Source organism: Achroia grisella, unplaced genomic scaffold (genome assembly GCF_030625045.1).
Source record: "Achroia grisella isolate CSIRO2021 unplaced genomic scaffold, CSIRO_AGI_Agris_v1 utg241, whole genome shotgun sequence".
NCBI lineage: Eukaryota > Metazoa > Arthropoda > Insecta > Lepidoptera > Pyralidae > Achroia > Achroia grisella.
In genome coordinates this window covers 758,413-893,809 of record NW_026712734.1, presented here as the reverse complement: position 1 = coordinate 893,809, position 135,397 = coordinate 758,413, and the positions used below count along the sequence as shown (strand labels likewise).

The window sequence follows — 135,397 nt, the reverse complement described above, 5'->3', positions numbered from 1 at the left end:
ATATAATACCTTAATTATGACTTCTAATTGGACTGGACCTAGATAGCGCTGTGTTAATTGGGGTTTTTATTTTTAGTATAATAAATGTGAAACTGAAATCAGTGAACATGAAAAACGCTTCAATCATGAAATTGATACTAATTAATGCTGGTATTAATAAAAATCTCTAATAATGTTAAATAATTTTTCGCTTTAATATAGATACCTATCTATAGAGCAAAATGGGTATATAACGCGCCGACCGCAAAGTTATTATGAACATTTATTTCTCCGAAAAACCAGGCCACGTAAATTACTTTAGTATCTTCCGAAGCAAAAACATAATTAATGTTGTTTGTAATCAAACAGCTAAGTGGTACAGTAAACAGATGGTTCCTCCTTATTTCTTACACCATTTGTTTCGCCACTCTTGAACGGGGATGCTTTACCTATATTAGTCACATTGGTTATGAATAGAATATAATTAATGTCTTAATGAGTTAATTCGTAGGATTCCGAAAAATAATATAAAAAGAAATACAATGCATATTGTGTGGGTTGCTCTATTTTTCCTTCTATAGTTCGTTCTACAATTACTTTACTATACCTATATATTTCAAAACCTACCAATGCTAACGACCGGACTTTAGAATATAGGTACGTTAATTATATACCTACTGTTGATCCCATCTTGGAACCCAAAATATACAAGCCAGAATATACTAGCCGACTCGGCATGTATATAACGTATTTCTACAATGAAAATTAATAAAATTTTATATATTATAGAAATATTGTAAGTACAAAATGAGAACACTACATTTAGAAAATTATATAAAAGTTGCGCTATTTTTCTCAAATTAGTTTTTATTCTTGTATGCCTCACATTTGGAAAAAAATACAATAAAAGAAATATATACATGGACATAACAATTGTTTTATTGTTCTTAAGCTATAAAAAACAAGGTCTTCCAGTGCTGATCAGGCTCAACTAGAGATAAACGAATGTGTTTATACCCTTGGCGAGCAAATTGACGCATACCCGAACGGATATCTCCAAGTCGTCCAAATTGAAATGCCAATCATTGTCCCCTCGAAGAATACTATCGGTATTTACACACAACGTTGTTCTAAAAGAATATTGGGATTCTTTTAAATTACATGTTTGCAACAATTTGTAAGATGGACTTTGATGATTTCGTTTTGAGACAAATTGAGATTGGTTCCCTATATTTATCTTACAACTTTAAACTAACCATATGCTGAATTACATTATAATTGGTCCAGTAATTAAATTTTCAAATTTTAGTTCAACATACTTGCATAAAATAGTTTTGGTTTACATTAGTTTTCGTTAATCCTATTTTACTATAAAGTAGTAATCACTTTAGATTTGTACACTGTACCTTATTGAAAGTGGATTTTTTTGATAACATCGTTACAGCACAGGGGCTGTCATCATTACAGTTTTTCTGAGAAAATATAGTTCAATGAGAGACTTCAAACGAACAACGAATGTAATTCGATATTTTCAAAGACATTCAAGTCACGTAGTTATTTATGTTCGGTCAGCACCTAATTTGGAAACTCGGTCGTCTAGAATCTGAATTGGACTATAAAAACATATTCTTCATTCGATAAGAATAATATATTCTTTTTCTTAATGATCATGATTTAATTTATATAGAAATAGTTGAATGATATATTCTGTGTACTGTAATGCCAAATGTCAAAAATATTGAATAACTTGTAGTGTATGTGGAAACACTAGCAGTTTATTATCTATCGTCTCGAGCCGAGCACTAGAGGCATTCGGCTTATGTGTGGCAGTATAGTGTCAAAATGAGTCCACCATCGTTGTAACGTAGCACACATGCCTCCAAGGAACAAATACCTAATAGAGTGGATTGATTCATGCTTGAAAAGAAAATAAACTTAAAAAGGAGAGAGATGTAGTGTATGTGGAAACACTAGCAGTTTATTATCTATCGTCTCGAGCCGAGCGTACACGGACCGCCGTGCGCAAGAGGGAAGGGAGTCCCTGCGCAAGCGCCGCGGAGTAAAGACGTGGAGCTATGGCTAACGAGCCGATATTACGTCGATAACAACTTACATACAAGAAGACATAAATAACAAATAAGTGAACACTATATGTGGCGACGAGGCAAAATGGATATAAACAAAGATAAGTACAAAATCATTTAATAAGATATACATATACCTACGGGTACGGAGTAATTACAAATTTAGAAGGATTATGGTGGGGCCGCACGGGGAGCGAATTATATAGACCTATACAGAAAAAACAATAGCTGGGTAACATCGGTTTACGATCGATTTGCGCCAAGTAAGTAGGTACCTAATTATAAATTGTACTTGCTATACCTATAGTGTCTCTAGCTGATAGGAATAGTCGTATTAATAATCATTGTAGTAATATGTTTACGTATATCCGTGATTTATTATTTTTAATGTATGATAATGGTGTACTGCCTGCGCTGGCGTGGCACTGATGGAGTATGGTAGAATGAGCGGGGGGGGGGATAGGATCGGTTGGCCCGTCGTGGTGGGTTCGTGTTAATTTGTCGCGATTGTTTCTGAGGGGAACCGCGTGGAGGTCCCTCTGGCGTGATACATTGTTAGCAGTGGGATTATTTTAACAATCCCATTCCTCCTTCCGTATTTCCGTGTTGAAATAAAAATCGGTAATGATTGTAGTTGCCGCTGCATGTTCGTTTCATGAGGGGACGGTGACGGTGAGATGTTTAGTGGGACATCATATTACGTGATGCAATAGACCTGTGGATATGAAATAAAATAGAGCACTGTGCGGACGACACGTTTGTTTTGCTTTATCTTTTCTAGGTGTCGATGCACTTTAATTACTTTTGGCAATAGGGCCGCCTTATTGTATTTATACAGATGTGGTGACTAGTGTTCAAATGTCACTATTTTCTTTTAGGGTATTGCTGCAAATGAAAGTGGTCTAAAGTTCCTCTTTCTAACTGTAATGATCACATGATAACCAAATATTACATTTTGTACGGCATAATATTACGATGTTGTCGGGTGATACGATATTATTACAAATGATGGTGAGCTGACAATTGTACCTGCATTATAGTACTGATGTTGGTATTATATTTGTATATGTATATTGTTTTGTACAACAATAGTAAAATCTAAGGTGGGGTGACACACGGTTTGAGCAGTGCTTGGTGGACAATATTTATATTTGCCTTAATTGATTGCAAGTGTTGAAGTATCTGGGTAACAGTGTCCCATACATTTCGATGCGGATGAGTTGTTCGGAATACCTGCAGACTATTTTATTCTGGTATTCGAGCAGAGCCGCGAAGTAGTGTGGTTAAAATGTTTTTATTTGGATTGGATTTGGCTTTTGGATTATGTAATTTATAAATAATAATTATTAGTGAGCATTCCAATGGATGCCGGTGGGAATTGCAATTGTTTTACATAGGAAGGTTTTAAATGTAGATTAATTATTAGTTTGATATATTATGTTGGGGTCTACTATACAGGTTGTGTAGTGCAAGGTGCCTATCTACTTGTATGGCATATTTTTAACAATTTGTGCTTTGTGTTAAAATGAAGCGCGCATCTACAACTTGCGACCTAGAAGGCAATCTTTTGGTTTGGTGAATTTAGTGTCTAATGAATTTGTTGAAGAAATACAAAAAACAACGTAGTCAAGAGGTTGAGATGCCGACTATTATATTGCGAGGAAGTGTGTCGCTAGTTATGGCCGGATGTAAGGTACAGGAGTGCTGTTTCTGTATGCGGTGTGTGGTTTCTATAGTCAGTAACACTGGAACGAGAAAAAGGATACCTAATTATGTATATAGAATTATTCTATTATTTTACAGAAAGGACAGTGATTAACTTTTAATAATAAGCTATAGTATAGTACAGTGGTGGTGAGTATGTCTTTATGGAATCATATTTAAGATTCTCTCTAATTTAAAAATACCAGTAAATTAGAAATTGCACAATAATGGTTACATGAAATAGAACTACTATTAAGTTCTGAATTATTGTACCTACCCGCCTAATGCATTATGCGGATGAGTAAAGGGGTTATTAGAGTGGAAAAAAAAAAAATGTTTTTATATTCTTTGAAGTTTCGGGAACATGGAATAGAATATGAATATTCTTTATTTAAAGAAGCTTGAATAAATAATAGGAATAATAGCCATAATTGCATTAATGTACCGCATTTAGTAGCTGTGGAATGGAGTTAGAATTTGTTTTGTGATCACATGCAGACAGCAGCTGTTTTATATGAATGTGACGGGGATGTTGGAGCGATGGGGAGTCATTTTTAATTGACAGTTAATCCAGTTGCGGCTGGAATTGTGTAGTGTCGCGATACGCGAAATAAGTGTATTAATGTGGTTTTGAGTTTTGAGATAGCTAATAGGAAATGATACCTGCTTCATTGTAGTAGTTGTAAAATATATACATGTATTTGTTTATCGTCATAGTACTGGTGTTGGTCGCTCTCTAAATACTTTGGCCGCATTGCAGGGTAGCTTAGACAAATTAGCGTGTTTTAACTTTTACATACGTACTACAGTGCAACCTCGATAAAACAAATCGAAAATATATATATATATAGTATATCAAGTAATTCGTTGAACTGAGATTTACTATGTTGAAGGTACGTTGGTCTAAACTTCGTTATAAAAAGGTAAAAAAAAACCTGTCTAAGCCATTTCATTTCACTTGAATCTTTAACAATAGTGACGAGCAGCAGTGTTTACAAAACTTTACATTACTTTCCATCGAACAACAATTATTGTTCTACGAACAAAAGTACGTCGAAACATGTCCTGACATGAATCACATTTTATGAGATAAGAGATAAGTAGAGTTAGAGTCATACCATTGGTGGGAACATTAGATAAAGGTTTTGGGTTAAGAAAATTCCTTAGAAAGAGGTGTTTTTCCAAATTTAAAAATAAAAAAAAAAAATAATAATGTCGCAATGTAAAGGTATATTTTACATCGATTCTTATGGAAAATCTAAGGGATTACAAAGAATTAGTTAAATCAAGAAAGTCGTTATATACGAGGTATATTATTGTGAATGAGGTGCGTTATATTATGGCTGCACAATTATTATTATTATTACTAGATAATAATGTAAACCATGATGCATGATAGTAACAATTACTAACGATACATTATTGGAAAAAAAAAATAGTTCTGAGGATACTATTAGTATTCCCATACTTTAGATTAGAATTATTTACTGGACATTCTTGTGGAGTACATAAATCTGAAATATGTTTAATATTAGTAGTCATAAATGTATATATTGTGAAAATTAAATGGATAAGAGTGGCGTTTAATTGTGCTATAATTATAAAATTTGGTGTTTTGCAGGAGTTCATGATTTGCTTATAAAGTGACTATTGGCTCAGATGACCTTAAAGAAATTAGCAAAGGAAGAAAAACAATGAGCATAATACTAATAACCAATACTTAAAGAGGATGAATTAAGAAGTTCAATGGATTATAATGACGGTGACAATGGCATTGATATTCTAAAAAAGGAGCTACAGAGGTAAGGTAGACTGGGCCGTCAAGCATTAAATTGCGTATTGACGGACAGGTTGCATTAAATTGCGTTGGCTGGGCCATCAGGCATTAAATTGCGAACTGATGGACAGATTGCATTAAATTGCGTTGGCTGGGCCATCAGGCATTAAATTGCGAACTGATGGACAGATTGCATTAAATTGCGTTGGCTGGGCCATCAGGCATTAAATTGCGAACTGATGGACAGATTGCATTAAATTGCGTTGGACTGGGCCGTCAAGCATTAAATTGCGTATTGGCGGACAGGTTGCATTAAATTGCGTTGGCTGGGTCGTTAAGCATTAAATTGCGTATTAACGTCCAGTTTGTGTTAAATTGTCTTTGGCGGGGTCATCAAGCATTGTATTGTGTATTGATGAATGGTGTCCTATTCATTAAAGGTAAATTGATAGAATGTTGCATTAAATTGCGGGTGAATATAAGTAATAAAAAATTGCCAGTTTTAATGCATATTAATTATCGGAGTGAAATGGAGCGGATTCAGTAAAATATAATAAATCAAAAGTCATAGTACACAAATTAATTTTGGTCGAAAATATAATTTCTATAACTAATATAATTGACGATTGCTGGAGTACGTAGAGTCGCTGTGGTGATATATGTGGTATATGTCGATCGCTCAAAGACTGGTCTGACAACCTTTCCTAATATTTTAGCACTGAATTAATGCAGGTGATAAGAGAGATAATTTTGTACGATGAAGAATGGTTATAGTTATACCCAATTAATACTACATGGACTGATATCAGATGTGTAGACAGAATATAGTGGAAAGTCGTTTGCAATTGTTGATGCAACTCTTGATATAATAATAATATTCTGGTATACCACCACAGGACCCATCAATATTGTATGGAATGATAATAATAAATAGTGGGGAGTTTTGAAGAAATTCCAGATTATGTTTAGATAATCAGTATTCAAATGTACATGATAAAGAAAAATACTACATGTAAATAACACATTGCATGAGACAGATAGAATGGAAAAAAAATATATAAGTATTTACCGTAAACCTACAAAATATAAAGTAGTGACTACTATGATAAAGATATTCTGGTCATAAACATACAACATTTTTTCAGAAGTGCTTTATACTAATCTTACATAATATTACACAATAACAAAGTGGAATAACGATTATATGAAAACAAATATAAAAGAAGAAAGGTGAAGTATGTGAAACACAGAGTAAATTGGAGTTAATATATAAATGTAATTTATATTCAAAAGAGGAGGAAAAATCACGGTGCTGGTTACGCTGGAAAGGCCAATCGCACTAGAGGCATTCGGCTTATGTGTGGCAGTATAGTGTCAAAATGAGTCCACCATCGTTGTAACGTAGCACACATGCCTCCAAGGAACAAATACCTAATAGAGTGGATTGATTCATGCTTGAAAAGAAAATAAACTTAAAAAGGAGAGAGATGTAGTGTATGTGGAAACACTAGCAGTTTATTATCTATCGTCTCGAGCCGAGCGTACACGGACCGCCGTGCGCAAGAGGGAGGGGAGTCCCTGCGCAAGCGCCGCGGAGTAAAGACGTGGAGCTATGGCTAACGAGCCGATATTACGTCGATAACAACTTACATACAAGAAGACATAAATAACAAATAAGTGAACACTATATAACTCATTTAGAGGTAAATAAGTAGTAAATAGTAAATACCAAGGTATTATATTTATTCTTGAGTCTCCCTAGTCTTTGCATTGTCAGTAAACCTTTTAATCATTTTTAAATGATGAAATCAAAATATACTCTTACTCTTATTAAAAACTATTTTGATCCCATTTATATTATTAAAATGTGTAAAGTATTTTTTTTAATATGGTTGATAATTAACCATATTATCAAATTGAGAAATATGAACGTTTGTTACTTAATCGCGCTAACACGGCTGGATGTATTTGAATAAAAATTGATATACCTATACATATACATATCTACATTAATACATGCCTGTGATTAAAACTCGCATGTATATTTCATACTGTAAGTAATAAATACTCCTAATGGTAATAAAAATGGCATTATTGATATGATCAAAAATGCTTGTGTATGTAGATGTACATCTTCCTATAGATAGATTTGCCACGTTCATAAATAATCAATTTTTATCTAACTGTTTTAATCAATCTTATTAACAACTAAATATTTAACTAATTACCCAAAATACCTTTACCGTCAGAGTTTAGAAGTTTCAAGAACTTTGAAAATCGTTTAAGTCATCTCATTAATAAGATTGAGGTTAGTTTCAGGTCGAGTTGACAACTTCCTCACACAAGTTTGGTGATACCTTGTCGCTGCAGAAACTGTCTTCAAGGATTTATTGAGATTCACCCAACTTTATCAAGCTTGTCTTATACATTTATCAAATTATTGTGTGTGAGTACAAACAATTCGTCTTTACTAGTTTACATTCTATTATAAAAAGTATTAAATTAACCCAGAAGATTAAAATAATATATATATATATATATATTAATAGCACGGCATGTTGGTGATAAATTTAATTTTAATAATTGCCACATACATGAGTGAACTAGAAATCGACATGATATTTTTCTTCCTTAATTTTTGTTGCTAACTTACTCGTTCACAAAACATAACCAAATCATAACTTAGAAAATATACTAAAGTTTTTACAAACATAGTCATTATACATGTATTTTTTAAGTATTTTCAATAATAAAGATAAATATTAACTGAAAATTTAAACCTAATTATTTCAACTATAATATTAAGTAGGTAAAAGACAGACAAGCACTTTGTTTATGTGTTTTAACAATCTACTTTATAATTTACAACAATTCAAAATCGTCATCTTATCTACAAGTATCGAATGAAAACAACTCAAATTTCTTAAATTAGGTACTTTATTGGATAGAAATGTTCAACAAGCATTGAGCTACCATCAATAAACTCGTTGAAACCAATTAAAGCCGATATTTTAATGGGAATCAGTGTAATAAACGTTTTAATTTGAAAAGTCTAGAATGGGCTCGCTAAAACTCTATTAAAAGCTAATAGAAGGAATTCCAACATTTCAAAATAATTAACTCAGGAACATCTAATTAATAATTGAAATTTAGATTAAGTACACTTTATTTTGTTTATTACGTACGTAAGACTGGGTTTGATTGTAAATTTATAGAACAATATTTTTTCTATCATCATTGTAATTATAAGGATTTATTTTTTCCGTCCCACTATTTGTCATAGGTTGGCAGCAATGTAAGTCAGATAATAATTATATATTTGTAAAGGCGAAACTTCCTTATTTTAACAGAAAGTATTAATAAATAACCCTGGACAATTAACACAGCACCAACTAGTCACAAGATAAGCAGAGCTCGTGTTATGGGTACTAGACAACTGATATAAATACTGAGATATATATTTTTTGTAAATATATATGTATAATTAATATACAATACATAAAAAATACCCAGACTGATACAAGCAATCATACTCATAAATACAAATTTTTGCATAGGAATCGAACCCGCGACTATCGCAAGTGAAGCAGTATGCTAAATTAGACCACCAAGGCCGTCATACGTGATAGATAAGACAAACGTTCGAATTACAACTCATACTTCAATAGCTTGTTATATACGCTGCATTACAATAACCTATACTACTATACAAAATAGTAGTACCTATAGTAGGAGAGAAAATGACGCTTTTTGTCCAACCACCCGGTGCCAAGACCACTAATTACTGAACGTATTTAGTATAAACTCTTCCGAAACCATTATACATTAATGAACTTCTATTTATAAACATTGATAGAGCCAAAATGTTAAGTATAAAAATGGTTTTAAGTATTTATAATATCTAGTTTTTATAATATTAATATATTTATAATATTATATTTCTATAAAATTTAATCAAAACACTAACTATAGTTTAGGATATTCTCTTATCTGTGATTCCGGTGTCAATTTCTGTGTAACTAACCGTGGTTTAAAAATTTAAAATTACAATCTTTGTAATAAACTATGTACCTACTATTTAACTCTGGAACGCTAAAGATCGCTACTTTTATTACTATAGCTGAATGTTTTTAATTACATTAGTAATTATATGCTATTATTTATTTCAATATCAACTCATTACTCCTAATGAGACTGCGTGAAAAAGTATGGTCTTGGAGATCAAATTTCAGCGGCAAAACAAAGGTCACAATTTTATTATCTTAACTCTAGCGGGACGTAAAGGCCAAGATAAACAATTCGTACAAAATTTTATTATGATAAACGTATTAGCTTGCTTCATTATACGGTTGCTCGTAAATCTCCGACTTTCATAAGCAAGATAAAATGCGGTGATAACAGAAGATGTTTTCTACGGCAGTAAATTGCCTCAACCCTCCTATGGACCATCCGATGAGTCTTATCATGCCGTTGTTTATGCTATCAGGGTTTTAAAGGGTATCTCTAAATTAAAATGTGGGTAATGAAGTCTCATTATAACATAAAGTAATGTTTGTTCCAGCAATCACCCATACAAATTTTACAGCATGTTTTATATATTATGAAACTATTAAACTGGTTTATCTATAAGTTGCATACATTTAGATGAAAATTTATGCATATTATTGACGAGAATAAATTATTTTTTTATAATGTATTTCCCTCGATACATGTAATAAAAGTAAATATAGGTAACGCGATGATATACATGTAATAATTACTATAACTTGGTAAGCATGATATATTGTATAAGCATAGATTCTTCAGCCTGCCCCGGTGCAGAACCTAACATTCTGATCATGCACCACTCCCAAGAGCCTTCCGTATGCTTAATGAGGCATCTGTATTTTTCCACTTGACATATTTAACTGAACTGCCACAGAGTTTCACAAAGCAGTAACAATTTTTTTGGTGGCATAGTATTAGAGAAGTATTAGGATCTAGATTATTATATTCATTGTAATTTGTTGTTGTTGTTTTCTATTTTTTTATGTGTACCTTTGTTCCTTGGTGAGTGCATTTGTATTATACATAAAAATATAAGAAAAATTCGTCAACGTAAATCTTTGTAAATTAGGGTGATGTACTACAATAAAAAATACTACCCAAACATATTACCTATGTTAGAGATACTCTTTTTAGTATTCGTTACGCTCATGCTCAACGGTATTCACAAGAATCTTCCTGCCTCAATGTGGAAATTTAATTAAACTGAATACCACAGGCGCCTCTACTGGACTTAATATTCCAAAAGCGTCTAACTACTTCCAGATTTACCTATAATACTTATATAGAGGAAGTAATTCGCAAGATAGAGAATTTTAGTTTAGTTGACGAGCGTATTATTTCAAATAATAGACTTTATTACTGGTATCTTATTTATAAACTCATTATTTTGCGAATTGAAATATTTACACAAATCCAATTTATAATAGTCCCACTTATAAAATGTACTTAATATAGTTTTCAATATACCTAACACATAATTACAATTAGATACGGGTATAATCATATGACGGCCTTGGGGGTTTAGCGGTTTATATTAATTTGGATATTTCTATATATTATGTAAGTATGTATGTATTTACAAAAATAATATATTTAAGTATTTCTATCAATTGCCTAATATCCATAACATAATTTTTGCCTTGCAATATATTATTGATTACCAGAATCTCACCACCAACGGAATGACAACCTAGAATAATAAAGAAAAGAAAGTAAACATGAGTTAACCTCCAATACAAATTGTATATACATACGATATATATATATCTATATTGGGAAGGAACTGTCGCATATACATACGTATATATATATATATATCTTATAAATAATATTGCTGTATGATTATTATTATTATTACACTGTGTATGCTGAAACTAGGTATGTTAAAAAATTATATACATCACCTTTACGATCATACACCTCCTTGATCATACGATACGATAAATGGTCATAATATATTGCACTTATCTAATCACTTGACTTATTATACAGATATATCGGTTCATAGATTATGATCAAGGCTATATAATTGTTAATATTTGATATTAGTACAATAAATATATGTTAAAAATTTTAGAATTTAAACCAAATTGGATTGAAATACTTGAAATAGTTGAAATCTGTGCATCTCTATAACTTCAAAGCGCGTCCTGATTGGAAGTACGGCTGAGTGCTGTAATTGCATTGGAGGGCTTGCATTAAGAAAAGAAAGCTATAGGCCTGAGAGAAGTCAGAGTTTAGGTTGAACCTATATATGTCAATAATTAATTAAGCAGATATTAAAAACAAATTTTATATATTAGCTTAAATTAATTAAACTAATGAATTATATTATTTGAAGTTATTCCTATGATCTCTTTAAAATGAAAGAATGATAAGTAGAATATTCCGCTTAATGAAATTCTGGAAAATAGGTTTACGTTAGCAAATGCAGCCCAAATGAGCGAGGAATCTCATTTAGGACAGCACAGAGACTTTGACTAGCCTAACGTGACAAGATTTTTTTTCATTAAGAAAATACGCTCGCACGTTCCTACGTACGTAACATTTTTCGACTCGACTTAAAAACCAAAGAATTAAATAACGTTTTCATTGTGTAACTCAATGATATAGTAAGATCAATTTAGAAATTACTAAGTTTTAATTAAAATTATTTTATTATTTGCCATTGTTTTTCTTTTGTCGTGGGGACGAAGCAAGAGCACCGCTCTTTTCATTTCTACGGTATCGTAAGAAGAATCAAAGCCAAGCGAAACAAATTACAGTTGTTAAGTTATTCAGCTACCGGGTAGTAAACAAGAATTATCATTTCCGTAATATGCCAGTATCTACTGGCAAAAATAAATATTTTTTTATTTCAAATCATGATAAAATATACAATTCGTTTTACTAAAATTGTCAAAAACCAAGATGAATATGCGAATACCTAAATGTAGATGTTTATTAAACAACGACTAAATGTTAAACTCGCAATTTCGCAGATGCGATATTCATATAGGTATGTTATATACGAATAAGTTTTTTTTTGTAACCTGATTGGAAGCACAAATAAGATAATATTATTACACATTGGAATGAAACAATCACTAAATGTTGCAAGAAACTCCTGAGATGATCCTGCATAAATGTATAGGTAAATAGATATAAACGCTATATATGTTTTGTTAACTCGTTAACGTAAGTACTACGTTTTTGAAAAAAAATCAATGTAGGTAAAATGCTTCTTGAGTACGTTTTAATAACATGACCTAATTCAATAATGATATGGCATTTTTATAAGGCAAGAGCTGTACCAATAAGTGACTTGAAGTATATTCAATCCATACTTCAAGTCACTTATGCTATATTACAATATCGTATATTAGTGAGTGTATCTAAAATAGATAAACTAAAAGTACTTTGCTTTTATCATTTTACTCTCATGATAACAATAGTGAAAGCCCATAATCCCTTTGTCCCAGCAAGAGATCGAAAAATCCTTTATCCCTCAAAGTAGCTAAGCCCTTTTATTCAGGCCATCTGCGGGTCGACTAGAAAAAACATCCGATCACTCTTTACTTACGTTGATTGAGATATTCTATTGTTGATTTTATGTACGTAACTGTTGTTCCATATTACAATACTTTATATTTTTGTATTTCATACGTTAAAAAGCATTCAAAATTCATTATCTGGTATGTAAACGGACAATGAATTTTATTTATTTATTTAATTTGAATCATTATTATTTAAATTCTTAAAAATCTGATTACATACCATTTCCTGATTTATGGCATTACAAGTACCTTCTTAATTTATACTTCACGTCCTTCCGTCCATTCGTATGGTTGTCTGTCTCTCTATTAATACGTTTTCAAAATAAACAGTAGAAGATGTGGTCACATATAACAATTAGTGATAATATAATATTTTAATGTACAAAAACATAAATCTTTCAATAAGAATTACATAAAAGTAAAGATCCAGTAAAATAAAATATCAGGAGATATCTTAGTTTATTGGATCTTTATATACGTGAGAATTTTCTGAAATCATTTCAAAGGCTTCAGATCCGTTACAGTGTCGTTGTGAAAAGTGCAAGGGGAGGATTATTCTGAGCACGCAGTTACCTTTTTTTACACAAAGACCATCACTGTCGCAAAGGAGCATGTGCACAGAACGTTTGTTCACTGCATTTGCATTGCAGATTCGTAGAGCATCGCTATCTCGTACCACTCACATACGACGTGCAGGATTTAGCACTCAGATTATAGTACCAAATTAGCATGAAACCTAAACAAGCTTGACAATAGTGCAAATGGAGTGAGCTAAGCTCCCGTTAGTCAAATTTATTCATATAAATTAATATACTACTTCAACTAAATGGTACTTTATATGTAAATTTAATCTAAGTCTAAATAATGGCTAGATATTTGCAAATTTAATATTATTGTTGACTAAAGTTTATACAATATATTTAATGTCAAGTATTTTATTTTAGTTACAAAATTTGTCTACAGGCTTCACAAGTTAACAACATCGTTATCGTTTCCAAGGCTATTGAGATTGGAATCTATGTATATTATGGCTATTTTAGCTTGTCATTTACAGCACACTTGAATTCAGCAGTCACCTAGTCTCAGTAGTCTTAGACAGATTACAATTAATTTATTATCATTATGTTACGAGTATTTTATCTGTGTAGTTAGCTAAAATTTAAAATTTATTTTTATTAGTTACTAACCTATTTACCTGCCTATGTGTCCGATGTTGTCCGTTGATGCCATAAGTGTTTTATATGGATAGTTTATTATTTTTTAAACAGAATGTATGTAGTTGTTGTTTGTTTTTAAACAAAATGTTAAAGTTCTAACCCCAAAAGTTTGTGCTATGCATTGACTGATCAGTCTAGTCTGTAAGAAGTTATAAGGAATCTGAAACTACTACTTGTTTGCTACCTTTTCACGACCAAATAGTTCAACGTAACTTAAATTCGATGTGCTAATATATGATGATATGTTGAGGACGGATATAGGCTATCTTTTATCTTTTTATTGTTTATAGATACCAAATCTATTTTTATATAATTCATCATCATCATCATCTCAACCCGGAAGACGTCCACTGCTGAATAAAGGCCTTCCCCATAGATCTCCAATCAGTCCTGCGCTGCTTGCATCCAATGCCTTCCAGCGATCTTAACCAGATCATCGGTCCACCTTGCTGGAGACCTTCCCACGTTGTGTCTTTCGGTTTGCGGTCACCACTCGAGGACTTTACTACCCCATATAATTAATTTATATATATTAATATACCTATATTGATTTACTCTTTATTGCACCGGAAGTATTTTACAAAGAAAATTAATAAAATAGACTTGTTTGCTGGAGGAATATTGCAGTGGTTGATTTGTTTTAAATTGAAATTAATTGAAATAAATTAAAAGAATATTTTAAATGTATTGTACGTTGATTTTAATAATGACGCCACGGAAATTTGTATATAAAATATCATCGATATTTTATTTTTATAAATAAAGTAAAGGGCTATTTGCGATCACAAACATGCTCCCGGCCTAACGAAGTTCCCTTAGCACTACTTAATGTTAATCGTCAAGCACAGATTACATTAGCTTATAATAGACTTATAAAGAATACAAATAGCTGCATAATAAAAAGAAATTACAATTATTGTGTGGACTGTATTTACATAAACTTAATGTTAAAAATTATAACTATAAGTTACAAAAACAACTACTGTTCTACTAATAATACAAGCTTCTATATAGGACGGTGATATTCCCCAGTGGCAGTTTTTATAATTGCAGACCGAACTAAGTTATCGCTACTATTTTTGTAGACATTAATAATTATGCCAAGCGGGCAACAGGCAGGTGGAGTATTCTCGTCCTTAATTAAAACAACACTTCCTACTTCTAGATTATTACACTTGCCTAACCACATAGATCTAATCTGTAGTTCAGACATCTGTTTGAAGCGAGTAATCCTTTGAAACAATGACACTCTGTTTTCGTTAACATTACATATATTTGGTTCTGGTAAGTCCACAATAGGCGTCCCTATGAGAAAGTGTGCCGGAGTTAGCACGGCATATCATAATGTGATAAAAGAATGCGTGGAGAGATTACCAACAAGTTCCAAATGAATAGCACGCGTAGCCAAACAGATTATTAGACATATGTATCCCTTAGTGTATTTACAATTGCGTTGCATATTACTCCTAATATTAATGGCACCACTAAAATCAATGCCGACCTGCGTGAACGCACTCACTAGAAACACCCTGGGACTCGGCAGCGAAGACATTTGTTGCTCACAAGTTTGCGCTTTAAACCTTATGCACCGTACACAGCGGTGAATCACCTTTTTAACTTCGACTCTACCATTTATAGGCCAGTATCGCAGTCTTACATTGGCAAGAGTGTTTTGTATGCCCGAGTGTAAAGGTCTGTAGTAATACTGTTCTATGATCAAGGATATAATGTGTGACTGTGGATGTAAAATGATCGGGTGTGTATGATTATATTGAAAAGTTGAATGTTTAATCCTTTCGTTAAAACTAATAATACTTACGTCGTCTAGAAAATATTTGAGCTTTCGTAATGAACTAGTTTTAAAAGTAAATGTGTATTTATTTGTGTTTATACTTTCCAAGGTTACTAATTCTTTCCTTTTTTTACTAAAGTAATGTTCTTGTAACATTCGAATAATAAAATTATGCGAAAAATCTATCAGACACTGAAAGATAGTGACGGTCCTTTTCTTTAATGCGGGTATTTTTGATAAATCTAAATATGTATGACATAACTCTATTAAGTTTAGTAAAATTAGAATACTTACAAAGATAATCTAAATATAGTGTAGAAGGTATAGTTACTGTATGCGCGGTTTGTGCTTAAACTTCAATTAATTCTAAGTTTCTGTCCTGTTCTGAAAGTAACTGTGGCGTAGAAATGGGCCACTCATTGCTATTGTAGTAGATCCAATTGGGTCTATGCCACGACAAAAAAGGTGACAATAACTCATTTGTTCTAATGACATGTGTGAGTAAATTTTTATATTTTTTGTATAAATTAGAATATTTGAGAAACCTTGCCTCTAATTGTAATAAACAACGGTATGCCGTAATCAATGAGTTCCCTAGATTATTATCAATTAAACTTTCATTGATTGGCATGTTAACGGTGTATCGGCCTCTGTTATCGACAGTTGTGGTGTTTAGAAACAACTGCTCACAGTAGAGTTGGTCAGGAGTAAATACTGGCTTACTATTAACAATCTCTTCTTGTTTCCAAAAACGTGATAGTATCTTATTATAACTATTATTAATTGAAAGTAGACTTATTCGTTGATAGTTGTGCATGTACGATAGGCTGCTTGTTTATCAAGAACTAAAGTGCCAGAAATAATCCAACCGAATACAGAATAAATTAAATGTGGTAAATTTGTACCTAGAGTCATGTGACCTTGTGTAATGATGGAATAAAATAAAATTGACAACCTATAAGTATATCGATTTCACTAGATATGTGAAAAGTCGGATCTGCCAGTGTGCGAGCTTGTAGTTTAGGTATGTTCCAATTGTCAGTATGGATGTAAAAGTGAGGTTGAGATACGGTAATCTTGTCCATAACTAAGCATGTGATATTGGCTATAAAATTACTCGTGCGTGATGCAATGTTTGTTTTAATACAAACATTTGATTGTTGGTGAGATGCACCAATACCTAAAATAGAATTCAGAGTATTATCCAGTTTACACTTAAGTTTGAGCGCTAACCTGCTTGTAATGAGGTTTACCTCGCTGCCGGAATCCAAGAGGTCTCGAACAGTGTGCCACTGTCCAGTCGCATCTTGAATCCTTATGATAGCTGTAGATAACAGTACATGTATGTCACTGTTAGTACTCGTATGAGTTGTGTGAACAACAGGAGGCCTGTTGTCAACGTGGTCACTGTATGTCGGCATCAGTTGAGGGGTTAAGTTACAGTTGAGGGCAGGCACAGTGGGCACGGAGGCCGTCGGCGCTGTCATAGTGGGTGCTGCAGATGCGAGCCGTAAAATTGCTACAGGTGCAGGCGTAGATGGTTGTTCAATATTATTAGATTGAGAAATTAATGAGTTAACTAATATCGGACGGCTTTGCATATGCAACATAGTATGATGTCGGCCACGACAAGTAAGACATTTATGTTTTGAACATCTATGATTAAACTTATAAGGCTTTAAACAATTGAAGCAAAGAGTATTAGTTTTAACAAACTCGTTACGTTGCACCGGAGACAATTCCATGAACTGTGGACATTTATATAGAAAGTGTTCACCTTTACACATAACACACACACTATCGCAGGTAATGACAGATGCGTTATACGATACCTTAGTGTGCACGACGCACCTTTTTAGACTTTTATTATATTTTTTTATATATATATTTAAATATTTTATGCTTCGTTCGATTTTTATTGTCAATTTGAAATATATGTCTTTTACCATCAGCGACCATAGTTTCTCTTAAAACTAAAATTATAATATAAAATATATACAGTCCTTAAGAAACTATTAATAATTAAAATATTGGTCCTCTCGCCAACAAAGAACCCCTTTCCCACCATTCAACACGGAAGCCCTAACATCCCCACACCGACTGCAATCGCTAACATGTAACATCGCTGAAATCGTCAGCGACACCGCTAGTTCCGTTTCAAGTTAGAAGGTACCATAAATAGGCAAACTTTAAAAATTGAAGCAGATGCGCAAAAACTTGCAATGTTGGAACGCACTATTTTGGAACGTCTCGTTATGGAACATGAGCGCGCTGCCTTGGAACTTCGCAAGCAAGCACAGATCGCCGCTTTAGAGGAAAAAGCTAGCGTACGTACATATTAGCCGACGCTCTAACAATTATATTTCTGACAGGGAGGTACGAAAATGGTTTGACACAGTTTTAGATGCAGCTATAACTGCAGTAGAAGTAGATGTGCAACCGCAAAACGTTAAAATAAATTTCTCTTGTAGCGAAATCGCTATTAATATAATAAATCGTTCTGCGGCATCTTCGGCACCTTTACAAATATCTCCTTTGGAAAGTTTACACTCTTTCTCGAGGAGATAAAAACGATACATAATAGCATCTATACTATGCCTGCCACGAATTCTCAATATTATTTTCGTCCTATCCTAAAAGAACATAATATAACTAATGATTTAGTTAATAAAAGGTCTTCTGTTGATAAGACTTGACAGAGCATTATCAACATAGACAATTGCTTCAATATCAAACGATAATAAACTGAAGACAAAATCTGGAGATGGGCGTTTTTCATTCTTTGATGGGAAGCCCTCATACTGGTTTTTCGCCAAATGTGTCTACGACAACACGCAAGCAACATACTCAGCTGCTGGCAACTTAACTGGAAGTGGGATGGCGCTGCGAGGAGCTGCACATGATTCTGAGGCATTGCTGTTAGCTTCTGTTCGAGATCTCATTAAAGTAATGCTGATTTCTGTAATAACAGCACCATCTTTGTGGGTGCATATGTAGAGCTAAGAATATTGTACTTAAAGACGACCTCAGATCTTACTGTTGCACCAGTTGTCTGCACTGCGTACTCAGCTAGTCCCTATTTGCTAAAACGGGAGCATGTGCACGACGCACCTTTTTAGATATTTTTATATATATATATTTAAATATTTTATGTTTCGTTCGATGTTTATTGTCAATTTGAAATATATGTCTTTTACCATCAGCGACCGTAGTTTCTCTTGAAACTAAAATTATAATATAAAATATATACAGTCCTTAAGAAACTATTAATAATTAAAACTTAGGTTTTGAAGTAGTTTGAGGCTTGCTATCACTTCCTTTGTCATTAATAAGACCATATGACGTCATTCGCAAATTCAAGAATTGTAGCAGCTCCTTAAGTGTAGGTATATTGCTATCATTTCTGCTCAGTTCCCACGATGGACTTAATGAACTGTCCAGCTTCTGAGTGATTAAGAAGACTAACAGGACATCCCAGCTATCCGTGTTAACATTCAGAGCAATTAGAGAATCTAGGTTTTGTTGTAAGATGTTAAGGAACTCTTTTAAATTATTTCGAGTGATAGTTGCGTGATTGAGAAATGACTTTAAATGTGTTTTACTACGATAACTTTATTGTCATACCTGGTAATCAATATGTCCATAGCTTTTTGAAAATTGTCGTCGGAAATAAGCAATGCGCTTACTAACTTGGCAGAAAACCGGCGTTAAGCGTTATTGCGTTTCGCATGGTGAGCTGTAGGTTCCGGATGCCCCTCCCCCTCCCCCTATCCCTTTCCTACTTCCTTCCCCTACCCACCCCTTTCTTACATACCATGGCAGCGGAATATAAGAGATTTTTACCCCAGGGTGGTACCAGTAACCGTGTTACTGGAGAATCCACCCCTGAGATATCAAACTCAGGCTGCCCTGCGTATTCTGGGGTGGGCAATACTCCGCTCAATTTGACCAACAGGAAACCGAGCAAATCTCCATCGACATTTCCCTTGCTCAGAGTCAGTTTTTGCAACATCAGGGGAATTCATTCCAATCTCAACGCCGTCCACTACCACCTAGAGACGGCGAGGCCGGCTTTGCTCTTCCTTACGGAGACGCAAATATCCTGTCCCGACGAAATTTCGTACCTGACCTACCCTGGATATAGATTGGAACACCATTTTATTCCATGGACCGATGTGTGCGCTTATGTCAGATTGGATTTTTGCTGTCGCCGTCTTGGTACACTTGAAGGTACTGACCTGTCCATTTTATGGTTGCGTGTAGATTGCGATGACCACCCCCGCATCTATGCATGCTTATACAGGTCCCATAGCGGTAACACCGAAACTGACAGACTCATTGAACACGTCCAAATGGCTACAGATTTTTTGCTCCAACAGATTCCCTCCGCTGAGGTCGTGATTCTTGGTGACTTTAACGCCCATCACGCTGAATGGATCGGTTCACGTACCACCGACTATGCGGGGAGATCTGTTCATGGCTTTGCTTTGGCATATGGTTTGACGCAACTGGTATCCACGCCAACGCGAATACCTGATATTGTTGACCATATTCACTGTTGACACCTTCACTGTTGGACCTTCTGCTGACTTCTCATCCGGACGGATATCAGATCTCTGTGGAAGCCCCATTGGGATCCTCTGATCATTGTCTGATACGGAGCGAAGTGCCTCTCACGCGTCCTTCTTTGCCGCGATCTACTGGTCGACGTCGTGTTTGGCATTTTAAGTCGGCAGATTGGGATGAGATGCGAAGTTTTTTTGCATCTTACCCATGGGAGCGAGTTTGCTTCGCACTGGACGATCCTGATGTAATAGCTGAATCTGTCACCGATGTAGTACTTCAGGGAATGGAGATGTTTATTCCAAATTCCCAGGTACCTGTCGGTGGTAGATCTCAGTCCTGGTATGGCGGATCCTGTAGATCGGCGTCTCGCCATAAGCAGGAATGCTTCCGTGCCTGAATTGCAGCTATGAAGTCGAGTGATCCAGATACCAGTGCCCATAAAAGGAAGTATAACTCTGCTTCCAGGTCCTTCAAAAGAGTTATTGCCACAGCAAAGTCGGAGCACATCAGTAGAATTGGTAAGAGACTAAACAGTCTTCCATCTGGATCCCGGGCTTTTTGGTCTCTTGCCAAAGCTGCTCAGGGAAATTTCTTTCAGCCATCTTTTCTACCACTGCGCAGAGAGGATAATTCGTTGGCCCAACATGCTAAAGAGAAGGCCGATCTCCTTGGGTCTCTTTTTGCATCCAACTCGACACTGGACGATAGGGAGCAATCACCGCCGGTCATCTCGCGGTGTGAGACTTTTATGCCAGAGGTAAAATTTACCCTAAAGCTGGTACGTAAGTCTCTTTTCTCCCTTGATATCCACAAGTCGAGTGGGCCTGACGGTATTCCTGCAATTGTACTCAGGACGTGTGCACCTGAGTTGGCTCCGGTACTAACGCGTCTTTTCCGGTACTGCTACTCTACAGGTGTAGTCCCGAAACTTTGGAAGACGGCTTTGGTTCATCCGATCCCTAAGAAGGGAGATCGCTCAGATCCAGCTAACTATAGGCCCATAGCCATCACCTCCTTAGTCTCAAAGATAATGGAGTCGATTGTCAACCGTCAACTCCTACGATACCCAGAGTGAACCAGTTGATTTCTGATCGTCAGTATGGCTTTCGCCAGGGTCGCTCAGCTGGTGATCTTCTAGTGTATTTAACACATCGATGGGCAGAGGCTATTGAGAGTAAGGGGGAGGCCCTTACTCTCAATAGCCGTAAATAAATACACTAGAAGATCACCAGCTGAGCGACCCTGGCGAATCTGTTAGTCTGGATATTGCGAAGGCCTGTGATCGGGTTTGGCACAAAGCTCTTTTTTCAAAGCTACCATCCTTCGGGTTGCCTGCGAAGTTATGCAAATGGGTCGCCAGCTTTCTCGCTGATCGGAGCATCAAGATCGTTGTCGATGGTGCTTGCTCCGACCCATACTCTGTGAATGCTGGTGTTCCACAAGGCTGTGTGCTGTCTCCGACTCTGTTCCTTCCGCATATCAATAACATGTTACAAATCAACAACATTCATTGCTATGCGGATGACAGTACCGGAGATGCCTTGTACAGCGGCCATGCTAATATGTCGCAGGCAAAAGTTATAGAGTACCGGAACAAACTTGTGTCCGAAATCGAAACTTCACTCCATCAAGTTTCGGTTTGGGGTCAGGAAAATTGTGTTCAATTCAACCCCAAGAAGACACAAGTTTGCGTGTTTACCGCTAAAAAGAATCCATTTATCGTATCTCCTCAGTTTCAAAACACTCTCCTTGATGTGAAGCCAAATCTCGAGGTCCTTGGCGTTGATATATCCAGTGACGTTCAGTTTTGCGGTCATTTGGAGGACAAGGCTAAAATAGCCTCTAAAAAGCCAGGTGTGCTCAGTAGAGTGAGACGGTATTTCACGGCGGCCCATCGCTTGCAATTATACAAGGCGCAGATCCGGCCGCACATGGAATACTGTTCTCACCTCTGGGCGGGAGCAACACAATACCAGCTATTTCCATTTGACCGCATTCAGAACCGAGCAGCCAGAATCATTGGTAATCAACGTCTATGTGACAGACTCGACCCATTGGCTTTGCGGCGTGATATTGCATCTCTGTGCATTTTCTACCGCATATATTACGGGGACTGTTCTGAGGAATTGTTCGGATTAATACCAGCTGCTGAGTTTCACCACCGCACCACCCGCCAGAATCCTGATCATCTGGATGAATGGCGGTCTTCCACAGTGCGGTTTTCTAGAAACTTTTTGCCTCGCACAACCACATTATAGAACACCTTCCAGCAATGGTATTTCCGAACCGATACGATATTGAAACCTTCAAGAAAAGAGCTTATTCCTTTTTAAAAGGCCGACAACGTACTTGCAATTCCCCTGGTGTTGCGGGTGCTCATGGGCGGCGGTAATCACTTACAATTTTATAACACAGGGGACAAACGAGCCGCATGCTCGTTTGTCCCCTGTGTTATAAAAAAAAAAAACTAAGCCAGCTGCCTCTCCTTTAAGCACCGTTTTCAGGAATTGAAGTTTTCTCGCTGGTAACATGTTGCTGTTACCAATTGTCGTCATGAAGATGTTCTTGAAGGTCGGCCATTCGGATATCTTGTTTTCGAAGGTGGGTAAGGAGAGCTTGGGAAGAAGTACGTCATTACTGATGTGGCGGTCACATGATGGGGCACTTGAAAAGCTTGATCCGCTTGTAGGCAATCGGTGAGCATCAATAACTTTTTGTAGCGCCGCTCTTGTTGTATAATACCTAGTCTCAACCGCGCTCCGGTCCTCTTCATTTGCAGCTGACTGGTCGCCATCCTGGCTTCCATCGTCCTTCATCTCAATTAATGTCTGAAGTTCATCATACCTTTCTATTAACTTCTCAAGTTCCGCGTTGCGTGTAATATATTCATTGATATCGAATCCTTCCTTTTGTTGTTGTACAAAATTATATATTCTAGTTATTCGTCCTTTTATTGCGTTGCGTTGTGCTTTTATTCTAGAATATTCCTCCGCCATTTTATTACGTAATGACGATCGTATTGCAGATATATTGAATAAATATTAATTATTGTAGATATATATGTATTTCACAGAATGCACTAGTTAATTCGACTCCTTGAGACCAAAATGTTTGCTGGAGGAATATTGCAGTGGTTGATTTGTTTTAAATTTAAATAAAAAGAATATTTTGAATGTATAGTACGTTGATTTTAATAATGACGCCACGGAATGTTCGAGAAGGAGTGCAAAATTGTGTATAAAAAAAACATCGATGTTCTGTGCCTGACGTTCGAAATTTGAAATTTTATTTTTAAATAAAGTAAAGGGCTATTTGCGATCGCAAACAAGACTGTAAAATAAGAAAAAGTAACAAAGTACAAACGTCTTATAATCTCCCATAAGCATTCTTTTCAACACAACCTACATGTAGATGGAACATGAATGAACTAGAGAGATATAAGAAGGCATAAGAATAATATATAAATACTACATGCTACTTGCATACAAATACCATACAGATTATACCTATAACAATAAATTAAAATAATAATGCAAAACGCGGTTAGGAATGAGCTAAGAGGGAAGAAGGGTATCAGAATAAGCATAGTTTACATGGAAACGTGTGATTTAATAAAGTTCTTGTAAAGGAGTAGCATAGAGTATACTAGAGTAGTACATTGTATCAGGTACATTCAGGGCGAAACACTTAAGAGTTTATGGAAACTAACACCTCACTACTCACTCCTTACCCTCTAAGCTGATTATTTACTTTGAACGGAAAGCTTTGTTTTCCTTTTGTCCGAAAGCGGGAACCTTTGTCTATTATAAGAAATTTAAGTAGCTCCCAAAGTTGTAGACGTATAATCTGTTTTATTGAAACTTAGTATTTTTTGTTGGCTTGTATTACCTAGATTTTTTAAGTTGAAAAAAACCTTTAATGTTTTCTTATTAATTGAGTTTAAAACTTACTTAGCCAAAAAAAGTAGATAGATCTTTACTGTTTCAAAAGAAATAGAAGACAATTGAAAGTCGAAAGACAAAAATTGAAACAGTCTTTTAAAACCTTCATACAATTCGCAGCGGTCACGTGACCTTCAATAATTTATTTTCAAATTTCCACATTGTTTTTTTAGCGAATATGATTAAGTTTCAAGCGTGTTCTACCTGGCTTTTGTCTTGGTATAGCTTTTATGGTTAACTAAGTATATACTACACTAACAGGTCGACCTACACACAGTACTTTCTTAAACGTAAACATCGTATCTTTAAACCATAGAAATATTTGCATGTATTTCGTTGTTTCGCACTCACATTGAGCTAAGTGATTTCGTCCTCAATTAACCTTAACAACAACAATTTAGTCAGTAGACTTACAAATCTATGATCATACACAAAAAAAAAACATTTATATACCTACAACAATCTGTGTAATTATTATATTTTTTTATATAAGTCTTTACAGTTACAGAACATATATAAATAAGGATGTATTTAAAAAAAACAGTACGTTACAACTTTTTCAAAATAAACAACAGTTCAGAACAAGAAATTTATTGTTAACGTCGAACGAAAATGAAATTCATTGTATTCAAAAATCGTTTTCTGTGCGTCCCGTAAATCACGGGATTAAAAAGCTGAAAACGGCACTGGGATCGGGTCAGCAATATATTATCATGGCAAGGTACTTGATCGGTCGTCGAAAAACAAAAGTGAGTTCTGCAGTTGTCTTAAAGCGTCATGAGGCGGCACAATTTTATTAAAGTTTTCTACATTTTAACCGTTCTTATCATCTTGCATTTTATACATCATAACTTTGTTTTATCTATAATTGAATTCTCATGATATGGTGTTAGTAGGAATTTATATGTCGCCTGATTAAGGTGAAATATTCGAAATTTCTACGTTAACAGATGCTTATGGTATAAAATAAACCTATTTTTCCAATTCTTTCTTTCTATATTTAAGATATCAGGTATTTTTTTATATATTTTTTTCACCTTACAAAATCTAATACAAGTCATTAAAAACTAAGTTTCAATAAAACAGATTATATGTCTACAACTTTGGGAGCTACTTAAATTTCTTATAATAGACAAAGGTTCCCGCTTTCGGACAAAAGGAAAACAAAGCTTTCCGTTCAAAGTAAATAATCAGCTTAGAGGGTAAGGAGTGAGTGGTGAGGTGTTAGTTTCCATAAACTCTTAAGTGTTTCGCCCTGAATGTACCTGATATACATATATATTTTATAAGTATAGAGTACCATACTACATATACAACTATTTACTAACAAAGGTTAAGCAGATACTTAATGTATATTAAACCTATTGTTATGAAATACTACTTTGTACAGTTACATTTAAATATATATTTTTGTTTACAAATCGAAACGAAATAGTTATAGCCTACCAAAAGCACGCATGTAACAAACTTATTTGGTTACACAAAGGTTATTCACATAACATTAGAAGTTTTTCTTTGGGAAATCCCACGGGAACAATTGTCCGCAGGCAAAGCCGTAAGTACTTCTAATAATAGTAATTTATTTATTTCTTCAGGGTCAGCAACGTGCACCTGACATCCCTAATTTGCTAGTGTCCTTAGGCATAGAATCATATTAATATTATTAACTATCTGATCAGTGAAACTTCGTCACTTTTTTGCAATATTTTTTATTGTGGCACCATTCCTATTAGTCAGTTCGTGATATTATATTCCCTCTATAAATAGGCTATCAAACTCTAAAAGTTTTTCAAAATCAGACCAGTAATACTAGAGAATACCCTGAAAATCACAAACTTTACCTCTTTATTTTATAAGTATGGATGGAAAGTTTATGTCCTTAGACATGAATTTCATGAGTATATATAATAGTCATGAGTTATACTCACAAAATAGAGACATTAACCATCACTAGGAATTCATATTTCCTAGTGTTTTTAATTTAAATGGCAAATAAGTTGATATGGTACTATATATACATTTTATCATCACGCGTCCAGCCAGTGAAATAACACATTTGCATTTCTGTAGTATCACTGTCTTTTCGCACTCTACAACCAAAAGACAACTTAGGAAACTGATAAGTAAGATCGAAGTATCTACGTAGCGACCTTTAAAAAGTCTACCTCGGTGCTAGCAATATACCATGTCCAGTCGACGTCCACGTTATCCCCTTTGGAAAACATTGGGTTTCCAATCCAATCTTAATTCCTGTAGAATTTGGGCTAACTGGTATAACCTTATGATCATTTTATCATCTACCGCTGGCACACCGCCAGGGTAACCGTTTTTATAGTGGGTCGTTAAAAAATACATACAACCCTAAATTTTCACCTTCCTATCACCCACCCCTATTTTTGTAAATAGCAATTTTAATTTATATGGCCAAACAACGTTTGCTTGGGCAGCTATTATATATGTATATATATTATAGTATTATCTATGTCCACTCAGAAAGTCTGTTCTAAATATTGGAAAAATTATTATTATCTAATATTGAGTGAATACTTTTAAAAATTTTTGGAACTCAAAAACTAGATACATATTAAAATTGACTTTAAATTCAGTTTTCAGTTGAATTTTTCTATTTATGCAGACTTGTTTATATTTATATGTAATATTTTATTATTACGTAATGCGTATTCATTTAATTTCTGTATCTATATCCTTGTGATAATAGATAGATGATAGATATCAATAGCCTGCCTACCCACCTGCCAAAATAGAAAAGATTTATAGGTTTTTTTTCTCATTTCAATCTTGACTAATGAGTTAATTCCTCAAAGGCTACAGGTGAGAAAGCAATCAGAAAAGGTAATTTTTCACAAAATTTTATATTCTATACTCTCTCTATATGTACTTACTAAATAAACTTTATTGAATTATAATTTATATCTGGTAACTATATGATAAAGTTTACTATATATTAAATAAAGACTTATCTATCTCATTACCGGTAGACATCTGTTGATTTGATAATCAATAGATTAATTAAATAACTATTGCCTAATGGTGATCTGTAGGTATACGATATTCAAAAACTTTTTTAATGTAATAAGTAATAGTAGTAGTATAGTAATAAGGATCTACCTTATGTTTTTATTGGATACTGTGGTGTCTATACAAGTCATATATAAAAACTAAACTGTACAGTAACGTTTATTTAATTATAATTTGGCCACTTTTATCGCAATCTAGCAACTCGTCGGTACGAGCCGTCTGACTCTTATCGTAAATGTGTGGCCTTCATACTTAGAATGAGTTGACATGACATAACCTTCAAAATGTCTACTATTGCAAAGTACACAATTATAAATTAATCAGTTTTTGAATTTATCAATAATAATTTTATAATACGAAAGATAAGAATGTATAAGCAATCTTGGATAAAAATAAACCGTTATCATTCTAAATTTAAAATGTGTAATATAACATATTAATGTTTCCTCGTAATAATAATAATAACAAAAAATCAAAGGAAAGTTCCTAAATTACAACTATCTCATTTATCAGAGACCAAAACGAGGCATCCAATAGTTCCCTTTGAAAGTATAACACACGAGTACGCACCTAATCATTTGGGCCGATGCGGGTGTAATTCAGTAGGTATCGCAGGGTACCATTATTGTGTGACCTCTCACATAGCTATCAAAGGATGTTGTGAAAGAAAATAATAAAGAAGGCAGGGGTTCAACCATGAATAGTCATGTTGCGTCTTTGTTTCACAGGCCATAAGTATGTAACAACCACTTTTTATTGCAAGCCCATAAAGTAAAACAAACATCTGGCCCACAAATTACTAAAACTCGTAAATAGCAATGCAAATAAAATTTATATTAACATCGTACTACCTTATTTCAACCATTAGATTCATTATTACAAATTATGATAGAATATACTTATTTAATAAAGTCAGACTGTGAATGAATTACCTAATAATAAAAATATGGTATGTGTTTTCAACAACAGTAGTTACTCAGTAAAGAATTTTATAATTGACTTATATTTTTATTGTGACTAAGGAAGTACTAAACTTAATACTCTTATTGTAAAAAATAAACAGTAGAGCTCATAATATCTACCTGAGTACAGAATATATGTAAAAATACTGCAAAGAAGCATAATTATTAGTCTATTGACATTAATCGAGTAGCGTTGTTTATGAGATTACATCACTGAAAAATTTAGAATTAATGTATAATGTATTGTTTTCTTTAATGACTATGGTATGGCTTTGTACTATGGCACCTGTATGATACTTGTACGGCATGAGATTGACATGACAGGATCTGTTGTACACTTTCTGTTCCTAAAATGATGAAATCAAAAATAATGTTATACCTATTGTATTATGTAGAAGAATTACACAACAAGTGAAACTGTGCCGACAAGTAGGTAACAAACTTCAAAACTCAAATTTTGCAAATCGCTCCAACGAATACGCACGGCTTGAAACTCCGTGAAAAGTTTATATGAATTGCGTTTTAATGCCCTCTTAGTACAAAATTGATCGCAAACGTTTGAGTTTATTTTAGGTACAAGAAAATGTACATTACCTTTAGAAATCACTTGCATAAAAAGTTTTATCACATTATATTCAAATCAAAATATCTTTATTCATGTAGGCCTATTATAGACTCTTATGATATGTCAACTCGAAGTGCTTTCTTTTATTAATTCTCTCTGCTTCTTCTACTTATGAAAGTGGAAAAAGATAAAAGATATTATACGTTCAGGAGAGATAAACTATGTAGTTTATCTCTCCTGAACGTATAAAATCTTTTTAAATAATAGCAGACTCCTAGATCTCTACCTACCTGCGCTTTCAGTTTTATTGATTGTTAGTATATTACCAAAATTAAACTATAGATATTGTAGCGCGGTGTAGCTACATAATTTATTGTTTATTTAGCTACACCGCGCTACATTATCTATAGTTTAGTAGTGTAGTACAAACTCACTCACTTACTCTATAAAGGAGTCTGTATACAGGTAAAATAATTGTACTGTTTATTGTACATGAGTAAGTTCATTTGGTAGTGTGGTTCATGGCTTATTAATAGGTAACGCGTACTTTGGACGTGTAGTCGTAACGTGGACTAACTATTAACTGAATTTAAACCTATATTCTCTATATATATAAACGAATGGAATGGTCTTGAGTGTTGACAGAAATATTACGAGTGTAGGCATATCGCCAATAGTCCATTTTTTATGTTATTGAAATGGCAAGGAAGCTGACACGAACAGCACTACGTATATCACGATTTGTCATGTGACGCAAGCGATACATACATGTGTTGTTATTGCGGAGGTCTAATATATTGTACCTCTAAATTTGATAGCCTTATCTCGTCCTTCAACAGAAACATAGCTTACAAAGCAAGCTGATTGACCGCTGTATGTAGGGTTACCTACGCACAAACTTTCTACACATTGTAACTCAGTGAACATGCGCATGAAAAAAAGTATAGAAACATGCATTAATTAATATTAATAAAATAAAGAATGTAAAAATTTTATTATTAAGTTCCATTTCTCACGTACAAATGAATAAACTAACGACTCATGATAGAGTTGATGGAATAAGTGATTAACTCATTCCAACAACTGATTAAAACAAACTTTGCGAAGCTGAAAATACGAAAATGATTGAAAATGAAGATTTCAAAACGGAATGTTATAATGAAGTGCAGGTGAAGTTACAATTAATTTTATGAACTCCAATACCTAACTCGTTAGTGATATTCTTGATGCATAATAATATTATTATCCTTCACTGTCAATATAATAATGTATTGTATACCATACTTATTTGTATACCTTTTCTTTTTTGCATAACTCAATATAGATTTTTTTTTAAATTACAATTCTGTGCTTTAAATTAAAAAATAAAAATAAAATTTCACAACCATTATCTTGAGCTATAGTGCGACGCTCGATTAATTACTAAATCGGTGTTTAATTTAAAACAGCAATGAACATTTTTTATGATAGGGGAGACAATACATAGGTAGCGCACGTAGAGCTATTAACACAGATATATATTATCTGTGTATATAGTATCTCTACGTGCTCGTATATTCCCATCAGTATACATACACTGATTTTCCAATTAATAAATATTTTATACTCGTTGATGCGTAAAATGCAGAATTGCTTTGCTCACCATATGACCCCTCGTTCGCGTAAAAAATGTATAATTTATATTTTTACAGCAGCGCACCATATTAGCATATTGCGGATACCGGCACATAGAAATTAAATCTGAATGTAAATCCCGGTAATAACGTTTAACGACGTAACGACGGCATGTGCCTAGGCCATTTTCATTTGGCCTCTTTTATGTTTCACTTTAACGCCATTATTCAAAGCAATACAACATTTGAGAACGTCTTATTAAATTGAATAATAATACTATAGCTTTGCACTTAGCTTGAAATAAAGAATTCTTAAGACTTAATGTATTGTTTTTAAATGTGCAAAAATATCAATACCACCTACACAATACTGACCCCTCTATCATGTAATATGTAGTATTTTTATTGCTGAAGTATTTATTATAATTCGGTATATACCTATTCGTCATTAGATATGCAACCAATACTTGTGTTTAATTTCCTAATTACATCTTCCATTTAGGTGTATTATTCCACTGATCAGTTACAAGGAACCAAAAAAAATTTATCTGGTTATTTATTTTAGTACTACACTTAGAAACAGTATAGATAGATGGACAATATTGTGCCGTAGGGGGTTATTACTTCAACTTGCAACGAAATGTCGTGAGTTCAAATCTGGCCTAGATTTATACTTTGACTTATTCTTTACTGGTGGAAACATCAATATGTTAATGAAAATATCAAACAAAAACGGTAAAATTAGCGGTAGACCTGTATTATGTGACGTTAAATTCAATATATCCAGCCAAATGTAGGCGAATTTCATTATTATAAAAAAAAGCAAGTCATGTTGTAACATGTTACAATGCACTAAATAATTTTCACTGCACTTGTTAAGTTAGGTAGCTGTTTTTCTATATGGTATTCCCCTTAAAAGCTTTCACCGACAGCAGTGCCGGAACGGAGCTCGCAAGCTCGCTAAAACCCTTTACGAGATGACTTGTAATTATTTCTTAAAACAATTAACATAGCGCTATACCAACTTAATTACCTCTGAAGCTTTCCAAATGGTGTAGCATAGCCGGCCGCTTAAGAGATTAGACCAACTACTTTAGTGCTGTCATAAAATTTTAAATATTCTTAGTAACTTTGTAACGACTTAATAAAAGTACTACAGCTTACGTACTTTTTAAGGCCTAAAACAATGCAAGTAATAAAAACAAACTTATATCATAATTCAAACGGACCATTCCTCTCCTGAATAACAATGCGATGAAATTTATTACTCAATGAGCTGTGGATTTATATTACGAAGAATCCCAGGAGAGAACTTTCAAAACTCTCTGAAATGATTTGCGGACTCAGCTTAATGTTGGGGCAAAGGGAATTTCCGTTCAAGTAATAGAATCTATACTACTTTCTTTTAATAATATTGTTTGAAAAATAATACACTAAGTCGAAAGATATTTTAAGAACGAATTACGGAGCCACAGACTGAATATAGAAAAAAATGCAAATTTACCTAACATATTTTAATTTAACTGTGTTCAGATATACTTATAACTACTTAGAGATAACAAATAATAAACATCTAAATAATAGAACTATATCTCATTCTTTCTCAATTTTTTAAAGACCTATAAACTTTTGAGGAGAGTGCATTCTGCAGCTCTTTTGAGTATAGTGTAAATGATATGTTTTCATTTATTTTTTTCTGCACGTCAACATTGGGTCTAAGAATAATCTTAAACTTTCTTCATCATAAACAGTTGGTGAATCATCATTATAATTTAAAGCCTCGCAGACCCTGCAGTAGTGATACGATTTCGTGCCGAAGTATCCATGTTCGTTCACAACTTCGAAATCATTTCTCCACCGGTGATACCTGAATATTGTTTCATTGTTTTGACTAATATGTATTAGTTCACTTGCTAGTTTTTCTGGAGTGTCAAAATTGTCCGTGTGTATGTACGACATGGGCGGTAAGAGTTGTTCACAGTCCTCAATTGATGGTCCCAATATGACAGGAATAGCACCTTTGGAATAGGCATTTTGAAATATTTTTTCAGTCAGGTATTGAGAGCAAAATGAATTTTCAAAGGAGAAATAAAAAATATATTCAGATAACATATCACAATCCGATTTGAAGTGACCCGGACAACTGAAAAAAGTAAGAATATTTTGTTTGTCTCCTAACATACATACATGTATCCCTAGTTTTTTATTAATTATGGGAAGATGTGATAACAAACACAAAGCTGGACTGAAGCTTTTATACGGACGATGTTCCCAGTTCGATTATATCTATTATTTTATGAAGGAATTAATTAGAATTGTAATTAATTGCAATGAATGGCAAGACGTTAAAACACGTGTAAGAACATAGTAAGTGTTAATCATTCCTTATGCACAGGCATCAAGTTATTATTTGGCGGCTGAAATAGGTACTCACGTAGACAACTTTGTACAAAATGCACGTCGGTGAAACTACTTCATAAATAATAATATAGAAAATTCTTAATTCAAATAAACTTACATTACAGTATTTTGAATAGCCATTACTTATTTTTTAATCTACCGTTCATTCTGAAAGATGTCTCATCAAAAGAAGAATGAGCAAGTAACTTGCGTGTTGATCTTTAAACAATTATTTACTTTACATTATTAACTTGAAATGTGCGAATAGAAGACCCTACAACCAAAAATTAACTTAATCTTAATAATAGTACCTACTATGGGCCAATAAGACGAAGCTATTTAAAAGAGGAAATATTACAAAAAAATTCAAAAAATGCTGCAAAGCGTTAAGAAAATTAATACTAACGTTTTTTTGTTTAAAGTTGAACACTTGCCAATAATGTCAATGTCTATAAAATTCTGTAACTTCTTCAAATATTCCATCCTCCAAGACACGCAATTGGAAATAAGAACAACTGCATGTATATCTCGACGTTTTTTATTCCAATTAGGAATTAATTCTGCTAAAGTATCGGATGTCAAGTTATCGGCCAGCGGTTCCTTCAAAGATATAGTACGTCCATATGGTACAGGAATATCAGCATCACTTCTGTAAATGTTTAGAAATAATACATGTTTGAGCTTTCGTTGTAGTGATATATCTTATATATATATATAATTCTCATTCTAATCATTCTAATTCTGTGTCACAATGTTAGTACCATACGCCTCCCAAACGGCTTGATCGATTTTTATGAAATTTTATATTCATATTCAGTAGGTCTGAGAATTGGCTTCTATCTATTTTTCATACCCTTAAGTGATAAAGGGTCACCCCTAACATTATTTTTTATTTTTTGGGCAAAAGTTTTTATTTATATGTTTTTATTATGAGTCATTAAAATTACATATAAACCTAAATTTTCACCCTTCTATCACCAACCCCTATTTTTTATAGCGTTATTAATTTATATGACAAAACAACGTTTGCCGTGCATCAGAAATACATAAAACTAACTAGTTATATCTACGTTTATGTATTTCTGATGCAAATACTGTTTATCTCCTCTGTGTGTAGGCTAACATTATACAAATCGATAATGATAAAATAACCCTAATAAGTGTGTAACTATTTCAATAAGATGATAACACCTAGAATGGATAGAATGGGAAGGGGATTAATATTAATGAGGAATAGTTGCCCTTTTATAGCCATGTTTGTACCCCCTGGAAACCATAGTGATTCATTCGTATTGGATTCCTTAGGATAGGCTAACTGATCTGACTTTATGCTTATCCTATCATGCTATACTAACACTGTCACTGTATACTAAATACCTAGATACCTTCTAGATTCTAATGCTTTATATAATATGGATGAGTCAAGTTTTATATTGCCCATTAAACAAAATGTACATATTTACTCCTATTACAACTCTAATTTTAATCCCTTCTACCATCAAGCCCTATTTTTTAATAGCAATATTATTTTATATGGCAGTACAATATTTGCTCGGTCAGCTAATTTATATATTTAACTCGCCTGTAAGTCATGGACCAATTAAAAATATTTGCCAAATCTGATAACTTTGGTTTAACTTTTGCCATGGTAAATGAGTGCAATGGAGATTCATCATTTAGAAATATCCATCTCTGGTTAGTGTTTCTATTTTTACCATCCGGTATTAAGCCATGTTGCATATGAATTACAACTGCATCAGCCGTACCTAATTGATTGTTTTCTCCTGTAAATTTACAATTCTTCACACTGCAATACTCAAGGGGATCGTTTCTGTAAAAATAAATTATCGATTTATTTAATAGAATATATTATATAAACTATAAACTTTCCCATAGAAGTGATAAGTACCTTCTACAATCTCAGAATATAAGTAATTAGCAGGTATAGTGCACTTATCTTCTTAAGAATAATAACGTAATCTTTATTATAACTAGTAATTAGTAGAGTCTAACAAGCCTAGGCAGAATATTTTAATTTGAACATTGCAAAATCGCGCGACACAAACGTTCGGTAGCATTATTATATTACTGTAATAATAAAGAGATTTACGTAAGAAGTGTGATGTATAATATTATATTATTGTAAGTATAATTTGTCGGATCATTATCCACAGAAATCTATTGCATCTGCTCGTATGTGTAAAATAAAACGATGCAAAATGGTAAATTATATATGTATATAGTATATTTTTATAATAACACAATATAACAAACAAAATGACATAAATGTTTTTATAGTAAAAAAGTCGCTTTTTAAGTAGCCGATGAGATACCATGGAGTCCACTACATACATAAGCACACATCTGTCTGTAATATACCGCAACAAGTGTATATGTTTAAAAACCAACCTTTTCGAATTATAGTTTTGAATATGTCGACTCTTCAACCAGTTCCAATACTTCCATATCAATACGACAAATGTTTTATTTTCTCTAGGTACTCCGTATTTTTTGTCCTTGAATAAAATTAATCCCAATTTAGAAGTCGTCCAATTCTGAAATAACTCTTCTAATTGTTTATTGAAATTTAATTAGTTTTTACAAATGAAAATTCAATAGAGTTTCAGCTTACACTATCTAATAGATGCCATATCATTGGAAGATGTTAAGATGTGCATACAGTCAGTTCCGTTAGTCCATCATGGCGAATTCACAAGGAAATAACTCGAATGGTTTCCAGTAGTGACCACATAGATCAACTAAGTAGGGTAATTTGTTAGAAATTGGACCATTAGTCCCTAGTTGACAGTTTGATATATCTACTTGTGTTGTGATGATTCAATAATTAAAACATAAATAGAAATAGTAGAAGGATATTATATTGTGTTCTTCTAACAGCAGCACCATACAATGTATGTATTGTGTGAATATTTGCGATTTTTATAAAATTTGTGCATAACAATTAATTTATATGTAATATTACAATATGTGCAAATATACAATATGGACCTTGACCCAGGAACAGGTCAATGTGACCAATTTCCTCCCAGTTTAAAACTTCTTTATTAGTTAATTAAGTTGTATTATGGAGCCTCAACGTCAGCTGTATGTACCATGTCAGGTCGACCTCCACGCGGTTCCCCCTGGAAACCATCGCGTTAAATTCCTGGTGAATTTGTCACGATGGGCTAACTGACCTCACCTCATGCTCATCTTATCATCCTCCACTGGTGCCTCGCCAGCGTAAAAGTGTTAGCGCAGGCGGGTGCACCATTCCATTATCATCCAAAAAAAAAAAACGTCAGCTGTAGTTCCGAGGGTGGTTAAGGATTAGGACATTCACAATCTTTTGAAATTGTTACATATTTTATAAGGACATATACATAGTTTAATAAGGACAACAATCTTAACCGCTTTAAAAGTATTCGGCAAAAAAGAAAAGATTGAAATTAGACTTTGCCTCGAGCACTAATACAAGGCCTATTGACATGTTTGTTATTTTCCATTGCCGAATCGTAACCATGCAAGGGTCTTTTCGCGAGGCGTAAATCAATTCTTGTGTATAAACATAGAGGTGCCTGTATTTTGTCTATAAAGTTCTGTTAATGTGAAAAAATGTATTTAAATAGGTATGTTAACGTCTTGTCTTGTTTCTCTGATATATTTTTTTATGAAATCTACTTGATATCACTCCGATTATTTCTCACTTCAACATATTCTTCACAAGTATTCATGGACTTTAAGAGCTTCATCAATTCATTTCACATTTTTAGATTCTTACTAACTGAAATATTAATTATTTCAGTAGGTACAAGATTTTCACCTAATATAATATTTAATAGATGAATGCATGAAATGCATGCAATGAAAAATTAATTAAAAACAAATTACATATTTCAATTAAAATAATCGGTTTTGTTAGAATAATCAGTAGACTACACTATGAACCTAAATTGTGAAATTTAATGCAAAATAACGCCTAAAATAACGTTAATCACAATTATGATATTTTAACACATAACTCTTCTTACACTGTCCTTAGATACAAATCACCACATTACCTTGACGAATTGAAAAAAAGTATCATTCAAAAGTCAGGTACTATGGCCTGTGTAATGTAATGTATGTGTAATGTAACCTATGAAATAAAAATACTTGGTCCATTTTCTGTGAATTGTTTGACTACTTCAGAAGTGCAAAGAAGATCAACTGTTATATACCTACTAGTATGTTAAATAGTTCAGTAATAAATTGTTATTCTGGTATCTAATATGTTCGGTAAAGTTTCACAGAGTACAATCGAAATTAAGAAATCTAATGGGTAAATAAGAAAAGAAGAAATAACAGCATTGAAAATCCATTAAAAACTGTAAGCCATGCACTTGTAAACGATCCAGTTCAGTAGCTCGCTTTTTTTTAATATAAAAGGATTTATTAAGATATGAAATAGGATAGCTTATAACATTTATGGTATAGTCACTCACCTCTCGTTTTTTGTAATAATTGTTCACTGTCATATTGTGCTCATAAATAGATCGGCTACTTAAAAAATAATTTTGTTGTATTCCATTGTGAAGATTATTGTTAATACGTTTACTGGTGTACACCAAATACTCACTTGCAATTAAAACCAAAGTTACAAATATTAATAATAATAAAACCTTTTGAACATATGTTCTTCCAATAAACTGACTGTAAATCATGTCACTTTTTAAATGTTTGTTATAACTTATATATGAACCTTGTAGCGGTACTTGTGTGTATAATACATAAACTATACAAAGGTATATTCTACATAGCACTCACTGATCATCTAATATCATATCGTTTATCATAGTTCATTTTATGTTATCATAACGATCCGTACCTAAATTTTATGCCAATATAGCTTAGTACACCTGTAACGTTTTTTATCGTGAACTGAACAGGTAGATTAAATTCAAAACTATACGTGTATTACAATTACTGCTATGGTAATGACGATTATAATACATAGGTGTACGAGATAATATCTTCATTGTTTTCAGAATGTAAACCTGCTATGGCAATTTCGATCAAACAATGCTGTAAATATATAATGTCACATATAGTTTTTTGTTCAAAATTGTTTAGAAACTGGAACGATATGAGTTTACTTATGTATTAGATACAGTAAGAGAAACGTGTACATTAGTCGTGAAACGTATATCAACTGAACAACTTTCTCAAAGAAGTCGAAAGTAAAAAAAAATAAAACCATCATACAAACTGTGTGCTCCAGAAAATAATTTTGTATAAAATTTTCAATGTGAATTTTCAGTTTTCTAATTTACTTCGTAGAGGAAGTGGCCCAATCCTGTTTTGGTTGGTTTCAAATAAGCCTACATACGTACTATTGAAAATACATATCTACACTAATAAAAAGCAAGTTGTGTTATCTAATGTCAACTAATTTATCTACAATACCTTCCTATAATTTTAGCAGACCTTAACCTATTTTTGCTATAAAAATCAAATCCAAAGTAAATTGCCCTCGATAGGCTATTTGTTTTGATTTTATATATATATATATATTTTCACCTTTAACTTGGAAGGTACCCATTTTATCACTGCCCATGAAATAAAATGGGCTCGAATTAGTTTACTTTTGGAATGTATTAAGTTCATTAAAGGAAATTATTGAAACCACTGATAGAATTATATGTCTACCTCCATTTAGTATGAACTACGTAGGTACATATAAATATATAAATAACTTATTATTACGTAGTGAATTCACCAGGAGTTGACAAAGATGGTTTTCAACTCAATATTACCGACTAGATAGTGAACACTAGTCCCTGTTCATGGGGTTACTAGTTCACATTATTCTCATTACACCCATTAGGTGTAATGAGAATAATGTGATTTACAGGAATAGAGTACCTACAATTATCTATATTAAAGTAACGAACAAACGATACTTTTCTATGATTGTTAGCTTCAGTACATAAAGAAATAACTTGAAATAAATAAGGTGGAACCACCTTATCACATCATACCTAACTCTACAGTGGTGAGGTTATAACCACCGCGATACACTATCATTACAATGAATAATTTCGCGGTTGACATGTATTTCGTTATTAAATACTTTACAAACCTATACCAAATATTTTTGTAAATGCCGGGACTAAAGAGGAAATCCCTTGTTTAGGACATTCGATAGAGAAACGAAATCGAGCATTTCTTACAATTTAGATACATATTTTCTCACTGTAAATGTGTTGTTGAAAACTATTTTTATACCTTTTTTATTATGTATATTTTTTATAATATTATATTGTTTTTATATGGCATAGGTCAATTAAATATACAAAAAATATTCTACAACTACAACGGTGCCGTTTTACTTTTTGCTCGTTATCTTGATCTCCATCCTTCACATTTTGGTCTTCAAGCCGACCTTCACATTTGGTCTTCGAGCCAACCTTCACAATTTGGTCTTCGAGCCAACCTTCACAATTTGGTCTTCGAGCCAACCTTCACAATTTGGTCTTCGAGCCAACCTTCACAATTTGGTCTTCGAGCCAACCTTCACAATTTGGTCTTCGAGCCAACCTTCACAATTTGGTCTTCGAGCCAACCTTCACAATTTGGTCTTCGAGCCGACCTTCACAGTTTGGTCCTCTATCTCCGAAGTATTTACGAGGACAATCATGCAAACGGGATTGAAGACACAAAAATATACGCAAGCGAGGGATACTAGCGAAGTATGTTCGGAGTCTGATATGCTCGTCGCGGGTGGGTTCGGTCGGTCAGAAACGATGGACTTGTGCGAGTAGCTGATGTGGCCTCCAAAGGGAAACCCGTGCTGGACAAAAAGGCCCTACTCCATGAGGACATAATTGTATAGCAAAATGCTACACGGGTGGGACTATGTTGAAAACTATTTTTATACCTTTTTTATTGTCTATATTTTTTATAATATTATATTGTTTTTATATGACATAAGTCAATTAAATATACAAAAAATATTCTACAACTACAACGGTGCCGTTTTACTTTTTGCTCGTCATCTTGATCTCCATCCTTCACATGTGTAAAGTGTAAAAAATGGTCGGATATCATCGGAATGATTACATTTTAAATATATAGGAATACGAGCTCGTTATTGAATCATAAAAACAATAGCACTCAAATAAGAAGAGTTGATCTGCATATATGTATGCGCTCCGTAAATCCTTTCGCGGGTTTGAAGTGTCATTTCTACTCGCTCCTATGACTCGGTGTAGCTGTCAAGGCCAGCTGCGGCCAAAAATTTAAATTGTTTTAAAAATAAACAGATTATTTCAGATAACTCGAGTTAACTTGTGTCATGTTTAATACGAGTTAGCACATCTCTATATGAATTATCTACCGTCAGTGTAAAAGATTGAACAACTGACAGCAGTAACGTATACTGACATAGCTACTGACACTGACAGCTCAGTTTCGATCAAATATCAATTTCAGTGTTTTAATTACGTTAATTATCATAATAATATTTTCCATTACGTCTTAGGTTTTATTTGTGACTGTGAATTATATAGACAAAATAATTACTGAAACAAATATTATTGAGCATATTTTTTTAAAACAACATATATTTACAAAGGAATATCCGATCTACTATATACACTATTATTTAAAAGTAAGTCTATATTTTATTTATTTATTTAAGTCAACAAACAATAGTACAATGTTTGTTATGAAACTTATTAAATAAAATATTACATCATATCTTGAAAGTAAGCTTAATTATTCTTACTGCTGTCTAAAATATTTAATAATTATCCGAAATTGATGTCTGCTAACATGTTGTTGTACCAAAAAATGATAGCAATTTTGCATCTAGAACTGCTTATAAGTAAATATCAATTAATGGCAACTAATATTTACTTTGGAATTTGTTCTAAATACAATGCTTCACTTTAATTTAATCACATTTGCCGTCTTACATTTGGCCATGTTTCTTATCAAATACCTGTCTAATTAAATATATTATTCACGACAAATTCCTTTGATAATATAGTCTGGATAAGGCTTCTTTAGATCATTTGTTTCTTAGTCTTTCGTAACTCTGTTTTTTTAGTATTTAGTATGTCTTATGTACATTACTTATTAGAAATCCTGTCAGTACTGATGATAATATTTAGGCAAGTTACTAAGGAGAGCTGAAATATAATAATAAAATAAGGTCTACTGAGTGACCTTATTTTATCATCATGCCCAATTTTCCAGGGATTAATATCTGTAACATCTTTCTTGCAATGGCCAATAATTCTTACAGCTAGCAACCATCTTGGGGGAGAGGATAGTTTGTAATAAGACTAGTGGCTATGTTTCTAGAAATATATGATTTGTTGGATTCTATTTTCTGCATTTAGCTTCTCATTTGGGCAATTGTGCATGTTACTAAATGTATTAGATTGATCTCCACATGTCCACTTTGGAAACCATTGTGATCAATTACTGCTGAATTTGCTGCAACCAGCTGACCATCCTGACTTCATTAGTGCACCATCCTATAATCATCTATTAAAAACCCTCAACCCCAGAATTATCACATGTGATAATAAGGAGAAATTTGGTTACTTACATATTAATTTATAATGTTTTATTATAACATGATAGGTCTATAAGAAAAAATAAAACTTTGAATTAAGATAAAAACCATTGTCTATAAGCATAAATGTAATAACAATGCTTTAGAAATAACACACTACATTATTAGCAGTGAATACCTTGTTATCAGTAATAGTCTAATTAATTATACCTACATGTATCTGAAGTGACAGTTTTATTAAGTCATCATATATAAATAGATCCTTGTTTATAATTTGATTATGAATCTTGACTCATCCACAGTTTGGCGTACTGGTGAACAGAGATAGCATGAAAGTCAAGTTCTGTGCAATAACTGTCCCAAGTTACTGATTGTAAACTTAGTTATTATGCTACCAAATTGTTTGCATTCTTGCACAGTGCATAGTATTAGATGTGGGCTTAAATTATTAGAATGATGGTACTTTATGTTCCAAATTCCATTAATTTATCTATACAAAAATATCTTTAATAAACATTCTGATTTGTATAAATTGGCCTTTAAAATCAGCTTTCATCAAATAATGATCTGGCAGACACTATAAGGGATCAATAAAATGCCTTAGTAACCTATAATAATAATAAAAACCTATTTACATCTTCAGTAGTACTGATGATGTTTTTGTAAGATATGTTTTTTAATGTTACATTAAAAAAATATTTCTTACAATTTAATGCTGATAATTTATTATAAGATTACAAAGATTTCAATTTCAAATGTGTAAATGCAAAACTGTTCAACATTTTAAATAGACATATATAAAATAAAGTAATGTATACTCATAGGAAGAATATTGTAAAATTAATAATGAATTTTTATAATAATTTTCAGATAATGAATCAAAGTAATTCAGAGATACAACAGAGTGGCTTACTTTTAACTCCACAAATGGCCTTTGCCCCAGATGTCAATATGTGTGAGGAAATTGTAGATGCTATACCCCGCATGTCTCCAGTACAAATTCAACAAGAGTACTATGAAAATCTGCCTGATTGTGATTGGGTCCAGTGAGTGTTTTCCATATTTTCTTTTATATGATCAATGTATGTATATATCTTTGTATACAATAAATTCTTATCTAGTGATGCTGCAAAAACTGTCTGACATTCTGTGTTAAGGATTTGTGTAAAACCACCTGATGGAATAAGAATAAAATTTTCCCTCTTCCATCTCTTTATAAGTAAGAGTCTACAGTAATAAGTAAATAGAATTAAGGGATATGTAATTGCTTAATACTACTTAATATAGTAAATGTAATGTGTTGTATATATGTATGTTTTTACTTTTACAGTTATGAGAAAAGTAACAGAAACTACTTGTTACAAAATATTGCTTTTGCTTTATTTGGAGGACCAAGCAGCGAGGGAGAGTTGGCGGCACTACCCAGTAATCAATTTGCACATCTGGAGGGATACACATCAAGACAAAAAGAGCAAGTTATGAAAATATTTCAGAAAGTGTCTGAACAGAGTAAGTATACTTATTATGTTAATTGTTGCGGGTAAATAATACGATGTTGCTGGTCGAGACGATGTATATTACAGATGATGATAAACTGACAATGTGTACATAGAAATAATGATCTTATATACTAAATAACAATAGGAAAATGTAAGGTGGGGTGACACAGTTTAGATACAGCAGTGCCTAGTAGACAATATTGAATTTGTCTTACTAGACATTATTAAATGCATTTATTATTTTATGTATCTAGGTGACTGTGTCCCATAGATATTCCCCCCTTGAGAGAAAAAAATATATATTACACACAAAAAAATTATAAAAGTTAATTATGAACAATATAAATTAATAAAATATTTTTTTTTTTTTTTACAAATTAAATCTCACTGTAGGATAAGATGTGCGTCCATAACGTGTCACTTTCAAAGGTCGGCTGTCAGCTGTTGACGAGCGGTGTCCTGTTTCTGCCTCGCCAGCAATTGCTTCGTTGTTTATTATGAATGCTGGCTTGAGTCTATCTATTGACACATTTGTTTCTTTTTCGTCACGCTTGATTGTGAATACTTTTCCTTTGCGTTTGACAACCAAAAATGGTCCTTCGTATGGTGGTGTCAACGTTGGACGTAATCTGTCACATCTCAGGAAGACGTGTGAGCAATCCATTAAACGAGGATGTACAAAAATGTTTTTATTTGTACTCTCTCTCTGTGGCATGGCTGCAACTCGGCTAATATTATTTTTAATATCTTTTATGAAGTCAGCATACGTGATTTTCGGCTCATCATAGAAAAAATTTGCCGGTAACTTGATGGTAGTGCCATATACCAGTTCGGCGGCGCAGCAACCAGTATCTTGTCGATAACTTGAGCGTAGTCCGAATAGAACTGATGGCAATTCTTTTGTCCAATTTATTGTGTTGGCTCTGGCTACTAATGCTGTTTTCATTGTTCTGTGTAATCTTTCCACTTTTGCATTAGATTGTGGATGGTACGGTGTAGTACGGATTTTCTCAATTCCCATCAACTTGGCGAGTCCTCTGAAAACGTCGGACTCGAATTGTCGTCCTTGGTCAGAGGTGATGTAGTCTGGACATCCAAAGCGGCAAATCCATCCCTCGTAGACAACTCTTGCAACAGTTTCTGCAGTTATATCTGCAACTGGAAAAGCTTCAGGCCATGAAGTGCATCTGTCGTTTATAGTGATAATGTATCGTTTATTTTGCGAAGTAGGTAATGGTCCTACGATATCAATGTTTACATGTGAAAAACGCGTAGCAGGCAAATATTTACCAAGCGGTGAATTTGTATGTCTATGCACTTTCGATTTCTGACATTGTAAACATGATTCACACCATTTATTTATATCTGTATTCATGTTTGTCCATATATAATTATTGCCAATTAATTTTCTTGTAGTTTTTTTACCAGGATGACTAAGATTGTGGTAACTTTCGAAAATAGTTTTTCTGAAATCTGGCGGCAAGTAAGGACGTACTATTTCAGTGGAAATGTCACAATATATTTTTTTATTTGTATTTGGTACTTGAATTAATGACATACGTAATGATTTATTCTTTTTGAGTTGTTGTAACTCAATGTCATTCTGTTGACTTTTTCTAAGTCGGATAAGTCGATAACGGTTGGAAGTGATATTGTTTCGATGACTCGTGATAATGCATCGGCAACCGTGTTATCGTGTCCGCTTACATGCTGTATATCTGTACTGAATTGTGATATGAAATCCAAGTATCTGATCCTTCTAGGTGACTCGTCCACCGAAGGTTTCTTCTCAAAAGCATGAGTTAGTGGTTTATGGTCGGTGTATATTGTGAAAACACGACCTTCAATTAATCGTCTGAAGTGTTTTATTGCCATATATATTCCCAATAACTCCCTATCGTAGGTGGAGTATCTCGTTTGAGCTTCTGTTAACGATTTGGAGAAAAATGAAATTGGCTTCCATTCGTTTTTAATTTTTTGGTGAAGAACTGCGCCAACACATTTTAAGCTAGCGTCAGTCATCAATGCGATCCTTGCGTTCGACTCTGGAAACGTCATAGTTGTGACGTCACGCATGTCTTGTTTACATTGTAGAAATGCTTGTTCTGCTTCCGTATTCCATACGATAATTGTTTTATCGTTTTTCTTGCTATTTCTTAAAAATACATTGAGCGGAGCTTGATGCTTGGCAGCGTGTGGAATTAGGTGCCTATAAAAATTCACCATACCCAAATAACGACGTAAATCTTTGACTGTCGTGGGTTTAGGGTAATCGTCGATTGCTTTTAGTTTCTCTTGTGTCGGTTTCATCCCTTGGCTCGTTATATGATAACCAAGAAAATCTAACTCATTTTTGAAAAACTCGCATTTGCTCATATTTATTGTAATTCCATTTTCATTTAAACGAGTAAAAATAATTTCTAAATGTTCGTAATGTTCCTTCTCGCTCTCGCTGGCTATCAGAATGTCATCGACAAATATAAAAATAAAGTCTAAGTCTCTGAATAGCGAATCCATAAATCTTTGGAACGTCTGACCCGCGTTTCTTAAACCGAATGGCATTCTTGTAAATTCGAAAAGTCCAAACGGAGTTATAATAGCGGTTTTCTCTGGCTCTGCAGTGGGAATGGAATGATAAGCCTTCCGGACGTCGATTTTGCTGAAGATGGATTTTCCACTAGCAATATACGAGAAATCCAATAACCTTGGAAGTGGATATCGGTCCGGTACGGTAATATTATTCAATGCGCGGTAATCACCGCATGGTCTCCATTCACCATTTTTCTTTTTTACCATGTGCAGTGGACTAGCCCATGGACTGCTTGATGGTCTGCATATGCCAATTTCTATCATGTCCTGAAATTCCTTTTTGGCAGCCTTATATTTATCTGGAGGAAGAGGACGAGCTCGAGCGCATACGGGAAATCCTTTTGTTATGATGTGATGTTTGATCTTATGCTCTACGGGAATATTCATTGATGTAGGCCTTGTGATTTTTTCATATTCTTCCAAAAGTTGCCTTATAGAGTTAGGCAGTTCGGAGTCAATGGAGCGAACAGAGGGAATGTTTGCTTTGATGAAACTTACAGGCGTTTTGAGCTCTGTAACTTTATCTATTAATCTCTTCCCGTGTATATCTACCAATAAGCGGTAGTGCTCTAGAAAATCAGCGCCTAATATAGGCATTTTGACGTCAGCAATGATGAAATTCCATTTGAAGGAACGTCGTAAACCCAAATTTAAGGTTAGTGTTTTTTCCCCGTATGTCTTTATCACGGTTCCATTTGCGGCGAATAATTTTAATTCGCTAGCGCTCTCATTGGTCTGTGCTTGCTTTTTGATCACCGAGATATTTGCTCCGGTATCCACCAAAAATCTATAACCACTGTTAGAGTCGGTTATAGCTAGGCGGTTAAACGGGTGAACAGCACAGAGTTCCGCCTTGTTCTGTGCTGAGCCTAGTTTTCCGACGGCTGTCTTTTATGGTTCCAGGAGCACGGCAGGTCACATTTATATGCCTTTTCTTTAAATCTACGATGATAATAGCAATAATTATTACTCTGTCTATGCGCTGACCGACGGCGCGAATTTGATCTAGATCGGAAATTGCTGCGTCGGTTTATGTGTCGCGATCGATTTTCGCGTAGTGCAGCAACTTCTAATTGCAGCGTCGCGAGTTGTGAAGACAGGTGTGTGACCGTATTTACGTCAGCGGTGCCTGTTGATTGCATTGTTGTATTAAATCGCATATTTTCATGTATGCGATCGGCCATTTCGCTTAATTTGTCCAGCGTCAATTGCTCAGTAACCGCTAAAACGGTTGTGACTGATGGAGGAAGCTGCCTCATCCATAATAGTCGGATGGTATCCTCATTAATTTTCCCGCAACCAGCTTCTCTCATTTTCCTCAATAACTGGGACGGTTTTTGATCTCCCAGGTTCATTTCTGCGAGCAGTTTGTGGAAACGTCTTTGCTCGCTCTCCTCATAACAGTCGATCAATCTGTCTTTAATGACTGAGTATTTATTCTCTGGTGGTGGATTTGTAAGTATATCGCTGACTTGGTGGACGACCTCTTTTGGCAGTTTGGATATTACTGTATTATATTTATATTCGTCGCCTTGTTTTTGAGGTGCGATTATTGCCTCAAATTGTGCAAACCACAAACGTGGCGAGTCTGTCCAGAACTCAGGTAACCGCTCTGTGACGGTTATTGCAGCGATGTCTATACAGCTAGTGGCAGACATGCCCGGTGTACTAGGCATGTTTGTTCCTGTTAATGGCATAGGACGAGCCATTGTTAACGTTGTGATGAGTAAAACAGCTGGCCAGTATTATATGGCGGTCAGTAGTATGGCAGGGTTCCTTGTTGCGCAGTGTAGCCAACGATTTTTGTGCCTCTTGAATTTCCGTACCGGTGAGACCCGCTTCTGGGAAGCCGGTGGAAATGTGCAATCGTTGGTGGTGCGCAGGATGCCGTCAGCCAGAGATCTCTTGCTTGATCTCGTCGTTTTCCCGTCGGCCAGATCACGTCGGGCAGATCACGTCGGGGTCACCACTGTTGCGGGTGAATAATACGATGTTGCTGGTCGAGACGATGTATATTACAGATGATGATAAACTGACAATGTGTACATAGAAATAATGATCTTATATACTAAATAACAATAGGAAAATGTAAGGTGGGGTGACACAGTTTAGATACAGCAGTGCCTAGTAGACAATATTGAATTTGTCTTACTAGACATTATTAAATGCATTTATTATTTTATGTATCTAGGTGACTGTGTCCCATATTAATAATAGTGTTACCAATTACCTTAATTTATTCTGTGACCTTTTTGTGATGTTTTATTTTACTAGTCAATAGTCAACACTGCTAATTCATAAAGTAATTTGTCAAAAAATTAATAAACCTATTAAATTATTTTGTCTTTTTCACTCAAGTATTTTTATTTATTATGAGGTAAGAGGCAAAGTAGTCAAGTAATACTCATATATTATTAGATTGATATATCATACTGTTATATGTAGATAGATAAGAACTTGCATACTATTTTTTGTAATATACAGGATATTACAAAAAATAGTATGCAAGTTCTTATCTATCTACATATATGTGATATACTATATTTAATTTCAGGTAAATATTCACAAAATAATGAAGACATTCTACTGTCAGTATTACTGGTAGTATGTGCGAAACCGAAACCTATAAAGTTCTATGAATTTGAGCCGTCCAATTATTGGCTTGATCTGCATCAGCGGACTGATATCGATATGTGGTGTACACCTGTGTTTAGAGTAAGGAAATGTATTCCTACCACTGTTGGTGGTAAGTATTGATAATGTAAAGGAGTCTGTTTATTTGTTTTGAAATAAAGGAGTCCCGTAGTTCCTCACCTATTAGAAAGGTATATCACATGGGCAAATATAACAAAATATTAGTAAATAGGTTTCTGCAACTGCATGATAAGAAACAGGACAGTATACTTTATCTTTTTAAGACCTTATGACTACAAGTAATTGGATCTAGCCAAAATATATGTATAAATAATTTTATGAAAGAATTTAGAGAGAATGACTTTACTTTCATTCTAAATATTTGAGAAACTTGTTAGTGCCCATAGATTCGTATAGAATTACGTAAGTAATTAATGTAGGAATTAATTTTTCAATTGTGGCTAACTAGTAAACCTTTAAGTGCAGTAATTAGTGTTGTTTGAAGTAGTTTTAATAAATACAATAATATTATTTTACAATATTACAGCTAAGTGTTGCAAAGTTTATATAGATGATAATGGAAGAGTATATTATGATTGGGAATCTTATATAATGAACAATACACAACCTAAATGTGTACTTATTGTGCCTGAAAATGGTGAATATAATGGGACCATTATAGAGGTAAGTAATATTTACTTTATTTAGTAATTATAAACCAACTACCAGCCAACCAATTTAATACAATATTATAAATACTATTGTATATATCCAGAATTGTGTATCTGTGTGTAAATTTTATTCATATCTGTTTAAGTGAGTTTGGCCAGCATACAAATGTATAATAAAAGCACGCTGTTTTAGTAGAAAGTTAAATGGTTCTGATTTTCCTTATTTAATTGTAATTTAATTATTGTTCCAACAAGAAAAGTACTTCAAAACTAAATTTAATGAAATAAATGTTCGCCCGAAACAGAAACTGATGTATTATAAAATTAATTTTGTCAAGTCATGATAAATTCATTAAACTTTTATCAAATTTAATCTGGTAGGGATCAGTAGTTTTAAAATTGTCCAACTACTACTACAGGAAGAAAAAGCATTCGCTGTGAGATTGACGGTCGTACCATCGCCTACACTTGGTATAAAGGCACGAGTGCTTAGTTCAGCGGACACTGCCAGTACTGTCGCGTCAATAGGCGCTCTCGGTGTTCTGGGCGTAGCAGCGTTTACCCCGGTGGGTCCCGCAGTGCTAGCAGGCGCTGCTGTGGCGTCAGTTGCTACCGGAGTGTACGGCCTAATGCGCTCGTCTCTGCATCTGAGAGATAGAAGTGTCCATGAACAGGTGATTGTTTGATATCTGAATGTTATTAATTTTATTCTACTCATACCTTACCGTTATTCCGCAGGATAATCTTTGAACCTGTATACAATCAATTTGCAGACAATCAACCCGACGGACGCAGAAGCTCGCGGTAGCTGGCTGAATATTGCAGCGTCAAGCGTGGGTCTTGCCGCCGGTGCAGCTTCAAATATGCTGTCTCGCTCCGCTGCAGCCGGGACTAATCTCACTAAGGTACATATATAACAAACTTTTAAATTGAAATTATTTGTGCAGTACAAATAACAAAGATCTAAGACTGAATAACATGTTTCACTGCCTTCTGCAACTATGATTGAAGGAAAAAATAACATATTATTCAACGATTTCATAAATAATTAATCTTCGTCATCTAGAAATTCATTTATATTATAATGATAGTTATCTTCTAATAAATATTTTCAAAGTTAATTTAAACTGTATAGTGTCATCAATAAGGTTTAGTCTTTTAGGTATTTTATTGCACACTCGGATTCTATTTTATATTTTAACTATCACTGAATAAACTTTGCAGGTTATAGTATTGGCTTAATTTGTATTGTATAAGTTAAATTTTTTGTGCACATCTTTAATTTTAGACGGGACAAGCTCTTGCGGTGTCTGTGGAAGTTCTTCGACATGCAAACTTGGTTACTGGCGGTGCTGGAGTCGTCAACAGTCTTGTGCATATAATTTCAAAGGTATTGTGTACATTTTTATGGATGGCTATGGATTAATAGAATAATGCAACTGGCGTTAACGGTACGCTTGCGAGCCGCCAATGAAGGATAAAATAGGAATAGGATAGATAGAATGTGAGTGTTATATATATGTAATGTTGAATTTCTTGTTCAATTAACCCATCGGGCGAATTGAACAAGAAATTACTATGATGGTTTTCAGGGGAAACCGCGTGAAATGTGAGAATGTTTGAAATAGTAGTTTGCTAGCGAGGATTTCATTAATTCCCGATGCTACTCCCTTCCAATCAAAATTACAATCACTTATTTGTTCAAGATTTCATCTTCTGGTTTTGTAACTAGTTTTGGACAAGTACAAAACTTAAATATTCGTGTGGTTAAGATTTCCGAAATAATTGAGTAAAATTAAAAATTAAAACTTGAGCAGAAATGAAATAATTCGTACATTAATTATTTTAAATATTGCATTACTCATTTTTCTGAGTATTAGATGCATATACGGTACTTTATCAAAAAAATAATTTAATGATTTTTGTCTGTTTGTTATTGCTAATTTCGAAACGGCTAGACCGATTTTGGCGGGACATGCACTCGCAGACAGAATATAGAATAGGGAGTAACTTAAGCTACTTTTATTTTAGAATATTTATTTATAAGAATTCCACTCGGTTTAAGTCTGGAGTAACAGCTAGTTAATTAATATAATAGTAGACGACGATTAAATTAATAATTCTCTTTTGGATATCTTTTTTAACATTTAAAATTCTCTTCATATATTCTGCATGTTGATCTACTTAATTTCATCCAAATTCCTTCAGCCTTTCGCCTTATTACATTTTTATTACATTATATGAATGACAAAGATATATATATACTATCTATCTATGAAAAGTTCGTCAGTTTATTACTAGGTAATGGATTTATAATTATATAATGAATATTATTTATACTATTTTTAGTATCAAATACACGGCGAGAAACCAACAAAATTAGAATTGTTCCAATTCACGGCAGCCACCTTGTTCTTCTGTAACGCTGTTATGTCCAATCGCACTGCTCAGAGCATTATCGAGGAGGCTCAGGCCACTACTATAAATAATTATCGTGCCAATCTACGGAGTAACAGACACAGGTATGGTAATCAATACGTTTTATTTTGAAATTAAACAATAAATAGGACAATATATTCAACAATTTATGATTTATTATAAAAACTATATAAATTCCCTTCACTTGGGTGTAGTTTCAATATTACAATACCGGCAACGATTTAAATCAGTTCTAAGGTATGAGCAATAATGGTCAACTAATTAGAAACAACAACAAAAAAGTATAAAAAACTATATTTTTTTAAGTATTAGTAATTTGTATTATTATTTACGAGATAGCTACTACCCACAGCCTACCAATAGCTATAATTAATATTTAGTGGCATATCCTTATTTTTAATAACAGCACTGCAACGACATGGCATAGATTCAATCTATTTCATACATTTTTCTATAGAGGGAAAGAATTCCATGCTTCAACAAATGCTTCATATAGTTCGTTTTGACTGGTGTTACGTTTATTTAAGACTGTATTTTTAACAATATACCAGAGATTTTCTATTTTTGGCCAGTCTAAAACGGATGTATGCGGTTTGCTAAGAAAATATTTGGCGCTATTGACAGTGTTTTAGGGTCATTGTCATCCTGAAAGATCTAGTTTACAGGCAACGATAGTCCGAGTTGAGAATCATTCTGTGCTCTAACATATATTTGTACTGACATTGATTCATTGCAACTTCAATCTTCCAAATGGTATCAACTCCAAATCCGGAAAAACATCCCCAAACTATAATGTTAGCACCACCGTGCTTGACCATACTCCTTGTGTATATATTATTAAAAGCATTATTTAAAGAACGTCTAACATAGCGGTTTCATCGGAATTTACCATATTTATTTTTGTTTCATCTGAAAATAACACTTTTTTCCTTTCTCGTACTGTCCAATTACTATATTCTTCAGCAAATAATAATTGCTTCTCTCGGTGTTGCTTGGTAAGAAGCGGTACCTTTCGAGAGGTTCATCCAAACAATTTAGCTTCCACTAATCTTTGGCGTATCAGTCTTGACGAGATGTTTCTCGGGTCATCAGACAAAAAACTTCATTTTTAATCTGGTTGGAGCCTTTAAATGGGTCTTTTTTAGCAACACGAACGATTAGCTTATCCTCTCTCGGAGAGGATTTTCTTGGCCTAACCTTTCTAAGACCATTTTCAACTGTTTCATCATTTCTATGTGTTTTCTATTGATCAATTGCATTAAAAACTTTATTAATATAACAATGTAAATGCTTAGCTATTCTTCTGTACGCCCATTTATGATCTACATGTGAATTTACAATTATTTGCCTAGTTGACGCGTCACAATTTTTATTTTTGCCCATTTTGAACAAAATAGAATTCAGATAAAATTTTGAATTGCCACCAAAATAATAGAAAAAGGTAAGAAAGAAATATTATTTATCAATTTCAAAAAAAGAACGAGTTATGGATGTTTTTTTAAAATGTTTCTAATTAGGTGTCCAAGTGGCAAGTAACAGTAAAAAAACTCCTACATGTTTAAGACTTATTTTATAATTGAAAGTAAAATATGTTTTATATTTTATCCATTTAATGAGTTTTTAATTTAAGTGGCTATATTATTGCATGATTATTAATTATTGAATGTGTATATTTTATTATGATAATTTGTACGTTTAAGCTATACTTTCTTAATTCCTAAGAAGTGTTTCTAATTATATGACCACCACTGTGTATCATATTACAGGAGAATATTCGACAAGCTGAGTGCTGAATCTAGAAGAACTCAAGGCAATGTTCAAGGAAACACTGAAGTCATTAGAGGCATAAAGAACATTGTAGACAAAGATCAATATTTCGCAGATGTATTGAGAATAAATAAAGATGTGAATGAACACAAACTAAGAATTTCAATGACAGCTGATGGCAACGTCAATATAAATTCTCAACACAAATTCCATCCTTCGCAATTGGCTAACATTGCTAAAGAAGAGAGAACCCAATTATTTACCACATTAGGTCCAGCAACTGTCGATTCTGGTAATGTACCCACACGGATCGTAACTTCCACAACTGCTATTGGATCACGCATTAATGGCGAAGAAGAGAGTAACATAATGGTGGGCATACATCCTGGCGAAGTATTACGTATCGGCACATTATTAGTACGGGTTAGCGCGTCTGGTGCAGAAAATATTGCGTTGCTTCTAGAAAATCTTAGCCAAGATGTTTACGCGAATTTGATGACTGTCACATTCAATATGCTGTCTAAACTACTACCAGAAGAAATAGCAAAATTACGATTGCTTAGCCCAGAGGAAGACCTAATCGTTCAAGTAGTAAAATTTGTCTTCAACTATATGAAGCATGAGAGGCCTCTAGGAGATGTTTGTCAAGAAACTGATAATGGAATCTGTATTGTATTAAAACAGTTTTTCCAGGAGGGAGTTGTACGCCAAGACACTATTCTGTTCCTGAAGAACCGTCTTATGGAGTGGATTGATGAAGAAATGGATAAAAGAAGGCAGCTTTACCCCAGTAAGAATCAAATAATTTGTTCCATTTGTGAAGGTGTAAGGTTCGCTTGATGTATTGATTCAATCATTACCTTGCAAACACAAATTAACGGACATTAAAGATCTAAGGTGCAGTATGAGCTTTGATATTTTAAAAATTTATGTAAGTAATTATTGTTTTCTGTTAATATTAAACAACAATTTAAACCTTAATCTTATTGATTAGAGAGTAGTTGATTAGAAGGCACGTAATTTAGACTATGGCCTTATGTAATAAATTAGAAGATATACACATATATCTATAGATATACACATATGTCTACAATGAATTGAACAACACAAAGCATATTTGAAGTATAATATGTTAGCTTATTAAGTTGCTTTTGTGAAACAATTATCTTAAAATAAAATTTTATGTAATACACACAATTTATTGTGATTCAGAAATTTTTCACTATTCATAGACAACTTTGTTAAAAATATTCTTTACAAGATGTAGTCACATCGTAATTAATCGTAGATAATTTAATATTACAGAATGATATTGAGATATTACCACAAAACGAAGATACATATGTATAAACATAAGAAAAATAATACATATCAATTTTACTGAAATTTATATACCTTTAAATATTTTTATTTTTTATAAATATTAATGAAGACACAAGCCGTGCCTTATAGAAGAGTATAACAATAAGAAAAAAATATAGTACCTTTTAAATTGATCTTTCATTGAGTTCACGAAGATAAATTCTTAAACATATTCTACTAGTCATTTTTGTACATAACATTGTGTGAATATTTTGTACAATAAAAAAAATATTAGAAGTAAACAAGCTTCATAATTTTTGTTATACACGATGTGCTCCTTAGAGAATGTTGTTATGTTTAATTTATGTTCCAGATGGAATTCAGACTGTTATACTTCGTCTTTTAATCCTATTATGTGATATATATTTTTTAAACGGCATGTTATAAGTAAACTATAAACCTACATTTAGTGAAAAAGAACTGTTAAAAGAGTTTCTTGTTAATTGATAATGTATTATTATTGTTGATTTAGAATTTATATATTAATATATACCCCTGTTTTGTAAAAATATATAAAAGTATTTTCAAATGCGTATATATGTATAAATTATATTACGTCATAGAGACTATCATATCTAGTTTAGTATTTGTAATTTAGCTTGAAGCAGATCGCTTTTATGAGCTTCATAGTGTCATTGTCTATAATTATGTACGCGTCAGTTGAATCTGCTAATATAATCTCTCAAAATGATTATTACTTATTGGTAGTCCTTATTTTTATCATATTCTTTTAATTTAAGATATAAGTATGCAAATATTATAGTTGTTGCATTGTTTGACTATGCAATGCATTAGAATATCTATATAAAAACTTATTTATTATATATTTTTTTATTTACAATTCTCATATTATGGAAATGATATAGATATAAAAATACCAACCAAAACCATGTTTATGAAGCAGTAATATTTATTATAATTTATAATATTTATTACGGGAAGAACTTAGGTACTTCTTGTTGCCAATTGATAATCTCATTTTGTTACATGTGCAGTTAGAAATATTGTAATATTTAATATATTTTTATTTTTAATAGAATTAGCAACTCATGAAAAGCGTTACTGGCGTCGTAATGTACTTATATGAAGTAGATCTTCATATATCAGAAATATTCTACGGTGTAACTTACATTCCTAAGAATATGATTATATTATTACTCTTTTGTATGTTATGTTGGGTTAGTTATTTTACTTTACAATTAGTTTCATTTTTATTGGATATTGAATCAAACACAATTAGTATTAAGAACACAAAACTTTCCTGATATGTAAGCACTAGCCATTGTTCCATATATATATAAATACTGCTGTGATAGTTAAAATACTGTGCCTTATTTATCTAAACTATTTCATTTTCTTATTGTAAATCCACATATAGTATATTTGGTAATTCAAACTTGACACTAAAATAAACTGTAATTATTCTTTGTTGATCTTTAACTTACTCATCTCTTTATGATAGCTACATAGAAAGTATTTAATGTCTTTCTATACAATGGTATCTATTTAGTGCAGTATCAGACAATGAAATGCGAATAATAATTAATTCTTTTTTTAAACACTTTAGGAGCATAGACTATTATAAAACACGGGTAAAGAATGTGGGCTCACACGTCGCTGTAATATCCATTAAAAACCCCCACCCCGTTCATTACCAACAATCTTCAAGGCATCGAAGTATGGAAATAAAAATAACGGCTATTATAATTTATAATAGGTGGATCCCTAGTATATATACTAGATACTTTCTGTAGTCGTATAAAAATATATAGAAGTGGTTTATCGAAAGTAACGACTTATGGATCGGGAATTGTCCCGATCCATAATGTCCGTTGTTTCTTTTCTATTGAGAAAAGAAACATGTGTATATCTGAAATATTTTAATAATAGTAACTGGAATTTCAATCCACGCCATATGGTCCCAAGCTAAGCAAAACTTATGCAGGGACATTAGACAATGGATATAAATACTTAGATACATTTTTGTTGTATTTTAAGTGCATCTATAATATTTATAGAAAACACCCAGACCGACACAAAGAATCGTACTTACGTTTGCGAAGGATTGAACCCGTTACCATTAAAAGGCGGCGTGCTATAGATCACTGAGGCTTTCAGGTAAATAAATGAGTTATATATACATATATTAAAAAATAATAAAATGGCTGTTGTAAATGATAAGTGCGACCGTGCAGTATAATACAATATGCAGAGAGCTATAGAGGAGAGAAAATTGGCCCGAAGCTTCTTTAGTAGCGCAGTAAGTAAATTAGAAGAATCTTTAGTCAAAAAGGATAAAGATGCCTCCGAAATCAATTTCGCTAATCTTACCGCCAAATATGAAAAGTTGTCTGCTATTAACAATAAAGTATTAGATATATGGATAGATTTGGTAGACAGAGACGAAAGCGAATATGAAGAGGATATTATATCAATTGAGAAGTATAATGATAAATGGTTTTTGATGCAAAAGAAATATAAAAATGCATTTGATATTACGAACAGTTGCAAAAGTAATATTGGAAGTGAAATTCAAGAGAGTTGCGCCCAGGATGCCGTTGTAAAAAATATCTTGCGGCTTCCTAAGCTTCAGCTTCCTCGTTATGATGGTGATGTGAAGAAGTGGATAGGCTTCTGGGGGATGTTCCAAAAGATCCATGAAGATTCCAGCATAGATAATAATATGAAGTTCCAGTACCTACTGCAATCGATGGAACCAGGATCTCCTGCCGCAATACTAGTAGAAAGCTTTCCGCCTTCAAGTGCTAATTATCAGAAAGCTATAAAACAACTAAAAGAAAGATATGGTCGTGACGATCTTTTAATTGAAATATATGTTCGTGAGCTGTTGTCCCTAGTTCTGGATCAATCAAGAGGGAGTGCTACGCCAATTGGAGTATTATATGATAAACTTAAAACTCAATTGCATGCTTTAGATAGTTTGAATGTCACTACAGATAAATACGCGTCTATGTTACGTCCTTTAGTCGAGTCCGCTATGCCCATAGAACTGCTTCGTATTTGGGAACGAACTCAATCTAGTAAAAAGGATCAGTCTGACACTTTAAATGACCTTCTTAATTTCATTAAGCAAGAAGTAGAGAGCAAGGAACGTATTAAAATATCTCATTTAGCTTATAGTCAGAGTAGTTCTTCAAAATTTACCGCCTCTTGCTTAACGACACGTGTAGATAGTTCTAGTAGTAGTAACAATAATACTTATGATATTTCTAAGCCTAGCATCGTGAAGCCTTGTATTTTCTGTGACAAGCCATCGCATGTGAGCTCCGAGTGTACGAATGCTATGAAAATGAATTTAGATCAACGCAAGGAGTTTTTAAAAGGTAAGCGTGCTTGTTTTATTTGTTTAAAATCGGGACATACAACTAAAACTTGTAGGAAATTCCCGAGATGTATTATTTGTACAAAGAGGCATTATACTTTAATGTGCGATAATAATAAAATAGTTAATTCGCAAATTCAATGCAGTAATAGCTCTGAAACACAAGTTCTATCTAATCAGTCTTCTTTGATCCCTACTAATACAACTGTTTTATTACAAACTTTGAAAATTAATTTGTGGTACAATAATAAAACCATGATAGTACGAGCTCTGTTAGATTCGGGTGCTCAACACTCTTATATAAAAAGTAGTGTGGTAAATAATTTGAAAATGAAACCATGTGGTCAGGTACATATTTCACACAGTTTATTCGGCGGTGTAGTTACGAAACGGGAACCACATAATGTATTTCAATTTATTATTAAAGATCCTACTAATACATACGAATGTAACATTAAAGCAATAGAGAAAATGAATATTTGCAATGATTTACCTAAATTAAAACAACCTATTTTGTTGTCTAAATTAAAAAGACAGGGTGTTGTATTAAATGATATAGTTGATGATATAAATGAAGTGAGCATTTTGATAGGAGCCGATATTTTAGCTAGTTTGTTTACTGGGCGTATGATAAATGTAGATGGTAATCTTGTTGCTATGGAAACTAAGCTAGGTTGGACAATACAAGGCCCAATATCTAATATGTTTCATGTTGCTGAAGAAAGTCTTGTTAGTTTATCTTGTACATTTAACTTAGAGGATCTATGGAGTTTAGAAACTATAGGTATTAAAGATGAACCGGAAGTTAGAAAACAGACAGAGAGAGAAAAAGAAGTATTACAATTCTTTAAAGATACGATATCCATTAATGAGGAAGATAGGTATGAGGTAAAGTTGCCCTGGAAGGATATATCTATAAATTTACCCACAAATTACGACCTAGCTCTAAAACGATTAAAATCTACCACTATACGTTTGTCTCGTTTAGGTATTATGAAAGAGTATAATGAACAGTTTAAGGAGTGGTTAGATTCATCTATTATAGAAGTCGTTGATGAACCAGATCATAACTCAGGACACTATCTTGCTCACCATGCAGTAGTTCGCGAGTCTAGTCTCACTACAAAAATTCGGCCCGTGTTCGATGCTTCTGCATGTATTAATAAAGAAAGTTTGTCATTGAATGAGTGTTTAGAAAAAGGTTCTAATTATATTGAATTAATTCCATCGTTGCTTATCAAATTTAGGCATGGTTCTATAGGAATAGTAGCTGATATTAAAAAGGCCTTTCTCCAAATATCAATTAATAAAGAAGATCGCAATTTTTTGAAGTTTTTATGGTGGCGTGATATACATCAGGAAAAGAAGACTGTAGTCACTTATCGCCATAGAAGGGTTGTATTCGGCGTAACTACAAGTCCTTTTTTATTAATGGCTACAATTAATCATCATTTAGAAAAATATGAGTCAGATACTGCTAATAAACTTAAATCTAACTTTTATTGTGATAATTGTATAGTAAGTGTGGAAGATGAAGAAAGTATGAATAAATTTATAAATGAGGCAAAGGAAATTATGCATAAGGGTAAATTTGAACTAAGATGCTGGGTAACGGGACCAGTAATAACAGATGATACTATTTCAGTGACGTCTGTTTTAGGACTAAACTGGGACCCACGGAGCGATGAACTATTTTGCAAGGTTCCTTCTATGAATGAGAATAATATTATGACGAAAAGAACTTTATTATCTATCGCTCAGAGCATTTTCGACCCTATAGGCTTTATTAGTCCATGCACTATAGTTCCCAAAATACTCATACAAAAATGTTGGAAAATAGGTTTGGAATGGGATAAACCGCTTCCTATGGAAATTCAACATGATTTGAAAAATTGGATAAAATATTTAAATCTTTTAACGGAATGTCGGATTCCTCGTCATTTGTTTCCGACTAGTATTGAATTTTGTTCAGTATCTTTACATATATTTTCAGATTCCAGTCTATCAGATTATTTAGGTTGTGTCTTTTTACGAACAGAATTTGATCGCAGTGTGTATGTGCAACTAGTCATAGCAAAAAGCAGAGTTACACCTTCTAAGGCAGTGACTGTGCCTCGATCTGAGTTAATAGCTGCTGTTTTGGCTACTAGATTGGCAGTTGAAGCAAAAAAATCGATTAATTTGGAACGTTTGAAGGAATATTATTGGACAGATTCCAGTATTGTTTTAGCATGGATTAAAAGGAAATCTGGACTAAATATTTTTGTACATAACCGAGTTAAAGAAATTTTAGATAAGACGAATGTTGAAGACTGGCGTCATATTCCAGGTCACCTTAATCCAGCAGACTTGCCCTCTCGTGGTTGTAATGCTCAAGTCCTACTTAATAGTAGATGGTGGGAAGGACCTTCTTGGTTACGAAATAATATAGATGAATGGCCATGCTCTGTACCAGAACTAAACGAAGAAGAATATATTAAAGAAATAAATGTTAATTGTTTAGTTACAGAAGAAGTGGTAATGTTTTCGGATAGACTTACCTATTTTTCTAAGTATATAAAAACGGTTCGTATGATAGGTTGGTGTATACGTTTTAAGGAAAATTGTTTAAAACAGTCTAGTACAAGAACGAAAGGAAACTTATCGAGTTGTGAATTTGAAAAGGCTGAAAAAAGGTTATTTGCTTTAATTCAAAAAGAAAACATTTCAATGACATACAATCGACTATGAAATGTTTGAATATGGAATTAGTTAAATCGAACGAAGATGGAATCTTACGTGTCAAAACAAGACTTACACTACGAGACGACACAGATACTTTTATATTTCCAATTTTACTTCCTGGATCAAATAAATTAGTTCAAAATCTGATTCGTCATAAACATATTGAGTTGTGTCACGCTGGTTCACAATTATTAATTAGTAATATTAGAGAATTTTATTGGGTCATGGGAATCAGACAAATATGTAAAAGGATTGTGCGTGAATGTGTTGTTTGTAAGCGTTATAATGCTCGTCGATGTTCTGTACCACCAGCTCCGTTACCAATTGGTCGTACAAATTGCGGTGCTGCCTTTGATGTTACTGGGGTAGATTTTGCTGGTCCATTATATCTCCGAGATAATGAGAAACACTGGATCGTAGTCTTTACTTGTGCATCTTATCGCGCCATTCATTTGGAATTATGTAAGTCATTATCTACGGAAGATTTTATGCTGGCTTTTCGTAGATTTATTGCACGTAGAGGCAAGCCTAAGACTGTCTACTCCGATAATGGTACGAACTTTCGTGGTACAAGTAACCTTCTGAATAGTATTGATTGGGAAAGGGTTTCACTACAGACGACATCTCATAAAATAGAATGGCGGTTCAATCCCCCTCAAGCTCCGTGGTGGGGAGGGTTTTGGGAGCGCATGATTAAGACAATAAAAGAAATGTTACGAAGAATCTTAGGTAAAGCTTGTCTAGACTTCACATCTCTCTTAACCATTTTGTGCGAGGTAGAATGTATCATCAATAACAGACCATTGACGTACATTGCAGATGATACTGAAAATCTGAAACCACTTACGCCAGCAATGTTTCTACAGGATTTAAAACAGTATGATACTGTGGATTTAGATCAAGCTGACGCTCATACATTAAATACGAAAGTTACATATTTACAAAAATTACGCAAAGATTTTAAATCTAGATTCCGCAGCGAATATCTTTCATTGTTAAAGCAACTTGCGTCCAATAAATCACGAATTATTAAAGTAGGCGATATAGTATTAGTAGAGCTAGAATCTAAACGTGTAGATTGGCCACTTGCTGTAGTTACGGCTGTATTTCCAGGAGCAGACGGCATTGTTCGAGTAGCACGAGTTAAAACTGCAATGGGAGAAAAGATTCGACCACTACAACGTTTATTTCCATTGGAGGTACCCTTAAATTGTGCAATGCCTAACCCTATACAGACTGATCCTGTTTCACCTCAATTAGAAACACAGCAGACTCGATGTGGTCGTTCTATTAAAATACCACAAAAATTAGATCTTTAAGTTTATATTCAATTTTGTGTGTTTGTGTTTTGCAATATACATAAGCAATTGCAAAGGCGGCGAGTATGTTGTGGACTATGATAATTATTGCTGGCCACAAATAAATAAATAAAAAAAAGTTAAAATTTAATGACATAAGAAAATATATGATTGTTATAATTTATTATTTTATTAATATATTATCCAACACATAAACTGGCGACCGTAGGCGAGAAAGGGGATTGCTAGTAATGTGGACTAATGATCTTATTGCTAGCAATGTAACATGTCAGGTTATCACCACAGGGTTTCTCCTAGAAATAAATTCTTTGATATTTTCACGATGGGCAAAAGTTGTGCTCATCTTGTCATTCTCCACTCGGCCTCGCCAGCGTAAACCGTTAACGCAGGCACGTGCACCATTCCATTATAATCCATAAAAAAAAATGTTAAGGGTGTAGAGTGCTTTTCTACATCATTTATTAATTATGTACTCCCAGCATTTACTCGTATAATTGTTATTTGGATACAGGACAACCAACAACGACAATGAGATGAGAACAGTTAACCACAGACAACGTAAATAGAGTATCTAGTAGACTTTTTATTTAAAGCACTGGAACACAATTTAATGGATTATTATATTCAACTGTAAATACAAAAATGTATTTATCTATCTATAAATCTTACAAGAAACCATCAATAACTTGTTCTTATTTTGGACCCCTCGCTTAGTTATTTTATACTAGTAAACTTGATAAGAGTATGTAATATTATGTTATCTGTGATAGTAGTCGTTAATTTGATAATCTCATATTTAAAACTATTTTAAAATATGACATTATTTTCGAATAGTCCCTAACTCGTATTTACAAGATATGTAAATAAATACACTATGGAAGGACAACTAAAAACAAATACAGTTAATAAAAACCATTTATCTATTTACGATTAATTTATCGTTCTCTAGAATGTCACAAAATAAATTATATATATTATTAGTTAAAAATGATATGAAGCAAAAGGTTTTAAGGTTGGCAACCCTGAATTGAAATACAAGAATACATTGGTGAATAATTTTATTTGTCACCTGGCAACATCTTGTGGTTATGCTTGGTGAGTCCCCGCCATATAATTACACATTCTGAAATACTGTCTATAGTATAGATACATTCTACAACAGCCAATCGCAGTTTGTTTTCGTACTACGCCGCATTTACTCGGTGAGTTGTCACGACTGTATTTTAATTATAAATATTAAATTAATTTAGTACAGTTTCATTATTGATTATTAGGATCATGGTAATCTTTAATTAATTATGTTATTTATCATTCATCATATCATTTTGGTGATGTCATAGTGAATTATAATATACCGATAAAATATTAAAAAAGTGTGTCACTAGTAAATGTAAATAATCTTTAGCAGGGTTGCCAACCATAATTATTCTCATACTGGTACTGTATATTTTGTGTTAAGTGATGTTTCGTTTTGCATGCAAGGGCATTATTTTTGTTATAGAATTTTGTATTTAATAATCTTTATTTTTTATATATTGCTTTATATATTGCTCATTAAACCCTAAACTTGATTGAATTTTATTCTAAAATTACACAATAATAGGTATTGGCATCCTTCCGAACCCATCAATAGTATTACGTGCGACACAATGTTAAAAAAATGTCCGTAATGTTGTCCATGTACATAGACAACGGTTACCAATTAGCATCAGCTGTACCATCAACTTATTGATCGTTCTATTTACACAAATATAAATGACATGTTATTACAAACGTACCAGTCTGAATATATAGACACGAAACGTTTTGCTTTTATAGGTAAAAAAATTTTTGATTGGCAACCCTGAACGTATACTACATGTATATAAGAAATTATAGTATACAAACTAGGTATGTTTTGTGTGTAGCATGTCGTGAATAAAACATGTTTAAAAGTAGCCATAGAGGAAAATGTATAAATAGTTGCAGTGGCGCGGCGGCCTGCGCCATGTGTTAAAATTGTCTATACCCTACTAGTATATTTTTATATAGTTTGCGATGTTAAAATTCTATACAAATCATAACATTAGTCTGTTTCAATTTAGAATAACATACTAAAATTGATTTTGACCTTGTAAGTTATTTATTTACTAGCTGTACCCGCGACTTCGTCCGCGTAAATATCTAATGAAAAAATATTTAACTCAATTAACACAAAATAAGTCAAATAAATAAGTTTCATCGTTTTAGCTTAAAAAATGATAAAAAGTAAAAATAAATATTTAATCAATAGGCTAAAAAATAAATTTCAAGCTTCTAGGATTAAACATGACGATACATCTATATGACCTTGGATCTACCCTTTCAATCCTCTTGCAACCCTTTTTCACATTAAAAAGTAACCTATGTCCTTTCTCAGGATCTAGTCTATCTATGTCTGTTTCAAATTTCAATTTAAATCGGTTCAGTATTTTTGGCGTGTAAGCGAGACAAACAGACAAAGTTACTTTCACATTTATAATATCAGTATTTAATAAACTAACCCTAAAAAGACAAAGAAAAAAGTTTAATCGTTCTAGCTTCCACAACCACATAAAACACACAACAGCAAATTTCCACAATAACTTTCATTCCCTATTTTATTTTACTACCCCCCCTCCCCCTAAGAGTAAAAATTTTACAAACATTGAATGTCATATTTATTGATATTTAAACAACAGCCTAAAAATGAGTCTCAAACTTCTAGTTTTAAAAAATGACGATTCTTCCATACAGCGTACCATTGCAACCCCCTTACAATCCTTTTTTCACATTCAAAAGTACCCTATATTCTTTGTCCGAAACTAACTGTGTACCAAATTTCATTTAAATTTTTATTTTGTTTTGGAGCGTAAGACTGACAGAAAGACAAACAGAGTTACTTTCACAGTTATAACATTAGTGGGTATTTAAAAATCTACCCCAAAAGAACCAATGAAAATAGTTTCATTGTTCTAGTTTCAAAAATTACGAATTTACTTGATAACTATCATCCCCTATTTTATTTTACCCCCTTAAGGGTAATTTTTTTACAAACAATGAATGTCATATTTATTTATATTTAAACCACAGCCTCAAAAATAAGTTTCAAGCTTCTAGCTTCAAAAATGACGATTTTACATAAAAACTTGCATCCCCTATTTTATTTTACCCCCTTAAGGGTATTTTTTTTACAAACAATGAATGTCATATGTATTTATATTTAATCAACAGTTTCAACAATAAGATTCAAGCTTCTACCTTCAAAAATGACGTGTTTACATAAAAACTTGCATCCCCTATTTTATTTTACCCCCTTAAGGGTAATTTTTTTACAAACAATGAATGTCATATGTATTTATATTTAATCAACAGCCTCAAAAATAAGTTTCAAGCTTCTAGCTTCAAAAATGACGATTTTACATAAAAACTTGCATACCCTATTTTATTTTACCCCCTTAAGGGTATTTTTTTTCAAACAATGAATGTCATATGTATTTATATTTAATCAACAGTCTCAACAATAAGATTCAGGCTTCTAGCTTCAAAAATGGCGTGTTTACATAAAAACTTGCATCCCCTATTTTATTTTACCCCCTTAAGGGTATTTTTTTTTAAAAACAATGAATGTCATATGTATTTATATTTAATCAACAGTCTCAACAATAAGATGCAAGCTTCTAGCTTCAAAAATAACGTGTTTACATAAAAACTTGTATCCCCTATTTTATTTTACCCCCTTAAGGGTAATTTTTTTACAAACAATGAATGTCATATATATTTATATTTAATCAACAGTCTCAACAATAACTTTAAGCTTCTAGCTTCAAAAATGACGAATTTACATAAAAACTTGCATCCCCTATTTTATTTTACCCCCTTAAGGGTAATTTTTTACAAACATTGAATGTCATTTTTATTTATATTTAATCAACAGTCTCAAAAATAAGTTTCAAGCTTCTAGCTTCAAAAATGACGATTCTTCCATACAATTTTCATCCCCCTTTTAACCCCTTACAACCCTTTTTTCGCATTAAAAAGTAGCCTATGTCATTCTCAGGGTCTAGACTACGTTATACCAAATTTCATTCAAATCGGTTCAGAGTTTTGGCGTGAAAGCGAGACAGACAGACAGAGTTACTTTCACATTTATAATATTAGTTTTTGTCGCAGCACAAAATATATTTTTATCATTTCCGTACAAATAATAATTTTACAGTATTAATCTACAAACCAACATTTTGTTTCTTACAATCAGCTAAATAATTTAAATAGTTCCATAATATATGGCACAACGAAAAGGTCATTTATTTTATAAAAGAGACAGTTAGTTTTTATTTTAGTGAAAAATAAGAAAATTCTATTTTGATACAACAACCATATATTTATTAATACCTATACTTTATTAATTTTGTGTTAATGCTTTTTAAATAAACACCCACACATTATTTCTGTATAACCTACAAAAATGGGTAAATAATTTAATTTCGGATAGTGCCACACCACAACATTCTTTAAAGAATGTGAAGAAATTGTGATTGTTATTAAGTTTTTTTTTTTAAGTTTGTCAGAACAGGGAAACAACATTTGACATTTATTATTATTTAACATTGGACATTGACTTTAATTTTTGTAATTTATATTGTAAAACTTTAAGTTGGGCTAAACTGGGCTTGTATCCAGAGCCGTAAAATAAATTAATAAAAAAAATCGCCAAATTTATCTCGCAATCGGCCAATTTCAGGTTTAAAGAAAAAACACATACACACGATATACGATTTTATCATAAAAAAGTGTCAAAAAACAATATTTTCACTAAACGTCAACGTCATGTTTCCGGCAAGATCTTTCGTTTTACATTATGTTATCTGTGGTTTTGTTCTCTGTGATGGATACCTTATTGGCGCAAACGCACGCGATGTGTTGATTGGTTGTTAGCTAGTGAAATGAAAAGATGGCGAATGGCGCAAACGCACGCGATGTGTTGATTGGTTGTTAGCTAGTGAAATGAAAAGATGACGAATAAGGATTCAACCGCATAAAGATAACCTTGTATTTCCATTTTGAACCCCTTACAACCCTTTTTACGCATTAAAAAGTAGCCTATGTCCTTCCTCTGTGTCTAGACTATCTGCGTACTAAATTTCATTTAAATCGGTTCAGTAGTTTTGGCGTGAAAGCGAGACAGACAGACAGACAGACAGACAGAGTTACTTTCGCATTTATAATATTAGTAAGGATGTAGTCTTTTTGGAGTCAGTAGCCAAATAAAACCGTGGAAAGCTATCACTAAAGATTAATATTAATAATCGATTAAAATCATACATTTCATCGATAATATAATACGATTATTACGATTTAAAATTGCTTTATTATGCATACTAACAAAATGTGATTAGTACTTTTTGTCGAAAGTTCAGACCGCATTATTTTTTTTCTTTATGTATATTGGGTAATACATACGTAAAATAGTAGTTAGAATTGTTGTTATTTTACGGCAAGTTTTATATTAACCTTAATAAAATATGTAATGTTACCTTGTCTGTGATAAAGGTAAGCGATTATTCACTTCAGGAATTGGGGTAGGTATCTCTTATTATTATATTGTTTTTATATTTTTATCTTAAGTCGAAAACTACGCATTATAAAAATCTTATTTGAATAAATTAAAGGAATATTACAATATCGATTTTAATTCCAAATATTAAATCAATGGTATTGCAAATTCAAAATTAGATCTGCGACTCACTGCGACAAATGGACGGACAGACAAACACCAAAACGATTCCGTTTTACTTTTTAATTTCAAATATTTTAAACATATAATAGTTGCGAAGTACTTTGTAATGTGAAATTGGCATTCAGTCAGATCACGATGCTGAATAATTGTATGGCTATAAATAAGTGTGACTTAACGTGAATGACTAATATTTGGCCCGTTGCCTCTGGTTATTAGAGCTGTTGCAAATGTTACGTACCTACTAAGTTCAAAGTAACGATTACGCATATAAAGAAGTTGTCGTAGCTTAGAATACAAAGCTACGACAACTTTATTAGTGAAATAAAACATTAAAAGAAAAATGTATTCCTAATAAAGAATACATTCCTTGTTTTAATGTTTTATTTCAATCAAATAATGTACCTAACACTTGGGTACTCTTGTACTTAGTTACTCCATAGTTACTTTGTAACTCGTGTACAGTATTTTGACAATAGTTTTTGTACGTACTAATCACAGTTATCTAACCTGTTACTGTAATAATATAGTATATTGTAGTATTATACTATATATACTTAATTACTGTGGGTAACCTACCTAGTTCCTTCATATTAATAATAACGATGGACGTAAAAATGTAACAATTAGTAGTAAAAATAAAGATGTCGGCCTAAAAAAAAATATAATAATCGATCCGATTTTCTGTCAAAATTATTTAGTAACTTAACAATACTGTTGTAAGGAATACTATTAGTTACTTAAGTTACAAGTACGTACGGATACTGCATTTGTCATTACTTTTACAACTCTATTTATTGCGTTACGTTTTATTATTCTCTTATCTATGATTATACAAGGAACTAAAGAATTTTAATAGAACTACAAAACAAACAAGTAGTATTTAAACTCATAAATCCTATCCATATTATACTAAATACATCGCCTTAAATAAAGAAAATTAATGTATTGTGTATAGGATGGACGTAGTAAAGATACTTACTGTAAAATATTGTTATACAACCTAGATGCAATATTTACTAATTTACTTTTTATAAACAACTTTATCCAATATAAAGGTTTATTTTTCAAATTATTCATTATTCAATTATTCAAATTATTTACAGACTTAACAAACACAATAAAAATTTATGTAGGTACATATATATATTTATTTATTTTAGGAAGATTAACGGTGTAATTTTACATGTTACTTGTCATATCAAATTGTCCTATGCCAATTAATAATCTTCGCCAATAGTATTACTAGATTAAATTTTTCATTATCCAATTTTAAGAAATCGAAGTAATCACGTGACATTGTTTCTGTTGTAGTTATACAGTACAAGTAAGACTAACATACCCACAAGTAGCGATGTATCCACAGAACACACAAATAAAGTACGGCTATGTACCGTTAAAAAATTGATTACATATAAGTTTCCTAACTGAGGCAGTGCTGGAACAAAACAGGTCAAAATCATGTGGTACTTGGTTAAAGGATTTACATGCTCGTAAAACGAAAGTGTTCTCTCTGTATCTGGTCCTGACTATATACACTTAATATGGCTCTTTGTCTAAGTCTTAGTGTATTAGTTCTTAAGTTTATTTTTGATAGCAGCTCCGAGCAATCAATTCTTACGTTCGCAATATTCATAAGATAACAGATATCGTTAATATTGCGTCTCATATACAGGTGTAGAAAGCGATACTTTCTACATCTGTCATAGTAATCTACAGAGCGTCGTTTACATTTAAAATCCAAGTACGCAAGAAATATTTTCTGGATGGCTTCTATACGGGATTTATAAACCTCCTAGTGCGGATTCCATATTTGGGATGCGTACTCTAAGTGACTTCGAACATATGCGCAATACAATACTTTTAAGGTTTTAATGTTGTTAAAGTTTATTGATCTACGTATGATAAACCCAAGAGCCTTAGAGGCCCTGCTAACAATATAATTTACATGTTTATCAAATAAGAGCTTGCTGTCGTGAATCACACCGAGGTCTCTAAATTCCGATATTTGTGCTATATTCTGATTTTTTAAAGTATAGCCCATGTTTAATGTTTGATGACATCGAGTGAATGACATGTAAAAACATTTCGATACATTGAGATCTAATTTGTTATTATTGCAATAAGACTCGAAGTTAACAAGGTGTGCTTGTAGATCTTTTATATCTTGACTACTGCGAATTACTTTCAGAATTTTCATAATACTAAAAACCCTTCTAATTCAGAATTGTATTTTCTTAACTCTTTCACTTTAGGTGATTAGTGTAGATAACGATAGGAGAATTACTCTGAAGAGAAATAAAGCAAAAAAGCTAAACTACTTACAAGAAATAAACAGTTCGAAAAACAAAACCTAGCTTGGTATCGTGAAATGGACGGATATTATTTTTATATAGTAGGTAGGTAGGTAATACTCATGTAGAGCTTACTGTCATCATTATAGTATCTAAACAGTTCCAAATTTCAAATGTATAATACCTACTTTCTTAAATATAGAGCTATGGTCTAAGAGCAATACTTTTTAACGCAAATACTGAAGTAAGTTAATGTTTTTAAGTATTTAAAAACATTATGTAAACAAAAGCAAAAGTATAGTGTAATGTTCACTATATAATTTGGTATGGTACAGTGTCTTAATTGATTATTTTCCTACAGGTTCCAACAAGATGGCAGAACCGCAACCTCCGCCATTATCAGCCGTTGAAATACAACAGCAATATTATGAAGCTGTGGGTGATGCCGATTGGGAATTGTAAGTATCTCCTTAACTCGATCCCTTTACGAAAGAAGTAATTAATACATATCTTTATCATTAATATGTCAGCTGATTAACGGACTCGGTGGTCTAGCGGTTTAGCACACCGCTTTACTTCCTATAGTAGCGGGTTAGATTCGTCGCACGGTATTTGCATTCATATGTATGATTTTGTTATAGCATTTTGTGAATTGTCCAGAGATATTATTAAATATACTGTGACTCCCTGCAACGCTAATTTCTACATGTTTCTATCTAGTGGCGAATGACCTTATACTATGTGTTCGTTCGAGTAGAAGGTAGGTAGTAGTATACCACCAAGAATATTTTTGTGGATGTTAAGAGCATCGTACATCCGGCTACGCTAACAGTATAGGCTGGCAAGTACTATACTGGAAAGTCGCGGGATGAAGAAAGTTAGCATGAGCTAACTTTCTTATTCATTATGAAATGACGAATTCAATTAACTACGACAATTATCCAAGGGAATCGGCTTATAATAACAAGCTAAGAACTCGGCAAACATCATATTGTTTCTGTTAAGATTCATGTAATTTGGTATCAAGATCCCTATTGTTATTTATGTAGTAGTACACACATATATGTAGGCATTAAAATAAATTAATACTTTAATAAGGTAATTTTCTAGTTTCGGTAGCATTATTTTATCGAAAAGATAAAATAATCCTAAGCAAACTGTGTCTGAAGTCTCATCAGCTGTATTATACACAAAACGCGGAATGTTTGAATTTTTTGAGGATATTTTTAATAGTTATGCAAAATTATAACATTATTAAAATGTATGTAATCCTATGCCCTATAGAAAGTAATATAGTTATAATTAATAAGTATATAATTTATTAGCACCCTATAAATTAATTTTCCGCCTCATATTGGACGGAAGTTATGTAACGTCGGGAATTACCCATATACTGATTTGTCTTATGAATTTAATTTTCTACGCATTACAGGTATGAGAAAAAGCAAAGAAAATACCTCCTGCAGAAAGTTGCTATAGCTTTATGTGGACCTCCAACAAAATCGGGCGATTTAGCAAAGGACACCGATAATCTAGAACTGCAAGGATACGAATTGAGAGACGAAGAAGCAATAATGACTGTTTTTAAAAAGATTTGTGAACAATGTATAACTTATTTATTATTATTTGCTTTTAATTCATTACAAGGCTCTAAAATTGTGTATGCATCTATGTAGATGCATACATACATAGTTTATCCGTACATAATTCTGTTTTGTACTTTAATAACTACAGTTAAGAATTTACTTACTTCGAATTTGGGTCAGATAGTTGATAAAAGAAACAGCAAAATAAGCAAAGTGCCGTAATTTAGAGCTGTATTTGAAATAGAATTTTCCATTTTTTTTTCAGCAAAATATTCGCATAACGGTGACGACATTATAATATCTACACTGCGAGTAGTCTGCCTTATACCATGTGAAGAGATCCCATTTTATAAAATTACACCAGATGGTTATTGGGTTAATTTACATACGAAAAAAGAAGGTGTAAATAAATTAATTTTTCACGTATTTTCCCTGAGAAAATGCGTTTCTACGAAAACAAATCGTAAGTTATTGCTGAAATAATATCGTTAGATTTTAACTTGAATTTGTACAGTGTGACTATAGAACTTCTGTTCTTTTAAAGAATTCTGACTATAGAACTTCTGTTACTTTGAACTTAGTAGGTACGTAACATTTGCAATATATAAAGTTGCTTATAATAACTTATTTTTTAATGTAACTGGAATGGCAAACATGCTGACTGTCCACCAGATGGTAAGCGGTAACCGTCATCTATATATATGGACAGAACTACGGACATCATGTTATTATGTGACACCCGTAACACCGCACATACATTGCCGTTCCAGAGGACTAAGATGCTATGTCAATGCATAATTGCAGCCTATAATCGAAACATATTATTACAATTAAGCTGCTTGGCGGCTGAAATTGGTGAGACTGTATTTTGATACGATACGACTGAAAAAATTAGACAAACCTAATAGGCAACAAGATACTTCGAGTGCAAAGTTAAAAATATAAAAATGTTTTCATAAAATAAAAAAAATTATATCAGTCCATTATTTATTATATTATTATTATTTATTTAGCGAATGGCTATTCCATTATTACCAAGTAATTTAAGTTTGGAGTAGCTAAAATAGAATATAGTACTTTTTAGACAAATGATGAAACAGGAAAGTACTTTTTTGGAACTAGAGACACTCTATTCGCAAAACACTAAAACAAATAAAAATCCTCTGGTACAATGAGTGTAGATATAATCGCAATTTAATTTAAATTTAACAAATTTATTATAGGTACAACAATTTGTACTTATGTATATATGTTAGTAATTTTTTTTGTACTTTTTAGAGAAAAGCTGTAGAATATTCATAGATCATGATGCTAGGGTATATCAAGATTGGAACGATTACTTGACTACTAATAATCTACCAAAATGTGTCATGGTTGTCCCTGCATCCGGCGAATACAGAGGATATTGTAAACCGGTAAGAATTCTTGATTAGGCATAGCTAAGTGACAATTAGGTATACTTCAGTACTACTACTTCATATGAACAGTTTCACCGGGTCATCCAGTGTCTATAATCAGTGTTTTAAACTAGAAGATTAAATTGACAGGCTGTAAAATTTAATAATTACATTAAATTTTACAATAATGACCAATTTAATCGATAATTAATGCAGGAATGTTGATTATGATTGATAATTTATATAATCAATTCATTTTAATTTTTTTTTAAGTTTTGTATATGGATCCACGACAACGTTTTCTGTTATAAGAAATAGTTATTCCCATATAAAATACGTAATACAAAATACTTTTACGATTTTACAATTGTCTTTTTCTTACTTTTTTTTTTAAACAATCCTTGTATTAATAATACCAATTAAAACAGGTAATTCGTTTATAGTTATGCCGATAGTAACGAACAGCGGGATCAATAAACATGGATACATGTGTTAACGTTATAGATTTCTGAGAACGGCTTTTATTGATTGGAAAATCGCCATCAATGGTTTTGTTTACAGGGTGCTACACCTGATAGTATGCCAGACGTGAAATTAAGCGTTAAGCCTTCACCAGCATTGGGAATAGGTGCTCGAGTTCTAGCTGTTTCAGATGGTGTTAGTACAGGTATTGCACATTATTATATTATAATTCTACACTCGAAATTGTCGATCACGACGATACTTATAGGGCAAACTATCCAGCTAGGTAGATTCAATTTCGAGAAAGAGGTCAATCTTCGAATCCAACTCGGATGGGCAGCGTTCGGGAAGCTCCGATATATCTTTTCGTCCAAATTTCCAAATCCAAATTTCGAAGGTCTACGACCAATGTATGTTGCCAGTGATGACTTACGGCACAGAGACGTGGTCGCTAACTATGGGCCCCATGAACAAGCTCAGAGTTACTCAGAGGGCAATGGAGAGGGCTATGCTCGGAGTTACTCTGCGTGATCGAATCAGAAATGAGGAGATCCGCAGAAGAACCAGAGTGACCGACATAGCCCGAAGAATTGCGACTCTGAAGTGGCAATGCAGGGCACATAGTTCGCAGGACAGATGGCCGTTGGGGCAGTAAAGTCCTCGAGTGGCGACCACGGACTGGAAGACGCAGCGTGGGAAGGCCTCCAGCAAGGTGGACCGCCGATCTGGTCAAGATCGCTGGTAAGCGATGCGAGCAGGGCAGGACCGATCGTCGTGGAGATCTTTGGGGGAGGCCTATGTTCAGCAGTGGACGTCTTCCGGACTGAGATGATGATGATGATATAGCTTTTAAATATATACCTACGTACAGGTAGGGTTTCTAATTTATTTAGTATCTAATATTTAATAATATTACTATCCCGAAAGTTATCCCAGACGAGGTAGGCAGAGCCATTGTCAACTGATGTCATGAGCGCAAAATTTGACCTTCCGACATTTTATTTTGTAAATTCGAATCCAATGTGGTAGCTTCGTATAGTATGTACAGTGAGAAATATATAAATTGATGCACCAACAATAACGAATTATAGTGTCTGCCATATTCGAATTCCGACCTCTCTTTAAGTCGAGGCAGTAACCACTAGCTCACGAAACTCAATTGTATTTTTTTATATCACGATGATCAGCCTGCTACCTGATATAAATAATGTTGCCTGCCTGATATAGATAGCCTGATGATAGATAATGTTACCGCAGCCTGTCACGCCTAAAACGGGTGTTGCCTATACGTTGCCGACCCTTAAGATCCCTTAGTATGCCCGTCTTGAAAAACCCTGTGCTAGTGTCTAGAGAAAATCTTGACAGGTAGTTCATTTCACAATCGAGAAGTGTACGCGACAGGAAGCTCCTCAGAAACCGCACTAACCGAAACCACTTATATTCTGGGGCGTGGCCATGAATTCCCTGTAGATGGCGACTACGCTTTTAAATGCATTTTTTAAAGAAATTTCATTTAAGAAACTGAGCTGTTATTAGTGTTATTATCTGTTGATGATGTCACTAGATTTAGATAAGTCTAATCAACTATTTGACCAAACGTTCTGGTAATAATAGATTAAAAATTCCAGACACACGGTCATAAATAAAGATATATAATGAAATTAGAACGAAATAAAGTTATACTTTTTAAGTTGTATGTTTTTTTCTGTGTATTTTTATCATGTTGGTTTTCAGGTTTTCATGTGTTTTCGTCATGTATAGGTAGAAGTAACAACTCGATTCTCTTACCTTGTAAATATTGCAGCGCCGTGAAGATAAAATAATCTGGATAAATATAAAGTAGACAATAAATTAACTTATCTGTTATGAAATATACGTTTCATCATTCATATTTGACGGCTTCGGTGGCCACTGCCTTAAATCCGACGATCGCGGGTTCTATTCCTCCTATTTACAAAAAGAAATGTTTTAAAGTATTTCTATCAGGTATATCCATAACACAAGTTCTGCTTAGGTTGGGACTCTATTGCTCTGTGTAAATTTACAAACCTTTTGTCCAAAAAAGGACAATTGTCTTTGGTTATTATTCGTATATTAATATTTGCAGTAGCAAGTATCGGAGGTATAGTGGCTATAGCTGGAGCCATCATTGTACCGGCTGCAGCACCCGTTGCTCTTGGAACAGCACTAGGTATAGGCTTAGTGACCGGTGTTTACGGCATAGCGAGATCTACTATACGTTTAGTTGATCGACGTAAACATGATCAGGTAAAGTAAACACACAAAATATCTATAGTTATTGTTTCTATATGTATTTAAAATATAAAAGTTTCAATCTACACTTTTAAACTTAGCATTAATACATGGAATCACAACTATTGAACTTATTAAAATAATATTTGAATGTCTTAATAACATAATTGAGGAAAACTAAGTATAACGCAGACAACATACCTGTTGTGTACTGTAAGAGTATTCTGCGTAAAAACTCCAGTCTTACGTCTTTTTCTTGTCTTTTTTTCAGCCTCCAGGCAACTTGCTTTGTAACCTATGTTTTGATTATAGGGTCAGATTAGGTAGTGAAATTACAGAATAATAGGCATGAGATCTTAGTTGTCTGGTTTCAGACTCAGAAATCATCTGCGTGGAACTACTGCATTGAAAATCTGTCAATTATCTAGGTGCCACTGCCATCTACATAACTCAAGTTTTGTAATCTGTGTGTCGATTGTAGGGTCAGATTAGGTAGTGAAATTATTAATTAACTCCTCTGGAATGGCAACGCATGACTGGTAACACTGCTATCATGATAAAGTGTGTAATAAAGTATACATACATATACATAGTCTTGTTTATGTAGCTTCCCTCTCGACCTCCACCAGTAGATATTTCTGGACTAATTTTGGTAATACATACTGTATTTCATTGAAAAGTTTTATTTACACGTTCAAATAAATCTTTTTAATTAAATAAAACATCATAATAGCCTTTTTGTGAGAGAAACCTGCTTCATTTTATTTATATTGTTAGTTTATGGCCATTAAGTTGTAGGTACATACATTAAATAAAATTGATTTGTATTAAGATGATTTTACACAACTTGTCCTATTGCAGAGCATCAATCTGTCAGATTCAGAGGCACGAGGTTGTTGGATTAATATAATGGTGTCCACTGCTGGAATATCTTTCAGTGCTGCAGGTAAAATTTTATCGTGGGCTGCTGCTTCAGGTACTAATGTGAAGGTTAGTACTACAAACTAGTCCGTGTAATAAATTAACCCATATTCTGTTGTATATAATAGGAATTATCCTTAATAATCTAATAGATAATGGCAATGTATTCATAACGATATCAAATAAGACACGTATTTTAGAATAATGTATTTATTATTCAACGAATATCTTTATTATTACTAAATAAGTTACTATTGTATATATGTTTATTCTATTATATTCAAGTTCTATATCATCCGAAAAACTCAGATTGTTTTTCATCAGTCGTATTGACGGTACGTTCATTTAAAATTTAGAGAAATTTTTAATCGTACCGATATTGGTATCGGTAGACAGTCGTGTTAGTGGCGTTTTTCGTAAGTTCTATTAGAACGCAATATAGTAATATATACCTATTAGCTTCAAATCTTAGTCCTTGACATACATAAATGTTTTAAACTATATTTTTAAATTTCAGATTCTCATGAATGCAGTAACTGTATTGAAATATGCGAACTTTGGAACTAGTGCCCTCGGAGTAGCCAACTCTTTAGGTGAAATGATATACAAGGTATGTTAACAATAGTTTATGTATAATTAATACAATGTACAAGGGTATCAAAATCGCGTCTCGCTGTATGTTGTCATACTGCCTTATTTCGATTTTAATTCAATTAGATTTTATTGTAAGCAATACAAACTCGTGTACATTTTATCGCCCTAAAAATAATAACTGAACTGAACCTACACACCATCTATTATTTGAATAATGTATTTATTAATAAATTTTCATAAAATTAATTATTGATGATTTTTCCTCAAGTTTCTACCTGATCATATTGAAGATATTCTGTGAAAACTTCATGCTTAATTCTTGCAACATACAACGAATTTGTCGTTGCCATAATTTTTGTAAATAAAACTTAACTTTATTATCTTCTTTTTATTTTTGCTAAATATAATATTTGTTACAGTATAATAAATATCATGAATCACCATCGGGACTGGAAATATTCCAATTTACTACATCGGTATTATTTTTGGGAATTGGAGTGATGTCGAATCAAACAGCTCAAGAAATTGTACAGGATGCACAAGCAAAATCAATAAATGAAGTCAGAGATTCACTTTCCAGTAATGTTAAAAGGTATGGTGTTTTTCATAATAATACGTGCCACCAAAGGGCGTATACGTAATAACTATAAGTATATATAAATAAATAAATATACGGAACTTAATGATGAAGTAAGAATGATTTGGAAACAAGAAAAAAATTATGCAGTACTTACCCATAGCACAGATAAAATATGCCCATAGTATTGTCAACCACAGGCGTCATACCCATATGACTTACACCACAGTATGAAACAGATGGTTTGCCAAAATTATCTATAGCACCCTACAAATATCTAATAGAAAATAGAAATAATCTTTATTCGAATAAACTTAATATAACCACTTTTGAATAGTCACATTTTTTTATTCTATCGCTCATTCAGAATGTAGACTCATCACAAGAAGACAGAGCAGGAAATGTGTGTTGCTCTTTTAAAAAAATATTATTTTAATTAGATTTACATTAACAAGGATTAGGCATGCGATAATCGACATAAAAACCGCTACGCACTTAATCTCTGTTCAATCAGATAACAGTGTCAGGGCTATGAATTTTAAGTTAGATATCTGATAATATAAATACCTACAGAATAAGATATTTTTTTATATAGATGCACACATGATATAGATAGATATAGATGATTTCTAAATTAGTCATATATGACACTTATAACACACACGCAGCAACAGCATAATAATAATAATAAGAATAATCTTTTATTCAGCATAGCATAATGCAGAGATTTTCTCTCTGCATTATAAAATAAAAGTCCTTAAAATAAAATACTTCCATGTAAGAAATAGAATATAGAAAATAATTGTATAAAAGTGTTAAACAGAAAACTTATTATAATACTTGTGTAATATAACTTGAACACAATACAAGTAACATTTTGCACCTGCACATTTAAGACTACTTGAGGCTAATATTTCTTTAATGATGTTTAAAAATATTTTTCATTCAAATTTTTCATGTACCGATCATATGTTAATTTTCATCTTAATGCGATCATAATCAGATAAATAATTTTTCTGTCTTACTAAGAATATAAAACTGATAACTCTTGTATTTTGTATAAACATTTGTACAGATATGAATAGACCATACTCAACTTTTATAATAAACTATGTCCTTGATTATCAAATGCCTAGATTACTTTTAAAGCACTACTTACTCGAGACTATTTGATTAAATAATTGTAAATAATTAATCAAATAATAATAGTTATAAAATCCCCGTCCTTTTTGTTAATATCAGGTACGCTTAGCACTAATACCGATTACAAATAATAATATTTTTAATTGGTTAAAACTAAAGAAGTAAAAGAAAGCGCTTAATTTGCCATTTAGTTTTTCCGTCAGTCCCAGATTTATTGTATTTCAGAAAAAACAAGTGCAATCATTTGAAACTTTAAATAGGTTTCTAATTTACTCTGGACCCTATAGAATATAATAAGATATAATTAAAAATATATTACTACCATTTTTATTTTTCAAGAAATTTTAATTTTGATATGTTGGAATGAATTATAGTAGTTTATAAAGACATTTTTAAACATTATAAAAATTATTTAATTTTGTAACTAATCCTGAATAATGTTTAGATTATATATATATATATATATTTAAGTTTGTTATTGTCCAATCTTATTAGTTTGTAATCTTGTTATTGTCAATTTTTTTTATTTTGTTAGCTGTAGGTTAGAACTTAACTTAATATGCTATCGTCGTCGTTGATCTCACATTGTATTATTTTACTGATAAAGGCTATAACAGAATAGCAGAGAGGGTGGACTCACTGCCCTCACTGAGTTATAGGCCGTTTTGTATCATTCATTAGATTTAAATTATATTATTGTATGGGCAACAGTTGTATTGTGTGAAAAGTTTTTGTTTGAGACAAATAAAGATTATTATATTATTATTATTATTATTATATCATATGTACCATGTAAGAATTTAGGAAAATCATTACAAATATTCCACACATTAGTTACGCTGTCTGATCTTAACTAAAGAAATTCAAATTACTTTAATTCGTGTTAATTTTTTTTGTAGGCAACGATGAATACCATAAAGATAATAAATACCTTTTTAGATCATAAATATTTATTTATTTGCTTTCTACATGCTGTACCCTTTTGGATCTACCGTTCAGTGTGCGATTTGGTTTATCAGTTTTTATTTGTCTCATCCGCTCTGTATAGTGAACTAAAATAATTATAATATTTCAGAAAAATGTTCGACAAGGTCACAGCTGAAACTCGCCGAGTAAAAGGCTCTATCCAGGGTAATTCCGATGTTATAAAAGCACTAAAAAATATTGAAAATAAGGATGACTTTTTTGCAAAAATATCGAGAATTAATAAAGATCTAAATAAAAATAAATTAAGGATATCATTAGCTCCAGATGGCAATCCATTAATAAATAACCAACATAAAATTAATCTGTCAGATATGTATGGGTTAGGTAAAGCTGGACGGAATCAGGTATTTTCAGAATATGGCCCAGCAAACGTGACTACAAAAAATGTTCCTACAAGAATATATCCTTCAAATGTTTCGGCTAATGGGGTTACAAAAGGTCGAGAAGAGAATAGTAATAATCTATATAACATACGTCCAGAAGAAATTATAAGAATAAGTAACTTTATAATCAGCCTTAATAGCCTTGATCAAGAATTCGTGGCTGAAATTATATCACAACTGACGGCAACAGTACACGATGCATTTCTACTTGTATGTGCGGAATTAGTAGCTTCATTGCTACCAGATGAAATTTTCTTATTGAAATCCAAAACAAATAGTATTCATGATTATAAGGTCCAAATGGTTCTAGAAGTTTTCAATTATTTAAAGTCCTTAATTCCTAAATGTGATTACAAAAATGATAACATTTTTGTTATTTCATTGAAAGAGTTTGTGCTGGATGGTCGTGTGAAGAAAGACACAATATTGTCTTTAAAGAAGAAAATATTCTTGTTCATGGTTTCCGAAAAGAATAATGACTCGAAAAATTATGATGATATTCACAAATTTCGTCAAACATTTTCTGCTCGATTCATGCATCTTCGCGTTGGTGAGCTAATAAATATAAGTCAGCACAAAATTCTTATCAAAAATGTTACGATTGAAAAGCTTCGGGAATGGCTTGAAAGTTTCTCTCAAGAGAAATGTGATGTATTTATAAAAATTTGTTTTAGAATTATTTCAATTTTGACCCCGGCTGAAATAAACTATATAAATTTAATAAATCCCGATGAAGATATCATTATTAGAGTATCATATTTTCTATTAAATGAGACAGAAATTGAAATATATTTTGAAGAAATGGCTCAAGATCAAGGAAATATCTGTACTAGTAAAGCCAAAGACATTAAACATTCGATGATAATGTGGCGTTGTAAGCAAAAGTTACGAGAACATATAGTATGTAAAAACTGTGAGGGAATATGTTTTTTTAAAAGTTAGAGTTGACATTCATCGACGTTGAAACATCGTTAACGTACATGATGCACCTTTATATTATTTATGTATTTCATTCTCTATTATTTGATATGGATAAATGTTATATTGACATTATTAGGTATTCTTCTATTTTTTTTGCTTTACTTTTGATAAGTACATTTATACTATCCCTTCTTAAAAATCTTCAAAGTCTTTCCATAATTATATTTACAGTTAGATTTTCTTCTCAGTCTCAAGACTGAGGGTCGTGACCACCAGGAATGCTCCTTCCAACCAATACTCTCCAGGCATTTCTATCTTGTACTAAATGGACCGCCGACTGTATATTTTGTTTGACTGCTTCTCGTACAGGATCAGTCCAACGTGCAGGTGCCCAACCTCTGCCCCTTCTACCGTCCACGTGGCCTAACATTATATTTTTTTCCAAATTATCGGGTTTTCGGCGGGCCACGTGGCCGAAAAAAGTTAGCAGACGCTGGAAGCACACAGTAGAGAGTCGGGTTCTAATACCCAGTTGTTCCAAAACAGATGCATTAGTGCGGCGCTCCGTCCATGATATTCCTAACATTTTGCGCCAACACCACATCTCGAAAGCATCTATTTTGGATTTTACGTGTGATTTCCAGGTCCATGTCTCAGAAGCATACAAAAATATGGAGAAGATTAGAGTCCGCATTAGCCTAATCTTGGTGTTACAGTTAGATACTATGTGTGTATTTGGGTGAGATTTAAATTATCCAACATTATTAGTGCCTTACACATACAACGTGCATGTTATGAACCAATATATGGATAGATTGTGAGGGTACTATTCGCCCAAATATTTTTTAACTCTACTCCGCTAAATGAAATAAAATCATTTATTTGCATGGTGCATCGTCTCCTAATTAATTGTTTTTCATATGCAAATTTTTAAATCGTAGGTACAACATTAAATTCTATACATTAATTATACCTTTTACAGACATAGTTATATATAAACTTTAATAATAATAATTATATAAAACCTTATACAAATATAATCTGATTGGAGCATACATAATAATGTTAAAAATACCAATAATTATTAAATATCTTCTAGATATTATAAAATCATTAATATAGAATAGATAGAATCTTATGTATTGTGCCTGTCTTTTAAACATTGCCATTTTTATATCAGCTCTTTTTTATTACAAATTTTAATTAATACTATACATATATAAGTTATGTAATTATATCTTAGTTTTAAAATTCAAGTATCGTCTCCTGTCTTCAGTAAAAAGTATTAGACTCTTAATATGTTGTTTTTACAATCAGACTAGTAAATACGATTAAATTATTGAAAGTAGATGTCTGTTCAATAATAAAAGGCAGAGTTTACAATTGTCTATCGGTCTAATGGCTGCAAAACATGTAATATATACAAAAATACTATATTTACTTGTTCATACCGCATTAAGACTGTAAAAAAATGATATGCATTTTATACAAATATTTTCTACTCAACTCATTTAAATTATATTCTTTTAGTAGGTAAATACTTGATATCTATAGTAATAAATCAGCAATAATATTATAATAGTAATAAGCTAATAATATAATAGTAAGTAACAATTATACTTATGTACTCGTAATATAAGCAACAATTTAACTATTGATTATTTTTGATATGTTAAATAACAATTGTCATAATAAATTGGTCAAATCTCGTTCGTCCCATATCATATTTATATAGTTAGGTATTGCAACTGGCTAATCAAAAATGTATTTTTTTAATTCTAAATTTGTATTTAAATTTGTAGTACCTACCTTTTATTGTACATTATTTTTTGATACAACAATTCATTCTGTTGTCAATAGCTTTCCTGATATATATCTCCGTATATATAGTCTTTTCGTTTTACCTATACAAAAATAAATTAAAACTACAAAAGTTAAAAGACGAGACCCATGAAATTATCTTATTCTTGAACTCGAATTTCATTAAATGTGTTGCGTCGTTATTTACAAATCATCTTTATTAACAATTGTTTATTTACACTAACTTTATAATTATGTAAATGTCATAGCGCATATCTAATAGGTAATGGAATGGGGGAGAGTATGGACTACATGTATATATGTACATTCCAGTATCATATCATGATCGTATAAAAAATGTTTTTGTACAAAGCAACTATTAGATACATAATAAACTTAGTAGTTCGTTATGTGGTTACAGAATACATTTAGTAAAAGCTTTGTGAAATTTCCAAACCAATAGTAGAATTGAAACTTTGGAATGGAAAACAAGCTAAAGGGTCACTTATGGTAAGTGATAATCTTCATCTATATACACGAATGCTTATATTACGATATCAGGGGACGACCGAGATACCATTCATACGTCGCTATTCTGTAGTACTAAAATATCTAACAGGATAAAGATCCTGTAATTTCACCGATTTATCTCACCCTTCAATCCAAAATAATGCCCATCTCCAAATTAAGAAGGTTGCTCTTATATCCTTATTTAACGACAGGACGAGTCACAATAATTGTATTCCTAATGGTATAACTAGGCCCTATATATTGTATACGCATAGAAGTAAAAACCATTACACAAGACATTGAAACATCCTCATGCTGGATAAGTTTAAAAAAATTACGATCATGGTATGATAACTTGTGGAGGGGGAGGGGTGTGTGCTGATGAGATATACACTTGTTGGTAATTTATCGACTGTAATATAAATGCACCACTTAATATTACAATTAAGTGCCGCACAATTTATAAATAATATCATGTATAAGTATTTTATTGTTTGTAATCAATATCATTAGTTTTATAATGTATTTTTTTAAATATATACAACCATAAAAGTTAATAGTATTTTTATTGATTACTATTGCGATAAAGTTTTCATTAAATTTTCTTTTTCACATTCATCCGACGACGGCGCTGGATTTGATTCGAAAAATTTTGCTATGAAATACCTGCAAAAATATATAATTTCACAAGATTATACATACTCGTACAAGAGTCGAACAGCCCGTGCCGACGTCTTTTGGTTGTTGGTGCACTCTTCGCTAATCCGTGCCCTTTTTGCAATTTAAAGGACTTGACGCAATGTTCTACTACCCCACATTCCAAAAGGTCGTGAATAAAAGTCTGGCTGATAAAAGAAACCTGTGTTAATTTATATTTCTGAATGATTCTCCGGTTAAGGAAACGCCGATAACAAAAATTTCACCGAGAGACAGCGTTAGGTTCACCCCTTGTCACGTTTAATTAAAATATACCCAGCGCGCATGTTAACTAACTGCTGTTTTTAGCATAATGTCGATAATATCACCCTATACGTGACGGTAGGTATTACTTTATGTTAATTACCAGACAAGTATCTCTACAGTTACAAGAATGGCTGCAGCAATGGTTTGTGCAGCAACTATAACAGGTTCTGTAGAGCTGCGAAGAGCGGCAGCTAGCATAGCATCGCCCGCATCGGAAGCCGCTTCCAATGCTGCCACTAATAGTGCCGGTGCTGCCAACCAACGGGCCCCGCGCCTCCACCACGATTGCTGTTTACCATCAGATCGGTTAGCCCATCGTGACAAATTTATCACGATGGTTTCCCCACGATCCCCTTTCCCCCTGTTAGTAGTTACTGTGGACTAATAATATACCATATCAGGTTGATCTCCACGCGTTGGAAATTATTAATGAATTTCTTCGAGAATTTGCTACTATGGGGTAACTGACCTGACCTTATGGTCATCTTATTCTCCACTGGTTTCCTGCCAGCTTAGTACAGACAAGGTGCACCATTTCATTATCATTCACATAGGTACAAATTGGTTTCACCAAGAAACAAATTGAATTTTAAATATTTACCAATTATAATTATTAACTGTTTTAAAAGTAAATTAATCGAGCGACCGCTCATATTGTGTAGGTATGAATTTTAAGATATTTTCTATGTTCCACTTTTATTCTTCGGGAAATTTTACCCTTTATGACTAGCCCTGTATTTAAAATACTATTTTAGTCTTACATAGTTGTTATAATAAAAAAGTTAACAAGATGTGTCTGTATAGATAAATAATATATTTTTAAAGAAAGTTTGTAACTACACATCGTACTTATATTAATGAGGTCAACAACAAGTTTCAATTTTTTGTCAACTGTACGTTTGAGCAATCAAATTACAGATGTTGATATTCTTTACGTATTATGTTATAATTATATGGTATCTTAAAACAATGTCTACTTTTTTAAGTAATGCCGTTGGTGATGATGATTAACGTTACCTTAGACATAACGGCGATAAGGAGTAATAACGAAGATATTGCTGTCACAAACGCACTAAGTTTGCCGTAACCCATAACAAGGCGAATAGTGGGTTTCGTAATTCTATAATAAAAGGAAACCATAAATGCATTAAAATATATATATAGATACCTTTACCACTATTATCTGAGATGGGATGGTTAGATATTTTATTTATTTATTTTGCAGAAGTAGCTTCCAAGCTATATCCGAATTCTATTCATTGCCTGATGATGCCTCATCCAAATATAAAACATAGTATCCACGCTTATGACTTGATAAGACTGAACATAGAGTTTATCTTGATTAGATAGTCTATACTATATAACTTTACTGGTAGAGGTCTAACTTTAAATTAAATCAGAGAGAACATAGTGACCACCAGCATATATTATTACATTTTTCTCAGTATACATAATTTAATAAGCAGCCGAACAGAACTATTTCGCCATTCAACACAAATTATTGTAATAGTTAACATATATTATTAAATATCATTATACCTCCGCGCAAAGCTAACATTGCTGAGCTTCTGTGCCACATCGTCGTCTTCCAATTCTAATTCGACAGGGTGTGAAGTAAACGCACAGGCTGACATGGACACGCCGAGAAGTGCCACCAGAAGTGCACGGAGTTTCATGCGTACACCATCCGGGGGCTCATTATTTACTATATTCAACTGTCGATGTAAAGCAAATAATTATACACTAATTAAATACCTCGACTTTACCTATATATGACCACGTTACTAGAATAACAAGTACTAGTAACTTTGAATCCTAAATTAAAAGTGCTCCTTTAAGTTCAAAGTAAAAGAAATAAAGTTAAGTTTACATGTAGGTATAATTAAGTGGATTGGAATATCGTAATTTATTAGAAAAAAAAATGTATTATAATGCATGAAAAACTATATTTTTATTTCGATTTTTATATAATATCTAATTGATAGCAAACTAGGCAACAAACCTAGAAACACGTATGTATACTTCTTCCTTTTAGTATAAAGGGAACAACCTACAATACTTGAACGATAATGTTATATCATATATTACCCAAGTACTATAGTATTAAGAGATGTCAGTATCCGGAGCCACCTTATTGGAGTGCCTGGATTCTTTACTTACCTTTCATGAAGGGGTAACTATTTAATTAATACCTTCGTTACAAAATATGTCTTATCTATCTGCAGAGATATTCTCTTCGAAATTCTCCTTTTTATACTTGGGTGAAAATAATAATAATAATACCTCTGGACAATTCACACTGCGCTGTCTAGTTCCAAGCTAAGCAGAAATTGTGTTGTGAGCACTATATAACTACATTTTTTGTAAATATAATACGCATGGAAAACACCCAGACCACTATAAAATTACAAATTGCGACTGCGACTATCAGAAGCGAAACGCTGTGCTAAACAGTTAGACCATCGAGCCACACATTATAATACTTAAATAATATGTACTATAAATACAAGTCGTTATACAAACCGTATTCGTGTGATTCTCATGTTTCAGCCGAAGTTGATCTAACAAATTATTAATGTCATCTTCCATTTTCCACGTTTAAAATTTCTTCATAATATTAAATAATTGCATATGTAAATCGAAGTTATTTTACCATATATAATCCATGAGTATCACTCGAATTTGCAGATTGGATGATATAATTAATAAAATGTAGGTAACTATGTCATGGTAATAAATATCAATCGGGAGATATATTAGTTATAAAAATTGACAATCCTTCACTTTTATTTATACCAATGACGTTACTATATTCAGCCAGTTATGTTTTTTTTTCATGCAGAACCATTACCTACATTTTATAAATTATTTTCCTTTGTCACTGTGAATGTCACTGGAATAGCAAACAAGCACTAGTAGTTATGTGACGAGTCTGGTGTATTAACCACAATGGGCAAACTAGCTTCACTTCATATCATTATCATCCTTCAATGGTGCCACACCAACATATATTGTTAGCGGAGGCGCGTGCTGCACATTAAATATAAAACAAAGGGGGCGGGGGATGACCCCATTGCTAGCAATAGACCATGTTAGATTGACCTCCACGCGGTTCCTCCTAGAAACCAACGTGGTAAATTCCTGGAGAATTTCAAATAATGTGGTGATTGTGGTAAATTTACCACTGACGTGACATACTCATCCTATCATCCTCCGCTGGAGCCCCGCGAATGTAAACCGTTAACGCAGGCGGGTGAACCATACTAACAGATACTCCCTACATGACAGATTTGACAATACAGATTGTTTTCAATGGGAAAATAAATACCGACTCTGTCAAATACTAGAAGTATTACTGAAATATATATACCTAGATCCAGGGGCAAAATATATAAGTGGATCAGGACTATTGAGACTAAAGGCATTTCAGTAATACCACATTAAATAAATATTCGACCTACTATTAAGGTAGTCTGAAACATTCATCTGTCGGGAAATAATTTAGTAGAGATATTCAAACGTAGAAAAATCTGCTCACCACGTTCTACCAAGTTTTACTAGTCTGTTACCTAATATATATATACATACTTAATTTGATCCTAAACTTACACTAAGAAGAAAAGTAGCGCCGATTTCTATTACTTTTTGCGACAAAGAATTAAAAATAAATGGCTTCGATTGACATTATAGGTATACTTATACTTTTATTTTTTTTTCAAAAGACTGTTAAGATTAACAAATATAAATATCTATCGTAAAATGGTGTGAAATAAAAAATGTATATTTAGTAATTTGGAAATATAATTACATACAACAAACTAAGTATTATAATATGCTAAAATACGTAATACGGAAACAATTAATTTACAGATCTTATATTTAAGAAACTTTACAAATATATAAAGAATTACAATAAATAAATATTATTGCAATACACGTCATTTCTAAATGTACCAGCACATTGCGTTATTAATGTATTTTGAATAGCAAATTTAGGGTGCATTCTTTGACATGCAACAGAAAGTAAATGTCCTAAAAATGGATGGAGACGGGACGTAGCTGCTATAAAAGTACCTTCTGAATCAATAGAGAGAATATAAGATTGATCATCATTAATTACTTTACTTTTAACTTCATTATGAGGATCAGATCGAATAGATTTATTCACTTGCTCATCAGTCATGTATGTGGGTCCAATACTATCGGCAACTAATAAGATATCATACATAAAAACAACTTGAGGTACTATTGAAATATTTTTTGCCATTTTGTGAAAGTTATTTGCTCCTTGTTCGTAATTGACATTCATTCCGGTAAAGTTTACTCGTTCGGTCGTATTATTGAAATATATTTTTGGCATGGTACTGTACAGTATTTTTGTCATATTATTTAATTTATTGATATTATTCATTATGCCAATATAACCAATTGGAGAATGACTATTGTTTAAACCACCTGTGTTTGCGACTGCTGCGACCGTCTTATTACTAGTGTCATTTTTGGTCATAACGTCTCGTTTATTTCTATATGTACGTACATGTGGTGTGTTTTGAACAGACTTCTTTTCTATATTAAATGGGTTAAGTGGAAGTGTTGAATTAAAAAACACTTGGGTATCATTCCATATTTGACTAATAAAATCAGAAAATACTGAGAAAAGTTCATTCTCTTCTTTCTTTATATAGCTTAAATAATTTGTATATTCTTTAGAATTAATACCGTCATTGTGTTGTTGTAAAATAGTAGAAATTCTTCGATCGATTCCTTGACGCCTTTGATATTTATAATTAAAAGTCGCTAAATCAATGGCGATACCTGCGTTTTGCCAAATGGAAAAAACTCTTGCATAGAAGGGTAAGTATGGCACAGGTATATTCCTCCATTTATGCTTCATGGGTGTCATCGCCATATACTTACTCAAAGGCAGTACGGAAATATTCACATTTTTATAGCTCTTTTGAAAATCACGCAATGCAATAAGATTTGGTTTATCGAAGTTGTAAGCTATATTGTCTGTGCTCGGATAGTATATTTTACTAAAAATTTTAGAACGTCTACAAATAGCACTTTGAAATGAATCGTCTAACAGAAAAAATACGTGAAAATTTAGAAATGGATATTGAGTTGCCATATCAGCTAAGTATCTTGAGTACTGTAGAAATGGTATGAAACCTCCAAGTTGACCTATGTGATGATAGTATACATGGCTAGTAGGTTTCGTGGTATCGTTACAGTTAAGTATTATGATGGGCTGCTTTCGGATCAATCCTGTACTCAAAGCGTACATCACCAGCAAAGATATTCCTAATAGAATGCCAGTCATCCACAAAGCCGAGACGAACTCTGCAATGTCAGAAATTTTAACATAAAAATAATGTATGTCCTCTCTGGTTGGATTGATAATACCTACAGGAAGATTGGGACAATAGCTCAAATTATGTAACAATGTGACTACTATTACTTTTCGACGGGTTTATTGTTTACCTTGTAATTCCCTTGCATTACGATAGACTTTGTACAAATCTTAATCACAATAACAAAGTCACATCTACTTTACCTGCTTGTAAGCTTAAGCTTGTAATATTTGTTTCTGTTGAAGAATAGTAGATACAATTAAAGGATAATCTTAGTTCTTCAAAACCAATATAATCGGTTTTTACATAGTTCTTTATATGTTTTTCCTTAAATTAAAAAGTACATATTACGATTAAGTCATAATCTAACCGGGCCAGCGGTCGAGCCATGATCGTTTGGAGGAGCGAGTGACATTCCATCCTGGAGCGACTACAGTTGGTGCTTGGTTTATAGTGCCATCACCGCCACCGCTGTCCACCTTCAGTAAAGGAAACTGCTCATCGTGCTTGACTTGTGGAGCATGCTCCACCATCATATGTTCCTATACAAAATTGTTATTAATCCACAATTGTAAACAAAACCGAAATCCGATATTTAAGAATTATTTATGCACCCAGATCCCTTTTTCATTACACCTAATATTTGTATGCAATAATTGGTATTAAATCACAGCACACATGTATGTACAACTTATATACTAATTGACTGGTGTTTTTACGTATAGCAAAAGTATACTACAACATTCAAAATTGAGTTTTGTTTATATGTAGGTAATTACTACGTATATAACTAACATGAACTAACCTATGCACTTTATTTTACAATTTGTAATTTGTTTGTATTTTTTAAATAATTAAATCCACGTCTTAACAATGAAATGCCATAAATTTTGCAACAATTCCAATTTTAAATTTGACATTCAATATTAACCATATGTTAAAAAAGATTATTTAAAAAGGATGTACAACTTTTTGTAAAATTATGAAATCAGACTGACGTAACAAAGTAGCTATATAAATATAATTCTTAATAAATTAAGCGTGTTTAATACACGTTTCATTTATTAAGAATTCTACTAAACAAATACTTAATTTGAACTCTCATTTGATACATCTGTTTATTACAAAATTATTTGTATTTATCTTTTTGTCTTTCTAATGAAATATTCCGTTTTTTAATATATGTAAAGAAATATATCCTAGTAGGTAAACGCCTGTCACGCGGAAACTCGCTGAAAGAAGTCGTGACAAATGTGCTACAGCTTGTCATCATAATTTACTCTAATTCAGCAATTTTAATAATAAAAGTAATAGTAAGTCGTCAGTACGTGAGACGAATCAGTTGTTGAATCAACATTATTATACCGGAAAGTGTACGTGCCAATTTCTCAAATGAAACACGATTTTATATTGATTGCACTTCGTATTGATACAGTATTAGTTTTATTGTATTTTAACATCTGACACAATAATGTGATATTTTTTGTGTTAGAAAGAACATATCGCTAGAGGTACGCAATTATTTTATTTTGTATAAATCGTGGGTATATCATATCAAACATTATTACTGATTTTATCTGATAATAATAAATAATAATCGACGCTCAATAATTGAATCATTTAAAAGCGATTTGAATAAAGATTGTAGATGTAAATAGAAATAAACTTTATTTAAATAAGGTCAATGTAAGCATTTTTAAAGGCTATTTTTTTAATTCTGCCGCTTATTCGTAGATAATAAACTATTTACAAGAAGGACAAGGGGGGACTCGCGTATTGCTCTTATAAATAAATGTTCAGCATAAAATATTTAATCTTCTGTGAATCATTAGGTACATAGTATAAAATATAGTCGCTATCGCTGTCTGTCCCTATGTATGCTTAAATCTTTAAAACTACGCAACGGATTTTGTAGTGTTTTTTTTTTAATAGATAGAGTGATTCAAGAGTAGTTAGTATAAAATAAGCACAGAAAATTACTTATCTGTCATTACGATTTCCAGTATTCAATTTGGACCTATATGTACTACTATCCTACTATGTAATTGATACATATGTACACATATAAAATATCCAACCCCAACTCACTCCTTATTATTGCATTTTTGAAAATAGAGCATGAATACGTAGTATGATATTTAAAAATAATATGTAGAATAATTTTTTATATGATATTTATTATATTTAAAAAAAATATACCGGTCATTATGACATTACCTTCATAAAAATTAATTGCAAAAAACCAACATTTGACGATTCTCCATTTAAAATTAAACAAATTTTCATTTCGATAACATTTATTAGCTACAAAAGCACATTACTTTTACCTTGCTTTCGGTTGTACTTAAAGTGATAAGTTATTTTGCTGTGGCCAGGTATGATTGACGCGTATCGGGAGAAACATCCATTGTTAAATGAAGACTTCTCCGATGAAGATCGATACAATCCACACTTCCCAAGACTATATAAACCTATGGTTCTAAAGCATCGATCGAAGAGTAAGTTAAAAGGCGCGACTACAATCTTCAGACGGTGGCCAAGTAAGTCATTATTTTTATATAAATTATTTTATATAAAAATAAATTATATGAAAACATCAAGTTAAGTTCTTAACTGTAGCCGACAATTGGGCAGATGTATCTTCTTGTAGAAAAGGGGGATAGAATAAGCGAGCTCTTCCATCTTCAGAAGATTTTTAAAAGATTTGTTCAAAACATATAGTGTCAAGTAACCAGAATTATAATTATTTGTGTGGTATTAGCAAGTACGTAATATAATTTTTTATAAGTTATATATTACCAAATATTTAAGCATTTATTAAATTATATCGTGAGTTTTTTATGTGACATATATAGTATATAACATTTTACATGCAATTTTTTTTTTACTTCATCCTCATCATTTCCAACGACTAGATCTTCTGTATTTGCCACATTGGGATACAATTGAAGAGGTCGCATCATCAACTTTTCTTTTACTTCAAATATATCCTACACCTTTGAAATAAAAGAAATTTTTATGTTCACATAAATCAAAAGCAAGCCTTTTACAATTTGTTTTATTAACTTAACATGAATGGAATGGAATAATTACCTTGTTTGTTACAGGTTATTGGTCTACAGCATTCGTATATTGGTGGATCGGATTAGGCATGATTGTAATTACTATCTTTATAATATATAACGGTTTCGTGGCATTTGCCTTACTGCCATCAGAATCTGTTTCTGCACTACGTCCTAAAATTATGACAAACAATAAAGTGATAAAAGCTTCATTGAGTAAGGATACATCATACCCTAATGTATTTATGCACTTGTTAATTAATCCACATGATAACATTGATATAAATACATTTCTACCATATATAGAAATAATATCTAGTAAATATTACGAATTTAAATATCATCTTATTATAGTTTTCAATGATACTAATAATAATACACTTAGTGCTGAAGAAAATAATGAAACAGCCCTAAACTTTCTTTGGAACGAATCTGATATTAAACCTAATATATATGCTAATAATATTGTGATTGAACAAACAACCTTATCGAAATATATGGATAATTCACCGCTAAGAAAATATTGGAAAGATATACCAATACAATTTATTGAATTTTTAATTAGAGCTATATCTATTTGGGATAAAGGTGGAATAGCGTTCAATCCAACAGTGTTGACGCCTCAAACTCCTCATTATATTTATGGTGAGAAAGTTCATAATATACTTGTAAAGTATGGAAGAAAGCATACAAAGGAACATGTGACGAAAATAAATATAAACAACGAAAAGAAAGCACATACTAAAAAACATACAAAGAAAGTAAATAACATTCAAGATATAATCGAAGAAATAGAACACAATGAGAATTTTCCATATAATCGATATTATAGTGTCAATGAAGCAAATAATAATAATATTATTGATGTAAGCAGTAAACAAAATTTATCTTATAAGGCGCAATTAGACCCCAAGAATACTACTAATATGTTAAACATCAATGAAATAAAAAATATACTATCAGTAAACATATCAGATAAATATGAACCTTTAACAATGGCTGAATCAAAAAATATTTTAACCAATGTTGAAGGATATCAGAAAATAAATAACACTAATATAACTGATATAAGTTCCGGTCTTTTACCGTTATTTTTTAAATTCTTATTTAACGATGTAACTACGGACAACAAGAGGAAGGATCTAAATATTTCAAAACTGGTAATACCAAGAAAACGAAAAAGCATAATTATTTCTGAGAATAATAATGCGAGTATGATCAAAAATAATACCAACTCAACCGATTCTGTTGATAATTATTATAGACCAATTATTATACCAGCTAACGACCATAATATTGGCACAGTTAACATTACAAAAACTCCTAAAAGTAATGCAGAAGAGTTGACATTTGATCTCAAAGGAAATATAATTGCTACAAAAATACCTTGCCACGCTTTCTTAGGAACAATTTTTAATAACGTCAATCGTCGTACTCAAGATAAAACAGTCACAGATTTTTTAATACAAGAATTATCTTTGTTTTGTAAAGGGCTTTTATCGAAGTGTAATGGTATTGATGTTATTTTACTGTAAATATTCCTGTATTTGCTGTTACTATTCTTTCATAGTAGTTATTATACTACCTATATTATATTACATACTTAGTTATAATATATAGTATATTATACTATTGTTTGTTTATTTATTTTTACTATTATTATAATGGATATGTGAAATAAATAAAAAAATCATTGTGGTAATAATTTATTCCCAAATATCATTGAAGTCGTGCTCAAAATAATGTGAAAAATAATATACAATATTTTGTTCACAAGTTATAATTATGGCGCATTGTTATTGTCACATTTATAAACTAATGTTGTAATCAAGACTAGACATAGTAGTAAAGTAAATTACGTTAATATTCAATTATACTAGTTAAGTACCTACCTATATACCTACTGACATATTTTCAGTAAAGTATGTCTATTATACTCGTAATATTTTATCAAATTATAAATCTATGTATTTTTTCAGCTGTCCACATTCTAGTGAGTGTACTATTGAGGGTATACTTATGGATGTATATGTCAATTTTAATATTGCACGTTTAATTTTAAATCTCTTATATCTCAAGTCGCAATATTTTTTCTTTCGATTGGAATTTCCCATCTATCATTCCAATCGTTAGCAGAAGATTTACAACCTTTCAAATTGATTTTCCTCTCACACCTTTTACTGATGGACCAGTAATAATATCCTTCAGGACATTTGTGCACGTAGCCTCTTAAGATGCCTGTTTTTATTCTTTGACACTTAAGAAAAGCCGGAGAACATTCTACGTTTTTCTCAAAGGGATAATAACCAACATTGGAACATGAGAATTTTCCTCTCGTAGCCACGATCTGTAAAATACAATATTCATAAATATGTCTCATTAAAAACGTATAAAATATCACCATTTATGTGTTGTAAAAACCAAATTGTCATAAATTCATTTCTTTTAGACAGAGTTTGAAAGAATATTAAATCGCTCGCAATAAATTATATTTATAAAATAGTTATAGAAAGAATGCTTTCAAATAGTCTTATTTTATTTAGAGAAAATAGAAATTGGTATTTTGTACTTTATTTGTCGCCGCTGTTTAATCTGGTATCCTGGACAACTTGGTTTTTCATTATATTTGAAGTTTATTATATATTATCTTACCGGTTCCTTATAATACTTGTTTAGGCGTCTTACTCTTCTTCTTTGAGCTATTTCTCCATCACATTTATCATCAGTCTTATTTTCTTCAACGCATTGAACTTGATCTTCATCATAAATAGTATTGTTCGGACAAGTAAATACAGCAATTTTTAGATCATGACTATCATCGTCTTCTGTACATTGATAGAACATATTACAGTATTTAGGATGTCTTTTGAATGACGTCGGACAAACATATAGATACTGATCATCATCGGTCTCAGGACATTTATTCAAAGAACTTGAATTTTCTTCTGTTGTAGAACTTCCATCAGTACTACTTTCTGACTGCTCTGTCGTTGTGGATTGTTGTTCAGATGTTGTCTCTTCTGTACTTGTTCCACTATCTGTAGGATTTGTTTCAGTCGTACTGGATTGCTGTGTTGTTGTTTCTTCCGTATTGGTTGACTGTTGGTTATCGGTAGTTTCCTGACTACCTTCAGTTGTAGATTGCTGCGATGTGGTTTGTTCACTAGTAGTAGATTGGTCACTTGTTTCTTCTGTTGTAGTTTGCTCAGTCGTTGCTTCACTTGTTTGTTCAGAAGACGATAATTGAGTTGTTTTATCGCTCGTTGTAGTTACTTGAGTAGTTGTTGATTGGGAGGTTGTTTGTTCTGTTGTCGTAGTTTGTTCTGTTGTAGTTGTTTGTTCTGTTGTAGTTGTTTGTTCGGTTGTAGTTGTTTGTTCAGATGTTGTTTGCTCAGTAGTAGTTGATTGCTTAGTTGTTGTTTGTTCTGTTGTAGTTGTCTCTTGAGATGTCGTTTGCTTGGATGTGGTTGATTGTTCTGTTGTTACTGGCTGTTGAGTTGTAGTTTGCTCACTAGTAGTAGAAGTGGGCGATTCTGTTGTAGATGATTGCGTAGAATCATCTGTATTTGTAGTAGAAACTTCTTTTTGAGTAGTTGATTCACCAGAATTTTCATTTTGTGATTGAACTCCCGTACAATCACGTGGAGGATATACGGATTCTTCGTAATTACATGTCTCCAATTGGGGATCCCATATTGTACCATCACCACAATCAAAGTGATATACTGAAAATCGCTGGCCATTTCCATCCCAGTCAACACATCTATAAAACTTTTTACAATCGTTGGGATTCGGATAATACCCGGCTTTTTCGCATGTAATATTTTGATTTCCAGGTTTCGTAGAACTTTCTTGCGTACAATTCGAATCATTTTGTTGAGAGCTTGTAGTAGTACTTGCCTCCGTTTGAGACGATGTCGAAGATGTCATAGTGTTGGACGAGTCAGTTGTTATTACAGTTTCATTTTCTTTATCTGTACAAGATGGATTTTCTACATCTTGAGGATGATTACAAGTTAAGATATCTTGATCCCATATAGTGCCTTCACCACAAGAATAATCATATTTTGTATACCCACCTTTTCCATTCTCAACACATCTATAGAACTTCGAACAATCTTGAGAATTTCCAAAGTACCCTTCATTTTCACATTTGTCTTTAGCAATAGGTTTCGAAGTTTCTGTAGTATTATTATAATTCGTGTTATCTGTAGTTGAAGATGAATTTTCATCCATTAAAGAATTTTCTTGACTAGAATTTTCGCAATTTTCCACGTCTTTTATATGATTACAAGTTTGAAGATCTGAGTCCCATGCCGTACCTTCTCCACATTTAAAATCATATCTTGTATATCCTCCATTTCCATTATCAACACATCTATAAAAGTACTTGCAATCATTCTTATTAGGATGGAAACCTTCAGATGAACAATCAGAATCTGAGCTGCTAGAATCGTTATTTGAATATTCGTCATCTTGTTTATCTGGTCTATATACAGTGTCAGACGTTTCCGTTGTTGTCGACTGTTGCATATGCGATGTACTCATACTTGTAGTTGTTTGCTTTTGTGATAGACAACTTTCAGAGTTATCATCATGGTCACACGCTTGTATTTCTTGAACCCATACTGTACCTTCAGCACACGAAAAGTCATACTTGGTGTAACTTCCTTTGCCATTACCTACACAACGATAAAATCTTTTGCAATTTTTAGAATCTGCAAAGAAACCTTCCGACGTACACTGATCTTTTTCATTTGGTTCGGACAGTTCTTGTTTTTCAGTAGTATGACTATCAAAAGGTTTAGAAGTAGCATCAGTGTTATTACTAGTTTCTGTTTGAATTACAGCACCTTGAGTTGATCCCTCAATTACTTTATTTGTACATGTATTGTCAGTGGATTCGTGATTACATGATTGTATTTTTTGATCCCATATAGTGCCTTCTCCACAAGTAAAATCATATTTTATATAACCACCTTTACCATCGTCTACACACCTGTAAAACATTTTACAATTGTTAGAATTTCCATGAAACCCTTCAATTGTACATGTATTTTTGGATGTTTCTGTAGGATGATCTTGTTCAGTTGATTCTGGTAAATGATATTCCGTTGATGTAGATTCTATGGCATCACTTTCTATATTCATTTCATTATTATTTGATACAGTAGATGCGTTACTATTTATATGACAATGACTTTTAAATGAATCATGATTACATGCTTGTATTTCATTATCCCAAATAGTACCATCACCACAAATGAATTCGTATTTAATATATCCTCCATGTCCATTGTTAACACACCTGTAGAACTTCTTACAATCATTTGCATCTCCAATAAAGCCTTCCTGAGAACAAACAGTTGAAATTGGGGCTTTGGTAGTAGTAGTCGTACTTGACGGTTGAGAGCTCAGATCACTTTGCGATTGTGTGCTTTCCGTTAATGTATTCATCGATGATGTTTCTAAATTGTCAGAATTAATACTTGTTTTACAGGAGCTTGTATGGGCATGATTACAACTATTAGTTTCGGAATCCCATACAGTGCCTTCTCCACAAGTAAACTCATACTTAATATAGCCTCCTTTTTGGTTATCAACACATCTATAAAACTTTTTACAATCATTGGAATTACCATAAAATCCTTCTCTTGAACATATATTTTCCGACGCAAGAGGTTTACTAGTTGTGGTATATTGAATACTTTCTGTTGTTCTATCAGTTACTTCATTATTGTGCAAAGGACTGTTGTCTATGTCTTCATCATTCAAAGGCTTAGAAATTGCAGTAGTATGTGGAATATTTTCCATATTACCACAACTTTCTACTGCCCAAGCATGGTTACATGCTTCTATTTTAGAATCCCACACCGTACCTTCCCCACAAGTAAAATCATAACGTATATATTTTCCTTTACCATCATCTACACATCTGTAGAATTTTTTGCAATCATTTTTGTCACCTATGAAACCATTATGTGAACATATATTACTTTCAACTGTAGGGTTTTCTGATGATATAATTACTGTACCAATAGTTGTTGTAGTCACAGGCTTGTTGTTTTGAGATCCATATCCTGAATCATAATCATCGGGATAGTTTTGATCTTCTGATGTTAAATTAATATTTGATGTAGATGATATCGATTCCTTTAGTGTAGTTGTTTCAATTTTATCTTCAATATTAATGTCAGTTGCACCACATCTTTCAACAGCCCAAGCATGGTTGCATGCTTCAATCTTAGAATCCCAAACTGTACCTTCTCCGCAAGTGAATTCATACCGTATGTAGCCACCTTGACCGTTATCTACACATCTATAGAATTTCTTACAATCATTTTCATCTCCTATAAACCCACTACTTTTACAATTATTACCTCTGTTTCTAGAAGCTGCTGTGGTAGATATCGTATAATGTGATAAGTTACTTGGCATAAATGAAGTAGAGTGACTTTCATATCCCACATTTTTTATTTCAGTTGCTGTAGGTCCTATAGTTGAATCAAAAGTTTGAGTAAATTTTGAAGTACGATGCGTTGTAACACTTTCTCTCGGTGTATTCTTTTTGTTTCCAAATGTAGTATAAGTTGCATTGTGATCTCGAGTTATAATTTCGAATATATTAGTCCCACAATCTTCAACTGCCCATGCATGATTACAACTTCCTATTTTTGGATCCCATGCAGTTCCTTCACCACATACAAATTCATGTTTAGAATAACTTCCTTTTCCATTGTCAATACATTGATAAAATTTCCTGCAATCATTATGATCTCTTATAAAGCCACTTTTAGTACAACCCTGGGAAGATGACATGGTATTAACTTTCGTACTATTTGTATTGTAACCTTGATAAGCATTACCATATTTTTGCAAAGAAAATGTGGCAGTGTGCTGTTTGGAGTAGTCTCTATCTTGGTTTTGGATAGTTTTATTACTTACAGGTAATGTATTAGTTAATTGAACTGGTACATTTTGACTCGCGTTTGAATTATAACTTTCTGTTGTTCTCATACCAAAATTGGCACTTTCATTTTTTTCTATTATATTTTGTTCCTCGTCCGTCTTCTTTTCGTATGGTGTAGTAAGTTTAACATTTACATCATCGTTATCATGATAATTTTCACGTCCACACCGCCGGCGTTTAACAGCCCATGCATGATTGCAAGCTTTTATATTGTCATCCCATATAGTCGACTCACTGCATAGGAAATCATATTTAATGAACCCTCCTCTTTGATTATTTACACATCTGTAAAATTTTCGGCAGTTTTCACTATCTCCTATAAAACCATCAGAATCGCATATGTCATTATTTTTTAATTTTGACTGCTGATTAACAATTAGTGTAGGTCTATGGCTTTTTGTAGTAGTGTGTGAATATACTATGGAGGACTCAGTAAATCTTTTAGTTGAGTTTCCGCTATTTATATGTGAGTCTCGATGTTTTGTAGAAGAAGTCCATGAAGCCGTTTGTGAAGGTGAATTGTCGGGCTTTGTAAATAATATTAATGGATATTTTGTAGAAGATAAGGCAATGGATTCAAATTTAGTCGTAGTTGAGAAAGCAGATGCTGTTTCGTTTTTAACTTTTTCAATATATATAGGTTGCTTGGTACTTATTGGGGAAGGAACTTCGTAATGTATCGCATCAATTTCATTTCCAAATGTAGGTTCTATTGTTGTAATAGTTTTGCCTCCACAATGAATTCGTTTTGTGCTTTGAGGATGATTACACACTTCTGTATCTGGATCATATACAGTTCCTGGTGCACATTGGAACTGAAATGAGAAATAAATATTAGTTAATTACATATTGAAAAAAAAAAACATACTGACGTGTAAATGTAATGCATTAAATGAATATACTTAGTGTAAATATAAATTATTAGCTAATCATCAGCTAGTATCTGGAGGATAAAATTGACTGAGCACATTATGAGAAATCTGTCTCTATTTCGTTTCACCGAGACAATGTAGGAAGTTATCCAAGCCACTGCTCCATTACTGCCCCTGATTTTAATTTGGTATGCAGATCGTCATGCTATCTACTCAAATAATCATGAAACACAGCTCTGCTTCAATAGGAAGCATGGTGAGGTTACATAGCCTATAGCGTTCTTCGTTAATGGGTTATTCAACTCTAAATGAATTTTCAAAATCGGATCTGTAGTTTCGGCTACACATTGTTATTTATTATTACGTATATGATGATACTCACCCTGAATACCGTATATTTCCCTCTTCCAGCTATCATACAACGATAGAAAACCGTGCAGTCGATAGGGTCGGCATGAAAACCTTCATTTTGACATACAAATGGTTCGGGTCTTGTTCCAGAATACAGCTTCACCACCCTCCTGCTAGATCGTGGTTTACGAACTTCTTCTGTTACTGAAGTATACAAATATCTATTTGTAATGTTCGCAGATATATGAAAGCAGAAACTCACATCTATATACAAGTACTATTAAAAGTTTTCTTTTCTCAAAGCGGTCCAGTTACATAGAGTATTAGAGAGCAACAGCTCAGATAGTTCCTATTGCCGACTTTGTATGTTATTTTTTCTATCTAAAATAATCTAGAAATAAACAAAAAAGCACCTTATCAAAGTCCCTGTAATTCAGGGTATTTTGGTACGATGCTTTTTCTTAGGCTAGAGGTTTTAGAGTTCCCCTCATATTAGGATAGCTCTATGCCCAACAATGGAATGACAAAAACTTGGTAGGATAGTTACTAAGGATTTCGTGTATAACAGATGAATTGGTACTAATAAGAAATAGACTATACGCTCCGCTAATGATGCGCAGATTAATAATTGGTTATGTAAAAGGTGACAAATGATGGTGAAAATGACCTGCTCAATGAAATATTAACACAACATAGAAATAATGACTCACCACTATCATTCTCTTTGCTTGCTCCACTAGCCAGTATAATGAGCAAAAAGGACAGGCTGAGCTTTATGGCGCGTAATTCCATTTTTAAATTAAGCAAATGCTTTTATTCTAATATATAATGTTTCTTCTATAATATACACATTGTTTAGGTTCCTGCGCCCAGCATCTGTAAAAAAATTACACAAAATAAATTAAAAATACGAAGACCTATATACCAGAATTACAATTCATAGATAGTCATTCAAAAGTTATATTTACACAAATACAATACAAGTACCTAACAGTGTAATAAATAGGGTCAAGATCATGTATGCATGCATATGTAGTAAAATAAGCCTATTTTGAAACTACGATCTTGGCAAAGATAGAAAACAAAGCTGTACAATGCAACGTGATAAGATTATATTTGGATAAAACTCAATATAAGCAATGGAAATTCATTAGACAAAAGTAATATTCTGGTTGATGATGGAATAAGTTTCAATATATCCTATTAAAAGAAACATATAATATAGAAACTGCAGAGCCTTAATAATATCTAATATGATAATAGGGTTATTTCAAGTCTTCATTTAAATAGGTAGGAATAGGAATATCGTTATATATACTTAAATAATCTACTAGTTCTACTAGTACTAATCTAATAATTATTAGAAAGATAGTCACGAATTTTGGTATACAAACAGGCAGCATTGGGTTTGAAGACTGACATATGTCCCTTTTTATGGTTAATCAATATATTCTCCTTAAAAAATATATGACCTACCTGTGTGCGGATTTTTATTTTCTAAACATGCAACTTGCACACTTATAATATTAGTAGGATAATAGTGTATTCCTGTTCAATAACAGTCTTGCAAAATATAAAAGAAAGTAAATTCTAAATTATGTTAGCGAGTGATAGTTATTTGCCTACGGAGCACAATCTAATAAAGAATAAGTTCATTCATCTGAAACCATTTTCATGAACATTTCCTGGTGATATCATTATAGTATCAGATAACAAACATCGTGTAATGTAGTGCAGGTCATGAGCAATTCAATGTTATTGACCGCAATTGACCTTTATCATTACGCAAGTGAAAAGGTATATTACATTATCGTATTCGTAACATAAAATTTCGTTTTTCATATTATTATTATATATTCTGTTACCAAAGATGCATTGAAAAATAAGCTATTGTTCGATTCAAGAACAATTTCACTACACTATTATTAAACTAAAAAAGTAGTTACAAAGCAGATGCACCGATGATATCGGACGGTCTGCTATATTTATAGGTCTCTCTTAACACCATTGCATTTTTAAAACCATTGCACGCCGCTATATAACTCAAATGGGTACTGGTCTGAGCTTGTTATTTTGTTACTAAAAATAGGCACCCATAAATAATGGGAACAGAATATATACTGGACTTGTTAATCGTGTATCAATTCCAATTACTACGTGCACAAATAAGTCTATTTTTATTTATATATGACTACTAGCGCGACTACGAATGTATTCTATGTAGATGAGGCAGGACCTAAGTTTGTGTGAAAAAAAAAATACACTACTGAACCACTTGATGTAAAATGTAGAGGTAAGGAGAACTCATGTGAATACTTTTATGGAGAAACCGTAACAAAAGTGTCGAGACTCAGTACCTTAAGCTTAATAAGATATAAATAACAGTTTAAAACCCTTCTAAAATGGCGCTAGATTAGCAAGATAGGATTATATGAATGAATGAATTTAGCAGTTGTTGATGGAGTAAAATTCACTGAGTAAATAATACCTATATATAAAAATGAATAATAAATTATACATATATTATTCATTTTTTTATTGTAATTGTCTATAAAGAAACTCAGAATTAGCATCTAATTGAAATGTAGTCAATGTAGTAGAAATTAATTTATTCGCAGGTACTCACACGCAAAGTGCATACAGTTGCAACATCTATAAATATCCATATCTGTGGTTATTAATCTTAAAAATATAAAAAGGGCAAACAAGAAAGGCCTAGTTACCTACGTACAAACTGTAATAGTACCTAGGGTGATGATAAAACGCAACGTCTCTTTCTAGATATAAAGGACATACAACAGTATCTTTTATAAAATACTATGTTCAGGTAGACTTTGTAAAAAGTCGTCTAAGTGGATACCATAGTCTCGCCTATTTCAAGCATTGAACAACTTACTTTGTAAATTGTTATCGATTGAAGGATAGCATAACATATTAGTCCTCCGGCGAGACAACGCATATATGTAATTGGTATCGCAGGCGTCACAAAATGATGTGATGTCCATGTATGTATAGTATATGTATAGTTGTAGGTACATGTCTATAGGTGAAGCGACTATAGTGATACCACTTACCATCAACAGGGGAGTCAGTTTCTGTGTAATTCCAATTACATGAATATGTAAGTATGTATTGTTACCTTAGGAGGTGCCATAATAGTAATATGATAATAAAATATAGAAATTAGTAGGCTTAAAGATAGCACACAATTACAGTTAACATTTTATAAAAGCAAAATGTTTACCTTATATTCGATACACCTAATCATATGGTATAACTAATGAAACTACAATTCCTATTTATAATTTTTAGAGCAGTAAATAAGTAAGGTAAGTTGTTATAAGAGAGCAAAGCTTGATAAGTTATTCAAAAATATTTATTTCATATAATATTTTTTACTTGTCGTCATTTGATATAAAGTGCATTCGTTACGTTAGAAGTGGCTAATGGTAACATGAAAACCTCAAACCAAAATAATGCTGAAATGATAGTTCGTCATAAACAATGACTGTGAAGATTAGAAAGTATGGAGAAATTGGAATTATTGAAAATCTGTTGCTGCAGACGTCGTGTAATTTTGTGATTCATAATTCAATTATTTTAACTAAGTATAGAATAAAAATATATATAGCAAGTTTATATTTTACTTATACATCTATACCTATGTTTTTTTTATTTCTAGTCCATCCACTGAGAAACAAATTGTTTACAAAAGACAATCGCGTAATTATTTCGACCCTTCGTAGCTCGCGTGACTATGTAGTTAGTGGGTATTATTATCCATGGTCTGGCAAAAACTTAACAGATGATATCTAAACCAATGGTTAGGTGTAAGCGTGGAACTATACCTGATGATGGATATATAGCTATGTACAATACGTAGTTATTTTCAACCCACACACTTACTAATTAGGTGTTAAAAATATAGTAGATAGTACAAATGTGTTAATACATTAACTATTAATCCCTTAAGGAGTATGATTGTGGGAATTTCACCGTACGTACAAAGAATTTAGATTTTATACTGAAACTCTAAAAAGTACGTTAAAATTTCTTTCTTATCTTCTTTGCCTAATACTTGCGGTGAGTATTAAATCAAGCAGGTAATAGAAATAATGGTACTTTTTTGTTCATTACATTGCATAATATATGTCGTATGTGCACATGTACCTATAAAAAACGATATCTGAAAATTCTAATTAAATTTTCAATTATAAGTATATATAGTTTTGTTCCCGTTCTTTGTATTTTTATTAAAGTTACTATTAAACGTGCAAAGTGTATTATTAGTATTACTCAGAGTCATACTATCAACTAAGCTACCAACACAGGTATTATAATAATGCGTAAATTGGCTGGAATGGTCATCAAGGGCTCATCAAAACGTTCAAGGCATCTCAACGAAACCGCGGGCATTTTTCTAAAGGTCACAAGTGAATAACCAGCCAACCTCCAAGAAAAATCGATACCCCGTCGTTGGTTCATCGACACAAATAATTACATCTCCAGGTTACAAATAAGATATAACAAGTGCACTGAGCGAGTTTAAATACATTATCTTGAATATCGTCCTTGCTGCTACAAACCAATTTGTTTGTGTACATGTTATGGGAAATAAACCGGTATCTCCAATAAAAATATACTGCAACTACCATACGAGGAACAATATTGTTGATGATATTGTTGGACTAGCCCGTTTTCCTTTCTTACTTTATTTAAATAGTAAAACTTTAATGCGTAATGTTAAACAACATGGCTGAACTTAATACACTTTTTTTCGAGTCACCTATAGGACAAAGAGATTTTATAACGTACTAAATTTATTTATGAAAAAGCAATCGATTGATGAATTCAATATCCTATCCTTTTGTAATGAATGAAGCATAACAAAAAAAAGATAGGAAAGTATTGAAAATAAGGATATAAAAATAAAATTATACACAACCTATATCATAATTATTAAAAAAAGTAAGTTGGTAACCATACATAAAAGACTTTTACTTTTATCTCATAGAAAGTAAAATTTTTCATATATCAAGTACTACACCTCGAAGGCGAGACACTGTTCCACCCGTTCTGAAGCCTCTATAAAACTGGTTCGAAGATTCCCTTTCCAGGTGTTGTGGTCAGAACTGCATTCTTGTGGCTACACAACTGATGAATCCCAATGTGATGGCTATGAATAAATTGCTACTTGCAAACCACTATTCTCTATAATATAAGTATATAAAAAACTAATAAAATATTTTGCACTATTTCATTTCTAGCTTTGGTACATACCTATACCTACTTATTACGTACTTTTATTTATTATAAAGCAATAAACAAACCGTTATAATAGGAATTTATTCGTCTGTTATAGTGGCATATTATTTCAGCTGGTACATGCTACGTAATTACATTGGACCACAATACAAACAATGATCAGAAATAAAGTGACAGACTGATATAGATCAGAAATATGTTGTTAAAATTCTGAATATTTAAGTTTAGATAAATTCACTTTCGCTTACAAAAATTAAATTAAATTTATTTTACTTTTTTATACATTCTATTCGTTCGCTAAACGAGCAATTTTTATTTACAAATATAAAATGTTGCATATTTTGAATATTGTTACATAATCCAGTCATTGATAACTTCTTACCTGTACATAGCAAGTTTTTAATAAAGACTAATTGTATAAGTACAATATTTTTTAAACGTGTTATTAAGCAAATTAAATGTACAAATATCTTATCTAAATAGGGATGTTGTGAGCTGCATTGAGATAATAGACGGTGGTCCGTTGATAACTTGTGGTGGGTACCTGTTCACACCGCCGCCTACTGCTTCAGCTTCGCATTATTTTATCTATTTTTACGCAGTCATTTTTTATAGTAAGTTCTGTGCGAATAGTAATGTTTACATTATGAAAATTTTGCAATCTATAAAAATGTGCAAAGCTTAAATATAGCTTGTTATTTTTTAAATACTTTGATAAGTCTCTGTCTAAATTAATTTATAGATTAAATAGGTACCTATACATATTTTCAGAAACGAAAAAAAAACGAATATGTAATACAACATTATATTTGTAGTTTAGATTCTGAAAACTTTAATTATTTAAATTATAATAATCAAAGAACCGAATAGAATATTAAAGATACGTGAGTAGAGTATTGAATACTTTCCATACACAATTATTCTATTTGCTTGCTATGCTTTATAAACGTAAAACAGTAGAGTAATTGCGATTGTAAAGAATTCGATACTCTACTATTCATATACATATATTGACACATTTCGAATTTATTTTAATACTAGTATATTGAATTTGTAAATTTTATAATGAGTGTATAAAAAATAGTATAAATGTTAACATAGCATTGTATTGTGTCCGTAACATCGTTCAATGTTCTTACTTAATATTGGATGAAGAAAGAACAGTAACAGACATAATTATCGAAACTGGTAGCAAGTTCATAGCCAAGGTTACTTCGGCAGTGTTGTTAACATTGCGTTCGGCTTATAATAATATTTAATTGTAATAATACGTAATTATGATACCTTGGTCTATAAAAATGACGCATCCATCTCTACATATATATAATAATACGTAAATAGTAGGTACGTATTATATATTATAATTTTAACACATCATTTGGTACTAGCACACATAACATAATATTACGTAGTACTAGTACAGCAGATTATTTAGTATAGAATATTAATTAATATTGAAAATACATTATGAACATACATTATTTTTAAAATATGTAGGCGTATCGCAACCGTACCTATATAACCGTAATAATATTTTCTCAAATTCTTCTCTGTTATATTTAATAACTTTTTTTTTTAATTCTGCTGAATGAAACTGTAAATAAGTTGTATGTAAGTATATACGGAAAGTATGTAATTAAGTTCTATTATTATATTATACAAAAATATGAAATATTTCTGAATACATGAGTTCATAAACAGAAATCTAATCTTTTCTATGGGATTAAACTGTACCCATGTATAAGTACAAGGATATCATGAAACAGGTCATATTTAAAATAATAAGAAAAGCCGTACACATCAAACAGTACCATCAAGATCCAAACTGAGCAAAGTTTTGTAGTAAATACAAAGCTAATAATATATGTTTTTTATAATATACGAGTACCGCAGATAACATAATATTAATATAATATTCATAGGGAAAGGAAAAAAGATTGTTAGTAAGCTACCAGTGACGCCTTTGCAATGTTTAATAAAAAAGTATATCCATAGGAAAGTTAGATACTAAGCCAAAAGATGTCTTACAAAACAAAAATTAAATATTATTAATTCAAGGAACTGGTATAGCGGATGCTGGTCACCTAGGTGTTGCATTTAAATTTTATTAATTGTAGTATAATCTTGAAGTACGTAATAATAAATTGTTGATAGGTAATTTATATATTTTTTAATACTGAACATTTCTTATAAAGTTATTTTTATTACAGTATATATAAGTACAAACTGTATCTTTGATTGTATTGTATTTTATACACGTTAAAGAAATTTTATTTCTCAGTATTTAATTATTATAAATTGTAACTACACATAAAGTGATAGAAGGCACCTCTAATAACAAAAACAAGAATTTCTTTTTCTCAAAGGGTTTTAATACATAAATGACTATTTTACACACCTGCCCAAACATGTATTGTTTTTGTACTCCTATTTTATATGAACAGTTGTAAGTTTGACGGCCTCGATGCTAGGCACCGTGGTAGTGGTTTAGCAGACCACTTTACTTTCGATGGTCGCGGGCTCGATTCCTCGCACGATACACATATTTGTATTCATGAGTATTGTTGTTTGTATCGGTCTGAGTATTTTCTATGTATATTCACAAAAAAAAGTATTAGAGTTTTTATATCAGTGTGGAGTACCCTTAACACAAGCTCTGCTTACTGTGAGGCTCGATGGCGCAGTGTTAATTGTCCAGGGTTATTTATTTATTATTATTATTAAGTTAGGTACATATTACTATAATCCCTGACACACAATCCCATCAGTACCTACTAGGATAACGTAGATAATTGAAGTGTCAGTTAATTTTCCTACATAATCACGATCTTGGTAAGATTGACGTTGGCGTGAGTGATGCATTAACTGATGACTTCACAGAGGAATCTGAATTTTTATTTGTTATTGTAATATAAAATACTAGGTACCGTTGTATTATTATTATTATTATTATACATACCTAAAAATTACAGGCAGCAACTAAATAATGGAGATCACTGTCGTAAGTACTAGTTAAAACGTTATTTTTAATTTTAACTGTACCTAAAACACAGTGCCGTAGGTATCTACTGCCCTAAAGTAATAAACAGTAACAACTACATATAATATGTGGACTTTCGATGGTATTTTAAATATCTGAGGTCTTTATTGGCATGTTTTCAGATTTAGTTTTGCTACAACAATCCCAGTGCTAAAATTTTAATCTTATTTCTTATTTTCTATCAAATTTCATATTATTGGGTCAACTGCAAATGACGATTTACTCTATTTTTATTACATCTTACCTACTTTATCAATTTCGTAAATAGTAATACATATTACTACCTCAGTCTCACCTATTTCAGCTGCTACCTAAACAACTTGCTTTGTAAGATGTAGTCCAGTTGAAGGTTAAGAAAGATGAGGCACTGAACTCATAGGATAAGAAGCCTGACATCTTCTCTGGGATAACATCGCACAAGTGGTATCGCAGGCGTCACGTGATAACGTGATATACCACTTGTACATCAAATGAAAGATTAGCTAGTTTCAATTGTAAAAACATAAAAAATCTTACCTTACCCATATGTTACATGTAGACAACTAACTAATATAGTTGGTGCACAATAAATCAATCCGACACAAATCGTTTAGTTTGGCAACGCGTTACGGGCTATAGCTTCTACAGATTTTATCTGTACCATCCGGTGATTCTGTGCCTTATCGTTGCACAACTGATATCTTCACCCAGTCTACTTTCTTATTGTTCCGTTTTAATTACATGGATTAAGTTGTGTTTACGAATTTGGTTCAATGGCAATATGTGATTGAAGCTAGGTCAAAGCATGAAGCACGGATATAGACAATGTCCATTTATGATATGGGTTTCAGGATGTCTTTGCGACAGTATATTCGTTGTTGGAGTTGTCGTACCCATAATATAAGGTTTGCTTAGTTTGGGACTAGGTGGTGTGTCTACGGATAAAAAAAATAATAGCCAATAAGGTAAGTAAAATTGTAATAATAAACGTGTAACGATAAGTTTCTGAAGATACATTACATTAGATCATAATACAAAAGCTAGGTAGTGATACCTAGATCATGCTCGTGAGGCCATCCATCCGGATTTGCTATAATTAAAGGAAAATGTGACTTACATAGTTGCCGTCTACAAAAAACAGTACCGTAACAATTGCTTAACAAGTTAATAATCAATAAAATGGCAACAACGCTATGAGATTATTTCTTTTCACTAATTGCTAGTCACAACATAATATTACAAACCAGTCACTATGACTATAATTATGTTGTACGTCTTTGTGAAATATAAAACTAAGCTACACCATAAAATTTATAGTACCAAATTTATTTTAATTGGAATAAAAAAAAATTACGGTAAAATAAGCCATTGACCCATGCAAGTTCTCACATTTAAGCAATAAAATCATATTAATGAACTATTTTGAAATTAGCTAGATCTAGAAAGTTACAAGAACAACTAGTTTCAGACTGAACTCAAATAAATTAGTAATACGCATTATATATGATATAAGGTCGAGAGAGGGAAACAAACTTCTTATCATTTTATTGATTCACCGTGCAGGTGCCGGCAGAGAGGGAAACTCCGAGCAGTTTCTGGGACTTGTGACCCGGGTGTAGATTTAAGGCCTTTGTCGACCTACCTACGTAAACACTCACCTTCACAGCTCGCGTTTCTGGCACAGCTTCCGCACAGCTAAATCTGAAGATATGCGTTCTAGTATTTCGGTAATATCCGTGGATATTACCGAAATACTACGTATACGTATACTACGATATCATCCACGTACATAGAATAAAAATATAACTGATTCTGTACTGGCAATATACATACGAGGAAACGTAGTAGAACTGAAAACAATTGTGTCTATACGCTTGTGCACGCGCTACTCTCAGAAACGGCTTAACTAATTTAGATATTTAGATTTAGCAGTTTTCACTCACGAATCATAAAAAACTTCTTAAAAATTTGTATTGATTTTATTGAAATCAGTTTACAAATAAAAATGTTTTGTTATTCTGAATTCCTCAGGTACAAATCCGCGTAGGTACTCTGCTTATACTAAATTCTGTTATTTTATTAAGTCCTGGATTTCTATGTGTATACAAATAAATAAATAAGATCGCACATAACCAAATCGTCCCTTTACAGCAATCATGACACCTACGAAATCCCTGTTAAATAAAATAAATTTCTACAATACATCTATTTTTATATGTTCTTTATTTAATTCAATAGCTTTTCACTTTTCACGAAAGATTATTCAACCATTTATTTTTTACAAACTATTACAAATTTAACTTTAAATAATGAAACGAAGTATACCGCTTATGTACATTTATTCGGCATTTGCTTTTCAATTATGCATAATGAGTAAATTAGATGTGTAAACATTGAAAACAGTAATTTTACAAATAATTAATCTTTAATTTTATAATTATGTATATTCCAGTGCACACAATAACATTCATTCACATCATGTAATCATTTAGTTTTTATTAATATTGCACTAGTTATTCGTATACCATGAAGTTAATAATAGGTAGGTATCCGTAATTACAGTTATGTGGTAATTTTAATCATGGGACCTTTTTACTTATTAATGAAACAATATATAGTTTTTATAATAATATTTAAAGATGATACTAAATTATTGAATAAAGAAAAATGAATGAAAGATAGTGATAAGAAATTTGTGCCATCCTACTCGTACCTACAGGGATTTAAGTATATTAGGAACACTATGATTTATTGAATAAAAGAATATATGCAGGAATATTTAAAAAAATTAAACATTTATTTCATAAGTTGTGAATTGAATTCTACTAAGCGCAGAAATGCAGAATTATATTTTTTAATTGCTAAACTTTAAAGGGGAGAATGTTAAGAACATTTACTACAGTATAGTTAAGTTCTAGTAATCTAGGAATGTCAGTTTGCTAATGCTTGCGAATAAAAAGCTCTCAATTCGTCCTTATTTTCATTGTTTTGTGTTCTTCTTTAGATTTCGTTACATTTAAATCTCTTTGTACAAGCATTTTAGTTTACTGTCGTGTAACTCTTCCTGGGTTATTAATAATAATGTCGATTGAATAATATATAATAATAATAATAATACTATAACCTATTTTTTTTCCAAACGAAAGAGGAATACTAGTAGACAATAAAGTATAAATTATGATAAACTATTTTTATTACATTACGACTTTTTTCAAAGTTGTTATAATTATCTACGCTATATTACTAGCATCGTTTAATATAGACATAACATACTCATTCCAATTGTCAGACAAAGCGCTGTTTGATAGCTGTTATATTACCTAATTAAGCCGAAGACAAAAAAACAGTTATTGTTGCAGAGTTGCCATATAAACAAAACATCCTCATTCAGTCAGTATGTACATATTTCGATAGTGATCTAAGTGTAATTATGCTTTTGGGATTACAAGCAAAGGTTCACTGACCGTGTCCTGGAGCAAACAAAGAGTAGGTATTATATCATACAGTGACGCGTAGTAATTGGTCTGTACATACTCGCTTTGCAGATCTTGGACTTTAGTCTAGAGCAGTCGATCTTCAAGCAGTATTACTGGTAATTAGGGGCGATTTAGTCAGCATAGCAGAGACTTTTTCACATAACGAGACCAGTTTTACTTGTTCATGTCGCTTACCCATATTGGATAATTGCAAGAAGCACAATGTAAAAGAGGCAACAAAACAAATAAAAACACTGGTGCTATCTGACTATGTAATCTAGATAATAGGTGTAATGACACAGAATATATAATAGTACTGTTCTTAGTAATGGTAGCAGTTGAAAGCGTAACACGCAAATTGTGTAACAACTGAATGTAAAAGATAACCAGTCTGTGTATTCAAAGTAATGAATTGTTTCTTTTAATGTTTTACTTTGAAAAGTGATAACAAAAGACGAAGTTATACCTTTATTATTAAGTATATAAAGCTCTCTCAATATATCATTATTTTTCATTTACTCGTATTTCGTTACTCAATCAGTTGGTTGTGTATATAATATTTTGACTGTAATGAATTAGTAATAATTAGTAGTGTATTTTATTAACACATTTTAACTAAAAAAAATAATGTTACAACTAAATTATTTCATTTTAAAACATAACTTTCCTAGGATCGGTAGACAAAATATAAAATCAATGCATAAAGATTTTTCTAGTGAATCCTGCACTGAATTTTAATATAACTACTTAGTTAATAACAACATAATAGAAATAGCGATTATATCACATTTTTTTATTGGTCAAACATAATACAGAAATAAATATAGCTGTATTGTACCTATATACCAAAAGTCTCTTGTGGCGTTCAAGGATATTATGATCTACAAACCTATATAACAAATGTCATTTGAATCCGCCTAGTAGTTTTTACGTGAAAGAATAACAACTATAATAAGCAATATCTTCACATTTATAATTTTAATAGAACTACCTACATACTCATTTCAGCCGAACTACATATACTTTTTTAAATTTGTCATAAATAGCATGTTTGCATAAATATTTATTAATAACTGGATTATTCTTGAATAACGATGTCCTATCAACTGATGATTCAGTGTGCTCTCATATCGTGATTATGAACATTTGTACCTGACATATAGATAGAAATCTTGACGACTTGCGACAAGCCTGGTGACTCTGACAGGCGCTATTTCATATGGAAATCGTATTTAGTACCGAGTAACATGTCGTACCCTTTTAGCTATTAAATTGAATATAATTATGATAATATGTAGTAGATAGGTACTTTTATACATTACAAGCTGTTACCTACTTGCGACATCATCTGGTTTTTTAAGATATAAGACGACACAATCTGTCATGTAGGTCAAATTTCATTACGATTCGTTCAGCCGTTTAGTCATCATAAACTAACAAACATACACTCTGTCTGTCATACTAGTATGGATGTAGTAGTAGGTATTATAAAGATATAAGGTGCACTGCATATATTTTTATTACAGTAATAAACTCTATAGTGTATCAGTTCCTTAATTATTGGTTGTTTAAATAACTTTTCAACCTTCCACATATATCACTACATAAATACCTAAAGTTACTGTTTCATTAACGATATTCAATACTACCTATTGACAAAAACCGTTCCGCATAATAATTTGAACCCACTTTTATAAATTCGGTTACGGATATATTTAAACTTCAAAATCCGAATCATGTCATCAATACATTTCTTTTCATTAACTAGGGTTGATATTTTTTAACATTACAAGATAACAATAATTACTCAAAAGAATTATAAATATAGATAATAATATTTTAAGTAAATAATTATTATTATAAATCAAAACAAAAGTACCTGTACGTTTCGTTTTGGTTTATAATTATTTTCTGATTACAATAGATATTAAATAAATATCTTCTGACCAGCAGGACCAAAACTCTAATAATAACAGTATACGAATAAATCAATTATTTCATATTTATAATATCTGTTAATAATGATAGGGCTTCATTATATTGTATATAGAAATAAACTTATTATTGTTCGATGTTATAGAATTTTCTACTTTAAATGCGATCATTTATATATTCTTACACAGCCCTAAAATAAAACGGTATATTGTTGTATTACTGGCATTGAACTTGTTAAGCGAACCTACTTGGCACCCCAGCCAAATATGCCAAACCTCACCTTTCTCATGTTGTATCTTCACAAGTCGCTATTTTAAAAGTTTAATTTTGCCCATATCTTTAATCTTCGTTCAAAAAACCGGTAAATGAAATTAATTACATACATTAAGAATTAACTACAGAACATAGGCAAAATAGAAAATAAATTGTTATTTTTGCACTTAAAGTATTATAATCTCAGATAACAAATACCACAACAATCTGCCTATTGATCAATCACAGACGTAATAAATTAGTCAAAGAACATTCGTTGACATTTTTACAACACAACATTGATCAATAAGTGCTATTAATAACGTTCAACAATTGTATTTCACAAATTACAACTGTATCACCTAATCTTCTAACGGTCAATCAAATTATATAAAGTATTTCATAGTGATACACCCACCGTGGTATAGATCAACCGATTACAACTAAGGTGTAATTTAAATCATAACAGAATGAATCAAAACTAATTTGCATAAGCTAGGAGCGTCACAAAAAGACTTGCGGTTCCAGATAAATTCGCATTGGATAGATAACCCAGAGATGTGGAAAAAAACAATATGGATGACTATTACATTTGGTACTGATTTTATAACCACTAATATTTAATAATAATTATTATATTTTTTAGATATGATTTGAATGATAAATAACTCGAAACAAAACTTAGTAACCAAGCCATTTAGCCGTAGCATAGATCGTACATAACAATACTTGTTATGTCCGATCACCTTTTTTATAGTTAGACACCTCTGATCTGCAGTAGTACGTTAATGAGTTTTTATGGTAAATTACAAGTATAGATTTTGTTATATCGCAACATTTATATTATATTATATTTCCTACACATCGCTATAAAATATTTCTGTGAGATTGAGAATATATACAAGATATATTAATAATGTACCTAAAGTTTTTAAATAATATATTTAAGAGATTTTTCAGGATGTTCTAAAAAATTTCCTGCAGATTTGGTTTTCTAGCAGTAAATTCTAATTATTAGAAAAAAATTTTTAAAATAATTAATTTAATTTGTTTACTTTTATAAACTGACGAATAGTATATTTCAGTATGTTACTTAGTAGTATAAACTGACACATTTTAATTTATATTAGCTATTTCTTCATTTATTATAATATTATTTTATGTTTTTAAGCACGTTTTACAGAGGTAAAAACATAAAATAATATTATTTTAATAAACAGTAAACATTTCTTTAAATTCTTTTGAGTTATTACAAGAAACAAAATATTTATAAATAAAATATTCTACTTGCCGAACCATTCTCTGAAAAATAAAGCTCAATTTAAAGTACTTAAACTTTGTTTTCGCTAAATATCCCAATTTAATTGATTTCTCTGTACGTATATCGTTTAGTGTACACATGTTTATATAGTTGTTTATTCTTAAATAAAACAGTTTTGTTTAGCGCATAGACAAATGACAATATGTTTATGCATATAAGTTAAGTCATCTAGTACAATACTGGTGTAATACAGATAAAAATTTATTTACAACACAATTATAAAGGAAAAATATCTAATTTTTTAGTTAAGATTATTATAATAAGTGTGTATTCAACCGCACCTAATGTCATTTTCAACCCCTTACAACCCTTTTTTCGCATTAAAAAGTAGCATTGCTCATAATATATAATGTATTTAAATCAGTCAATATTTATTAATGATTAGACAGACAGACAGACAGACAGACAGAGTTTTTTGTGTATAATATTAGTAAGGATTACAAGTATAGATTTTGTTATATCGCAACATTTATATTATATTATATTTCCTACACATCGCATAAAATATTTCTGTGAGATTGAGAATATATACAAGATATATTAATAAAAAAGTTTTTAAATAATATATTTATATATTTTTCTGTTTTAAAGAATTTCCTGCAGATTTGGTTTTCTAGCAGTAAATACTAATTATTAGAAAAAATATTTAAAATAATTAATTTAATTTGTTTACTTTTATAAACTGACGAATAGTATATTTCAATGTTACTTAGTAGTATAAACTGACACATTTTAATTTATATTAGCTATTTCTTCATTTATTATAATATTATTTTATGTTTTTAAGCACGTTTTACAGAGGTAAAAACATAAAATAATATTATTTGTAAACCTACTAGTTATTACAAGAAACACTATTTATAAATAAAATATTACTCGCCGTTGAAAAATAAAGCTCAATTTAAAGTACTTAAACTTTGTTTTCGCTAAATATCCCAATTTAATTGATTTCTCTGTACGTATATCGTTTAGTGTACACATGTTTATATAGTTGTCTTAAATAAAACAGTTTTGTTTAGATAGACAGCAATAATGCAATTTACACTTCCTAAGTGGATATTTATTTACAAATCGAAATAGGAAAAATGTTGACTAACTTTTATACCTAATGTCATTGCCCTCAAGCATTGCTCATAATATATAATGTAGTATTCGTCAATATTTATTATAATTGTGTGTTTTGTCTACAAATAGTGCAACTATCCTAATAATAAAAATGTGATTTTAAACTTAATTACAAAAAAAAAACATTAATATATCTGACTGTCTCTGGCAAAGGCAGTATTATATTTTGTTAATCCATTTGGAATATGGAAAAATGGAATTTATTTTAATGTCATTATATTAAGAACATCATCATATATATAAAAGGTATGAGGCCAAAATATGTAGATAAAATAAATGTATCCTCTATAAATATTATAAATCTAAATAACTGCTTTCGTATATCTGTATCTCCCTCTTACTTTTTGAAAATAACGGGATAAAAGGATTGTGATACAGTTTGCACTCTACATATATATGTTTTATATTATTTAAATCATTCCGGAAAGAATGAATGAACGTTGGCGTTAAGATAAATAGAATAAGTTACCTTTTATTTTAAAAATAGCTGATGTAATAGCAGGTATCTTATAAACAAGTATATAATTCTTATTATATTATTCCTTCTCAATAGGTTGTAAGTTTTAAATATAGGTATAAAGCTCACGCATTACGAATGGGAATTCGAACAGGTTTATCGGTATCCCTAGGGTTGTCAAAATTGTTTTAAATATGGCTAGTGACCCGTCCGGCTTCGCACGGATGATTTACAAATCTTTATATTTCTCAGCTTGTTCTGTACTATACCAGGCATGAAATACATATAAACCTTCTTCTTGAATCACTATATATTTCTGAAAACTGCATTAAAATTAAAATTAAAATTCGTTGCGTAATTTAAAACAGCGAACAGACAGCGGCGGGGAATTTGTTTTATACTATGTAAAGATATTTCAATATTTTATATATTACCTTAGGATACCTATTGTATTTAATTAATATTTAAAAATACATTAAATTTCTACACTAGCTGTATTTACCAATGTTAAAGCATTACATAACCGCATATCATATTATGGTAAAATAATTTACCTCCGTAAATTTATTATAAAAAAAGTTAGAGGCATATTTATAATTCCAAAATAAAGCATCTAACAGTACTTAATTATTGAACTCGTTGAGAGTATTGAAATCGTTATTAAATTATGGAAATAATTGAACTAGTTTAATTCAAATATTTATATAGGTATTGCATTTATTTAGGTATATTTATTATAACCTGACGGTTACATTTATTTTCTAATCAACACTGTATATTTTAAATTAATATAAGTTACATATTATGAAGCTAGTATAAATAATCTACATTACAACAACCCTGTATATGTAATATGCTCCTTGGATAGTGACGATATGCAATAATATTTATAATAGGCTCGAACTAAGAATGTCTTATGGTAAAAAATACAAAAGTTCGCCTACTCGATTATCTTCTCCAACGCGTCAATAAAATAACATACGTGCTGCATACTTGCATAAACTAGCCACTTTAAATGTACAGCTTTCATATTTTACGAACTTCCATAGATGAAAAGTAGGAATTAATTTTAATTACATTATATTAATGTTTTTTCACTTATTACGTACATCTGCGAACAAATTCATTAATATGTTTTTTGTAATATAATAATAATTTAAAATTGACAGCCCCATATCTACGAGTACATATATGTATACCTAATATTTGCAGGCTGACTTTTATTACTTTTGACTTAGTATAAAGCAAAAATTAAATAAACTCTAACTATAATGTATATCTAGGAGTTCTTATATGATTGACAAACATAAAAAAATAGAAAAATAAGTCTTCGATTTCATAAATGGACAAATAACATCGAATGGATATCAATACTCTACTTTTAATTTAAATTAATATGATTATGTCAACAAATGCCAGCTTATTCTTCCACCTAACAACTGCGACCCATACATTAAATATGTATGTCGTATTTAAAACCTACTAACAGAACTTAGAACAAGGGGCTATACGCTTTCACTGAAAAAGTCGTCAAGTTCTGTTCCTGTCCCTTGGTAAATTTTTTATAACTATATTTTGTTTCCTTTATTTATCAATAAAAGTTATTCACGATGGCAATTAAGCCGTAATTAATTTAACAATACAGATCATAAACTTATAACATTGATTGCATCTAGGTAGTAGCATCTCCATCCGTGTTTTCAAGTTTATAGAAGTGAATTTAATATTGATTCGTACGCACCCACCTTTTTTTATGTGAAACTACTGACACTCAGTTTGTTCCGTATGAATTCAATAATTACCTGGTAAATTGTTAAATCATGACTTTACTTCATTTCATGGATGGTTGCAAATTGCCTATGAGTATCTTAATATAACAACTAATATTTATACATGTAAAATAATTTGTTTTTAATTAAATTTTTGTATGTTACTAACTGATAAAAACATCACTTGTATTAATCTTAGTACCAAATTTTATTGGAAGTAGTTTAAACGTGACAATGTAAAATGCATTCATCGTTAAAAACTCTCCCAATTAAATAATAAGTTAAGTAGGATATTATAAAACTGCCACTGCTATAAACCGATGGAGATATATGAAACAGAATAAATCAAACCTGTAACTCTCGTTTCGTGAGTTGAAAACAAAATAATCTAATGATTAATCCCTTAAATAATCTTTAAGGTTCTTAAGTAACCCAACTCAGAGAATGCAATGAGTCCACCAAAACATATAATTCAAGTCCTGGCAACTGACACGTATGTGCGTAGGTAGAATCACGAATTTGTAAGTGGGGTCTTATTTTATTTTCATTTTACCAAAGAGTATAAAACGATTAACTGATAATCATAGATTATTAACACTAACTCAGCGTTGATCTATTCTCAGGTTTGCGTGTGTTATAAAAATTCCATTACAGATGTGTATTTTGATTCCTCCAATTAAGTTTTTAGCTGTGTTGGCACCAGATAAACAATGTACCTACGTACAGTTATATCATCTCAAATCTCGGCCACGACCGCTTCTATGGGTGACAATAGAACATGTTATTGACAGTGTTTGATCAATCCAACATTTCTTTTAACTAGTGAATGTGATGAATAATTTAAACTTCAAACATTTACCCATGTTATGACGTAGGTCATGTCAAATTATTTGCTAGAAATATACAATATTTTTTCATTTAATTATAATAATCGGATGATAATCGATAGATTAATAATATATAAGTAATTATGTGATTTCTATCACCTACCTACGTGCTGTCTTATAAAATACTCGTAAATATTAAATCTTCATAATTATACACAAATGTATTTATTACTCAATGATATTTCTATTGTATTATTTTATATAAAAAAAATAATGATTGATGGCACTACGTACTTACATATTACATATAGCAGATACGTTTTAATTTAAACTGCTACGCTACAATTAGCTTGTAAATTATTACGTTCATTGAAACAAATACAAAAAACATTTAATAGCTCCACATACAGATATACAATAAAAAAAACAAAGTGTGTATAGGTACTAGTTATAATTTGGCGCATCTACAATTCCTGATTCATTTCATAATTTGATATCATGTCCTACAGCAGCTTAACTACCCAAAAGAAATTAAGAATCCATCGAAATATACAATAACATTTGTCCGGCTGTCCATCAGAATTAGTAAATTTCCAAATCCGAAATATTCGTTGTGCGAAAATATTAAATAGTATCACATTTGTAGGCATTCAGTAGTATAAAGTCTTTAACTTGTATTTACAAAGCTGATGATATCTTCTGTAAACCAAGCCAGTGATGCTACCATGGAATTGTTAATAGTACAGCTAAGTCCCTAAATACTATCAATTAAATTTACATGAGAAGCGCACAGACTCCGCTTACCAACCATCTTCAACAGCATTGCAACCTAAAGGATCTATACAGAGTGTCTAGAAAGGATTCAAATTTTCTAGTCTTGTTATAGTTAGAATACATGAAAATAAATAATTTTAATATATCTAGACCTAGACTACATTTTTTTTATTAGGAACAACTTACCTCTTTTCTTCATTAATTAAACAAATGTCACCTGCTAAATATTTACGTTACAAACAGAGAGACAATCAAATTTATGATTTTATTGTAATAAATAAAATATAACTGTATGCAACTCAAATTAAATTATTAATCTGTATTATTATAACTATGTAACATCTGTTACATAGTTATGATAATAAATAGAATGATATATATACGTAATAAAAAGAGTGACAACTTGTGAAAATAATGTTTATAATATATATATATTATATCAATAAAGTTTTTTATATAAATATTAGGTCATATTAACAAGTGATACGATTTCATTCCGAAATTGGAGTTATGTAAGCATATATAAAGGTGCAATATATATATAAAGAATTGCAAATAAAAATGCAAATAAATCTATGTTTTGGTAAGTAGATAATCTGGAAAATGCCAATGCGTTTAATGTATGTGTGGGTAGTAGTGTTTTGTGAGGTCGAAATACGAGTAATAATTCAAATCCTTTCCTCACGTCTGAATAAATGAATACCGAACATGAAAGACCTTCTTTTTATATCTCATAAGATTTCAAATTTAAATGTTTTAAAAACTGCATGCGTATTGCACTTCTTTTTTTATTTCATTACCATATATTTTTACTATAAAACTTTAAAAATGTACTTAATCACTCAATTGTAATAAAAAAAAATTAATAAAATTAATTAAACAATTTTTTTAATAAATTTAAATTTATACATCATATATTTTTATCACATATTTTAACATTATAATTTATTAGTTATATAATTTATATATATATTTATAGTTTCATATAATTTAAAGACACAAGTAAAAAATAAATTTATATTATATGTGTATTCACTTACCTACAATAGTGAAATATATATTTAAAATTCCAGATCACTTCCACTTTTACATAAAATTAATTGTTTTTATTAATAAAACAATTTTCTAAATATAGATTCAATAAATTGTACAATAGGTCTATGGAAGTAAAGTTTCTCGCGGTCGCGCTCGTTCGAAAATGGCGGGAGATTTTTCGCATAGGGGCTGAGATGCGTATGTCCTTGCGAGGTGGACAAGGTCTCGGTGTGCTTACATATGGACGCACAACGCGATTCCTTCGCCTCTTATAGCCTCTTGTGAGTACAAGCATTTTTGCTGTAACGGATTCGGTAGTGCTATCATCCTAATTGCAGGATATTTCTGAGTACGATGTAATCCTTACGTTATAAATACTAGTATATAAATAAGTATTGTGTGTTTTTATTTAACTTGAAAAATATGTATATTTACGTTTTAATGATGTAACAAAATAAAAGATTATTAATATTAGGTAAATTTAAAAGTTATTTTAGAAAAGTAGATCGTGCTTATACTATTCTGACTGCAGGTCTATTTGTTGTAATAATTTAAATAAATTAGTATTTTATTTTATTAACTGTTTTAGCTTTTAAATTACATATATATTGATTTTATTTTAAACAAATCTGGAAAATTAACTTCTCTAGGTAGTATACATACTGGGTCATTCCTCCAAATATCTATTTATGATTCTAATAACATAGGATACTCTAATAAAGTATTTCAAGGTACAATGTAGAGTTACTCTATTCAATAGCTTGACAGCTATTAGAGTCAGATAACACGGTAAATTTATATTAAAGTTAATGCGTGATCGTATGTACTATCACTAGCTGATTTTATATAAAAAGATCTCTGGTTTAATTAATGATACCTTTTATCGAAATTAATAATTCTCATTCCACACATTACATGATAACCACGGGAATAACAATGTAGGTACGTCAACTCATTTCATTCTCACGTCACTCTTCGGAAGTAAATGCTATAGCTCTATATATTAAGACAAGATTCTATCTCTTATATTAAGAATCTAGGAATCTTTCGTCTACTTTTGTATTATTTTATTTCTCTTTTTATTATTTCTATTTGCTTTATATTTCGCCCTGCAGACCAAAACAACGTTCTGCTGTATCATTACAGAAATAGGGTAAATAACAATATTTTTCAATAAAGAATACTCGCTACTGATATGTATTTTTATTTATTTAATCCCGCTAATTAAAATCCTTCGGCGTCGGCGCTAAGAGAGTAATAAATCTTACGGGAATTAACATTATGGAGTATTTTTTCTTCTAATGAGGAGGTAATCTACAAACCACACAATCATCGTATAGACGTCTGTATGTAATATAGGTACATTAAAGGATATTTATTCACGGTATTGGTGTCGTCAATTCGAGTTTGACATATAAAAAATATCGTATGGCAATGGTAATTACCTAACAATTAAGGAATTAAAATTGGTTTTTGATTGTTGACAAATCTAAAACTAATCTTAAAACAATAGTGGGTAGCGAAGTATTTAATGGAGGCATAAAAAGTGTAAAAATCTGTTGTACTATACGGTAAAACGCACAGTGTAATGTCTGAAATTAAAACATAAAATTCAAGCTAAAATAATTTCGCCATCACAAACACTGCTGTGACACCGTAAGATAAAAATACACTTAAACTGATATAAGTGATATTAATTCGACATTAACTTGACAAAAACTTCACGAAAAGATTAACGTCGGTATATCAAATCAACCGTTAAGCGCCGGCATTTTAGTTCCCGAAATGCATTTGTTTAAAAAACGTGATATAATTTCCTTTAATTACGGATGATTTGTTATTTGCACACAATTCCTATGGTATCTTGTGGGAAATGTTTATCATTTTTATATCTTCCGGCACCGTGTTTATATTATTTTGAACCTCTTAAAACAAACTATAAGTATACTTTTCAATTCATAATGTTGTTCGTGATTCTAACACAAATGCTTTACATGGAATCTGCTGGGTCGAAAAAAATAAATGAGTGAACTTCTTGGTAATATAGAGTAGGTACCTACCGAATTAAATTAGTTATGTAGTAAGTATGATATAGTCAAACATCTTTAACTAAATTTGCCCAGAAATTCTACCTATATGTTATTTCAAATAAATTATTTTTATTTTTAAAATATAAAAAAAATATATAACTTGCACACGGCAACTAAAATATATTTTTATGTTTTAAATAAAAATTATTTTTTTATTTCAATTTTGTAAATAAAACAGAGTAGCCATTTGCAAATTGGGTGTCTATGCTCTATTTTTTATTTCGAAAACATTTAGATTTGCCAATTTCGCCCAATTTACACAATACCCTATGTAATAGCCTATGTGACGGCTATAATTTAAATTGGTTATATAATTTGATTTAAATTAAAATTCTGACGTATAATCTATACTGTAAAGTATCATCAACATTCTTTCAGTAGCTTTTCCATGAAAGACGTAAGAAACAGCCATACTCACTTTCGTGGTTATAAGATTAATAATAATAAGATTATTGGGTAGAATCTATGTACTACTATTGACATATGAAGAAGATTCATAAATTTCTTGCTTTTCAAAATAGATGTCAGTAGTCCAAAGATAGTGGTTGTTTACATTAAAAATGAGTGTCGTGACTTATTTAGGTGACAATTCGTAAAAAGTCAAAGACACGTTCTATTTCCGTGTCGCGAATGTGTCGCACATAGTAAGCAAGTTAGCAACCTTGACTTACTATAATAAATACCTAATTCTTTCAATAATACCTACATACGATAGAGGTGAATGATCGGAATCATCATTCCTTATTAAATTTAGTTAGTTTATTAATAATAGTTTTGAACCGTCAATCAGGTGTAACATATCTACTACGGGTACATTATAAATTTGACTGTAGATTTTTTCCCCAACATACTCGTAGTATGCAATATTTTTACACGGTTATTTTGAACCGATTGTGATGATTATTTTCATCAGAAGTAGACTTTGGCAATGTCGTTTGCTTGAATACCTCTGTTTCACTTATTTCAGACGCCAAGATTGAAGTTTATGTTCGGTTGGAGGTTAAGTATACCTAAGTAGGTATATCCGAAATGGCAACCTATGAGAGGGGTAACACGGAATTACGTAATGATCATAGTATTTTCAAGCATAGATATACTACTGTAGTAAGGAAGTTTGCCAGTTAAATACAAAAAGTACAAATTGCTAAATTGTTAATCTCAGATTATGACTTTTAAAAGAATTTTAATTTGTGTTTAATTCCTTCTTTAATTACCTGTAACATAGTACTGACATACTTATGACGTATAACCATAAACAATAGAAAATAGACGACGGTCCACCGGCATACCAAATTTTATTTACTCGTAAATCCATCCATCCAGTAGTTTAGACGTGATTGAATAAAAATATTTAAACATTGCAAATTGGCAATTTTTCACATGCTTAATATTAATAGGGTCGTTAAAAATAAGTACATATTTAACGCAAAACCTACTAATTAATAGATTTAGATAACCACGACGGCCGCACTTTAGTCAAAGGCACCGCCACTGTTGTAGGGATGGTGCCAGGTGATGCACTTATACGCCTGAGAATCATAAAACATAAATAATGTATCTAAGTACATAGATATTCCTATACAGCTATGTCTATTTTGATTTTTTGGTATGGTTTGAATATAGTATTTGTGATTTGGAGTAAAAATTAGTCTATTCTATACCACACTTAGTATGTTATAAACAATATACTTACATGGAATATTATCGATATTGAAGAGCTCATTCCTTCAAGAAAAGCTTATTCCTTCCTAATAGGCAGACAATACATTTGCAATTCAGCTGGTGTTACTGGTGCTCATGGGCGGCGCGGTAGTCACTTACAGGCGAGCCGCAAGCTCGTTTATCGCTTATACCATAAAAATATGAAAGATCGCCCCTCGGAGTTTTTTTAATTATTCTAGCCTAATTAAAATTCTTTGAAGATTATGTACATAGTTATAGATATACGTATACCTACATATCTATAGAAATAGTAATCGGTACAAACCTTTAAGATTCTATCTGATTTATGAATTCATTCTAATGAACCTACATTAGAATGAATTCATAAATCAGTAACGTGGCTATAAGCATAAACTTGTGTCAATGCCATATATTTGGCAGTCTTCCATAACGAAAACTAATTATAATCTTATATTTTTCCATTAACAATATCACGAATTACTATTCGTATAATAATATAATACTTTTTCAAGAATTGCAGCTATTTCTTTCTTTAAGTATTATGTAGATACGGAAGTAAATTGTGTACCTAATACCACGACACATACCCAAAATTCGAAAGATCAAATCCGGCCGACGAAAAAGAAACTTGTTATATCAAATTATATTTCTGGCTGTTTTTCCTGTAAACTTCGATAACAAACCAGAATTAATTTGAAAGACTGGTTAACCTATTGCAACATTGACTTCGAATTTAACCAGAGCAATTTCTACATGTACATCATGACGTCGACAATTGACACTGTCTCTGACTACCATCTGCAATAATAGTCGTAAAGTTTGTTTGTTTTGTGGTTAAAAATCGAATATACCTAATAGATTTTGCAGTTACAGATTGGTGTTTGAAAATTGCCCAAATTTATTCACTTTCACCTAATTGCTACCTTTAGAACTTATTTCACATCGTTCTTATAAAAATTATACTTGTCGTCCCATTTTGGCGGTTCTTACCTTTGTCCTTTTCTCTAATTTAGGTACTAATGGACACATAAATTATGCTGACAATAAAAAGTGTTGTCATGAACCTTTTGCATTCAGATTGTTCACGTTTCTGTGCAAATGTGCATTTGAGCTTGTAAAATTGGAGCCGCAGTATGTATCAATCTCACGACTGTCTTATTCCGTTATTCTGGATTTAAATTGGTTAAATCTAAGTTCAGTGCAAAATCGGTGCCGTTTATAAGTAAATATTATTAACTTAAAAGAATTTAATGCTATACTTAATGGCATATACATGGTATTTATGTAAAATATTATATTTATCTAGGTAATATATTAAACAAAGTTACACTTAGTGATATAATTAAATATTTTATTGTAATCTAAAAAAAATCATTATTCGATCAACCCAATTACAATAGAATGATACAATGTCATTTATAATTATTCGTATATATTATTCATCACCATTCAGAAGTACTAAAATGTCATACTTCTGTACGTAACATAGGTATGTGAAAAACACACACACTTAAAAAAATTATACAATTATATATTTTAACGTCAATTTTGTTTGTATTATTTATTCCTAATTAACTCATTTGATAATTCCATACTTCAGATTAGTTAATACTATGGATATACTATTGGATCTACTTTAAAATATTTGTTACTTAACCTTAGATATATGTACACATATCAGGTAATTATCTACAGATAACTAATATAAAAACTGAAACTGTAGTAAAATACTTTGAAGCGACTAATAAGTATGCATTAAATGCTGGAGACGATAAATATATCCAATTAAAACTTTTTAAATAAGTAAGTAAAGCATAACAATCCTATTTTAATGGATATGTAGAGTGAAAGGAATAATGTCATGCTGGTCTACTATGGCATCTAATTTCATTCCAATGAATCGAATCGCTGCGCCATTTTCCGCTTTAATATGTAACATTAGCAAATCATTATTTCTACATTGCTTAGTCAATGAAAGAACTAACTGACTTTACTTTTTACACGATTAAGTTGCGTAAAAAAAAATATGTATAGAAAGGATTGAAATCCGTATTGAGATTAGACACCAGAGCAGACCTGATGGTGTCCTGAGAAATGTCACACATTGTCACTGAGTTATTGAACCCACTTATAGTGACAGATATTAAACACTCTCAGTATATCCTCAATTAGGTACTTAATGTTGTTTTCTGTTTATTGGTTTTTTATTTGACAACAATTTTATCCCTTCAATTCAAACATTAAATAGGTAGTAGTATACTTTTAATTATATCTAAATGTAAATATGGAAGTAAGAATATTTATCAAAATTTCTTCTATCAATATTTTGTACAGATTACAATCTTCTCCATTTTATTCAGTAATTTATATACGGTTGTATTCCACCACTGTAACATATAGTTAGCTACAACTTTCTACCTTAGCCCATCGAAGTAAATTTAATAAGAATTAACAGTAACGGATTCCAACAATTCGCGTGAATATCGGTCTGACATTATTAAGGAGTAACTTAGGCTACTTTTATTTTATAAAAATAAAGTTAAATTCCACGCGGACGAGATTGCTGGAACTGCTAGTCATACATAAAAAAATATAAATGATGTAGGCATAATCAAGGACTGCTATGAGTTTAAATAAGTGCATCATTCCATTATCATTCATAAAAAAATATCTGATGTGTGCAGAAATTGAACAGGCAACTTGTAAAAATTTAAATAATCTGACCCATTCCCTCAATTATAGCTTTCCTTATAGGTTCGTATATTTTTCATGAACAAACAGCGATCACTTACATTTTTATTACCTACTAGCTACTCGCCCCGGCTTCGCACGGGTGTACATGTATTATATATATTAACCTGCCCCCAGAATCACCCTATCTATAAAAAAATCCGTTGTGTAGTTTTAAAAATTTAAGCATACATAGGGACAGACAGCGACAGCGACTTTATTTTATACTATGTAATGATGATAATGTTCAGATCATTTCAAACTTTTGAGTATAGTTGTATTCATTTCTATATTTATTAATTTGCGGTTTTATTGTAGTAGTTTTGAGCCCGTTCGTAATTATATTTATGTAACTAGGCAACACTAACCATATATATAAAAAAACAATTCCGTTTCCGAGAAAACGTCAACGCCAGATCAGTATTGCTAACTTAACTTCTAGAAAGGCTCCTTTTTGTGCTCACATAGTTCCTTTTGTTTGGAATAATTCCCAAGAATTAGCCCAATATTTCCCTAGAATCTCTATCAAGAATAAAATAGAATCAGTTTAAAACGTGAGTTATTAACTCACGTTTTAAACTGATTCTATTTTATTCTTGATAGATTATTATTATGTTGTTAATTTTAAAAATATACTCAGAAGGTATAATTTGACAAAAATATTTGAATAAAACACGTTATGAAAAGTATGCTTTTCATAAAAACATACGAGCTTAAATTAAATAAAAACGAATTGTTAGAAAATATAAATTTTAACAATTCCGTCATTAATATTTTATGGCAAAATGCGTATAGTGGATTTCGCATGGATCTATCTCTTTATTTCAGTTTCCAAGCAGTTCATAATAATATTATCTCCATAGTGCTATTAATGTATAAAGACGACGGTAAGCGATAGGTAACACCTACCGCTTACCATATCAAGTGGCCGTCAGATTATAAATATGCTTTTCTTAGACATAATGTTCATCTATACACATTTTTATATAAACATGCACTAATAGATATATTTTGCGAAACCTATAAAATTAGGAAAATATTACTTTAATTAACCAACATCGATAATAATATATATTTTTTTAGTTCTTTAAAATGACATCATCACCAAGAGATCAGAATGTTAATTGTGTGGTAGCTATATTTTAGTTATGAATATATATTATAAACAACATAACATTATACTATTTTTTACTAAGTCAACAATTTTATAGGTAATAAAAATATACTAAAACATTCACATTCCTTCCAAACGTTATTTGATTGAAGCCTCTCTATAAGCATGCTTTTAATAATACGTTGAACGTTTTCCCATCGCTTTTTTCATTTGGTGCAAAACATAATAACGAGTCTGCAACACTGTACTAAATTGTCAAATTTTTGTTGTAATTTCCTCATTTACTTCATTTGTTATCGAAACAACAATTTTACGAACGAATAGAAAATTTATTTTAACATTTTATATTTAATTTTCACTACATTTACTTCAAAATGCCACGCGGTAAGTTCATTATTCAGATGTTCTAATTTTTTCTCAATGTCGTCCAATGTTATGAGAATGTGCTTTGTTAATTATACTTACATTTATTTTTGCAATCTCCACCTCACAAAGACGTGTATAGAAACCTAAACTATTTATAGCCCATTACAAAATCTTGGATGTGTACAATAATAAATACTTTTGTAGATTTCTGTGTATGTCCGCATTTCTGCACATAACCTTCTAAAATAACACTGTTTTGTGTTTTAGGTAAATACACGAACCACAAAGGACGCAACCGAAAGTTTACTAGTCCTGAAGAACTAGAAGAGCAACGTAAGCAAGAAGAACTGAAAAAAAAGTTAGTCATTTTAAGTTTATTTCATTTTATAAATTTAAAGCCTTAGCTGTTTGCCAATTTGCATTGTTAATATCTTTATTTCTTTCTTTAGTTAACACTAGTTATGCCTTTTTATCAAAATTAGTTACTTTAAAATAAGTATACTAAGACATATAGTGCATATTTTTAACACAACCAATACCATTTTGATTTATATTTACAATTATATTTTTTCTATTATCTCTATTACTTCTGAATACAGTTTCACATGTAACCTGTAATGAATATCAAATTGTTCTACACTCAATAAACTATATCTTTGTTTGAAAAAATTCCAGGTGGAGAAAAGAACATGGCGGTGAAAGTTCCAGTGAAGAAGAATCAGCTGAAGAAAAATCAGGCTCTGGTAGTGAAGAAAGTGATTCAGATGATGATGTAAGTCTGAATGATAGTTTAATCTATTTTGTTACTGGCATTCAATTCCATTGGTTTGTGGGATTCATCTGTCATTTGATAGAAAATAATAATTAATTTTGGTCTTAATTGAAATGACATTGCATAGCAACAGATTATATTTGAAGATAGTTGTTCTTTTATGGCATGATCTAAGGTTTATTTCATAAACATGTCTTTACATTTAGCCAACATTCTTGTTTTGATTTTACCTTTTTTTATAATACTTTTTTCAAATGTTTTACAGTTTTAAAGCCCACCATGAGAATATACCTTTTTGTAATAAACTTATACTCTTTTTTAATAGACAATTACTTAAAATGTAATATACTAATATTATAGGTATAGAATGCTGTTAATAATTATATTTACAAATAACTTATTATGTTTTTACAGACACCAGTAAAAGCAAAGGGTGTTTCAGGCCTCATCGAAGTAGAAAATCCAAATCGTGTAGTAAAGAAAAATAAGAAATTATCCAATCTGGATAATTTAGGAGAAGCTGAAAAACCTCAGTTATCAAGGTAATATATTTTTAGTTATATGTACTTAGTTATAACTACATAAATACTTGTTCCCCTCTGTTCAGTCACAATTACAATGGCCTGAGCAGAGGTTCGAACTCCTAGCAGTGTCCTAAGACTAAACCTGTGTCTGTCAGGCGGGAGTTGACCTTTAGCTGCTTCATTCCTATTGAAATGTCAAGAATAGTAAAAAAATAATTTTATTACACTATTCATATCAAAATTTTAAATGCATTAGAGTGAATCTTTCTTCACTATAAGTATTAACTTTATAGGTGGAAAACATGCAAATAAGCCTGCTCCCACAGTAGATCTACTTTCATATTTTCCACCAGTACGGGTGGAAAATATGAAAGTAGGTCTACTGTGTGTATTTTAAAAAGCTAGGAAATTTTATTACTTTCCATGCTCTAACATACCATTTATGCACTATGATAAACAGACATCTGCATTTTCTCACCTATTTCTATGATAAGTTTTGTTCTTTATCATAGTCCATAAATACAATCAAAACTATATGAAATGTTACATATCTATATCGTTTGAAAAGACAGAGTATACAGAGACAATAATTTATTCTGTCTTTATGTTACTGGAGTAGCCTGTTCACTGTCACACCTGAACACAACTAGGTGACTTAGTATGAAATCTAGATTTGGGAATAGTGTCTGCAAACAAAATATGTAGTATATACATTTTAAGTGGAATGGCAAACCAGCTGACATTCAACTTGATGGTAAGTAAGTGGTGACCATTTCCTGTGTACATGAACAGGACATGACTTTATCATGTGACACCTGCAATGTCACTCATGTGTTGGCATTCTAGAAGTATATTTGTATCCTGTAATAGTCTGATATAATTTTCTCAACAGACGCGAGCGTGAAGAGATAGAGCGGCAACGGGCCGCCGCAGCCTATCAGAAAGCACATGCGGAAGGTAAAACAGAGCAGGCACGCGCGGATTTGGCGAGGTTAGCCATCATCCGACAGCAGCGAGAAGAAGCAGCGAAGCGTAGAGAAGCCGAGAAAAAAGCTAAGGAAGAAACTCCTAAAAAACGGTTTGTTATATTTATATGTAAACCATTTTGTTGCAAAATTACTAAGTATAAAGTATATAATAGTATTTTATATATTGACAAATCAAGTATTTCGTAATTATATTTACTTACATAATCTGTTGATAAAATTGTTATTATTTACCTACTGAAGTAAACTTCTTCTCTACCACAGAATTAATATACTTGTATATTAATTTCCCATGGATATATATGGCTATGACGCAATAAAATGAAGAATATAGAGGTGGTATTAATATTTTAACAATTCTATCTCTAATTTTGTGTTCTGACCAAGTACCGAGTTCGACTTTGTAAAGTCGTCTGTGTGAGTACCTTAATCTCACCAATTCAAGAAAAGATTGAAACTATAGGATAAGTTTTACATCTTAGTTGTTCGGAACAGCATCGTATGAGCAATATCACGGATGTCGTAAGATGACCGTACAAATCTGTTCATAAATGTAGGTAACGTTTAACCTTTACTAACAAGTCGTCAGCTTATTTGCCATTTCAATTAGATAACAACAAATAAAATTTATGTAGCCGCAATACCCAAAGTTAGAAAAAGATTAATTAAAATCCATTCAAAATGATTATAGATGCCGTGTCATAAATATGTACCACACATAAAAAATACAGTTGAATATAATCCACTTTTTTGCGGATGACAATTTCACCATAATTTCATAACACAATTTAGTCGCCTAAATTTAAAAAAACATTGGAACATAAACTAAGCTATTTTTAACAATCTAATCACACTATATTTTTCTTTATTTGCAGGTAGACAATGTCCTGTTGATAGACTGCAAGAATATTGTTTTTTGCTGTTAACAAGCTCATACTCAAGCTAGGTCAGGCTTTCAAAATTCCAATTTTAATAAATTTAAGAATTTCAGTCTCTTTCCAAACTCATGCAATAAGGAATTGTCGGTTAATATTGTCGCATAATACGTTAAATATTTTATATCGGTTTTGAAACCCTTTCCTGGCAGTGGTTGTATGTAAATTGTATGTAAAAGGATTTGTTTAGACCTTACAATGTGTTCAAACAATTTTTTGCATCCATTAAACTAAGTACCATTATGTTATGAGCAGTTCTGTTATAATACATAGGTTTGACGGGTTCTTTACATTACATTAATCTTTTTAAATAATCAAGACAAATATTCACATTGTCATTTTCAATTTTTAAGAAGTCAAGTTTTCTCTAAATTTTGTAAAATAAGACTAGTCGTTTTCGTCAAAGTGGATGTTTCAAAGTCCACTTGTGTTGTTTCTTTTGATGTATGGTTGTAGGCAATTAAAATGCACGTGATTTTCTGATATTGATCAATCATCTTGGGAAAATGCACAGTAATTTCAGTCTAACATTTTTGTACCCACTGACAATTTGCCATAAATAGGACTAAAATGATTTAAATAATGCTGGCTTAGTTGGCTATTTAATAAAGAAAATAATATACTAATAACTTGTTTGTGGCGATTGTGTAAGCTACGTAACTTTGATGTTTTTTTACCGCATCGTTACTCAGAATCTGTTTTATTATTAACATGATTTATATTGTCATTATGATTAAAAAGTTCACTTATATTATTATAATAAAATGTATTATATTATGATATGTAAAATAAATATTTAAAAGCGAATATAGTAAAGGGTATATATTGTATTTACATATATTTTCAATTCCACCTGAATGTACCTAAGTATATAAATTTTATGTATCTATTTTGCTTAGGTCTAATTATTAGATAGTCTCACTAGGCAATTTTTATATGCAAACTTGTATCTGTACAAATAAAAGTTGAAAATGATTTTTATTTTACTTTATCGGCTTGAATAATTTATTATCTCTTTTCCATTGTCCCTCGTTTGCGCAGATCCTATTATACGTACGACTTAAAGATCTCGTGTGTTATAAGTCTATCTGTGATCTATACTATTTTATTCAGGTTTTGTAAGTTAGTAGGAGGTAATTTCTCCTGAACTGATTTTGAAAATTCTTTTAGTTTGTTGGATATAATAAAGAAAGCGCAGTGATACCAGAAATGTTCCAGAGTATAACTGTGGTCCTGTTTATGTACATACCACCTATAGGCGACGATTATCACTTACCAGCAGGTGGGGTGTTTGTTACATAAGAAAAATTGCTCAAAATAATTCTTTAAACACTGGTTTCGGATATTCTACAGATTAAAAAAAATTGACTTAATTATTTGTTAAGAATCGGTACTATAGGTCGTTGTACATCATGGCTCGTGGTTAAGTCCTGGAGAATTCACCACGACGCACTGTGCATGTATATCGCGAAGGTATAATTTACCTGATTATGGTATATTCATCTTTTACTGGTGGTGTCTTGTGCACCTTTAGAATTGGCGGTATCACTTTACACTTACCATAAAAAGGTACTACCTTTATTTATTATTTAAGCTGTGATCTCCTCATAGATTAAATTATTTTCCAGTTAGCTTTTAAATTTAATTCGCGTTGAGTTTTCATTAAAATTATT

The 135,397-nt window shown here is 31.8% G+C and overlaps 8 protein-coding genes across 10 annotated transcripts; 4 read left to right on the top strand and 4 right to left on the bottom strand.

The window, feature by feature from the left end:
* Positions 1-32,056: 32,056 nt before the first annotated feature.
* Positions 32,057-37,925, bottom strand: LOC131842625 (4-galactosyl-N-acetylglucosaminide 3-alpha-L-fucosyltransferase 9-like). Its single transcript, XM_059191201.1, has 5 exons — positions 37,707-37,925; positions 35,632-35,777; positions 34,805-35,053; positions 33,629-33,871; positions 32,057-32,965 (listed from the first exon to the last, which is right to left on the bottom strand). Exons 1-5 carry the CDS (start codon positions 37,923-37,925, stop codon positions 32,509-32,511), a joined length of 1,314 nt encoding a protein of 437 aa, XP_059047184.1. The 3' UTR covers positions 32,057-32,508.
* A 4,117-nt stretch (positions 37,926-42,042) lies between these two features.
* Positions 42,043-54,654, top strand: LOC131842523 (uncharacterized). Its single transcript, XM_059191081.1, has 10 exons — positions 42,043-42,247; positions 42,659-42,834; positions 43,119-43,297; positions 48,431-48,622; positions 49,058-49,194; positions 49,601-49,855; positions 49,955-50,086; positions 50,470-50,571; positions 51,531-51,703; positions 53,387-54,654. The coding sequence occupies exons 1-10, from the start codon at positions 42,242-42,244 to the stop codon at positions 54,225-54,227; spliced, it is 2,193 nt and encodes a 730-aa protein (XP_059047064.1). The 5' UTR covers positions 42,043-42,241; the 3' UTR covers positions 54,228-54,654.
* Positions 54,655-63,266: 8,612 nt separating this feature from the next.
* LOC131842511 (uncharacterized) lies at positions 63,267-81,410 on the top strand. 3 transcript variants are annotated; one of them, XM_059191061.1, is made up of 12 exons: positions 66,886-67,374; positions 70,373-70,407; positions 70,525-70,621; positions 71,596-71,768; positions 72,015-72,212; positions 73,028-73,164; positions 73,708-73,813; positions 75,716-75,876; positions 76,723-76,851; positions 77,300-77,392; positions 77,796-77,968; positions 80,172-81,410. In XM_059191061.1, exons 3-12 carry the CDS (start codon positions 70,536-70,538, stop codon positions 81,406-81,408), a joined length of 2,493 nt encoding a protein of 830 aa, XP_059047044.1. In that variant the 5' UTR covers positions 66,886-67,374; positions 70,373-70,407; positions 70,525-70,535; the 3' UTR covers positions 81,409-81,410. The 3 variants fall into 3 exon arrangements, with proteins under 3 accessions (XP_059047045.1, XP_059047047.1, XP_059047044.1); XM_059191062.1 differs by lacking the exons at positions 66,886-67,374; positions 70,373-70,407 and adding an exon at positions 63,267-63,337; XM_059191064.1 differs by lacking the exons at positions 66,886-67,374; positions 70,373-70,407 and adding an exon at positions 64,225-64,248.
* A 2,854-nt stretch (positions 81,411-84,264) lies between these two features.
* Positions 84,265-87,395, bottom strand: LOC131842607 (uncharacterized). Its single transcript, XM_059191183.1, has 5 exons — positions 87,184-87,395; positions 86,200-86,375; positions 85,678-85,780; positions 84,761-84,948; positions 84,265-84,363 (listed from the first exon to the last, which is right to left on the bottom strand). The coding sequence occupies exons 1-5, from the start codon at positions 87,247-87,249 to the stop codon at positions 84,273-84,275; spliced, it is 624 nt and encodes a 207-aa protein (XP_059047166.1). The 5' UTR covers positions 87,250-87,395; the 3' UTR covers positions 84,265-84,272.
* Positions 87,396-88,479: 1,084 nt separating this feature from the next.
* LOC131842577 (uncharacterized) lies at positions 88,480-90,902 on the bottom strand. Its single transcript, XM_059191155.1, has 2 exons — positions 90,385-90,902; positions 88,480-90,003 (listed from the first exon to the last, which is right to left on the bottom strand). Exons 1-2 carry the CDS (start codon positions 90,548-90,550, stop codon positions 88,568-88,570), a joined length of 1,602 nt encoding a protein of 533 aa, XP_059047138.1. The 5' UTR covers positions 90,551-90,902; the 3' UTR covers positions 88,480-88,567.
* A 259-nt stretch (positions 90,903-91,161) lies between these two features.
* On the top strand, positions 91,162-94,681 carry LOC131842470 (uncharacterized). Its single transcript, XM_059190994.1, has 3 exons — positions 91,162-91,525; positions 92,390-92,554; positions 93,122-94,681. Exons 2-3 carry the CDS (start codon positions 92,392-92,394, stop codon positions 94,609-94,611), a joined length of 1,653 nt encoding a protein of 550 aa, XP_059046977.1. The 5' UTR covers positions 91,162-91,525; positions 92,390-92,391; the 3' UTR covers positions 94,612-94,681.
* Positions 94,682-94,766: 85 nt separating this feature from the next.
* LOC131842469 (uncharacterized) lies at positions 94,767-122,761 on the bottom strand. The gene is made up of 5 exons (XM_059190993.1): positions 122,530-122,761; positions 101,980-102,145; positions 101,301-101,473; positions 95,729-100,861; positions 94,767-95,423 (listed from the first exon to the last, which is right to left on the bottom strand). Exons 2-5 carry the CDS (start codon positions 102,059-102,061, stop codon positions 95,151-95,153), a joined length of 5,661 nt encoding a protein of 1,886 aa, XP_059046976.1. The 5' UTR covers positions 102,062-102,145; positions 122,530-122,761; the 3' UTR covers positions 94,767-95,150.
* Positions 122,762-130,368: 7,607 nt separating this feature from the next.
* LOC131842551 (28 kDa heat- and acid-stable phosphoprotein) lies at positions 130,369-134,714 on the top strand. The gene is made up of 6 exons (XM_059191122.1): positions 130,369-130,525; positions 130,775-130,865; positions 131,183-131,279; positions 131,694-131,821; positions 132,696-132,881; positions 133,665-134,714. Exons 1-6 carry the CDS (start codon positions 130,516-130,518, stop codon positions 133,666-133,668), a joined length of 516 nt encoding a protein of 171 aa, XP_059047105.1. The 5' UTR covers positions 130,369-130,515; the 3' UTR covers positions 133,669-134,714.
* Positions 134,715-135,397: the final 683 nt, after the last annotated feature.

Coding starts and splice junctions, on each gene's coding strand:
- LOC131842625 (XM_059191201.1), bottom strand. CDS start 37,925: ATGATTTACAGTCAGTTTATTGGAAGAACATATGTTCAAAAGGTTTTA. Junction 35,054..35,631: donor CAAAACTATAATTCGAAAAG/GTTGGTTTTTAA, acceptor TTATTTTTACAG/AAACGATCCCCTTGAGTATT. Junction 32,966..33,628: donor TCAACTTTAAACAAAAAAAC/GTTAGTATTAAT, acceptor TACTTTTTTCAG/TTGTCCGGGTCACTTCAAAT.
- LOC131842523 (XM_059191081.1), top strand. Junction 42,835..43,118: donor CCTGATTGTGATTGGGTCCA/GTGAGTGTTTTC, acceptor TTACTTTTACAG/TTATGAGAAAAGTAACAGAA. Junction 49,856..49,954: donor ATAGAAGTGTCCATGAACAG/GTGATTGTTTGA, acceptor ATCAATTTGCAG/ACAATCAACCCGACGGACGC.
- LOC131842511 (XM_059191062.1), top strand. CDS start 70,536: ATGGCAGAACCGCAACCTCCGCCATTATCAGCCGTTGAAATACAACAG. Junction 73,814..75,715: donor TTCAGATGGTGTTAGTACAG/GTATTGCACATT, acceptor TAATATTTGCAG/TAGCAAGTATCGGAGGTATA. Junction 75,877..76,722: donor ATCGACGTAAACATGATCAG/GTAAAGTAAACA, acceptor GTCCTATTGCAG/AGCATCAATCTGTCAGATTC.
- LOC131842607 (XM_059191183.1), bottom strand. CDS start 87,249: ATGGAAGATGACATTAATAATTTGTTAGATCAACTTCGGCTGAAACAT. Junction 86,376..87,183: donor ATGAGAATCACACGAATACG/GTTTGTATAACG, acceptor TTACATCGACAG/TTGAATATAGTAAATAATGA. Junction 84,364..84,760: donor ACTGTAGAGATACTTGTCTG/GTAATTAACATA, acceptor ATATTTTTGCAG/GTATTTCATAGCAAAATTTT.
- LOC131842577 (XM_059191155.1), bottom strand. CDS start 90,550: ATGATGGTGGAGCATGCTCCACAAGTCAAGCACGATGAGCAGTTTCCT. Junction 90,004..90,384: donor ATGGCTCGACCGCTGGCCCG/GTTAGATTATGA, acceptor CTGACATTGCAG/AGTTCGTCTCGGCTTTGTGG.
- LOC131842470 (XM_059190994.1), top strand. CDS start 92,392: ATGATTGACGCGTATCGGGAGAAACATCCATTGTTAAATGAAGACTTC. Junction 92,555..93,121: donor AATCTTCAGACGGTGGCCAA/GTAAGTCATTAT, acceptor TGTTTGTTACAG/GTTATTGGTCTACAGCATTC.
- LOC131842469 (XM_059190993.1), bottom strand. CDS start 102,061: ATGGAATTACGCGCCATAAAGCTCAGCCTGTCCTTTTTGCTCATTATA. Junction 101,474..101,979: donor AAGCAAAGAGAATGATAGTG/GTGAGTCATTAT, acceptor TGTATACTTCAG/TAACAGAAGAAGTTCGTAAA. Junction 100,862..101,300: donor GGAAATATACGGTATTCAGG/GTGAGTATCATC, acceptor TTCTCATTTCAG/TTCCAATGTGCACCAGGAAC.
- LOC131842551 (XM_059191122.1), top strand. Junction 130,866..131,182: donor CAAGAAGAACTGAAAAAAAA/GTTAGTCATTTT, acceptor AAAAAATTCCAG/GTGGAGAAAAGAACATGGCG. Junction 131,822..132,695: donor GAAAAACCTCAGTTATCAAG/GTAATATATTTT, acceptor TTTTCTCAACAG/ACGCGAGCGTGAAGAGATAG.